The sequence below is a fragment of the Xenopus laevis genome, chromosome 9_10L (genome assembly GCF_017654675.1).
Source record: "Xenopus laevis strain J_2021 chromosome 9_10L, Xenopus_laevis_v10.1, whole genome shotgun sequence".
Classification (NCBI taxonomy): domain Eukaryota; kingdom Metazoa; phylum Chordata; class Amphibia; order Anura; family Pipidae; genus Xenopus; species Xenopus laevis.
Genome location: NC_054387.1, coordinates 106,501,737 through 106,645,915, shown reverse-complemented (window position 1 = coordinate 106,645,915; position 144,179 = coordinate 106,501,737). Strand labels below are relative to the sequence as shown.

The 144,179-nt window shown below is 40.3% G+C and overlaps 1 protein-coding gene across 3 annotated transcripts; it reads right to left on the bottom strand.

The window, feature by feature from the left end:
• Positions 1-67,383: 67,383 nt before the first annotated feature.
• On the bottom strand, positions 67,384-135,429 carry micall2.L (MICAL-like 2 L homeolog). Of its 3 annotated transcripts, XM_018234337.2 has the most exons (19): positions 135,383-135,429; positions 132,918-132,991; positions 112,642-112,788; positions 100,070-100,118; positions 95,792-95,933; positions 90,480-90,664; positions 89,329-89,450; positions 87,943-88,953; positions 85,312-85,550; positions 84,973-85,066; positions 81,791-81,975; positions 79,886-80,014; positions 75,533-75,582; positions 73,796-73,919; positions 73,015-73,105; positions 72,359-72,432; positions 70,924-71,038; positions 69,397-69,446; positions 67,431-68,213 (listed from the first exon to the last, which is right to left on the bottom strand). In XM_018234337.2, the coding sequence occupies exons 1-19, from the start codon at positions 135,404-135,406 to the stop codon at positions 68,113-68,115; spliced, it is 3,006 nt and encodes a 1,001-aa protein (XP_018089826.1). In that variant the 5' UTR covers positions 135,407-135,429; the 3' UTR covers positions 67,431-68,112.
• Positions 135,430-144,179: the final 8,750 nt, after the last annotated feature.

Here is a 144,179-nt window from a genome sequence, read left to right as displayed (position 1 = left end):
AATATATAAATTACAACTATCAACAATTTAGCGACTTACCCCTTTAGAGAACACATTGTATCTTTTTTAACCTTTTTTTATTTTTATTTGTTTAATATAGGCCTTCTCTAAAAATAAAATTAGCTTCTGTTTCTTTTTTAGAACCCAATTTTTTTTTAGTTTATTTTTGCCAATTTTTTTTCAACACATCAGTTTGTGATAGAAATTTAATTAGCCAGAGATATTGATTTGCTTTTCAGACTATGAAAAAAGGAAGAATCATTTGTAGAGTTGTTAATCTATCTCATCAGTTAAACCAGGTCATAAACATAATTTCCCAGTGGAGAAAGCAGAAGAAAGCCCATTTATTCACAGGCTGGTCCTTTCAGACTAGGAAGCTGGTGGGCGAGAGCCAGACATTACGAGATATTGAGACACAAAGACATGATAACAATGCTAGAGGAAGATAATGATAATATTATTACTACAATATTTACAAAGAGGACAGGGACCCATTGACCTAACTTTGTATGTTATTACTGTCAGCTGAATAGATTTTTTTTTAGCTGTGCCATAAATCTCATCTGTTTCCTCTGTTCCTTTCAGAATGTCCCCTTTGTCTGTCCCAGCTGCTTATTTGGTGAACACTGCCTCTGACAATGCTGTGCTTATTTAGTATGGGTGCTGTGCTGTTACATACATGGGTATTCTGCTTGTTATTATCATGTACTTATATAGCAGCAACATATTCTGCAGAGCTGTACAACAAAAGGCTTTAGATAACAAACACTGAAATTGCATATTAATATGAGCGCCTGCTGATTTTAGATTTTGACACAGGGGCCTTACATATTTCACTACTAGGGAGAACCAAAGGGGAAGAAAGTATTTCTGATTACTGCCATACCATCCAGTGGATAAGATTATTATGTTCTTGTGCTTACTATTTCACACATGTAATAAACATTTATAGGTTGTGCTTATTCTAAAGCCAGATATACAGATAGGTATACTAGCGCCACCACAGTAGGGTTGTGCAACTTTTTGCCACTGTCGTTGTGCAAATTGTGACATTTATTAAAGGTACTCGTGTCCACAGCTGCTCCATGACCTTCCACTTGTGTGGCTGCCTTAATAAAGTGAAATGTTCAGGGGCGCTCCACCAATGAGGCGATTTGAGAAACTCGCCTCAGGCGGCAGCGCCCCCCTGGTTACCAGGGGCGGCAAAAATGCCGCTCCTGGTAACTAAGAGCCGAATTTCCGAATTTTTCGGCTCTTGTAGTGCAGAAAGCGCAATTGCACTCTCTGCACTAGCCTCGTGCATCGCCCCGACCCCCTCCTGCGCAGAAAATGTGAGCGCAGTGAGGAGGGGTCGGGGCGGCAACCGAAGGCCGCCTCAGGCGGCATATAGGCGCGGATCGGCGCTGGAAATGTTTTGTTTTTATTCTACCTGAACTTACTGTCATGATATCACTCCACTTAGCACATGGATATGTGAATCTGGTAACCCTAAAATAAAGGGAGGCATTGACTTTTCACTGGGCCGCAAGAAAATCCTGCAGCAAAAGCAGGCCAGCCCTGTCTTTACCGCCAGCCATAGAGCAGGCCTGCATCTCCTGACATTTCATAACTTGCTTGTCTGAATGATGCATTATTAAGGGGATGGGCAGGAACCGAGAATGGGGATACCTACATGTCTGCCTCCTTCCGACTCTCATAAATATAGCACAGACTAACACAGTCAGCACTATCAGGGGCGTAACTATAGAGGAAGCAGACCCTGCGGCTGCAGGGGGGCCCAGGAGGTATAGGGGCCCCACGAGGCCCTAATTCATATACAATTTCAATAAATATTGGAGAAACAAGTCAACCTCTAAACATTTTGGGGGCCTGTAAAATAATTTGCTGTGGGGCCCAGTAATATCTAGTTACGCCACTGAGCGCTATAATCTAAAGCAGTGTTGCTCTCAGTGGCAGGTGCTTATTTCTGAATTCCAGAAGGCAAGTTTTAATTGCATAAAAAACAGGTGTACTGCCAAACAGAGGGGTGCGTTTACTAAACTGCGGTAAAAATATTCGCACAATAAATAGACAAAATTTTCACAAAATAAGTTATCGCCAGTTTACTAACCTGCGGTAAATATAAATTTCCGAATTTTCTTGCGCAAGAATAATTGTTCGCCAGTTATCGCATTCACTGAAGATAACGCTACGTACACATTAACGCCTGGTTTACTAAACAGCGAAATGTGCTAAAGACAAAATTAACGCCAAAATATTCGAAAAAATTAAACCTGCCACCTATGTAGTGGCGTAAAAGTATTATATTCGCCAGAAAATTCTCAAGGGGCAGGAAATATCCCATAATACTTTTTTTTCCCCATCATTCTTTGCTGACAGGAGAGAGATCTGTAGCTATTGCTGATAGGATGTTTTGGCTTCTGCTTCTATCTGTTGCAACAGTAGCAATTTCAGCTCAGAGTCGTATTATTGGCAGCGGCATCACAGTCCAAGGATTCGTCAGCGTCTACGCTTTTTTGGTTTCATTCTGATTGGCTACATTAAACTGTGCATTTCTATGAAGCAAAGAGATTGACTGGTATGATTTACTTGTTCATATGATTCTATTGTCAGAAGGGTTTATATGATGCAGACATGTTTGATTGGTGTCACTCTGGTAATGTTGTTGGATGGTATAATCATCAGTCAATAAAGTTTATAAGTTTTGAAGATGCATTTCTGGCCATAAATGTCACAGTAAAAATTGGCATAATAACCGGCATAAAACAAGACTATTTTATAGCATAAATATTGGCAAAAATGTAATTTGTAGCCAGAAAATTCGCAACTCGCTAAAATTACCGCGAACATAAGCTGGTTCGTTATTACCGCAAGTGATCGCAATGACTTCTGAGCGCATCGCTGTTTAGTAAACTTAGTCGCTGCGAATATTCTGGCGTAAAAATATTCTCAGCGATAACAGGCGGAAACTTAAAGTCAAATTTACCGCACTTTAGTTAACGGACCCCAGAGCCTCTTGTAGGCGGTGAGTTCACATAGGGGCTACCAAATAGCCAATCACAGCCCCTATTTGTCACTCCCAGTGGCTTCTTTCATGCTTGGGTTGCTCCCCAACTCTTTTTACATTTGAATGTGGCTCATGGGTATAAATGGTTGGGGACCCCCTGATCTAAAGGGTAGCCACATTCCTCTGTTCTCCAAAACAGCACAGAGACCCACAGCATTTATTCATAGGCTGTTTTTTTTGGCACTTGTTACACTGCATCAAATGGTTTTAATGACCCTATAGTACTGGAAATAAAGATCCATTGATCACCTTTGCGTTTCATTGTTGTTTTTACCAGAAAAATCAAAAAGTATAAGAAGTTAAGAAACATATACAAAACTGATGGCTACAGTAACTATTGTTACACTGACTGCATCTGGGAATGAATTCACACAGCACTGTGTTCCTCTCCATGCTACAATGACACCCGCGTTGCTTTGCTGCAGTTCAACGCTTTACAAAGACACATAACCAACCAACCAAATAAGTGCCAAGCTTTACAGAGCAGAACTAAATTCCCAGCCAAAGTCTCCTCTATGGAAATACATCCCACGATCACTTTCATTTATATACCCTACATTCTGGGCACAACAAACTCTTGTATGGGTCTGCACAGTTGAATGTGTTGCAGAACAAAGTGTGTTCCTACAATTGATGCCTATACCTCAAACTTCTAAGAAATAATGGCAATCAGAAAGCTTTAAAAGGTCCTACCTAATCCAATCACCAAGAGTTCTACCAACTTCATGAGCAGTGGCCCATCCATGGCTAAAACCAAAAAGATGTGTCTTCAAATGTTTGGGAAGAAATGTCATTCTATCCTGGGAAAGCCACTGGTATTTCCAGTCCTATTGTTCATATTTTACTGATCATATGTAGAACCATAAGGTGAAAACAAAGTTATATTCTGGGGATATATGAATGCAGTATCCTATTATACAGCAATTAACTTTTTTTTTGTATTATTATCAAGTAAACTTGCAGAATTCCTTCTATTGCCTGGAAGATCACCATGTTGTACCTGTGCCCTGTACATTATAAGCAGCCTATGTGCAATCCAGGTGAAGAAATCCCAACCATCCCCACCAGAGAAAGAGAAATCCACCCTACATCTAAAAAACAAAGGCTTGCTGAGTGTATGCATCTCTTGGCAAGTGCTTCTCATCTCCTTTCCTTTTTTTTTCTCCCCTTTTCATTTGTATTGCAATTAGTTAGACTGCTAATAAGCATAGGATATTTTTAGTTAACTGTAGTTCCAGTTAATTGATTCCAAAGTGAAACCTAGCAACTGAGTTAATTGATCCGCGTGTTACACAGTAACTGCAAGGTAACTCCCTTAGCAACTGTCATCCCAGGGACTCATAAAGGAATAATGATAAAAACAATGCGTGTACCGCTGACAGGATAAGCCCATAAAATGACTCCAGGGGCCTTCAAGGGTGGGTTGTGGTGAGGGGGAGAGGTAAGTGTAGCTTCTGTTCACCGACTTATTCAACAAAGGAAGGGATAAAAGGGGCGAATTGGGAGTGACCTCTCGGGAGAACTATTGCCAGTGTGGGGACACGGAACCATAAATGAGAGCGACGCATGATAAAGGAGGATGTAAGACAAGGAAAGAATGAAGACAATAAAAGTGTCAATATGACCCGGGTGAACAAAGTACTGTATGTTAAAATATAAATTACCCAATCTAAAGTGTGTCCCACGTCCTCTTAAAGCATAAATAAACACCCTGTTAAGGATTTGTCTTCCAATTATTTTCCCTTAAAGGGTCAATAAAGTCTTAGTACGTAGCATATTGTACAGAACATTCTCTCCCCGCAGGGGACATCTGCCACCCCCCATAGATTTTAACTCACTGGTTGTTTCCAGGCTGTGTTAGTACAAGGAATATGGCAGCTTCCACCAATGCATAAATATAAATATGCAGAAAAGTATGGAGCTTACAATCTAAAATCCCTGGCACATTATGGACCATTAACCTTCCTGTATGTTTTTGAAGTGTAGAAAGAAACTGTGGTACCCAGAGGAGAGCTATGCAAACACATGGAGAACATACAAGTTCTTTACCTAGGACCTCTGGACTGTAAAGGTGGCCATACACGGGCAGATTAAAGCTGGCAATATCAGTCCTTTAGACCAATTTGGCAGTTTATCTTTCGGCAGCTTATGGGGGCTTCTCAGTCAATATATGGCCACCATATCAATCGGGAAGGTTTAATTTTTCCGGCGATTGACCTGTCGGAGCCTATTGCTCATCGGTGTAATCCTAGGGCCGAACTTTTGGAATATAGCCCTGCGTTTGTGGGCATATTGGGGAAAGATCCACTCATTTGGCGCTGTCGCCAAACGAGCGGATCTTACAGTGAATGGCCAGCTTAAGGCAGCAGTGCTACCCATATACAGCACATATTGTACTTTGGTTGCTTTTGAAAGCTTCACTTTTCGGCATAGAAACATCATAATAAATAAATCAAGGCCAAAACAGTGTGGCATCATCTGTGTGGTAGGAAAACCATTTTAGGTGCCAACATGTGCTCCATCATATATCAATTATTTTAGCAGTTTCAGGGATGTTTTCTATGGAGGCCCATTTTGCAGATGTAACTGGTATGTCTTGCACATTTAACATGCTCAAAAACCTATGAATGGGATCAACAGAGAAGAAGAGGAGGAGGAGGAGAGGAGAACCTTGTGAATGATCTGTTCCACAATACATTTGTTAAACTTAAAACAATGACATGAGTTAACTAGTTCTTTTGAGTCTATTTACATACTGAGCCTGAGATTGAATGACTGTGTAATACACTTTCTCTCCTGGGAACAAATTTGCCAGCTTTGAATAGATTGTATTTCTGGTTCTTTTCTTTGGCACAAATATTGATTCTTCATAGGAAATAGCTGTTAGGGCGAATGTTTTTGTCAGGCGTGAATTTGCGGCGAATCTCCGTGATTTGCTGCTGGCGAATAAATACACGAAACTGCCATGAAAAAACAGCATCGTGAATTTTTCGCTGTTTCGCAAATTTTGCAGGAAATTCACGAATTAGTCAGCGAAGCTAAACGCCATAGATTCACCCATCACTAGTTTAATGTACTCAGCTACAATTTTATTGTCTTTATTACTATATATATATATATATATATATATATATATATATATATATATATATATATATATATATATATATATATATATATATATATATATATATATATATATATATATAGCCATCCTCTCCCGGTGGTGTTACTGAGATGGAGAACATCAAACAGTAGAGGAGAGACAGATCCAAATGAGCTACATAGGAAGTAGCTTCTTATATATGAAATAAATAGCTCGGACTATGTTATAGATTCGCTTTGGTTCATTAAAATAGGTCTGGTATTTTTGAAAGATGCAGTGTAATAGATTTACCATGTAAAGTCTGACATCTTATCTTTTTCCCAAAGGTGTTAATACTAGTAGTGCCCCCAGTTATAATTTGTGCCACCTTCAGAAAAAACAACTCATGTTTGAAACTGAATAATGCCTGAAATGAATATTGCACATAGATCCCTCATTACAATTCAGATGCTAATGGTGAGGTAATATGGTGTTAAAGGAACAGTTCAGTGTGACAAAACAAACTGGGTAAATAGATAGGCTGTGCAAAATAAAAAATACTTCAAATATAGCTGGTTAGCCAAAAATGTAATGTATAAAGGCTGGAGTGACTGGATGTGTAACATAATAGCCAGAACACTACTTCCTGCTTTTCAGATCTATAACTCTGAGTTAGTCAGCCACTTGAAGGGGGGCCACATGGGACATAACTGTTCAGTGAGTTTGTAATTGATCCTCAGCATTCAGCTCAGATTCAGAACCAACAGATATGACCCATGTGGCCCCCCCCTCAAGTCTCTGATTGGTTACTGCCTGGTAACCAGGGTAACCAGTCAGTGTAAACCAAGAGAGCTGCAAAGCAGGAAGTAGTGTTCTGGCTATTATGTGACACTCCAGCCTACAATACATTTTTGCTTAACTAACTATATTACAAAATTTTTTTTTTATTTTGCACAGCCTATCTATTTAGCCTGTTTTATTTTTGCACTGAACAATTCATTTAAAGATGAAAAAAATGTAGACCAGACATTGCCAAACTGTTGGGCTTTAAAGGGCATGTAAAGGCAAAAAAATAAAATCCCATTTTTACTTTCTTTAATGAAAAAGAATCCTATCTCCAATATTCTTTAATTTAAAAATGTGTACTGTTCTTATAAGAAACCTGACTGAATGCAGTGAAATTCTCCCTTTATTTACTGCTGTGGATAGGAATTGTCAGATGATCCCTAACTGCTGAGCAGGGAAACAATCATACTTATGAACAGCAGGGGGAGCCCCCACCTTACTTCCCAGCCATGCAGAACTCAAGCAGCTTTGTTTATGACGATCCCTAAGCAGCCCAGACCACACTGAGCATGTGCACAGTCTTAGTCTTGCAAAGATGTTTAACAAAGTTACAAGATGGTGACCCCCTGTAGCCAACTTTGAAAGCATAAATTATTTGTTTGATTAGGCTTGTGGTGCATGTTTATATTTAGTATACAAAATACAGCATTTCTAGCCTTATTTTTTTTTAGACTTTACATGCCCTTTAAGGCATTCAACCTGTAGGCTAGATAGAATGAGATTTAGCTTGACTTTACCGCACTATTATGGAAGGAACAGACTAACAGTTAAGGTGAGATCAGTTATAAACATATTTGTTATCCTAGATGTTTGTAGTAGCATGAACTGACATTAACATATCTGTAACCTTGGCATGGGGCCAAACAAATGACTTAAAAAAAAAATTTCCACATGCATGCTTTTTAGATAAAAAATATTGTTTTATTAAATCATTTTAAAATATCAACAACTCCCCACATGGAGCCTAAAGTGTTTCATGCTTACCTAGCTCTTAGTCATAGGCAATCTCTATGGCCAAGCAAATGTTTAATCACAAATAGATGCTTGTACCTAAAAAGTTCTCATTTCCCAACGGCGAGGCAAGCTGTAAAATGCCAAAATCTTTCATTTTGATTTTTTATTCTGTCCCAACATCAGCACCTCTGGCCAGAGGTCATTTGTCTCCAGAACAGGGAGAAGTAAAGTAAAGTATTGCCTGCGAATGGCAGCACTGTATTCATGAGGGGCTGTTGGGGCGGGAGACAAGTAGGCATCCGTCTGCCACCCCTACCCATTCCCTAACTCGCACAAACTAGAGAGCCATGGAGTACAAAGACGGGTCATGACTAGAGTTAGGCAGAAGAGGCCCATGCCTAGTATGCAACGGTAGGTAGACACTCTTCTGCTTGCTTTCCCCAAGGCTTGGCTGTTTTCTCAAAATCCAGCAAGCTAAATCTCCCATGCCGTGCTGTACTGCTTAGAGAGTCATGGGGGAGGGGAGTAAAGTGTAGGTGGAGACTGCTCGAGGCGGAGCCAAGGTTTTGCATGCCCAGTGGGAGGGTTACGGGGCTAGCATTGGGTGCCTTCATCAGTAGACCTGGTACTTCTACAAAGGAGCCATGTAGTTACCTTCTGCTTTCTACTTACTTTCGGTTATGCACCTCATGCCAGATTTGTAATCTGGGATACGGTGTAAAGCACAAGACTCAGGATTTAGTGCGGGTCTTAATGACTTACTAAACTTACTGTTCCTAGGAATCTGTGTACAGCACTACAGGCCCAAACAATACAGAGCATCTAGCAAGTCCTTAAGCAAGAGGTTTTACAATCACATTATTTGTACAAAGGCTGCATTGATTAAATGCCTCTAAAAGCGTTAATCTTTGTTTTCATATCCGAAAATAACACAGTGTTCAAGGCAGTGAAGGAAACATAATTAACAAATTTCTTATATTATTCAAAGCTTGAAGCATAGTTTTAATGTAATGTGCCTAAATTCAAATTCCCCTGCATTTATAATGCAAATAGGACTAATTATTAGGAGATAATGTAAAAGAAAAGCTTTGATAATTAATACTCTGGGATTCTAAAAATGATGAATAGGAGTTTGTTTTTTTTTAACAGTACCAAAGATAGGAATTGGCAAAAGTTCTTATACTGTGTTCTGTTTACTTTGATTTTGGCTTGGCTGGTTATGAACATAAGGGAGGATTGTGCCTGTATCAAAACTGGCATTCTGGCTACGTCAAACTAGTCAGCTGGCATTCGGCGGCACGAAACACGCCATTCCCTTGACGTACACATATAAGAAACCGGAATTTAGCATCATAAATAAACATTGATTAAGAGTTTCAATGAGAGCAACAACAAATCAACTGGACAGACCTAGAAGCTTGCATTTGTTTTGTAGGCTAAAATATCCCTCCCTAGTGTATTTATTATCATCATGGAGGTAAAAGTGTCAACGCGTTTCACACTTCTGCAGCGGTAGCAAATAATTGCAACAAATGAAGTCATACAATTAAACAGATGGACGGAAAAGGAAAAAATAAATATATACATACATCATTTCCAATATATTTTTGACAACACATTTAACACAATAGGGCTGATTTATTAAGGAGCACATCTCACATCTGTGCGCGTTTTTCGTTTTTTTTTTTTAAACTTTAACATTATATTTTCTAAAGGTTTCCAAATGAGGGGACTAAAACTTGATTACAGAAGCCAAATGAATATACGGGATCTCACATGCCATTACATGTAAGAGATGAGTTATCTGGAATTAGGTTATCCAGAAAGTTCCGAATTATGTAAAGGTTGTCTTTCATAGACTCGATTTTATCCAAATTATCTATTTAATCCTTAATGGAGGAAAGCATTTTCTAGTAGACTTATGGTATGAAGATACAAATTATGGAAAACCCCAGGACTGTATAACAGGTCCCATACCTGTATTACAGTGGGCATTTCCCCCTTATCTTCAAACCTTTACCAATAGAATGTTATGAGAGTGAGAGACAAGCATCTGGACAGGGGAGGAAAGGAGAAGAGATATGAATAGTGATGGGCGAATAAATTCACCTGTCACAAATTTGCGCCGAATTTCCACATTTTGCCGCCGGCGAATAAATTCTTAAATCTCCTGCGAAGATTCACCTGGGTCAAAAAAAATTTGGACGCACATCCGAAAAGTTGCTTGCGTCAGAATTGTTGTGCATCAACACTATCCGGACGGCCATTGACTTTTACGCCAGCGTCGAAATTGCCGCAAGCGACTTTTCAGACGCAATCAAAATAGATTTTTAGTGAATTTTTTGCCGTTTAACGAATTTCGCTGGAAATTAGCAAATTTTTCGCCAAAGCTAAATTGAAGAAATTCGCCTATCACTAGATATTAATTATTGGAAGCCATTAAATAGAAGCAAATAGAAAAATGAACATATTCATTGTCATCTCTTTCCACAAATAATTACTTCACTTCTTATTGACCTGGCCCTCAGACATCTGATATGACTAGGGATGCCATCTGACCATGGTTTTGACCCAGACAGTTTGCAGAAGGGCTGTCCTGGTCAAAACGGCTTTTTCCAAGACTGACGTGGGGATTGGCCAATCACAGATTGCCACATCATAGCTCTGCCCTATGACAGTACCGCTTCATCCTTGTGATGCCACTGCCCTACCCAGTGATGTCACCACCCACCCCTCTGCTAGCTCTCATAGCAACTTTGATCTTCATTTTTTATATCCATATGTTATTTTGTTTTTTTAAAGGGGTGGTTCGCCTTTAAGGTAACTTTTAATATGTTATAGAATGGCCAATTCTAAGCAAATTCTCAATTGGTTTTCATTATTTATTTTTTTATAGTTTTATAGTTATTTTCCTTTTGCTTCGGACTCTTTGCAGCTTTCAAATGGGCGTTGCTGACTCCCTTCTTTAAAGCCAATGCTCTGTGAGGTTACAAATGAATTGTTATTGTTACTTTTTATTACTGATCCTTCTATTCAGGTCCTCTCCTGTTCATATTCCAGTCTCTTATTTAAATCAATACATGGTTGCTAGGGTAGTTTGGACCCTAGTTGCCAGATTGCTTAAGATGCAAATTGAAGAGCTGCTGAATAAAAAGCTAAATAACAAAAGCCTTCAATAATAAAAAATGAAAACAAATTGCAAATTATCTGAGAATATCACTGGTAAAGTAAGATGGCGATAGAAATTCTAAGATGGAAAAGTGTAGACAAAGAAGGTAAAACATTTTTTTTAAAAAAACAATGAAAATGAACAGCAGCTGAAAATTGTCTTGGCATACCACTGTCTACATTATTAATATTATCCTTTATTTACATATTTCCAACAGGTTTTGCACATCATACAGTCGGTTTTAATATCCCCAGCATTGCATTTTCTTATTTGCTAAGAAGCCATTCGACACTCTTGAAACCTGTCTAATGTTTGTACAAGTCTAACCATTTTCAGGGAGATTATGCCACAACGTCACAATTTTTACTGTAAAAATCCCTTTTGCAAACCTAAAAATATTATAGTATTAGTATAGAGATTTGAGAATGTTTAACCTTTATAATATGTTGTAGGGTAAGAGTGAAAGATTTGTCGTAGCTCATTTTAAACCTTCTCCTTAAACTACTGGGTCACGTGCTTGGTTGTCGATGCAAAATCTACTCTGGCATTTCAAGAAAACTGGGGCCTGAATACCCCTAATTCTAATAATTTAACAGGGAAGGTGTCACAAGTAACCAGTATAAGTAACTCACCAAATTGAAACAGTGGCCCAGGTGCACCAGCCCAGGGAGCGGAAAACCGTCAAACATACAATGAGAAGAGGGCCACAAAAGTGGAGTAAAAAACAATTTGAGATTACATTAAAAAGTAACATCTCTAGTGGCCCTATGCATTTTCTTTGTGCTCTGTTGGCACTTAATCTTAGGCTATAGCCATAACTATATATCTTGATTAAAGGGCATGTAAAGGCAAAAAAAATAAAATCCCATTTTTACTTTCTTTAATGAAAAAGAAACCTATCTCCAATATACTTTAATTAAAAAAATTGTACTGATTTTATAAGAAATCCAATTGTATGCAGTGAAATTCTCCCTTCATTTACTGCTTTGGATAGGAATTGTCAGACGGTCCCTAACTGCTGAGCAGGGAAACAATCATACTTATGAACAGCAGGGGGAGCCCCCGCCTTACTTCCCAGCCATGCAGAACTCAAGCAGCTTTGTTTATGACGATCCCTAAGCAGCTCAGACCACACTGAGCATGTGCACAGTCTTAGTCTTGCAAAGATGTTTAACAAAGTTACAAGATGGTGACACTCTGTAGCCAACTTTGAAAGCATAAATTATTTGTTTGATTAGGCTTGTGGTGCAGTAAGTTCATGTTTATATTTAGTATACAAAATACAGCATTTCTAGCCTTATTCTATTTTAGACTTTTCATGCCCTTTAATTGCAAACAGAGCACAAAACGCATAGGGCCACTAGAGATGTTACTTTTTAATGTAATCTCAATACACACTGCACATTTGTTACCTCGTGGATTTCCTAGAGTGCCTGGAGGACCCCTTCTCATTGTATCTTTGCCTGAATACCCCCAGACACATAGTGCAGCTCTATAGCAGCTAACAGCCCCTCCACCCGATTTAGACCTGCAAGGTGGTCAGCATTATATACGATGGTCTAGTTTTGCAACCAAAAGCCCTTTAGCTACTGTATATGGAATGAGTATCTGTTCCTGAGAGATACAAATACACATACCCTCACCTCCCATTGCAGAAACCTTATATCACAACAAAGTATGTAGAAAAAAGTAGAAATGAATCTTACTGATAAAGTACACACAAATACCATTACCTTTTTTCTATAGACTTTTGCACGAAAATGGTTTAAAATGGATTATATCCATTCAACAGAAACGTATTCAGATGCTAGAATACAGACCCCATTGTTTAAAAAAAAAAAGCCCTTTTCCATGGAATAAGACTTGGATTCTCTTTGTATTTTACTTTCCAGTTGAGTGTTTCTTCTTAATAGCATTATCATGTAATTGTCTTTTAAGGTCCTTGCATAAAAAAATCAACACATTATTATTCTATATACAAAAGTTTATTAATCTCCTACTGCAGAGTGCTGATAGTGTGCCTTCTGCTTTTAATCCTAACATTCAGTGGATTCCTTTAATAAGCACACCTTGTATTACACTCATCTTTAACTTTTGGGTTGAACAGGACTCTTTGATCTGGCTGCTATTCAAATCGTGCAGTTGGCCTGAATGAATGTAACATTAAAAAGGTATGGCCCCTTGTATGGTAGCCAAGCAGGCCAATTGGTAAGACATATATGGGTATATGGTTTCCTTTAGGGACAATACCCCAGGGATTACCAAAGTTAACTCTACTCAGCCGAGTAATACAAGGCCATTCCGACATGGCACACCATCCAACTGTACCATTCCACAGCTGTGAACCTTGTCTCCTGATGATTGGGCATATAAATCTTATGGAATATCTTTAGCGCCCTTGTTAAAGACGACACTATTGAACAGTATGAATATATTGTATTCCTTAAATAGTTATTACAAGTAAAGGATTTGTTATCCAGAAAGGTCCAAATTACGGGAGGGTCATCGGCCATAGACTCCATTTTAATCAAATAATTAAAAAAAGTTAACATATTCCCTTTTTCTCTGTAATAAGAAAACAGTAGCTTGTACTTGCTTCCAACTAAGATATAATTCATCCTTACTGGAGACAACCCCAGCCTATTTGGTTTAATCAATGTTAAAATAATTTTTTAGTTGAATTAAGGTATGGAGAGTCAAATTATGGAAAGATCCCTTATCCGGAAAGCCTCTGGTCCCGAGCATTCTGAATAACACATTCTGGATAACCTGTACCAATATATAAATGTATTATTATATGTTATATCTATACTATCCTTTTTTATTTGATATTACTTATTGTCAATGGATCCACTAATGATACATTTATTTGCACCATCATTTCCCAGTCAGACTCACTATATATTTTAGAGACTCCCCCTGCCGGCCCACCTACAGTCCTGCACCAAGTCACACATCTGCAAAGCCAAAGGGCCATTAGCACACAGGCCGAATGGGAGACACTGTAAAAAAAATAAACAAAAGATTGCTGAATACAGAATTAGCACCTAAACTGGTGATATTTCCTTTATGGTTACTATGGTCATACTTTATTCTATGACAGGATTGAGGCAGGTTAGAAATGCAAATAAAATAAAATGTAAAAAAGTATTAACTGAGTTTACAGAGAATGAAACTATTAGCTGCCTTTCCCAGTGACTCTGCTGAGGGTATAAATACTTCAATATTATGCTGGTCTTTACAGAGTGGTTTGAGTTCAGCCGTGCCAGCAGTATGGCGGTGTACCATGCAATTAGGCGCCATGCACTTTCCATCAAGTGGCTGTTTGTATTTGCTGATAGATCATTAGAAATCACGTTGCTTTGCCTTTGTTTCCTCTCCTGGTTGTTTATCATTTAAGTGCATTCCAGATGGAAACGAGATCTTTCTCCTTCCTTAAAGGCAGTGCCACGAGAGCTGTGTGTGAATGCTACCCATTGACAGGTGTAGGGCAGAGTGGAGCATATGCCACTGAGCTTGGCAGGGCTTTCTGCAGAGGCAGCTTCTGTTAGAGTCTCCCAGGGTAATGCTCAACTGGGACCTGGCACTGCTCACAAACACCATCTGGCATTGGCAGGCCCAGCACCAGTCAAGCCATTATGTGAATGGGCAGACTCTCCTCTTTGCTCATTAGCTGTATGAAGCTCACAGAAGCACCCTTTACAATAAGATATGTTTCTAAAGAAGACCATCTTGTAATAGAATCTGCGTAGAAACGTACAGATAGAGGCAAAGATGGGCCTATGGACCATCTGCTCTGCTCATTCCCTAACTGTTCAACTGACAATATAAATAATGCTCAGGCTAGCCAAGTGCTTCTCCTACAGTATTAGCTCCTACCACTGCCTTTGCTAGTCCATACCAGGCTTCCATCACTCCTTCTCCCCATTCAATAACTAGAGTGCAATCCAATAGGCATAAAAATGCTGCACATAAACACCATACACTAGGATGAATGCAATCGTTAGACACATATCACCATGTTGTTTACACACAATGTAGCATTTTCCCCAGAATTCCAGAGTTTTTATGGCTGCATGAAAATCTGCATTGTTACATAATTTCTGGTGCGCAACATTAGGGTGTAATTCTTTAGGCACAAGCCTGTTGTCCATGTTGATGCAACATTCTGGGGGAAACCTCTCATTACCACCGCGTTCAGGATGGCAAGAGCTTCCAAACATGAGTCGGTGCACTTGCTCACTATTCATCAGAGGAGGGTGGTCCGTACTGATGTGCGGGTCAAGAAAAACCCAACTGTACCTGACCCTAACTGGCAAAACCTTAACCCACGCCCATACTAGCATCTTTCTACTTTGTATGCTACTTGTGCAAGTATCTCTGATTCCAAGAGAGGGAATCTTGGGGAGTGTACTTCCTCAGTCTGACCAAATCCAACCTGAACCCAAAATGGTCACCCAAATGTCAGCCAGAACCTGGTTCTATGAGAGGGAACCTTGTGGGGTGTACATACTCAGTCTCACTCAACCCAGACCCACCAGTGGAGTAACTACCAGGGGTGTAATTGCACATGGAGCCGCAATATAACAATATCACTGGCAGAGCTTAAGGGCATTTTACGTGTGTGCCTATGTGGCAGATGGGGGGCACAGGTCCAAAGGGAGCCCAGGTGACACTAGTCATGACACTGAGACCCCAAAATTCAATTTGAACCTGCCAGACCCATGGGTTTACAGTCAACCTGCACATCAATAATGGGCAGGTGCATTGGCACTTAGTGCAACTATACATGGACTGTACTAGAAAGGACATTTGTACTTGCCATGCATACAGGTTCATGTTCATGTTCATGTTCAGGTTGAACCTGTATGCATTTTTAAAGGGAACTTTTTATAAAGTGCTTATTCTTTTTTATTATGTATATTTTTTCATTTATTAGCATTCAAATTTTGTTTCTTTCAAGCATGCAACCAAAAATGTTATCTGGTTATAAGGCTGGCTAACTGTGGTAACCCAGAAACAGGATAAAATGTGAGACTTCATTTTTTAATGTTGTTTTTCTTAAAATGTTTGCCCAAAAGCGATGTACATACATATATATATATATATATATATATATATATATATATATATATATATATATATATATATATATATATATATATATATATATATATATATATATATATACACATTTGAGTTGATTATCTTACTAGTTCAGATAATACTGTACCGCTGACCCCTTCATATGGTGTCAGCTCCTGCATGCGCAAATTTATGAACTGTATATATTTTTTTAAGCATTTGTTGAAGACCTAGCCCCTGATTTTTCTTCATTCCTTGCCTATTTATTGGTGCAATGCAATGCTAATACCTATTTCAGGGAGTAAGCGGATGGAACCAATGATCATTCTACAATGATTAATAGGAAATGACAGACTCGACAGCGAGCTGCACTCAGCAGACTATGGAATAATAAGCACAAAGAAGCAGCTCACAGTCCTCTATGAGATAAAGGCAGGGCTATCAGTGGTATGTCTTTAGGATCACACAGGGATGACATGCCAAACAAGTACACATCTACTGAAAACAAAAATAGAACAAAGGCAGAAAGTGGAGCATGTGCCGTGCTGGGGAGTTTGAAGTCTCAGATTTGGAGGGGCGGATGTTGCCAATATACACAGAGGGGAGAGTAACTTTGTCATGATATTGATGTAGAAGTGGCGGGTAAATACCCATTAAATGAAATGTGATTATTCAGATTTGCGAGGCTTGCATTTTAGAATCCCTGTGGACCAATAAACAGAATTTTGGGGGTATGAGGTGATCTCAACCTGTGTGTGTGTCAATAAGATCATAGGGGGCAATTAATAATGCTCCAGATATTAGTGTAGGAGCTCTATGGGGTGCAACATCACACCCCTCTCTAGTGCTCATATACTGTATGTCTGGGGCATTTACTCCAAACATGTTTAGGCAGATATGAAGTACCCTTGTAGCTCTACCCAGGTTTTGTGGGCTCTGCCTGTCCTCAGCCTTCCTTACCCCCTTGAGAATACAGCACTGGACTGCCAGAAGGAAGCACCAACACATTCCAAGGAAAGAAGGAAACTTTTTGAAATAACCCCTCTTGTCTTTTCTAAAACTATCATGATGGTGATCAATATGAGGGCTTGTTTACATTGGGAGTGCAAGGTGCTAATACAGGTTAGAAGCACCGTTACCCTAATTGCCAAAGGCAGGGCAATGTGCAAAGTGCAATTTGGATACAAATTGCAATGTTTTTCCCGCACACTACAGCAGATTTTCACAGAATTCTAGTAACTGTGCATGTGAAAGCCCAAAACAAATGCCATTGAGTGTTTTTGTGAATCAGGTGCAGTTTATGGGTAACATTTTCAAAGTGAGGGGTTACGTCAAAAGCGACATTAGCGTGCAAATCAGTTGGGGCCCATTTCAGCATGGGTTAATGCTTCTGCTCAGACTGTATTCCATTGGTGATTGTACTTACCTGCACTCTGGACAGGGAGGCCTTGTGTCTGTTATACAACTGTGAATAAATAAGGTTACGTAATAAAAGACACCAGGGCTCATTTATCAACATTGGGCAATTTTGCACCTGGGCAGTAACCCAGAGCAACCAGTGATTGGCTTTTTTTCAGCCAGCTGCAGGTAGAACAATGAATACAACAATTGCTCATGGGCAAATTTGCCCAGTGTTAATAAATAACCCCCACTGTTTGCCCAGGTGCAGAAATCCTTGGTAACCAATCACCAGGAAGCATTCAGTGACCACCTGTTTAAAAGGAAGCATCTTATTGGATGCTATGGGTTACTGTACCTGGGCAAACATATGGCCTTGTATTACATCTGGAGAATAGTGTAGAACACATGCTCTGGGGCACAAGGGAACATTGTACTACAAGGGGCAATACAGGCATGCGATCTGGAAACCCATTATCCAGAAAGCTCCGAATTACAGGGAGGGTATCTTCCATAGGTTCCGTTTTATCCAAATCATTATTTTTAAAAACCATTTGCTTTTTCTTTGTAATAACAAAACAGTCCAAACTAACGTATAACCAGCAAAACCAGCCTATTGAGTTTATTGAATGTTCAGGCATTTCAATCTTCACCCATAAATGCATAATGACAGAAAATGTAATTCCCAGCTATTTTCAGTACACATTCATTGTTAATAGTTACTGGCATTTGCAGTTGGTACTGAAAACAGTATGTCTGGTCGTTTAGATTTTGTGCAGTCCTGGTTCAGACCCGGGAAACAATGTAGCTGATTAGCAGACCTCGAAGAGATCGGAAATTTGCTACATTGTTTTAAGCACCAAAACCAGAGACTTGAAAGCAATAAATAAATACAGTACTGCTTTTGACTGCAGTTATATTTACAAATAACTTTTACCCCATTGACACTGTGTAATTTCCCCAAATCTTTTTAATTTATAGATGAGAGGCTCAGGGATAAACTTTTTAACACAACTTTCAGCCAGTGAGTGACATAGCCCTTTATTGTGGCTTGACTCCAGCTCACATTAAGCCAATGTTTTGGGGACATAAGGGGGGACTAGGTAGAGATTCTTTGTATGGTTCCTGTAAGATGCTGTGATAATATCCAGTGTGAGGAGGTAAAGTTACTTTGAATCAATAGTCATTTGTGCACCTAACTACTGGTAAGGGATCCATTATCCAGAAACCCGTTATCCAGAGAGATCCAAATTAAGGAAAGACTGTCTCCCATAGCCTCCATTTTATCCAAATAATCCAAATTTAAAAAAAAAAGGAGTTCTTTTTTCTCTGTAATAATAAAACAGTAGCTTGTACTTGATCCAAACTAAGATATAATGAATCCTTATTGGAAGCAAAACCAGCCTATTGGGTTTATTTAGCATTTACATAATTTTCTAGTAGACTTGAGATATGAAGATCCAAATTACAGAAACATCCGTTATCCAGAAAACCCCAGGTCCAGAGGATTTTGGATAACAGGTCCCATACCTGTACTAGGGATGCACTGAATCCACTATTTTGGATTCGGCCGAACCCCCGAATCCTTTGCGAAAGATTCAGCCGAATACCAAACCAAATCCTAATTTACATATGCAAATTAAGGGTGGGATGGGGAAAAAAATTTTTACTCCCTTGTTTTGTCCCAAAAAGTCAGACGATTTCCCTTGTTTTGTCTCCAAAAAGTCAGATGATTTCGGATTCGGTTCGGCCGGGCAGAAGGATCCAGCCGAATCCGAATCCTGTTGAAAAAGGCCTAATCCTGGCCGAATCCCGAACCGAATCCTGGATTCGGCGCATCCCTAACCTGTACCCACACGATTGGGATAGTTGCCATACAGTATATTAGTGATGTGAAAAAGTTTTTGGGTGAAGGACCCCCTTTAATTACAGAATTCATGGGATCAGTTATCTGGAAACCCGTTATCCAGAAAGCTTTGCGTTACGGAACAGCTGTTTCCGATAAACTCCATTTTGTCCAAATTTCTAAAAATTATTTCCTTTTTCTCTGTAATAATAAAACAGTACCTTGTACTTGATCCCATATAAGATTTAATTAATCCTTATTAGATGCAAAACAATCCTATTGGGTTTATTTAATGTTAACAAGATTTCTTTAGTAGGTATGAATAGTGAATTTCTACAGTTTTGCTTCGCAGAAAAATTTGCGATTCAATTTTGATGCCAGCATCAAAGTCAATGGGCGTCCAAAATTTCTTGACTGCGTCAAATTTGCTAGCGAGTTTTGTTGCGGGAGTTTTGCGCAAATCGCTGGAATTCACTGCGAATTCCCACCAGGCAAATTTATTCTGTTATCTGTAAAAATCCAGGCCCCGAGCAGTAATAGGTCCCATACTTCAACTTAGTGCAAAAGGCACTACATTTAACTTGTGATATGTTATATATACATAAATATTTATATATATATATATATATATATATATATATATATATATATATATATATATATATATATATATATATATATATATAAATGATAGCTTGTTGCTATAGATGTGCAGGTAGATGCCCATTTTCTGTCCACATGGTGGTCTTTACATTGAATGCATACGTGGCAGAAGCAATTAATTAACAATTAAACTTTGAAGAATACTACAAGTAGAGCAGAGATCCTCTTCAATCTCTACTGAGCACACAAATGATCACATGTCGCCCCTCTTATGCTCTGGGCAGAATGGGTATGTGGTGGGCCTTTGTATGGTTTTCTTTAGAAAATGAGAGCAAACATCTAATTGGATGATATTAGTAACTACACCCCTAGTGCAATTAAACAGCTGTGTTCCTAAATCAGCCTCATGAATATTTGCGTCATTTTTAAAACTTTGCCTACCTTAGTAAATAAGGGTTTAGGTGAGAAATCAAATAGGAAACAACATTTGATGTTAAGACTGTGGCTTAAACATGAGTGCCTAGATGTTGCTGGACTACAGCTCCCATCATGCCCCAATATATAATAAAGGGATAAAGCATGCTAGGAACAGTTATCTAGCAACATCAGAGACTGATAAATATTAAAGCTGACATAAACCTTTAATAATAGCACTATCCAAATAATGATGGGTTGTTAGGGAAACCATATACCCTCTACCCTTTTAACCAATGGTGTTATTGTATAGTGTTCCTTTTAAAAGGATCTATCCCCGTGGATTTTTAACTACTGGCACTCCTGTGCAGGCCGCCCTTCCCAACCACATCAACCCAACAATCCAACAGTCTTTACCTTACCTGGTCTGCAAATAAAGTCCCATGGTGGGAGGCAGTTACCAAGCAGGAGCATTCATTGACTGGTGATTGTGGAGGAGGGCAGGTGGGTCTAAAGGCATTATGGGAGGGGTGTAGCAATCTTTTAAAGGAACACTGCACGATAAAACTTTATTCAAGTACACCGGGAACCAGTGAGAGCCCTGATTACCCTCCGTTAACACTTGACTCTTCTGGGTTTCATCAGATCCAAAAATATTTATTATTATTATTATTATTATTGCAGCAGGAGTCTGTTTGCATTAGAAATTTTAACTGAAAGGTTGAGATGGGACAGTCAGGTTGGCAAAACAGTCAGGTTTAGAAACTTCAATTAACAATTATGTACAAAAACAAATCTATCAGCAGAAAACAATCAGCATGACCTACATATAAGTAACTTTTAATGTACATTCACAATTTAAAAAGTCGTTTTTTAGTGTCAGTATCACTTTAAGACTGAGATGTCTGCAGGGTTAATGTGTGCAGAGCAGTTAGTTTTAGGGAAGGGTTACACCCCATTTACAAAGCCCATATAAAGTAGGACCTTTGTCACACTGGCATGTTGGTGGCAACACAGTCTAGAACAAGAGGTTTACAAGTGCATAATAGGGTATTTACACAAATCAAAATTAGCAGTTATTAAGGAACAAGGCGGCAGTTTCTTAATATTTGATGTTTATTTCTGCCCATATTGCCTCCTTCATCTCCAGATCGTGTTGTTCTGGCATATAAATTGATCAATCAAGCAAATGATTTGCTCCAACTGTTATTTATCTTTCATGACTGTTATGGGGGTTCCCTGGTTCCCCAAAGCAGGTGAAGGGGGTCACAGATTTCCCACTGGGCATTCACAACCTTCTGCAGCAATCTGCAATTTATTTGCTTTGATGTAGATTGGTTCTGAAAGCTCTGAATGCGCATAAGAAACAGGCTGTGCGGGAAGGGGCAAATGCCGCTAAGTACGGAGTGATAGGAAATATTCTTATATAAATATAAACAGGAGTGGATTTGGGAGCATTTTACATTTTTTTATTAGATTTTAGGAAAATCCACTCAGCCCTGTAAAATTGTGACATCCACAAGCGCCTGTGGGCCCTCTATATCTGTACCTCCTGCATCCCTCTTGCAGCTTCCCTTAATAATGCTAATGCCTCACAAGGGACTTTTATTGCTCCCTGGGAGAACTGCAATGCTCAAAACACTTTTCTCAGTTGGATGCTAAGACAAATATAGAGCTCAATGTTAGCCGGACTACAGCATATAGCATTCTTCAACCCTTAATATATTTTAAAGCATGCTGGGAGTATTAATTCAGCAACATTTGGGCTAAGCAACACTGTTATGGAAGTTTTATGCGACCTTTACAAAAGTATCATTCACCTTTAGATACAGCTTCCATCATTAATTATGTGGCCCTATGCTGATAAGTTAGCAAGGCCTTCAACACATGGAGCCCACTGGTCATCTGGCACCCCTTGAGCAAAGAACAAGTAGAATGGGCCCCAATGAAAAAACCCTGTAAAAACCCATGACCTGCCCAAAACAGACCCTGTGCTGCCTATAGCTGTGTTCCAATACCTTAGGGATTGTTCACCTTTAAATTTACTTTTAGTATGACGCAGAGAGTGATATTCTGAGACAATTTGCAATTGGTTTTAATTATTTGCGTTTTTTGAGATATTTTATTCTGCAGCTCTCCAGTTTGCGATTTCAGCAGTCTGGCTTTTAGGGTCCAAATTATCCTAGCAACCATGCACTAACTTGATTATGAGATAGGAATATGAATAGGAGAGGGCCTGAATAGAAAGATGAGTAATACAAAGTAGAAATAACAATAAATGTGTAACTTTACAGAGCTTTTGTTTTTTTAGATGGGGTCAGTGACCCCTATTCGAAAGCTGGAAAGGGTCAGAAGAAAATGGTAAATAATTCAAAAACTATAAAAAAGATGACAGGCCAGTTGAACGGGTGTATAACCCTAATTTGGTTACTGTCTCTTTAAATAGCAATTAACCCTTGGCAATCCAGGGCCCTGAGTCCCTTTTGCATATGAAATTACTGCACCTAGGGAACACTGAGGAGCACACCTCAGGGGATTTCCACTAGGAAAAATAAAACACACAGTTTGCAATAAAACAAATATAAGCTTTATTTAAAACTGTATTTAGTAACTGTAAATGCAAATCACACAATATAGCTTTTGGAAACTGTGTGGACTATCAACCCCTGGCACAGTCTCTTAATGCCACAGTCCCACACCAGGTGGATAAATGTAGAATAAATCCGGTCAGTTCAATGTCCCTTCTCCAAGAGCTCTTGTGTCCCCCCATGTAGCGCCACCTGCCCCAAGGTATCTTTCCCCTTTGAAAGTAGTAGCCGCTCCCACGTGGCAGGCACACAAGCAAGACTTGTCCTCACCCTGGGGAAACACAGTATCCACAGGCAGGAGATAAAAACTTGTCTGATCCCCTACAGTTGCTTAGAATTAGCCATTTTATAACATGCTAAAAGTTAACTCAAAATTGAACCACCCCCTTAAGACTTGCTCCAAGTTTGCATGTTTACCTCTGAATTTAAGGCTAAATAGGTTTTATCAAACCAGTTTATACATAATTGGCCACAGGATCTGTATGGCACCAAAGTGGTTAACAAAGGGTGCCTGTGATTGTGGGAAGGTACTGGGAGCAGAGGGTGGGGACTGACTATGTGGGGGTGAAGGATTGGCTATGGGCACTAAAGGAAGGCTGGTATAAAAAGGGAAGTCACTTCCTCTCCTCCTCTTTTGACATCATGGGCACCTGGAGTGCTGTGCAGGTTATTGCTAATTGCTATTTGAAATGTTTTTTTGTCATAGCTGCTGGCAAGTAATTGATTTTGGTGGTTGTCATTTGGATTGTTTTAATAGGGTCTCTCTTTACGTGCCCGCCATAGCTGTGGTGGCTGACATCTTGGGTATCTTATGTTTAAATAGCAAGGACAGGTTATCTGTTTTGACTTAACAGGGTCCAATAATGCTGTGGCCGACTTCCACCCATTAAAAGGGAAAAGTGAGTTTGGTGTTTATATTACAGTGACTACCTCCCCACATAACCCAGGCATTCTCCACCACATCCTCTCCCTAAACTTAACTACCCAATAAAATGCTTGACACTATCATGTTGGAATGATACTGACCACAGCTTTATTAAAGTTACAATACAAACCATCCATTTACTACCATATCAATCTCTGTTCAATACATTCAAATCTCATACACATTTTAAACAGCAACATTGAACATTGTAAAAGTATAACATTAATACCGAGCCTCTGTCAGTCTGCCCTTCCATAACTAGAAGCAATATCCTAGTCGTCAACCTCCTGGCTCAGAGGTTACTCCACCATTCCATAATTGTCATAGAGCCTCCAAATTACCTGGAGCCCATAATGCCTTACCAATTTTTACCTAACTCCAGCCAAACTGATGGTCACCCACCTTAGGGGTTAAATCATCTCATCAGGAATATGCCTCTCTTACCAGCACAAATTTCCCCCCGCAAATACCCTGCATAAAAAGAACCATTGCAATTTGCCTGACCTTCCCACTAACTAACTAAATAACTAGTTTACCCCTCCAATGTCACACGAGTAACCACTATGAAAATAAATAACTGAAACAACAAAGACCTCCCCAAAACTAGGCAGGGTGGGCGGGGAACCTTGCTTTCAGCTGTCTAACTGAAAATGGTGGCTGGTTACCTTTTAACCTAACACTTAACTTTAAACTAAAATGGCCACCTACTCCCTCCACCACTTAACTCCCCCCCCATTCACTTGAATCCACCTATGGGATCCCTGCATGGGATAAGCCTTGGTCACGCAGCCCCTCCCCCAAGCTTTGCTGCTATCCGTCGCCTTCCTGTCATGTGAATTTTGTCAGTGCAGTTATGGGACCTGTTATCCAGAATTCATGGGACCTGTTGTTTTCCGGATGACCAATCTTTCTGTAGCTTCATACCATAAGTCTGCTAGAAAATCATATAAACAATTAATAAACCCATTAGGCTGGTTTTCCTTCATTATATCTTAGTTGGAATCAAGTACAAGGAACTGTTTTATTATTACAAAGAAAATCTAAATCATTTTGAACAATTTGGAAAAACCGGAGTCTATGGGAGATGGCCTTTCTGTAATTCAGAGCTTTCTGATTAATGGGTTTCTGGATAACGGATCCCATATCTGTATGGCAGAAATATTTCTCAAACCCAAAAAATTTCTCCTGTGAATAAAAACAAGCCAAGAACAGGGTAACAATTTTAGACCCTAATTTTAGGACCTGTCACCCAGACAAAAATCTGTATAATAAAAGTCCTTTTCAAATGAAACATGAAATCCTGTTTCTATTTTTTTATTAAAGCATTCATAGCTGTTGCAACTCATTTAAAAAAGCTGTCAATCAAATATTGTCTGCCCCTCCTCTATGCCTTAGGCATAGAGGTGGAGCAGACAATTACTTTAACTTTCCATTCAGCACTTCCTAGATGTCACTGCTCTCCTCACATTCCCCTATTCTCTTAACCATTTAATTGTGTAGCCAGGGCATGGGAATGGACATTGGGTCCCCCATTCTGGTGCACAAAGATGATTCTGAGATGATGCAAGGCTTGTCTTAATAACAGTGTCCACAAAATGGCTCCTGCCTGCTTGCTACTGTTGCCTTGCACTGGTAAAACTGGTGTGTTTGCTTCAGAAACACTACTATAGTTTATATAAATGAGCTGCTGTGTTGCAATGGGGGCAGCCATTCAAAGGAGAAAAGGCTCAGGTTACACATCAGATAACAGATAAGCTCTGTAGAACATAATAGTGTTATCTGTTATCCACTATTTAACCTGTGTCATATGGCCTTTTTCAATTTCCTCCATTGCTATACAGCAGCTTGTTTATGTTAACTATAGTAGTGTTTCTGAACTAAGCACATCAGTTTTACCAGTGCAGGGCAACACTACATGATATTTTCATTACTTTAAACACTTTAATTTTTTGGTGTTACTGTTCCTTTAACACATTGGCTGCCATTGCATAAGCCACAAATGTGGTAAAAAAAAACAGGACAACTTGCACCCAAAATTGCACACTGCACTTGTCCTTGTAAATGAGCCCTTCAGGTTCTAGTTGATAACATACCTGCCAAGCACCTGAGCTATACTGTGGTCTTGCACCTTATATCAGTCGATATCTTAAAGAAAGAGTAACACCAAAAATGAGAATGTTTCAAAGAAAATGTGTGTGTTTGCTTGTGAAACACTACTACAGTTTATATAAATAAGCTGCTGTGTGCTAAATGGCACAGGTTTTATAGCATTTAAGCTTTGTAGAATACAATGGGTTTAGGCTGAAATCATACAGAGTGTTGGCTCCGCTCCCTACCACAGTTTTGTTGATCTTCACTGAAAAGTACAGCTTCCGCTTGTGTGCAGGCACGTGGAGTGGAGGCTAGTGATGGGCGAATTTATTCGCCAGGCGCAAATTCGCAGCGAATTTGCGCGATTCGCCGCCGGCGAATAAATTCGCGAAACGGCTGTGAATATTCGCTGGCAAAAATTGTTGCAATGGATGAAAAAAAACAAGCAAATAATATATCTCAAAATTGAAGCACAATGTAAAACAGCGAGCATTCTTATGGCAACCTCGGAGGGGTACCAACTGCCACAGGTAAATAGCCGCTCATTGAGTAAGCCGTTCAGTGGCATTACAGCAGTGAAAGTTTATAATTAGATACAGAGACGGATTACACTCCATCAGTGTCGCTGATCTGGTCCAGAAACTTGTCATGTAACCTTCCAATAAACACTGTTTGGTTCCAGTCCTCCCTGTAATCTCATTTCATTGGATTAGCGGCCGCTCCTGCAAAGCGCCTCTTCTGCCTGACCCCTGCGTTCTTTTTCCTGGGGCTGATATAAGTTACCAGTTAGTTTATGAGCTCGGATTTTTTTTTTCCTCCTCGTAAATCAGAGCCAGATTTCTCACACGCCATGTAAATAATTGAGAAGCAGAAGCGTTCATGGCCCGGCTCTGCGAAAGCCTAGACGCGGTGCCAGGAATCTTGGGAAAAAGGCCCGATAATATTGTACCCGTCCAAAGTAATTAAAGTGCATCATTACATATAAATTTGTAATTAAACACTTTAACGTAATCATTTTGCACAGCACGGCTCCTGATGAATTAATTAAAAGAACTCTAGAAATTAATGTTTGAGTTGTCGTTATTGTTGTGGCGGTTTAGCTGTCTGCCGGAATATTTTCTGCCGCGTGTTGCGAAGTAATTATATAATTACTGAGGAAGCAGAGGGTCCAGAATCCCAACAGAGGGAAAACTTGAAACAAATTGGAAATAACACACAGAACAAGACTGGCAGACCTACAACTGATGAGGAGAAAAGTGTTACTCTTTGTGCAGATCAGAGTGTGGACAGGTTCCAGAATGACAAGCCCCATATCAGATATGAGGGGGCTCCGAACCTCCCTGCTCTATATTGACTTATTCACCTGCAGCTGTTTTATTTTGAATTGTCTGCATAAACGTGTTTGTTATAGTGGACTGTTGTCACAAGATTGAATGTTACGGATGATTATTCTTAGCAATAAGGCATACCTGAAAGGGCTTTGGATGTTGGGGATGCTGGGAATTGAATCTTAAATGTCAAGGTCCCTGAACTGCAGGTGATTTTATTATTAAGAGTTCACAACAGTTAAAGGGCCACAAGTAGCATATCTGGTTAAAATATGACTTGTATATTACAACAGGCGGGCGGAAACACATTATCCAGAAAGCTCCGAATTACATCCCATAATAGACTCCATTTTAAGCAAATAATTCACTTGTACTTGATCCCGACTAAGATATAATTAATCCTTCTTGGAGGCAGAACAATACTTTTGGGTTTAATTCATGTGTTATTGATTTTTTTAGTAGATTTAAGGTACGAAGATCCAAATTACAGAAAGATCCCAAGGCTCTGAGTATTCTAGATAAAAAGGTCCCATACCTGTAAATGATTTGCTTTCATCAAATGCCGTACTCTCCTACATACAGGTAATTCCTGCAATTATGGCTAACAGCAATCACAACATTACACCAACCCTGCAACAATGTAACTCCCGTAGCATATACCGTATGCTCAGGGGCACCTCGGACTGTTTTGCCAACCAAGAACTGTATGAGAAATAAATATATATATATATATATATATATATATATATATTTGCTTGAAACTCTGTTTTGCTTTGGAAGAGCATTTTCCATGTTTCTTTGCCAACATTCACTCTTCAATAATATGATTGTGCTTTTCTTAAAGGGCCAGGAAAGTCTGTTTCTGATGGATGCCAATGTATTAGGCACCCCAGTAAGTCTAATCACTAACCTATTCACCAGGGGTGATTTACAGACAATCTGACTTTCCTTGTCATTTAAGGAGAGCAACAACTTTGACCGTATCTATGTATACAAAAGATCTCCATGATACAGAAACCATCATTCCCTTCATTTTCTCTGACTTTTACAGCAAAACCTATAAAGCTGAGATTAATGTGGTGTGAGAAACCTGACTTACATGGCAACATGCTGGTTAGAAGGACCATAAAGTCAACGTGGGCCCCTTAACAGGGCAGTATACCCACATGTTCAACAAGAATTCAATATAAGTTTGTGTTGAACATACTTTCTGCTTAGTTGTTTTAATCATGTAGAATAAATGGTTTGTGTTATTGCTTGAGCTAAACAGGGCAACCAGGGAAACTGAAGCTACTGCATTAGTGGCTCTTGAGAGGTAAATAATTTGATACTTATCTGAAAGCCGAAACAGTCACAACAAAGGCCAAATGGAGATGTTTATACAGAGCTCACTTAAAGGGCATGTTAAGTCTAAAATAGAATAAGGCTAGAAATGCTGTATTTTGTATACTAACCATAAACATGAACTTACTGTACCACAAGCCTAATCAAACAAATAATTTATGCTTTCAAAGTTGGCTACAGGGGGTCACCATCTTGTAACTTTGTTAAACATCTTTGCAAGACTAAGGGGCACATTTACTATGGGTTAATTAACCCTCGATATTCGACCATCGAAGCTAAATCCTTCGACTTCGAATATCAAAGTCGAAGGATTTACCGACGGAAAAATCGTTCGATAGAACGATTAAATCCTTTGGATCGAACAATTCGAAGGATTTTAATCCATCGATCTAGCGATTTTCCTTCGATCAGAAATTGCCTAGAAAGCCTATGGGGACCTTCCCCATAGGCTAATATTGGTGCTTGGTAGGTTTTAGGTGGTGAAGTAGGTGGTCGAAGTTTTTTTTAAAAAGACAGTACTTCAACTATCGAACGGTCGAATAGTTGTTCAATTCGAAGTCGAAGTCGTAGTCGTAGGTCGAAGTAGCCAATTCGATGGTCGAAGTAGCCAAAAAAATACTTCGAAATTCGAAGTATTTTTTATTCTAATCCTTCACTCGAGCTAAGTAAATGTGCCCCTAAGACTGTGCACATGCTCAGTGTGGTCTGGGCTGCTTAGGGATCATCATAAACAAAGCTGCTTGAGTTCTGCATGGCTGGGAAGTAAGGCGGGGGCTCCCCCTGCTGTTCATAAGTATGATTGTTTCCCTGCTCAGCAGTAAGGGACCATCTGACAATTCCTATCCACAGCAGTAAATGAAGGGAGAATTTCAGGTTTCTTATAAAAACGGTACACATTTTTAAATTAAAGAATATTGGAGATAAGTTGAAAGTAAAAATGGGATTTAATTTTTTTGCCTTTACATGCCCTTTAACTTAGATATGATTTAACAGCTCCGAATTATGGAAAGACCATTTCCCACACACTTTTTTTTCTAAATTATTCCATTTTTAAAAAACGATTTCCTTTTTCTTTGTAATGATAAAACAGTAGCTTGTACTTGATCCAAACTAAGATATAATTCATCCTTATTGGAGACAAAAACCAGCCTATTGGGTTTATTTCATGATTAAATTATTTTCTAGTAGATTTAATGTATGAACAAATTACGGAAAGATCCATTATCTGGAAAACCCCAGGTCCAAGCATTCCGGATAACGGATATTCTGGATACCTGTATAATAATATGCAATTTTTGTAATAGTAGTCTTGTGAATTGTAGAAAGTAGATCCAGTGTATGAACTCTTACAATTTCATATCTGTTATCAATGGATAGAGGCTTACTACACATATCTTATTGTAATAAGCATATATCTTCCAGTTTAAATCAGAACCAAGGGGCTACAGCAGCTCAAAAAGAAACATCTTGTGATGTCCTGTTGTCTTACTATTTTGAGATAATATGAGTTAAGGCATGCCCTAGCAGATCCGAGGTTGGAACGCTGCCATATTAATCAATCCACAGTCGGAATCCCCATCGCTAATATCACTTCTCACACTTGCTTAACTATTTTGACTGCCTACTTGCCAATCACTGAAATAGCCTTTTGCAAAGTCTAGAAAGGCTTTCAGTACAGATCCCCATGCTATATACTGACAAGCCCCTACCACAAGACAAACTAGGGGTATTTGGTGAGCTTGGTTCAAGCACAGGTTTGTGCACAATTGATAATCATTTCTCTACATATCAGATATACACTGTAGATAAAAGGACAGATCTCTATCGAGTGGATACGCATGATGGAAGCTTATATTCATTTACACTTGTCTTAAAGAACAGTGGGTAGGAGAGCAAAACAGCTTAGCTTATTAAAATGAGAATATTTGGTGGAGGAAGAGCCCTGAAAAGCGGTTTTTCATTTAGTCTTAGAATTATTGGTTAGGATGACATTTGTATGTTTAGACAATCTGTTGTTGGTCTTCTTTCTCCTGTTTAAATGTAACATTTATTTTGATTGCTGGGTTCAGCAGCAAGCCAATAGAATTGCCATTGTATTTTCTGCTCCTTTTTATTCTATTCAGAGCCTTTCCCATTCATCTTTTACTTTGTCATTTAAAGCAATGGCTGATTACTCGGGTCAGTTCAAAACAGTAGAGGCGCGGATGAAAGTGATCATTCAAAAACCAAATTGAAAAAAAGTTAAGAGCTAATGAAAATCATAAAATAGTTTTAAAAATTATAAAAAGTGGCCCAGACATGTATTTTCCTGTGTAATTGTTTACTCCACCAATCCTAGTTTTTTTAACTTAAAGGGGACATATACCGTCCATGGAAGTGTTATTCCACCGTGATAGCGTCAGACCACTCACATTTTTGAAGCATCAGTTCTTATGGCACTGCACAAAATGTTTTCCCAACTTGCCTGGGATTGTATTCTAGCCATTGTGTTCATGCCATTCTCATGGAACGCATTCAAGCTGAACATGATGAGAAGAAATATCATTCTAATTAATGTTTCAACATAAGTTTGTTAAAATGTGTCAGTGGCTTTGAAAATTATTTATAAAGCTAATTACAACTAAGAGAAGTATTTGTTTTCTCTTTTTTTGTGCCGCTGGTTCTGCATTTTCAAACAACGTAGCTCTCCACCACTCCAAATCAACCTAGAGTAGACCTAGAGTAGACTGATATGCTCAAACTGGCCCTTTTAGGCTAGTGCCTTGATCTTGGCCTGCTGAGAATCTTCACCTCTGCTGTGCTGTCCTGATCAATGTGCTGACACCTGGACACATTGCCTTTGTTTAGGTGCAGTCCTGTCCCTGTACTATGCTGTTCTGTCTTGCAGGAGTTGCATATTTTTGCACTTGCACTTTTTGTCTGTTGTCCGGTACAGCTATGTTGTGTGTAGCACCATGGTCCTAGAGGAACTTTGTTTCATTTCACTGTGTACTGTACATAACGTATAAGATTTTGCATTTAGCACTGATATCTGCCGCCTAAGAGCTTCCTGTGACATTAGCTCAGCACTTACAATAGTAACCTATGGGAAACTGCCCAATACTGCCCTATCTGGCAGTGACATCAATAGCATGACTGTCACTGCACAAATGTGGCAGATTTTTGGCCAAAAAATTCTCAAGTACTTATGAGGCAGCACTGGTGTCAGCAGAGAAAATGTGAAATATGACATTAGCCTAAAGATCATATAACAGTGACTGTCAGACCTCCATTCAGAAATATGGGAGAATATCTGCCTGTTACTGGTATGTGCTTCAGGCCCCTGGTCTCTAATAGAGTATTACAGGAAGTCCTGATGCATACACAGTAGTGTGTTGTGCTCTGTTGTTTCACATCTTAAAAAATCGTTCACCTTCCAAACACTTTTTTCAATTCTGTTGTTTTTAGATTGTTCCCCAGAAAAAATACTTTTTTCAATTACTTTCCATTATTTATTTTTTACTGTTTTTCCAAAATCTAAGTTTAAAGTCAAATGTCCCTGTCTCTAGTGCAGAGACGGAACTAGGTGGGGGTGGGCCCTGGTGAGGCCCTCACCCTCTTCCGTGCGGCGCTGCAGCCACTGCAGTGGGCGCGTGACTGCCGGGGGCCCTGCGGGGGTGCGGGCCCTGGCCCAATTGCACCCCCTGCTCCCCCGGTAGTTACGCCACTGCTGGTGTTTTAATCTGGCAGCTCAGTAATTCAGGTTCAGACTCTAAATTTTGCAACATTTAGTTGATACATTTCTCAGCAGCATCTCTGGATTATTAGCAACTATTGTATCAATTCTAACAGCTGCCTGTAATGAAACTCAGAGATTCTGCTCAGCAGGGACAAAGATAAGAAATGTATCAACTAAATGTATCAATTTAGAACAGTTTAGGGCTTTAGCACACAGGCAGATTCAGGGAGATCTAGTCGCCTGTTGACTATTCTCCTCTTCTTCGAGTCGACAATCTCCCCAAACTGCCTTTCCCCTGCCTTCCTTGCGATGCAACTTCGGGCGACTTTTTCATTTTAACTGGCGGACGGCAGGGGGAAGGCAGTTTGGGGATATTGTCGCCCCGAAGAAGAGGCAATTAGTCAACAGGAGACTAAATCTCCCCAAATCTGCCCGTGTGCTAAAGCCCTTACAGGGACAGCGACCCCCCGTCCCGGGCTGCTTCAGAAGGTGAAAAAAGACACCTAACACTTCAATATTAGAAAAATGGTCACACATAGAAAGTCATTGGAAAAAGTCATTATTTCTGGTGATCTATCTGAAAATAACTAGTTGTTTGAAGGTGAACCACCACTTAAGGCAACGGTGCCCCAAACATCATGTGTGATGAAAATCTGCCTATGCCTTTAACAAAAGTTGGGTTGAAGCACAGTTAATCTTAGAAGTGCTGTTTGCTACTAAATATTGCCTCTTCTATACAAAGGTGTGTCATTTACACATAACAGAAGTCAAAAACCCACTTGAATGTGTTGCCATCTAATGTGATGCTGTTTAAAAGCGCTTTCATACAATAATCACCTCTTATCTGTTAGCTCTATAGTGTGTATGTACAGGGTGCTAATGAAAGCATTTATGATAAGTCATCCGAACCATTTCCTAAATCAGGGGTTATGTTTAGAAAGAAATAGCAAGTCCTTAAAATTTAACAAATTAACCATTTTTATGAGGGGTTGTGGGCTGAAGTAAGCCAAAGCTCCATAGGAGTCTTATTATTCAGTAATGGGGATAAATAATAAACATCTGCTTCGACTAGATTCATAAACAGGATTTTCGGATTGAAAAATAGATAGATGATAGATAGACAGACAGACAGACAGATAGATAGGAGAGAGAGAGAGCAGAGAGTTAGATGATAGATAGATAGATAAAAGAGAGAGAGAGAGAGAGAGAGAGAGAAAGAGAGAGAGAGAGAGAGAGAGAGAGAGAGAAGAGATAAGAGAAAGAGAGAGAGAGAGAGAGAGAGAGAGATAAGAGAGAGAAGAGATAGATAAGAGAAAGAGAGAGAGAGAAAGAGGTAGGTAGATAGATAGATAGATAGATAGATAGATAGATAGATAGATAGATAGATAGATAGATAGATAGATAGATGATTATACATTGCATCAAGGAATGGAAGATGCAGGTTAATAAGGTGCAAATGAAAATCCTCCAAATGGAAATTGAGCAAAGGCAGTAAATTGTTGCCGTGTGTTGGGAACAAGGTGTGAGAAGTGTAGACGTCAGGTGTTTGATTAGCATTATAAGAAGTTGAATAGAACAGAGGTTGATTTAAATTTTATAATGGGTGTAAAGCCTAGGTTTAAATTTAGTTATTTTTGATAAATCAATTTCTGACATGAAATGTAATTTTATTACATTTTTTTGCATGGGCATTCACTTTTAGTAATTGTTGTCCATGGTCCAAGATGTTGCTGGGGTACAAAGGGACTGGTGCAGCTGTTATGGATATTTAGTCAGCTCTGATGCTGATCCTTCTGTACTCACCATTATTAATTGTAGTATGCAGCTATTTGTTTTCTTTCTCTGTACACAGCACATTGCAGTGGTTTATGCAGTCACTGTTTACTATTGATTATTGCTAAAGGTAACTACAGGTATGGGGTCTGTTCAGTGTCGGACTGGCCCGGCGGGAAACCGGGAAAAAACCCGGTGGGCCCCGACCCTCGTGGGCCCACGCCGGGCCAGAACCCTTTCCAATCGCGAAAAAAAAATTCTGGCGATGCGCAGCGCCGCCTGCGCATGCGCGCCAAACGGCGCTGTTGCGCATGCGCACCGAAACACGCTGTTGCACATGCGCGCCGAGCGCCGGTGTTGCTGGCCCGACACATTTTAGTAGGGGGCGGGGGGGCCGGAGGGGGGCCCCTGGACAGCAGTCCCGGTGGGCCCCCGGCCCCCCAGTCCGACCCTGGGTCTGTTATCTGGAAACCTGTTATCCAGGAAGCTCCGAATTATGGAAAGGCTGTCTCCCATAGACTGAATTTCATGCAAATAGTCCTCATTTTTTTAACTGATTTCCTTTTTCTCTGTAATAATAAAAACAGTCCCTTGTACTTGATCCAAATTAAGATATAATTAATTCTTATTGGAAGCAAAACCAGCCTATTTGGGTTTATATAATGTTTACATGATTTTCTAGTAGACTTAAGGTAGGAAGATCCAAATTACAGAAACATCCATTATCCAGAAAACCCCCAGTCCCAAACATTCTGGATAATAGGTCCCATACCTGTACTACTTGTTTGAGTTTTGCTAGAATCTTGTGCCTGTTATAGCCCCTGCTGTGCCCTATTTAGACCATTTTAATGGGGAGGGGGACGGGGCTCCTGGCATTTGTTGTGCATTCTGTTTTGGCTACATAATTATAGTTATTCCTCTCTGTGGTCTTCACCACCCCCTACTCCTTCTGTAAGGTGTCCCTTATTTTTCAAAGCTGGCAGTTACAACCCAAGTGAGTGCAGGAGCCCATTGATCAAGAAGCTAAAACTGGCTTTGTACCAGACCTTATAGATTCCATAGTCAAGCTTTTAGGATGGTAAACCATTGGGATACTGCATATGGAATTAAATCTAGGCAAAAGTGTTTTCTCATAGGATTTAATTTGGCCCAAGCAGTACACACCTTGTGAGTTGCTGAAACAGGATGCATGATACTGACTTTATTTATATTACAAATATATAAATGATTTAATGTGTGACAAATTAGCATATTAATCCTTGGCTTGTTGCATTAGCCAGTGGTTTTACTACTATTCCCTCTGTTGTCGAGTCAATCTCTAGCTTTTTTGGCAAATCTTTACTGTTGTCCAAAGTGCAAGTAGAATAAGAGACAAATGGTAGTAACATGAGAACAGTATACAAAAGTTATCAAGGATACACCATGCTTCAGCCAGGTCAACTTCCATCAGGATGGACAGTTTCCCTTTCTCCATCCTATATGTCATAAAGGTGTCTGTATTAACCCTTAGGGGCAGATTTTTCAAAGGTCAAGATGAATTTTTGAATTTCGAGCTATTATTGTGTACTTCGACTAGGGAATAGTCCAAATTCAATTTGAATTTGCAAAGAATTAAAAAATTTGAATATGGAAATGTACCATCTAAGACCTCGAAATGCTGTTTTAGCCTATGGGGGACCTCCTAGGAGTCATTTGCTGGATCAAAGTTTTTGTTTGGGAAAAACTTTGAATTGAATTCAATCAGATGCGCTATTCCTTTAATTCGAACGATTCTAATTCAGCTGAATATGTACCTATTCGATCGAAAACGGACCTATTCGCCCCCAAAAAAAACTTTGACTTCATTTCGGTTGAATTCGAATTTCAAAGTTTTTCGAAGATAAATCTGCCCGAAGGGGCAGATTTATCAAGGGTCGAAAAGTCAATCCGAATGTGAGATTTATCACACCTGACCATGGAAACAGTCCTAATTTGAATATTCAGTACCTAAAACCGGCCGAGTTCATGTAGAAGTCAATGGCAGATGTTCGTTTGGAGATTTGGAGATGTTAATAGTCTTCCTGACATTCAAGGTTATTTTTGGGAGAAAAATTTGTTTTGTACTAATCGGATACGATTCAAATTTTCGGGTGGGACCCATTCAATCAGATATCAGCCATTCAAATTTTTACTTAAATAACCGCACAGTCGAATTGTGAGTATATTGGAATTTTAAAAAACTCACATGAATTTGAAATTCGACCTTTGATAAATAGGCCTCCCCGAGCAGTGAAGGTTGTTAGGTCCAGTATTATGGCCACCTTAAAGCTTCCAAGACACTCAGATTACTGGGGAGGTGATGAACCCTAGGGAAAAAAAAAACCTACGTTTGATATCCTAATTATTCTATATAGTTTGCTATCTAAGGAGCCAATTTAGATCCTTTACACGATATGTAATGGTTAGGGTGTTTCTTACAGTGTATAAATAGATACAAAACTTAATCCAAATATCAGCCTTGAGGAGCACTTGAAAATCATGTAGTTATGGATCAATACAAAGATGTTTTCTATCACAGGGGAAATATATAGAGTAATAAGCCTATACAACCAAGGTTTTTTTTTAAGCATATTCAATGTTTACTCATCTACTGAGGAAAAAAAAAATATATATATATATCCAATCCCTAAGGAAGAACTAGTCCTTTATGGAGGCATTTAGTCCATGGACAACTGAGTGCGATGCTTTCAACTACTGAAGTGGAAACTATTATTGTGAGGACCAGTATACAAGCCTCCTCGCATCTCAGTTGCTTGATGATGATCTCTTGATCTAGCCATAGGGCTTAAAAGAAAATATACACAACACAGGCAGCATCAAGTCTTGGCCTACTTCACCCCAACCACACATCAAAACAGACCCTTCCTTTAATGGGTTGAAAAGGCTACAGCTAAATGTATTAACCATAAATAAGCATAACTTTACATTTAAAACATAGTAAGTATTAGAGTAAAATTTTCCAACTAGATCCCCACAATTAGCCACTGAAGGCTGTTCTTATGGAGATCATAACAAAATTCCTGAGTTTATCCCCCTTGGCTTACCCTCCCCTTTTAACAGCAGCCAATCTCTGTAACCCCAAGCCTCAGGCCTAGACAACTTCCATCATTGCTTTTAATCTTTCGTTCCATTACCTTATCTACACCACAAAGCTGCATCTAATAATTGACTTCTCTTCTTACCGACATTCCCCCCAATAATTGGTAGACGAGACCTCAAAGGCAAAATGGCTCCTAACTGTCTCTGCTCAGCCTACTTAACTTTATTGTCCTCTAGTCAACCCCATACAACCTATCCTTCTGGGCTCACTCCCTAGCCCTGCCATGGCCCCATAACTTCATTTCCTTGCAGTCCTTGGGATCCCCTCAAACCAAATTTTGCTGAGTGGACATCACAAACAATAGCTTGACTGCTGAAAATTGTGATGGACACCTTCAGGAGCATATAAAGGAGAATGAGAAGACCCCATTGTGCTAAATAATTACCTTGTCACTGTAGTGCAACTATTGGGGTTGCATGGAATGGGTTTTGAATGGATTTAAATATGTATATAGATATTCAGATATATATACCCAATTTACCCACATGCAACCTCGAGCTGCTTATTATACCTTATTTTAAGTCTGTCAATATTTATTGCCTAGTGCAATTGTTATTATCTTTTGCGATCATGTGTTTTGCAATGTTGGATTTATTCGTACAATGCTTAATGAGCGTGATACAGCCGTCACAATGTAACCGGTTTTCACCATCCACGAATAGCGGCTAACCTTATGAGTTTAGTCCAAGATATTAATTAAGATAAATCTACCTTAATTTTGAGATCCTGTTATCACGTAATTTATCAAAATTATGCTAATTATTTCTGCAGGGCAGCAAAATTATTACCTCTTCCGTGTACAATTTGTATTAATATTCATAATTTAATAATTCAGCATTCACGCCATCTGGTTTAGGGATCACCGTACCTTTCTGTTGCATTCTCCAAGCCAAAAAAAAAAACCCCATCCCTCTCTATTTCTGCTCAGATGAAGCCTCCCCCTTGTGACTTTAACTCAGAAATATGGTGTCAGCCTGATCCCAACTGCTCTGATTGAGTATTTATCTCCCTTCTCTATCTCTGTCACTGGTTCGGTGGCAAGCAAAGCATTTTCCATTTTCCACCAGAAACTCCATTCCAGAGCTCTGTCTGTCATATAGGCACAAGCGTACACACTCGCTGGCATTTCAGCCCGGCAGGTGAACACAGCTGAACTGACATTTTCCACACTCTGTGATTTTTACACTGTAATTTGACATAATTAATGCCTACATTACTGCTGATAATTTAGCTAGTTAATTAAACTCGGAGGAGATAATTAAGAAGAGGCTACTGCTTGGATTGCTAATTGTTTTTGTCATTATTTTAGAAGGCCGACAGCTGCTGGCTGAGTCATCCTGTTTTGTCAGGTGACAGGTCACATGACGGCGGTGTCTCAAAGCGTACGGCACTGTGCAAGTGGGCTTGGGTTTCCAATCCAAACAGTCTACCTGAGATGGGCTGGAATGAAGCCAAAGTAAATAGGTGCGGCTACATATAATTGGAGAAGTCATCCAGGACCCTTTTTTTTGATGTTTTGCACAGTGTTAAAGGAAAAAAAATCATTCTTTTGCTAATTGTAAACACTTGAGTCATCACCTTTAAATAGGTGAGCCACAACATTACCCAACCCCACCAGAAATAAACCTTCTGATGTGACATAAAAACTAGCGCCTTCCAAAAGAAAAGCTGTTGGTCTACAGAGAAAATATGGCACCTGTAACCCTGCAGAGCATTTTTTTGCCTTCCTGGAAAAAGTTGTTATATACAGCAAAATGTTAGTTTGATATCCTAATGCTGAAAGCTTTTTAGAATTTTAAATGAGAAGGAAAGGCTAAAATTAAGTAAGCTTTATCAGAAAGGTCTATATAAATACACCAGTAAACCCTCAAAGTTATGCTGCTTTGAGTCCTCTGTCAAAAGAAACACAGCATTTCTTTCCTTTTATTGTGTACACATGGGCTTCTGTATCAGACTTCCTGTTTTCAGCATAAACCTACAGGGCTTTGCTCCTCCCTCACTCCCCCCCTTTTCCCCTCATTCCTCTCATCCCTGCTGTAATCTGAGCCCAGAGCTATGAGGGAGAGATTAAGGCAGGAAGTGATGTTCCACCAAGCTAATATGGCAGCTGCTATCCTAAACAAACAGAGAGTGTTTCTAGAGCTGTTTACTCAGGTATGGTAAAGCTTTCTGCAGAATAAATATAGTGTTATAGCTTGCATTATTGTGGCTAATATATTGGCAATAAACTGCTTCAGTAGCTTTCCTTTAAGCCCTTAGCCCCATCCTTAAAGCTCATGTACAACAGCGTTTTATAAATCAGGCGTGCATGTCTAAGTTTATTTAGTTCCATACAATAAACAAGAGCCATGGATCTCCTGTAAATGTTATCCTTATAAATGGTGCATACTAGTGATGTCATCAGTAATAAACAGTGCTTAGTGATGTAAGTCGTGTCACATGTTAGCATGGAACTTGTGTATTATGAAACAAATGTAATGCTGCTGTAAAATACGTGGATATTAGAGGTTGGAGTCTTTTGATTTCTACTATCCTTATATGATACAGTAATCGGTACATTATTCCATATAAATATATATATATATATTTACTTTTTATCTGGCGTCCACCCTCAAACCGGTCTTACAGAGTCAAATTATGTATTTGATCAGAAGGACCTGCACTCCATATATACTTCTTAAATGAGAACTAAAGTATAATCACTGGAGTGTGCCAAAATATTAGGCACCCGTTAGTGGTTGTAATTGCTTACCTGACACCCCAGGATTCACAATAAGCACGATCATTAAAAAAATGGAAGGGGAACTGTGGATTTGGCACCTTATTTTGACAGAGGGAAACTCCAAAAACCCTTCTGAGTGCTGTCGTCATCTTAAGCAGTAGTTGGCGGACTTTTTCAGTTGATGCTCCCCTTGGAGGTCCAGTGTTTGGTTAGTTCTTAGCAAGAGAACGGTGTGTCAATCAGTGGAAAACATTGACCTAAAGTTCCTCTACCCAACCATGCCAAAGAGAAACCTTTAATATTTATTTTGTCCTTTTAATCGTTCTTCTTCATCTCACTCATTTAGATTTAAATTTAAATACCATGTAAAAGAAGTTAATTGCAAAAAAACACTTAAAAATTTAAACCAAAGACAAACTGCAAACTCGTTCAGATTGCTACTTTATTGCCAAGGTGAAGGACCACTTTAAGTGAATGTATCTTCTAGCTAAATACTCCCACGACTCTTTGGCCTATCCTCCTATTAGTCTAACAGACAGTGCAGGTCACTTTTCAGCACTACAATTAGCCTTCTTCCTTGAGTAAATCATTAGATGATTATATTGATTTCTACTTTAAAGCTACAAGCATCCAGGAATGTTAGAGGGAGAGAGGGTAAAAACCAACAGCATCTAATTTCTTAAACACAAATGTTCCCATTAAACGGTGATGTTTTTCACATCCTTATTGAATCAGCCTTTCAGTGAGGAAATGGAGACCGAATCCCAACAACAAAAAAAAGGTACATGCGACTACATCAAACCACTTCAGGCAACACGATAAATAATCAATCAATCCTTGCCAAATCCTTAAGTGCTTGATGTATCCTCCTGCAAATTGAATCATAGCAGCTACCAGGAAGTTCTCCCTGGTAAATAAATGAAGGGAGAAATGGCCCATATTGAAAAATAATGTTGTTACAGCAGCTGATTAAGTTCTACGCAAGCATATGAGAGCTAAACGAGAAGGTTTTAGCTTTTTAATTTAAGAAATGAGGAATATGATATAATTTCAATTTGTGGCAGAGATAAGATGTTCCTGATTTTGTGGATGCAATTGGATTAGATCCTAATGTACTTTATAAAGTGTCAGGCTCGCCGCAGATTAAGGTATATGTGTAATTTTCTTTATTAACAGTTTAATGGACTCGTGTTCGGTCTATCTGTCTTCATCAATGATTCTGGCCACCTGGGAGATTAAGTTAATGCAGCACCTGAAACTCTGACCTGATGGGAGAATGGAGGAGATTTATCAGCAGCAAATATCTGTATAAAGAACAAGATGTCTATGCTTATCCACTTTACATAGTGTATAAGAGCATATTTTTCAGATGTTTAACATCCATCTGAGATGTAGGTTTGAGTGCACCTAGTCACATGTGCCAATTCCATTCCATTAAGCCTCATTTTAACCGCAAGCATTCAGATTACTGTAGATTTCATTGCTTTCTTTAAGGCAACATGGCATTTTTTATGATCTTGATGGGCATTCAAAATATATTTTCACCAGCAGACCAACATATTATTTCCAAAATAAAGAGTATTAATATGAAGTTGGTTCAGTCTTTGCTGCTATAACAGCCTCTTCTCTTCTCTACTCTAGTCCTTCCACTAGATGTTGGAACATTACTGATGGGATTTCCGTCAATTCATGATGATCACGTCTGGCTCTCATCAATATTCTGATTTATCCCACAGATATTAAGTTGGATTGAGGATGGGAACTTTTAAATTAGAGTAGCTCTCTCCATATCTTTCTATTGTTGGATCACCAAATGCCCTATCACTTTGGGTTTGCCCATTTGTTATCATCTCCGGAGCTGAAACCTTTAACACTCAGCGTTCAAGTTGGGGCTCAGTTAACTCTAGTACAGGTATGGGATTTATTATCTGGAAACCAATTATCCAGAAAGCTTCTAATTACAGAAAGGCTGTCTCCCATAGACTGTATTTTATCCAAATAATCAAATTTTTAACCCTAATAAAACAGCACCTTGTACTTGAACCATACTAAGATATAATGAATGCTTATTGGAAGCAAAACCAGCCTATTGAGTTTATTTAATATTTACATGATTTTCTAGTAGACTTGAGGTATAAAGATCTAAATTACGGAAAGATCCATTATCCAAAAAAACCCAAGTCCAAGCATTCAGGATAACAGATCCTATAACTGTATGTAATATTCTTCCACTGCCATCACTGCAAACTAATTCTGCGAAGACCTCACTTTGCATTGCTGGGCAAGATCAGGGAAGGGCCTTCTCCAAATGATTGTCACAAAATAGGAATCACAAAATGCAATGAACATACCCTGTTTCACTAGTAATTTAGTATCTATGCAAGCTCTTGTATTCTAAAAAAACAGAGGGGGTTTGTTAAAATGTTATGATTATAAAATTGGTTCGCCCTCATACCACATCAAGGTAAACCCCAAATGGTGGTCCCTAACTATTTACCTCTGGTCTAACTGAGCTTGTTCCTCCCCCATGCCATTAGCATTTATAGGGGAAAGGTTGCCAAGACCAAAACATTGGTTTCACAGGCTTACTCCTTCCTCCCCCCCTTATGACTTTTAAAAAAGAGTGATTGCCCAAAAGTTTGGCCTTGCTTTTTACTCCTGAGCCCTTAAGGTTGCCATACACAAAGAGATCTGCTAGTTTGACGATGTTGGGTGGGCAAAATCGGACTGATCCGATCGTGGGAGATTGGATCATAATGCAAGGAGTACGGGTGGACCCCATCAATGAACAGATGCAGTCCACGATCCAAGGGGTTTTTTAGCCCTGCCCGATCAACATCTGCCCAAATTTCGGACAGATATCGATCGTTGGAGGGCCCCATACATGGGCTAATAAGCTGCTGACCCGGTCTGTCTGCAGCTTTTATCGGCCCCTGTATGGCCACCTTTATCACCTTTATATATCTATCACTTCAAAAGGCTCTTCATGTATTTCAAGTCACACTTTTTGGTAAAACACTGTTTGGCACCCTAGTTTCTCACTGCTACTGTATTAAATCACTTACTTTACTTTAAGCAGGCACAGAGTGACCATATTTTTGGCCAGATGTTCTATGCACTGTAAAAAGATCAGCAGGAACAGATTAGGCGTATCAGTGTAAATTGAGATGTGGTTCTGAGCAAGAAAGGACAGTGGTTTCCAAACGTTGAGGCTGGCTCACTTAGGGGGATTCAGAGCCTTGGCTAGGGAAGCCAGCCTTAAGGCCAGATTGGACATATTTGGGTAGATCTGAAGGTCTGAAGGTCTTCAGATATTCTTGGAACTATGGTTAAAAAGTTGTAAGATAGTTCCAAGAATATATAGGACATCAGTTAAGTGTTTACTCAAAATCTTGCTCTAATTGACCTTAAAGATGGAGGCCCCAGGTGTTAAGAAAATAGGCATTCTATCCAAGTATTTTCACATATTTTCATGCATGTATCTGTTGTTTTGCTGCATTGCCTAACTGTGACTACTTTCTACCTTAAATTAGCTTTAGGCACAAACAACTCACTGTACCCCTTGGCCTATGGCAACACATCTTTCCTTAGTTATGCCTGCCCCAAGGTGTGAACACTCCTACCTTCACTCCTTCCTTTGAACACTCCTATGTTCCTCCTACGTTCAGATGAAGAATGCCTGGGAACTATGAACTGGCACCTGCTACCTATGGAAACGCCAAAAGGGGGAGAATGAACCCGCAGTCACCATGACAAATCTAACATTTAATGAACTACAATATTTCCACATATGCCTTTAAAATACATTGAACAGTGAATTAAACTATCCCCTGAGAGTAATTAAAAATACATTCACTTTCTGTGAAGATAATAGCGGTTTGAGAGACGTGGGTACCAAGAATCCAAATGCTCTAGGAAGAATCAATTGAATGGACACAAGAATTTATTACCGTGTTCTAAGCATCTCAAAAGTAAAGCTTGATCCAGAAGAAACAATAATTGGTTGTTATTGCCTTTTGCAGACAGTTAGAAGCAACCTACTGATTGATTTTGAACGGAACTGAGGTGAAATGGAGCCCCCAGTGGAGGAGACTACTATGGTCACATCAGGGTACAGTTCTAATCAATAAATTGTTTCTGAAATGTGTTTTCTGGAGCAAAGATAGTTGATCCATAAGGTTGCAGTGTTTGTTGAGTTAACCAATTGACATTGTGAATTTGCAAAACAGATGGAACAATCTTTATTTTCCTTACATTTTGCTGAAATAATTACATTTTGAAGCACGTAAGGCAACAATCTGGACACAGGCCTTCCATGTTTCAGTCTTTCAGCCATCAAAATTCCATGAATGCCTAGGCTGATATTGATTGGATACACACATCTGACTGAGGGCAGTTGAACCCCACAATATCTGGACAGACTTTCCTAGTTGGCCCTCTAGTTAGTGGTGGGAGCCTGACTATGTTATGGAGATGTTGTTCTGCTATTTACAGGTCTCATGTTGTTTCTAAAGCAGGTAAATACACTGAGGTAAGGTGGAGATTTAAATATTCTGCTTATGTTAATACCCAGGGGTGTTGCCTATTAGAGTTCTACTATTTGTTGACAGCTGCTATGATATGTTCTGATAATGCTCATTAGTTTTGCCCAAGGGAAAAGTAATGGTGATAAAGCGGGCTCTGTAGACCTGAGACTCTTCAGTTGTTGCCTAATTACAAATCAACAGATGTTGCCCAACTGAGGATACTGGGAGTTGTAGTTTAGCAACAGCTGCGTTGTCTTTTTAGTGTGTAAAGCTGTCACAAACATGGGGCTGATTTAGTGGTAGGTGGTCACAGTTGGTCCCTTACCTGAGATTTTTCATGTGCCTGTTTGATTTTTCATTTGTGGGCAGCCTTGTTCAATTGCTTTTCATTATTTATTTTGTATATAACATTATTTATATTCTTCTTTTTCCTGCTCATCATTCTTTTGAGGCTTTTCCCTCGTCATTGCTTCCATTCTGATTTCCGAGCGGGCTGCCTGGTTGCTAGGACATTTTAACTCCAGCAACCACAGTGGATTTGGAATTCCAAGCCTGAGAATTGCAAAGCAAGATATGTAAACATTTTAAACAGCACAGAAAAACAAAAAATGAATACCGATTTTAAATTGTCGATTTTAAAGAGTCCAGATACCTACATCATATTAAAAGTTATTTTAAAGGATAAGTAAACATTTTAAATAATTCAATGATGAGAGTGCTATACTAAGAACTTTTTCCAATGTACATTTATTATTTATTTTTTTAATTCCAAGATATTAAAGGGCATGTAAAGGCAAAAAAATAAAATCCCATTTTTACTTTCTTTAATGAAAAATAAACTTATCTCCAATATACTTTAATTAAAAAATGTGTACTGTTTTTATAAGAAACCTGACTGTATGCAGTGAAATTCCCCCTTCATTTACTGCTGTGGATAGGAATTGTCAGATGGTCCCTAACTGCTGAGCAGGGAAATAATCATACTTATGAACAGCAGGGGGATCCCCCGCATTACTTCCCAGCCATGCAGAACTCAAGCAGCTTTGTTTATGACGATCCCTAAGCAGCCCAGACCACACTGAGCATGTGCACAGTCTTAGTCTTGCAAAGATGGTGACCCCCTGTAGCCAACTTTGAAATCATAAATCATTTGTTTGATTAGGCTTCTGGTGCAGTAAGTTCATGTTTATATTTAGTATACAAAATACAGCATTTCTAGTCTTATTCTATTTTAGACTTTACATGCCCTTTAAGGGATACATGTACTTTTAATATGAATTTTGTTATAGGAGCGCCACCTGCTGGTCATTTTCCCATCAGTCTGACCACCAAGTAGTCAAGTAAGTTGTCAGGAGAAAGAAAGCAGCTGCTCTGATGTTCTTCTGGTTAGGAAAATAATAAGATACCTTTCTCTTATCTTTCCTTGCCAGAAGAACATCAGTAAGAAAGTGAGTTTCCGGGAAAATGTACATAATTTATAAACTTTTAGGACCCAGATGGCCGAATATTCCTAAATCTGAACACAAGACCAGTTTTGTATGATTCAAGTCCCTGTACCAGTGCATCCCAAATTCTGTGTTCCCTATTGTGCAGAAGATGCACAATTTAATCAGCAGTCGACTAAACTAATTGTACAGTATGTTATGTGGGAGCAGATCAGAGTACTCGGTGGATACATAAATGATTTGCAAATAGTGCCCAAGTCAGAATTGAACCCAGGCAGCTGTACTAAGCACTGACTCCCCATGCCTCTCATATAGTGGATCCACTCAAGCTGTTCTTGTAGGATGTTCCAAGTGGTTCCCCCTGATGAAAGCTGCAGCCTTTTTATAAGCATTATCATTTCTACTGTACAGAGCCAGTAAACACCCAGGGGCCTATTTATCAAGCTGTGTAAAATATGCTTTACACCTGAAAAATCTGTGTAAAAAGTAGTGTAGAATAAATGGGGTACTTAGAAAGCTACTAATTTCTCTTAGGCCTGGTTTGTTGTCATCAATCACTGCAATCATCCATTAATGTACAAAGGTGTGGGTTTCTGTAATTTACGACAATATTTTATCGCACCTCAGACCTTGGGTAATCCATTAGGGTAGAACTACACGAGCGCTTTTGTAGGATGGCGTTGGATCTACAAAATGTATCCTACAAGTCGATGGTGACATGTGGGTTAAAATATAATGGGACTGATACAAAAATCATATGCGTAAACTACATGTAAAATTTTCCATCCGACACAACACGACTGTCGGATGTGAAAGCTGCATGCTGCGTCTTCATCCGACAAGATAAAAATGGATGGTGTTGGAAATATTTTTTTCCTCATTGAAATACATTGACTGTCGGATGTAAAGCATGATCTAAAGCAGGGGTCCCCAACCTTTTTTACTCGTGAGCCACATTTAAATGTAAAAAAGAGTTGGGGAGCACAAACATGAAAAATGTTCTTGGGGTGCCAAATAAGTGCTGTGATTGGCCATTTCTAGCCCCTATGTGGACTGGCAGCCTACAGGAGGCTCTGTTTGACAGTACATCTGGTTTTTATACAACTAAAACTTGTCTCCAAGCCTGGAATTCAAAACTAAGCAGCTCCTTTAAGGCCACTGGGAGCAACATCCCAGGGATTGGTGACAACATGTTGCATCGTATAATCAGATAAAATCTGACCCACAAAATCTGATCAAAATCTCTTGTGTAGTTCTACCTTAAGAGCGATATCGCGCTGAAACTAACCACAGACGTCATGTCGGATGCATCGAATCTAAGGTAAGTAATAGGAATGTCGGACGTTGTTGCAGCATGCATCCGACATGACATAACTGCATGTTGCGTCTTCATCCGACAGTCGTATCAGATGCACGCTGCAACTACGTCTGACATTCCTATTACTTACCTTAGATTCAGCGCATCCGACATGAAACCTGCGATTTGTCTCAGCACGTCGGATCAGACGTGAAGAGGCACATGCCTAAGGTGCAAAGGCAGAGGGGCGCCAGGCACGTACCTTTTAACTCCTTCCCTTAGTTCGGACCATTTTGTGCATAACCTGCGGCATCATTTCACTCGAGTGCGCGCGCTTTGGCACATGCGCACTCTCACTTCATCGTCTTTTTCAATGTCTCGGGCTTGAGTTATGGCGCTGCCTCGCCGCTCTTCTGCGCATGCGCACTCACGATTCCTCTTTCTGCACATGCGCGAGAGGGGCGACGTAGTTGGCTGGGTTGCCAAGGGTGCCCAGTCGACTTGGCCTGGGACTGCGTGGAATTCTTGAGAATGTAAAGTCTAAAATAGAATAAGGCTAAAAATGCTGTATTTTGTATACTAAATATAAACATGAACTTACTGCACCACAAGCCTAATCAAACAAATAATTTATGCTTTCAAAGTTGGCTACAGGGGGTCACCATCTTGTAACTTTGTTAAACATCTTTGCAAGACTAAGACTGCGCACATGCTCAGTGTGGTCTGGGCTGCTTAGGGATCGTCATAAACAAAGCTGCTTGAGTTCTGCATGGCTGGGAAGTAAGGCGGGGGCTCCCCCTGCTGTTCATAAGTATGATTGTTTCCCTGCTCAGCAGTTAGGGACCGTCTGACAATTCCTATCCACAGCAGTAAATGAAGGGAGAATTTCACTGCATACAGTCAGGTTTATTATAAAAACGGTACACATTTTTTAATTAAAGTATATTGGAGATAGGTTTCTTTTTCATTAAAGAAAAAAATGGGATTTTATTACAGGGTTTCCGGATAATAGATCTCATACCTGTTTATATTATCCATTACAAAGTACACCGTTCTTTCAGCTTTCAGCCCATAGACAAGGAGATGAATGGTAGTGTAGGAAAATGAATGCCAGTGTACAATACCAAAGTTGTTTGCATTTATTCTGCTCCCGTCCCGGGAATTATTTACAGCTGCAGGCTATATTAAACGATGTATGGCAAGTGTCCTCATTTACATGCTAATTCATTTATACCTTCTGGATTGATTCCTCCAAATCACTGTAACCCAATCCTTCCCACTTCCCACTACAAACCGTAAGGATCAGTACAAAGTAAACAGCAGTAAAATAAAAGGGGCTTTATATATGTATGTATAGTTATAACATATAAGCAGGTCATCTGAAAGGGGAACTCACCCCCCCCAACCATGTTTAACTTTTAGCTTTCCAACATCATCTCCCAACCATAGCTGTTCCCCCAACAAAGAACCAAAGCTCAGTGCTACCTACCTACTAACCTCAATGCCCTCTGTGTTCATATTGATTCCATAAATGCTCTATGGGGCAAGGTTTAATGGGGTGTATTTCATTTTAGTATGTTATAGAATGGCTAATTCTAGGCAGCTTTTCAATTGGTCTCCATTTTTCTCTTTTTTTATACTTTTTGAGAATTATTTGCCTTCTTCTTCTGAATATTTCCAGGTTTCAAATGGGGGTCACTGACCCCATCTAAAAAAACAAATGTTCTGTAAGGCTACAAATTTATTGTTATTGCTCATCTTTCTATTCCGGCCTTTCCTAATCATTTTACAGCACTAAATATTACAGTGGGAGCACTTACCGAACTGCAACCAGGCTTCAGTGTGCTAAACGTCAACCGCTATCCCACGCAGTAAATCCATGTCAAACATTGCACAACACTGCAGAAGCCAAAGTTTAAAGTTAAAAAGTTCACAATTTATTAAATATCCATTACAACACAGCAGCATGTCTCCCATAGGGGCTTAACGTGTTTCGTGGCTCCCTGCCACTTCATCAGAAGCCTTCATCATATTCCAGTCTTTATTCAAAGCAATGCATGTTACTAGGATAATTTGAACCCTAGCAACCAGATCGCTGAAATTGCAAACTGGAGAGGTGCTGAATAAAAAGCTAAATAACTCAAAAAACACTAATAATAATAAAACTATGAAAACCAATAGCAAATTGTCTCTGAATATTGATCTCTAGATCATACTAAAAGTTAATTTAAAGGTGAGCAACCCCTTTGATGCCTGCACCAAACCTTGAAGGTCAAGCGATTGGTTTTGTGGGGCTCTTACACACGGGCGGTTTTTCCTGTGCTTCCCTTTCTTTCGTTCAGCCGTAGGGGAGCGCAGGAGTAGAGACACTCAATTATTGTGAAGGGGGCTGTACTCACACAGATGCATGTATGCGCCAAACGCAGGTGAAATGCAACATGCTGCGCCCCAGCTGCGTTTGGCATGCGTCTGTGTGAGTACAGCCTCCGTCACAATAATTGAGTGCGTCTACTGCTGCGCTCCTCTGCAGCTGAACGGAAGAAACGCAACGCAGGGGAGCACAGGAAAAACCACCTGTGTGTAAGAGCTCTAACATAACCCCAAATTTCCCACTAGATGAGCTTTCAGGTGTCTAGGAAAGAAAATAGACATTTTCCCTCAATCTCGCCCTATCAGAGTTCCCTGCCACTGCGCCAAGCCCCCATCCCCACCAGGGGTGCCAGCCCCACAGTTTGGGAACCAAATGTCTTTGTATGTACAATGCCAACATATTTTAATTGTTTGAATTATTCCATGGCTCTCCTTGTTGACCTTTAATGTTCCTCTAATTTTATTTGCCTCTTCCACCTCCACTGCAAGACAAATCTATGACTCTAACCTGCCAGTAGTTAACTTCAAAAGCATGGCCTAAGGGGTTAACAAGCCTCTCGTAAGCCCTTTATTCCTTTCTCCACTCCAGCGAGATCCTGTATTACAAAGCATATAATAGCATTAGCTGTATCCCTTGACAAATCAAAACATCCCAAATAAATGTGAACAGTGCAGAGAAATGATAAGACGGGGAGGCGTGTGTGTGCGGGGGCCACGCATTTGACTAAAGCATGAAACAGAGCACAGTCGTCGGGCAGAGACATGCAGATGGGGCCTGGGCACTGGAGTGGAATAGAATCATCAAGTTGGAATACATCGGAGAAGTCACACTTTTTTTTTCCATAAGGAAATATGATTGTTGTAATGCATCAGTGCAGCAGTCTATCTGGTAACCCACAGGGCTGGAGTCATAGCCCCTAGTGACACAGACAAAGGAGGGTATAGTAGAGGCAGGGTGTGAAGGGTGGGGTTTCATTTAAGTTTAAGATATTTCATTTACATATGTGGCTGGGTCCCAAGGGCAGTGTCCTTATAGAGGTGGTTCACCTTTAAGTTCACTTTCAGTATGTTTCAGTTTGGCCAATTCTAAACTTTTCAATTGGGGGGGGTCATCATTTATTTTTTTATAGTTTTTGAATTGCCTTTTTCCTCTGACTCTTTCCAGCTTTTAAATAGGGGTCATCTCGTATTCAAATCAGTGCATTGTTGCTAGTGTAATTTGTACCCTAGCAACCAGAATGCTGAAACTGCACACCGGAGAGCTGCTGAACAAAACCCACAAATAATGAAAAATTAAAACGACTTGCAAATTGCCTCCGAATATCGCTCTCTACATAATATTAACAGTTAATTTAAAGGTGAACAACCCCTTTAATATATTGATAATGGGGACCTCTTGTCTAAGGGCTCTTACTGACGAGCGGTTGTAGCTGCGCTCCCCTGCGTTCCGTTTTTCTGCGTTCAGCCACAGGGAAGAGCAGGAATAGACGCATTACGTTTTTTCCAATGGGGCTGTACTCACACAGGCGTGTGTAGGCGCCGAACGCAGGTTGAGAAGCAACATGCTGCATTTTTCCTGCGTTCGTCGCCTACATGCGCCTGTGTGAGTACAGCCCCATTGGAAAAAAAGTAATGACTCTATTCCTGCGCTCCCCTGCGACTGAACGCAAAAAAACCGAATGCAGGGGAGCGCGTGTAGGCGCCGAACGCAGGAAAAATGCAGCATGTTGCGTCTGAACCTGCGTTCGGCGCCTACATGCGCCTGAGTGAGTACAGCCCCATTTCAAATAATGACTTGCGTCTATTCCTGCGCTCCCCTGCGGCTGAACGCCAAAAAACGGAACGCAGGGGAGCGCAGGTCGGAACGGCCGTGTGTAAGAGCCCTTAAGGTCGCCATTCACAATAAGATCCGCTTGTTTGGCGAGGTCGCTTAATGAGCAGATCTTTCCCAGATATACCCACTGAACCGAACATATATGGATTACACAGCCTGCACGAGTAAGTAGTAATTCATTTAGATGCATGCTGCAGACTGAACTGATTTATGTGCAGCCATGCATCATGCATCTAAATGAATTGCTAATTAATTAGCCATGCAGGCTGTGTATTCCATATGTGTTCCATGTTAAAAGAGGTGAGGTGGCAAACCTACCACCAACAGCAGGGTGATATTGGGTTAATCTGAATGCTCGTCCAGGGGCCAAAAGGTCGGATTACAATGAAGGAAATTGGGCGCTGACAGGTCATAGGACCGCATCAAATAGCCGATGAGGTCCTTGATCGCAAGAAAAATCAAACCTTCCCAGATATCGATCAGGGAAACAGTTGGAAGCCCCCATACACTGGCAGATAAGATTTAATCTGCCGGTGTATGGCCACCTTTAACCTCATTGTACCCCCAATTAATTGTTTAAAATTTAATGGTGAGCAAAACTTTCCCATTTTTTGACATATTTTGCACTCTGCCTGGTAGTAAATCAGACATACTATCAGCAGAAGGGCATAAAATGTCCAAAATCCAGCCCTTCCTATGTGCTGTATGGCCCACCCATCTGCCTTTGTGCTAATAGTCAGCCCAAGCCACGTGCATAATATCCCTGAATGCTGAGATTTGCATAAAGATGTTAACGAGAGATTAATTATTAATCTTCAAGGTGTTCCCTGTTCCTCAGAGTGCATTTTGATTTGCTGCTCTGTAAGATTTATGTCTCCGTAGCATTTACATCGCCTTCCCTATCTGCTCTATACAGGCGAAGCTGGAAATGGAATGTGAACATTGCGTTTTAAAAAAAAAAAAGAAAAGCAATCAGCCGGAATAATGAAGAACAAAGTAATATAAACTTCAGGTAAATAAAGCTCAAATCAGAGTATACATTTCACAAAAACAACGCTAATGGGGAAATGTTACCCCTAGAGGCTGGCAATCTCATCATAATATCTCCCAACATATCTCAGCCTGCAACCGTGCTGGAAAGTTTCATCATCCCTGTGTGTTACCCGGGCAGCTCTGTTGCCTCCGACGTACGGCAGTGCCCTTGGGACTGTGCCACGGAGACGGGCAAACCTTTTCATGAACTGGAAATTAATTGTGCCTCATTAGCAATCTATGATTCTGCGCTATGATACACCACATCATTTTTGTTCATTATTTTCTGCTTTTTTTTACCTGCAGCCAATTACACTAAACACTACTTTCAGTTTCTATCTATGCAAAGGGGTTGTTCACCTTTGAATGAAGGGGTTGTTAGGTTTTAGTATGATGTAGAGAGTGATATTCTAGTACAATTTGCAATTGCCATTGATTTTTTTATTAGTTGTGGTTTTTGAGTTATTTAGCTTTTTATTCAGTAAGGGCTCTTACTGACGAGCGGTTGAAGCTGCGCTCCCCTGCGTTCCGTTTTTCTGCGTTCAGCCACAGGGGAGCGCAGGAATAGACGCATTTAGCTTTTTTCAATGGGGCTGTACTCACACAGGCGCGTGTTGCATCTCTACCTGCGTTCAGCCCCATTGAAAAAAGCTAAATCAGTGTCGGAATGGGACACCAGGGGCCCACCCTAAAACCTCAGCCCAGGGGCCCACCAAAGAACCCTAGACCATGGGCCCACTCTCAGTACTATTATTATTCTTCTCCTCACTCGACCTGTATTCTCCTAGTCTCTATTCTTTACATACTGTAATCTATTATTCAATATATTTAACCTCTTTGTTCTCAAAGAAATAGGAAATAGCCATGAAATAGGCCAAATTCAGCTCAAGAGCCTCCTGACACCTGGGCCCACCGGGAGTTTTCCTGTTATCCCGGTGGGCCTGTCCGACACTGAGCTAAATGCGTCTATTCCTGCGCTCCCCTGCGGCTGAATGCAGAAAAACAGAACGCAGGGGAGCGCAGCTTCAACCGCTCGTCAGTAAGAGCCCTTACTCTTCAGTTTATTTCAGCAATCTGGTTGCTAGGTTCCAAATTACCATAGTAATTAGGGATGCACCAAAACCAGGATTCAGTTCGGGATTTGGCCAGGATTCTGCCTTTTTCAGCAAGATTCCGAATCCTAATTTGCATGTGCAAATTAGGATGGGGAGGGAAATTGCAGGACTTTTTGGAACAAAACAAGAAAGTAAAAAAATGTTTTCCACTTCCCACCTTTAATTTGCATATGCAGATTCGGTTCGGTATTCAGCCGAATCTTTTGCGAAGGATTCGGGGGTTCGGTCGAATCCAAAATAGTGGATTTGGCGCATCCCTAATAGTAATCATGCATTGATTTGAATAAGAGACTGGAATATGAATATGAGAGGTGTCATAAAAAGTAGCAATAACAATACATTTGTAGCCTTACAGAGCTTTTGTTTTTCAGATGGGGTCAGTGACCCCCATTTGAAAGCTGGAAAGATTCAGAAGAGGAAGGCAAATAATTCAAAAACTAAAAAAAAAAATGAAGGCCAATTGAAAGGTTGCTTAGAATTAGCCATTCTATAAAACACTGAAAGTCAACTTAAAGGCAAACCACCCTTTTAAAACAGCAATTGCCTGATTGTTATAATCTATTCCGTTCCACGAAGCTAACACAATTTCCCGCATGCATGTTTCTTTAAAGGAAATTCTGTTTAAAGGAAGAAGAGGAAATGTTGAAGGGAAATTTGTTGACATTGGCAATTTTATTCACTTAGGAAGTAAATGTAGGAGCACCAAGAATCACCCTGTGTGGCTTAATATAGAAGTAAGGAAGTTAATAGGAAAGAAGAGAAAGGCATTAAAAACTACAAATCTGTTAGGACAGAAGCTGCATTTAACAAATATAAACACTATAATAAATGTAAAACAAGGGGTTGGATGATGTTTAGCAAGTGAGGGAATACAGGGTTATGGGAGATAGCTCATAGTACAAGTTGATCCAGGGACTAGTCCCATTGCCATTTTGGAGTCAGGAAGGAATAGTTTCCCCCTCTGAGGCAAATTGGAAAGGCTTTAAATTGGATGTTTGGGCTTCACCTGGATCAACTGGCAGTTAGGCAGGTTATATAGAGACTTAAAAGGTTGAACTTGATGGGCGTGTGTCTTTTTTCAATATAAGGAGAACAAGGGTCACAATAAACTCACCCAGTACATGAGGAGGTCCAGGTGCATTACCCTAAACCTTCAGCTAAGGCAACAGATCCAGACCGTTGAGTAAATTGACAGGCACTCAATTGGAACGATCCATGGCACAGCCTTACGCATTTCGCATCAACACTGATACTTAATCGTAGGCACTATAAAGATTATGTTTGTCTTTTTTTCAACCTGACTTACTATGTTGCTACTATGTTACTCCCAGTGACGCACTGGCGCCTGCAAAAGCAAAATGGTTGTTTGCAAAGCACTAACAGTCAGTTATAGAATGGCAGACTTTGTGCATGTGCAGGACAACGTTAACCATCCAGCACAACTATTTCAGAGGGGCAATAACAGAAGCACTAGTAAAAATGCAGTTTCAATTACATTAATGGCATTTAAAATGTTGCATAAGTACATGGAGAGAAGTGTTTGTGCTCTAGCTGCATATTAGTAATTTATGTATCACAGATTATGCACCCCACCTTAAATGTATCAGGATATTTAAAGCTTTGGCTTTGATATGACTTTATAATTCCTTATTGCCTTTTAATATCCTTAAGAATTACAGTAGGGGGTTATATAACCTACAATTTGTGCACACACAATCACATTCACTGGCACTGGTTGTGTATGACTTGTGTGACTTATCTACTTTCTGCCTAATAGTTTCAGAGGTGGCCCAGAATCTTATCTCCACACTACGTACATTCCTATTTTAGGTCCTTTGAATTCTCTGCTGGGAGTCCATTCATTGAATTCACCTTCAATATGATACATATTCCATCTCCTTAAGGCTAGATATACTGAGATCATTTACTTATTCCATGTAAGTTTTACGATGTGTAGAAAGTGCCCGTTTAGAGGGTACCATTAAAAATCCATTTGAAGCCATTTAATTAAAAATCTTCCTCTATGCGTACACCGGAGAAAAACAAATTGTTGCATAAAAATAGCACATATTCTATAATCACGCTTCTCCAGCTCAGTTACTTAGTTACATATATATATATATATGAGTAATATAAAAATATATACTGATATACTCAGTATGTTGATATAGATATATATTGCTAATGTGAATACTGTTGTTTCATAATTCCTGGAATACATTCAAATATGATCATGTCTGCGCTGTAGGATTTATAAGTCCTCAAGGAGTGAATGAGTCACAAAAGTACAATTAATTATAAGAAACTGCTGGAGCATGTGACCCATGATTCCCATTGCCATACATTGCGATACCATCCAAGTGTAGGTTTCTGTGGGAGACTGCAATGGGGATTGTTCTGATTATTGACAGGAGAGAGAACTCTAACATTTTAAATTACTGTAGAGTTAGTGGTTCCAAAACTGTGGGACTGGACCACTGAGGGAACTTGCCAGACTGGTAGAACTTGGAGAACTGTAAAGGAAAGGAACCTTTGTGATTATAGTACGATGGACTAAAAGGAATCGAAGAGTCGAAAATCTTAAAAAGAGATGAAGCCCCTTCTCTATACAATACATCTCCTTCTTAAAGGAGAAAGAAAGGTCTTTTAACTTGGGGGTGCCAAAAGTTAGGCACCCCCAAGTGATCGCATGTACTTACCTGAAACCCCCGGACCATTGCTCCTATCGGCAGAAGACTGCACCGGCATGGGATTGTTTCACCGAGCACCATGGAGCTATCGTCTTCTGGCCTCTTCTTTTTTCTCGCGGTTGTGCATGTGCAGTAGCACGAAAGGCTGAATTTTAACGAAAAAGTCTGCTATTTTGTTCTACTGTGCATGCATCTGACCAGGGAAATTTGAAGATAGAAAAAGCAGAAATACAATCGATCCATGGTGCTCACCCGGCCCAGTGCATTTTTCTCCTATTAGGTGCACCGGCCTGGGTGTCGGATAAGTAAATGCGATGATTTTGGGGTGCCTAACTTTTGGCACCACCAAGTTAAAAGACCTTTCCTTTTCCTTTAAAGCAGAAGGTATTCAAATGCCTCATATATTAAGGACAAATAGATTCCCTACAGCCAGTGGCTCATGAACAACATGTTGTTTACCAACCCCTTGGCTGTTGCTCCCAGTGGCCTCAAAGCAGGTTTTTATTTTTGAATTTCTGGCTTAGAAACAAGTTTTGGTTGCATAAAAACTAGGTGTATGGCAAACAGAACCTCTTGTAGGCTGCCAGTCCACATAGGGGCTACTACATAGCTTGTGTTGCTCCCAACTCTTTTATATTTGAATGTTGCTCACAGGTAAAAAAAAAAAAAAAGAAGTTGGGGATCCCTGCCCTACATACATTAACCCAAACACTTAAAGGGGACCTAATCTTCACTAAAACTCTCCCTAAAAGCAACAGAATGCACCAGGGAAAACCATTCCAATGAGCACTAACCAACTGTCTGTGCAAATGTTGGCTTGCTGATATTTCATTGTAATCAAACCTTAGTAGGCAGCTACGTAGTTATATAAATTAGGAAAAGATCTCTGGGTGTAAACATAGCAGGCAGGAATCTCACTGTAGTATCTTCTTGCATTCATTAAGCTGCTGAGCCTGGAGAGTTAAGCTGGCCATATACGTAAATATCCAATCAGTTGGTGAGGTTGCCAAACGAGCAAATCTGTCCCCATCTTGCCTACATTGAGGTGGGCAATATTGGGCTGATGCAGTGGTTTGGCCCTAGGGCCAAACTATTGGATCACAGTGGCAGGGATACTGACCATCCAGCAAGAATTGCATCAACAAGCTGATATTGTCATCACCCCAACCTCATCTTGTGTCATCTAAATAAAGGTGGCCATACACGGGCTGATAAAAGCTGCCGACAGACCGAGTCGGCAGCTTATTGGCCGTGTATGGGGCCCCCCGATGGGCTTCCCCGATAGAGATCTGGCCGAAAGTCGGCGAGATCTCGATCGGATGGGACTAAAAATCCCGTCGGATTGCGGCCACATCTGTTGATGCAGTCCGACCGCCCGTTACAATTTGTTAGGATCCAATGATTGGGCCCTAGGGCCCACGATCGGATCAGCCCGATATTGCCCACCTCAAGGTGGGCATATTGGGGAGAGATCCGCTCGTTTGGCGACATCGACAAACGAGCGGATCTCTCTGTGTATTGCCACCTTAAGTCCAATTTTCAGCCAGATATTGGTCTGGTAGGCCCATTGTAGTGCCCCATACACGAGCAGATACGTTTCCCACTCCTACTGAAGGAGCCGAATTGGCAGCTAAAATCTGACCATGTATGGCCAACTTTAGGGCAAAGGCTATTAGCTTTAAGAATTGGGCCCTGATTGTAGCTTTTTATAACCCTTTATATGTGCAGTATGCTTGGAGTTCTATTCCAGTGACACTACTATAGGTAGTAAAGGTCTTGTTAAAAGTATAAGTTAGATTGCAAGCTTATAAGTCCACCAGCAACCTTATTACATATAATAATAAAAGTTACTGAGAGGCTGAGAACTCCCAAGCACCAGGTGTAACATACTTTTAGCCTGAGGCTGGATCATGATCATCAGATTTCTCTTTCCATTTGCTCTACAGTTCTATTATCAGTTACTTTTTAAAGGGGGTAGTTCACCACAAAATTAACTTTATTATGGTGAAGACATTGATATGACAGGACAATTTACATTGGGTCTTTATTTTTAATTTACATCATATTTAAAGTTTATTTAAAAATGAGCTTCCCCATTAAATGTGTTTATTATTGTCTTTGTTGCTGTCCAATGTTAGTTACGTTGTTTACTATTTACTGCCACTGTTTACTATTTACTGTCAGAAGCTATTTTGCCCATGACCTTCTCCCTGCTTTACTTGGAAGCTTTCTAGATCCAGCTCCTTCTTATTCCTGTTCTGCAGGTGCACTAGTCAAAATGTTCCATTATTTATATTATTCCTAAAGAATAATCTTATTATTATAAAGAATAATCATATTATCTCTCTATATATATTTTTTTCTTCGTTATTTCTTCTCTGTAGTAATAAAAAAAGTAGATTGTACTTGATGGTAACTAAACTGTATGAATCCATATTTGTGGCAAAAAAATCCTATTTCATATTTTTTCAATAGACTTAAGGTATGAAGATCCAAATTACAGAAAGATCCTTTATCCAGAAAAGATCCCAGGTCTTGAGCATTCCAAATAATAGATCCCATAGCTTTATGTCTCTTTATTACTCATTTCAAGTATGAGGCTTGGAGTTGTGCTTTATTTATAAAGAACATGAAATACATATTTAAGCGTATAAAGGATCTGAGATTCAATAGGAATTGAGCTAGAAATCTACATTGTATCACAAGATATTCCACAAGCTGTTGCCTCGTGTAAGTAAAAACACCTTTCATCATCCAGAATTACTCAGAGCCCATGGCACATTGCTTGAAGCGTGGCCCTTGTTTATTTTGCACCTTTAATGATCCTTCAGAAATTACCATTGGGAATGTAATTAAGGAACTTTTGAGTAGATGGCAGAGAGGAGGAGTCTGGGAAAGTCACCGAGCTGCAGTAATTGTTACTGACATTGTGTCTTCCCATCAGGCTGAAGAGCGTTAACACGTCTGACTTGCGCACGGCAATACTCAACTAGTATTAATGAGTCTTTGTTTAAGGGAAAATTAGACTGGCATTTGTAAGGAAATATACTTTACCTTTAAACACAGACTCGGCAAAGGGATGTTTGTGATTTTATAACTGTAGTCTTTTGTGTGTGTATATATATGTATGGGATTCATTCTCTGGAAACCCGTTTTCCAGAAAGCTCTAAAATACAAGAGGGCCATCTCCCTTAGACTCGATTATAGGCAAATAATGATTTCCTATTTCACTGTAATAATAAAACAGTACCTTGAACTGGATCCAAACCAAGATATCATTAACCCTTAATGGAGGCAAAACAATCCTATTGGGTTTATTTAATGCTCAAAAGACTTTTTAGTAGATTTAAGGTATGGAGATCCAAATTACAGAAAGATCCCTTATCTGGAAAAACCCCAAGTACCAGTATTCTGGATAACAGGCCCCATACCTGTATATAAAATACGTTATCTATGTGGATTTTTAGATAAAGTCCCTTTTCATGATATGATTCATGATTCCAACCATGGAGTAAATTCCAGGGAAGACCCATGATATTGTATCCAATTCAGAAAATATGGTTGGTGCCATATAGGGGCCATTAGTTACACTGACATACTACCATGGATTTTTCAGATAGGTTAAATCCAGACAATCTATGGGTTATTATTATTCATTCAAACAGGCAAGCACAATTATTATAAATGAGATTGAAAACTTCAGATCATTTTATCCCCCTTTTCATATAATGGAGAATGTACTGGTGGTTAATACAGAGCAGATATGCATTTATACGCTTGATATATTGTAACAAAAAGTTGACAGTCATTAGGGTTCATGAAAACCAACTGATGGTCCAAAATTTCTGGCAGCCATTCAGGGGTCCAAGGCGAGACTACTCAACCCAGATTGATCTCTCTCATTATAAATGCACCCCCCCCCCGCCAAAGAGCTGAACTGTGTCAGCAAAAATCAGAAAAATGTGGCCAAGTCAGCAAGGGGGTTGCACCTGTTTATCCCTCTACATTATGTGTAAGTCTTGAAGCCTATATTTATTACATATTGTTTATCATACTGTATGTCCTAGGGTCCTTGAGTTTATGATGCTTCAACTTGAAGCTTAATTCACTATATTTAAATCTTTTTTAAAATATTTTTAAGTACAGTTCTGGGATAACCCCTATATTACATATATTAAATTAGAAAGGCCAGTACAAAGGTAGCCTTAGACTTTGGTTTTGTAAATCCAGGCAGATACATGAGTTTCCCTGTCCTTCTGGTATTCAATCCATTTTGGCTGAACCTACTCTATAGTCCAGAGTGGTGCCCTTCGGGACATTGTGCAGCTTTACTGCAAGAAGCAATGAATGGGTAATACAGAGAGCAGCAAGTGTGCCTACCACTGGACATATGCGAAATAGATTGCCATAATAGAACAGGAAAAGTTCCTTCTCAAAGAATTAGTCAGGGATATGATCAACTTTGAGTAACATCGCTGAAGAGTTAGCCGTGTAGCCTTCTCCTACATGTAAGGTATCTTGAGAAGTAGTGATTGTCAAGCAGAGAACAAGGCCTTCTAGGTAGGGCGATAGCTCGTAGTCCAATAGATTATGAGGTTGATGTCTGGGGCAACACTTCCAAATCTTTGTTTGGAAATCCTAGATGAACTCTACTTTAAAAACATGCTTTTAGGTTCATTCAGGTTTCTGAAGGCATTGAAAAATTTACATGGCAGACTTTTGCAGATACCAATAATGCTGTGAGTCTTCACTTGAGTGTGGCCTGTAAACTGACTGATAAGCAGGTAAGCTCTTAGGTCGAAAACCCCTGGTCTAGAGGAATTTCAGCTCAGCTTTCCAGCCGTTGTCACCTAGGAATGTGATGCAAGAAGCACCTCTCAACCTTCATCTTTGTAAAGGAACCCATTCACAGCCTCCTCAAGGCTAAGAATTAGACGTCGCCACTAGTAAAATACCCTCATGCTATTTTTTATAAATATAAGTAAAGACATATACTATTTTTTACCATTCAAAGCAGTTTGCCAGAGTAATAAGGAACCTTATTCTCTAACACCATGTTAAGAACGACACACAAAAGAGAGGGTCCCTTAGATGTTTATAATGTAAAATGTGTAAAACAAGGAGCATCAGGAAATGGCGGTAAAATATCACTTTTAATAGTCCATTTAAAAACGTTCCAAAGTGTACCGTAGATGTTTAGCCTAACCCCATAATACACAGACTCAACATGGTGGAGTTAAAACAATTGGGTCTCCTATAGATGCTTCTTGTAGATACTGGGTCATTATGCCACATACTAGGCGCTGTAGCTCACGCATTTCGCACCCTTGACTCCGAGAATGACTCTGAAAATGACTTTGAAATGCATCAAACTCTTCCTTCTCTATTTCATGGTGAGTATACCACAATACAAACACTATACAGCTAAAAGTCTCCAGAAACACAAGTTTCCAAACTCACTATTGATCTTCTGACTTAATGGAAGCAAATACCACTATGAATGTTCCAACATCTTTTTGAAAGACTTCCCAGGAGAAGAGAAGCTTTTATTGCAATAAAGGTAGGAGCAACTTTATATTAATTGTCTTTGATTTGGAGATGAGATGGTTGGCAGGTGTACGGATACAGTATGGCTCAACTAATACACTTATGTATTGGAGACTGCTTGCAAAAAATGATTTCCGCAAATTAAAATGGAATATTAATGATAGACTCCATCTATTTTTGCTTTCACGGAGAATCTTTACTCCACGGCACCAGTTAACAGCTATCATTGCAAATGTTACACATCCCGCGCTGTTGTCATCACAACATGGCATTAAATAATATACACTGACAACAGCGCGGCGGAGCAACACCGTAACACGACCTACAACATTTGCATGGAAACTTTATGTCAACCGCGGAGAATTGTCTCTGGTTTGTGAAGCTGCTGGACAATGAAATCTGATTTATTTTCTGGGTTTAATTTCAAAATATAACTGATACAGAATGGTAAGAACAATTATGTGCCTATTTGAATACAGGTGCCAATGTTTTGGTTAATAATTACTTTAAAAGGTTTGAGCACCTTTAAATTAACTTTAAGTATGATGCAGAGGGTGATATTCTGAGACAATTTGCAATTGGTTTTCATTTTTTATTATTTGTGGTTTTTGAGTTATTTCGCTTTTTATTCAGATGCCCTCCAGTTTGCAATTTCTATAATCTGGTTGCTAGGGTACCATTGACCATAGCAATCATGCTGTCATTTGAGACAAGAGACTAGAATATGAATTGAAAAGGGCCTGAATAGAAAGATGAGTAATAAAAAGTAGCAATAACTATTAATTGTAGCCTTAAAGAGCATTTGTTTTTTTTTTAGATGGGGGTCAGTGACCCCCATTTGAAAGCTGGAAATGGAAGAAGGCAAATAATTCAAAAACTATTAAAAAATAAAAAATGAAGGACCGTTGAAAAGTTGCTTAGAATTAGTCTATAAGACATAAAAAGTTAACTTAAAGGTGAAGCACCCAGGTCAAGGTTAAGCAATTTTTAAGATCACATTTTAGGGCTCAAGAACCTTCATCATGTTATAACAGAAGCATCCCATTTATGAATGGGTCCATTTTATACTGTATTTTTTTGTCTGCTCTCTCTCTGCCAAAGTAATTGACTCATTATCTGACACTGACCCGTCGGATCTATGTGGCCGAGAGCAATTATTTTTTAGGAATTCAGTGTTTAAGGTGCGGAGCATCTTTCTGTTGCTTGGCGGAAATCCTGGGCTTTGCAGTAAGTGAGATTGCTGTGGGTATTATCATGTACAATATTGCCCTTTAATAGTACAGCTGGCCTTGTGTCTTATTGGTGTACCAAAGAGAGAGATTCCAATCCCATTGACCTGAGCGATCAGTGACCTCATCATATGTTCATCCTCTGTGAAATGGAAGTCTGCTGCTTGGGAAGTAGCTTTTATCCAGTGATTTAAAACTAACAACATCACATTGATACGGGCACTTAGAGCTGGGTTAGAAAAGCTGAGAATCAAATAGACTGAAAGCTGAACAGATCTATTACACCTGACTTTGTGCAGCGACTGCCAATGTGCCGGCTATTGCAGATGTGCCAGCTCTCCCCTGCTCTTCCCCATTCCGCCAGATTTATGCTCATAAATAATCTCATTTATTTCGCATGAATTTAAATCACATTTTGATATTAGAGATAACAATCGTTTTAGGGTTTCCAAACTAGTAGCTTCCTTGCTGTGGTTGAAATATAATCCCCACAATGGCTGTTTATGAAGGGGGTTTCTTGTACATACCTCCCAACTGTCCCAATGTTCGCAGGACAGCCCCAGATTGACAGCTCTATACCGCAGTCCTGGGTTCAGTCCCGGGTTCACCCCTACTAGGGGTAGGCAGAGTAGGCACATACCTAGGGTGCAAAGTTGGGGGGGTGCCAGGCACATAGCTTCTCTGTTGTCTACCCCCTAGTCCAGTCCCCGCTCTCCCCGACTGTTGCTGTTTTTGTTTTTTCAATTTATTGTGCTTTTGTATATGCACGTTCCATCTCGAGTGTGTGCACACAAGCATGCTCCGTTTCGCACTTGTTCGCATGAGCGCAAATCATAGGTTGCCTAGGACGCCTGGCAGGCCTGACCCGGCTCTGCCCGGGTTTGTTACTGAATTGTCCCGACTTTCTCTTTGATCTCCTGCACTGAACAGACAGATGCTTCTGAGGAAGTGGCGAGACGCCACGAAACGCGTCAAGCGTGGGGTATATGTCACTGCTATGATATATATGTTTTTAATTATATTCAATAAATGAAGATTTTATGAACTCAGCTGCCGAAATGCTCCGCAAGTTCAGTAATATGTGCGCTGAACAGACAGAAAAAGAGTCCTTTTCAATTTAATGTAAACAGCATATACCAAAGAGCTTACAGTCTACATGAGAATTCAGGCCCATTATTAGTATTGGGCTAATAATAACGTAAGCATTGATATTAATCCTGCTCAAGAAGTATAGGGTTACCTACCCAGTAAGGGAGTTTCATGTCCCACTTTGGGTTTTCTGGATATTTCTTAATACGAGTTTTTAATTTCACTGTTTCCCATACATGAACAGTAGAGGGCACCACAACCAATACATACTGTATGTTTCTGTTACTAACACCTGGCAAAATCCTGGATTAAACGTCTACTGCTGGGGCACGTAAGGCTTTTTCCCTCGCTACAAATCAATCATTTTCATTTCAAAAAGTTACCCTTTTTGATGGATATTATGCAGAGATATCAGTCTGCGCAATAAATCATAAAACGGCATGTATTATGGTAAAAAGATGCTTAAAAAAAAGAAAATGAACATAAAGTTTAATGCAAGAAAGATGGAAAAGTCAAGGTGAGAGGACAATATCCCTAATTTTTTTCTGGATTAAAGTTTTAAAACATCACTGGTTTTGCCTCTCAAAGACTGGGAACGTACTGTATTGCAGGGTATTAAACTGCCATCTTCTGGCTGAACACACAAATCACACGCAGCAACCGCTGCCCTTTATAGTTCATCTCTTTCAAGGATTATAATTTGCAAAAGCAAACAAAACTGTACATATGTAATTCAGGTTCACGTACTCACATGAAGGGATCTCCTTATTGCTGTATTATGAATTCGGCATTATTCATTTTGTAGAGACGAGGCTTTGTGCTTTAGAAAAACAGCACTTTGCCATCAAGATAAACTATGTGTTAAAGGAGAAGGAAAGGTTAAAACTAAGTAAGCCTTATCAGAAAGGTCCATCTAAATATACCAGTAAACCCCCAACGTAGTGCTGCTCTGAGTCCCCTGTCAAAAGAAACACAGCATTTCTTTCCTTCTATTGTGTACACATGGGCTTCTGTATCAGACTTCCTGCCTTCAGCTTAAACCTCATTGCCCTGGGCAAGAGCATGCTCAGTTTGCTCCTCTTCCACACCCCCCCCCTTCTCTGCTGTAATCTGAGCCCAGAGCAGGGAGAGACTCAGGCAGGAAGTGATGTCACACCACATTAATACTGCAGCTCCTATCCTAAACAAACAGAGAGTTTTTAGAGCTTTTTACTCAGGTATGGTAAAACATTCTACAGATTAAATATAGCATTCTAGCTTGCACTATTGCAGCTAATCTATTGGCAATAAAATGCCTCCGTAGCTTTCCTTCTCCTTTAACTGGGCTGCCGATTAGGTTACCCATCATTCCATTATCCATATGTGGCAGTACAGTTCCATATTGCATAGGTATACCAGATATCAGAACCCAATGTATGTATGATACTGCCAGTGCTACAGATGCTGCATTTCAAAATCTGGAACTGGGTTTAAATCAATGAGGTTATGTAATAAAAATGGATCCAGGTGCAGTATCCCATAGCCACCAACCAGCAGATACAATTACAGCAAACATTGTATTGGGGGCTACTGTACCTGGTCAAGAGATTTTGTATATACAGGGGCTAGTATACAAATTAAGGTACTCAATTTAAATATCCCATACTTTAAAGCATCCCTAAATCAGGACATATTACCCTCTCCCCAATCCACACACACATTGTTATCATTTACCCCTGTTTTGGGTCTGCACAGTTGGAAGGTGGGATATCTGTCTCTTAGCATTATAAGAGCAGAATCCTTAAAGAATATAGAAAAGTGGGTGTGGAGTGGATTTTATAATGCACCTTTTGATTGGTTGGGGCGCTATGGGATTCCATCATGCACCTTTTGATTGGTTGGTGTGCTATGGTATTACAATCATGCACCTTTTGATTGGTCGAGGCCCTATGGGATTCCATCATGCACCTTTTGATTGGTTGGCGCACTATGGAATTCCATCTTGCACCTTTTGATTAGTCTGTGCGCTATGGGATTCCATCATGCACCTTTTTATTGTTTGAGGGGCTATGGGATTCCAACATGCACCTTGTGAGTGGCAATTTCATGCACAATAAACTCCAGATAAGTCATGAAAAACAGGGACAGAACCAGTCCGGGCTGCATAGAGTGGGCCTAAAATGGTTCAGTATGTTAGCATTATAAAAGCAGAATCCTTTAAAGCATATAGAAATGTGTATGGAGTGGATTCCATCATGCACCTTTTGATTAGTCTGTGTGCTATGGGATTCCATCATGAATCTTTTGATTGGTTGCAGTGCTATGAGTTTCCATCATGCACCTTTTGATTGGTTGAGGTGCTATGGGATTCCATCATGAACCTTTTGATTGGTTGCAGTGCAATGAGTTTCCATCATGCACCTTTTGATTGGTTGAGGTGCTATAGGATTCCATCATGAACCTTTTGATTGGTTGGAGTGCTATGAGTTTCCATCATGCACCTTGTGAGTGACAAATTCATGCAAAACCAGCTGCAGATCAGTCATTAGAAATAGGGACAGAACCAGTCTAGGCTGCATAGAATGGACCTAAAATGGTTTATAGCTAAACTGTTTTAGGGTTACACTCACCATGACTACTATTTTAATGGTCGAGCTGGGAGTATTATGTGCAGGCCCCTTGGCTCTGAATTAGTAAACAGTCTGGGTTAGTATTACCATTTAGCATTACATTAAAAGCCTTTTGGGTGGTTAATATGCATTCCTTAGCACTGTATTAATGCTCAATCTGAGCACACAAGCAATGCATTCTATTACTGAGTATGTGAACAAAATCAATCCCAAAATGTCACAGACAATGCTCTACAAGCAACACATTGTCATCCTGACCCAGTCTTACAGCTTAATATGTATCCAGTCCGGCCACATGTGAATGATCAAACTGACCATTAGAGTCAATAACTGGGTATTTCAGCATCTGTTCTGCAAACATGGTCCCATATGCTCATCATACAGAGTCATTCTGTGTCTACACATTGCCGATGTTTGGATATGAGCCACTTTGGTTGAAAACATCACAGCGGCAGCTTGTAGGCCATATTTCTTACATACGCTACATATCTGACTCATGATACAGTTTCATGTTTATAAAGTAGACATTTAATGCAATGAATACCCCCAGCATTGTGATAATATGACAGCTTTATTAAAAGCAACTACCCAAAGTGAAAATACACTGGTAGCAGATAAAACGTGTCTTAATGCAATCAAACCTGATACTCACTGTGTGGGCTCCAGTATTAAGAACAAGGTGCTTTATATTGATTATAACAGCTTCCCTACATATACGCAGGCAATGTAATAAGCATGGATCAGAAACAATAAGTGGTGTCCCAGTATGGCTTTTCCTTGGAGTCTCTGTAACATGTTATGCTTAGCATATAATAGATCCTAGCTTATCCCATCTCCATAGACATTGAGCTTCAGAGTGATGATTTCTTATTGCAAATTTACTCCTGTAATGTTTGAATAGGTTTTAGTCTCTCTCCGAAGTGAGTGCAATTTTAAGCAGGATCTGAGCTGTAGGGAAAAATACTGCACTAGAAGTTATAAAGGCAACCTATATACAACTAGAACTCTGTACATATCCAACATGAGACGCCAAAGGTGGGCGACATCTTCCCTGAGGCTCCGAGGGTGTTGCCAGACACACAATCTCTTCCCCATAAGTCACTGTACAAGAGAGAATTTGGCATTTGGGGGTTTCTATTGCACAGAACTCATGGGAATTCCAGTAAAGAGTAGCGTGCCAGATCATATTTGCTGATTGTGTTTCATCACTCATCAGGCTAAAGGCTTCCGCATGTTATGTTTTACTTTTATCTTTTGGCTTAAAAAGGCCCGAAAAGCTAAACCTGGATCGTCTCTTGAGGTTTGGCTCTGGACTGGCCTCCTTTTGATGGTTCTCTAAAAACAGATAGAACAAAAAGCATTAAGTGCAAAGTATATAGTGTGTGTTTTAGATTATTCATCCCTTGTCAGCTAAATAATGTAGGGCTGCTGTGTTATATAATAACAACCAGTCAGATTTTTTTTTTCTGTTGTCTAACTGCACCTGACCAGTGAAATCCGAGTATTCACTGGTTGGTATAGGTTGCTAAACAAGGCCAAGACCCTTTAAAGGAATACTGTCATGGTAAAAGATGTTTTTTCAAAACGCATCAGTTAATAGTGCTGCTCCAGCAGATTTCTGCACTGAAATGCGTTTCTCAAAAGAGCAATCGTATTTTTTAATAATTTATTTTGAAATCCGACATGGGGCTAGACATATTGTCAGTTTCACAGCTGCCCCAAAGTCAGGTTGTGCTCTGATAAACTTCAGTCACTCTTTACTGCTCTACTGCAAGTTGGAGTGATATCGCCCACCTCCTCTTCCCCCCAGCACTCAATAATAAAAATCCATGTCCCACTGCGACCCCATTCAGTTACATTGAGTAGGGGAAACAATAGCCTGTCAGAAAGCAGTTCCATACTGCCTGAGATGGCTGCCTACACACCAATATTAAAAATACACTTGTTGGGTCAGAAATGAAATTGTATATCAGGTAGAGTGAATTATTTGAAGTGTAAACAATGTCATTTAGAAATAAAAACTACATCATAAACATCATGACAGAATCCCTACTTTTATATAGGTCCTAAGACACCACCATAAAGCCCTTCATGGGGCACACTGTACTGATATCTCACAAAACCATGGAAAAGGTTTGGAGAAAAGACAAACAGACATGGGCATAACTGTAGGGGTGGTTGCTGTGGAGCCCAGGAGTTACAGGGGATTCAGAGTGACTGATAAGCAATTTTAATATATATTCACGAGAAATGTCTTATTCCAATTTGCTGAGGGCCCAGTAACTTCTACATATGCCCCTGTACACAGAACCTACAATACAGAAGCTAACCCAATTTATAATCCATACACAGTTATTTATGTGGCTTTATGCAGGTAAATAAACAGCTCCAATTTTAGATTATATAGGATTTGCCACATTTCTGCATTGCCTGGTAACACAGCCCGGTGCATTGGTTTCACGAAAGAACAACACAGCTGACCTGAGAAAATAAGCTCCGCCCTCTACCTGTTTCTTACCTGAGTGCCTTTGGATCATGGCATTCATCATTTCATCCTCTTCCTTTTCTCTGTTGGGAAAAAGAGAAAGCATATATAAAAAAAAATTGTGCTTTACAGACAAAATACGCCATTTCTTTCTCAAAAGTGGTATTTTAATCAAAGTGCTTAAAGGAGTGGCTCAATTTAAGAAACATGATCCGCTGAAGAAAAATGAGGCATTTAGTCACATCTGACAAAATTCAGAGCAAAATCTTCCAAGGAAAAGGGTAGTATAAATTCGAAATAATCCCAATATATATCCATTGGATCACCTTGCATTAATATGGAATTAATAGAGCTCGGTGCATTATCAGATTCATACACCAGGAACTGTTGTCATGGCTTTAGGCTAAATAGAGCCAACAACCAAAATTTTAGCAGTAAAAGGTCACAGCAGCTTACTAAGGAACGGAGGAAAAAGCGCTTTAATTATAGGGCAATAAAGAATGTCACTTATAATTTATAAAGTCCTCTGCACAATATTTCTCCCCCTTTATTCATTAGAGCTCTAACAAGGGGTGCAAGGAAGCAACAATGGAGGAGAGGGGGAGCAAATATCTGGAGGAGTGGGGTTCCTTTAAAACTGTACCGCATAAAAGCAGGGAAACAAATGGTTGCTGTATGCAGGGGCTATGTAAACCTGTACTAACTGTATGAGAGGAAGGTGTCTATGTTGCCGTTAATACAGTGAAATACCGTGAGGGGAAATAAAAATAAAAATAAGCAAACACTCTAGGAGAACTGAGAAAATATCAGGAGTGCTGGCCTCTGCCACTGGGTCCCCTGGCGGGGAGCAGGTATGGGTGAGCTGGGCCCACTGGCTAGTGTCCAGCCCTGACCCTGGATAGAGCTTCCTATAAATAAACTCACAAGAGTCTCAGCGGATACATACAATTGACCCCACTGAAGAATTAAGTTATCAATTTGGAAGACTTGTCCATTAAAAGTCACAGTGAGGCTAAAGTCAAATGTGGGCTATTTTTAGGCCAGTGTATAAACACAGGCTGAGAAACAGCCAATTCACTCTTCTCTACCCCCTCTGGTGTCTGCACTAACAGGAACTGTGTCAGCCTTAGTCATAGGTGTCTCTGTTAACAGCATGTTCCATTCAGAATTTAAGGGAGTAACGGGGTTGAATGGAACATGCTGTTAACAGAGACACCTATGACTAAGTGCCGGAGGGTACGAAACGTGTAAGGTGGACCTTGTAGGGTCAGTATGTATCTAATTTTTTAATGTAATCTTGAATAAACATTTTGTTTTTATGGATGAAAAGCCTTGGGACATATATCTTTGGATATAACTTTTTGTATGTTGATTGCCTGGGAACTGGGGCAAGTCCCTCTGGTTTGACTGAAGAGATCAGGCGTGGATTCCCGACATAATATTGTTATTCAGCCTGTGTGCCAACACATGGAGCATATTTTGGTGCAAAAATGTATACTTGCACTTGTGTTTCTGAGCAAAATGCACACATGTTGGGCAGAGGACTGTGCCATCACTTACCGGATTCGGTCTTCATCCAAGCAATCTACAATTTCGCTCCTGTCATTGACAATTAACAGCAATTGATCCAGTAATTCCTTTTCTCTTTCGCTTTCTCCTGGGGTTTTTAGGTGATCTAAAACAGATTCATTAACAGTTAGATAAAACAGAATTTGCAGTACAAATGATATAGGCAGTATTTCTCTGTTCCTTCTCTGCAGAAGGATTGGGTCAGACATGGTCCAAATGCAGCAAAAGTTGTAAATATTCTAGTATTAGCCCTATTTAACATATTCAGTATATGGTGCATTCACAACTGGATACTTGGGTGGTGGTAGCGAAAGGCTCCGATTGTCTGTAGCTCAAAGATAAAGAGTATCTTCAGCCTTTGCAGCACCCCAGACTAGTATACAAGTACCCATGGGAAGGAGAATTGGTTGATTAAAGGAGAACTAAAGCATAACTAATAAAGTAGCTAGAAATGTTGTACATTATTTTTTGGGCTTCTGTACCAGCCCAAGGCACCAACAGCCATTTAGCAGTAAAGATCTGTGTCTCCAAAGATGCCCCAGTAGCTCCCCATCTTCTTTTCTGCTGATTCACTTTATCATTGCTGCTATTGACACGTGAAACTTTAAGCTGGCCAAAGACGCAAAGATCTTATCGTTCGAATCGAGGATTCGTACGATTTTCGAACCGTGTGTGGAGAGTCCCGACATTTTTCGTCCGGCGGAGATCGGTCGTTTGGTCGATCGGACAGGTTAGAAAATTTCTGTCGGCTGCCCATAATATCTCTGCGTGTATTGCCGATCGTACGATTTTCAGTGGGAGACTGTCACTAAATTTGGTTGGACATAGATATCGTACGATTGCTGTCAGGGGCAGAACATTGCTGATCTGTTCTTTAACTAATCTGACTGGTAAGACTTTGATCTGAATGGTTAGTGGCGGGTCGGGAGATGGGAAAGTCCGATCGTACGATGATTCGCCAGCTTTAGCCTGGTGCAATATGTTAAGTATATAAAATATGGCATTTGTAGTCATATTTCCTTTTAGGGTTTAGTTCTCCTTTAAAAATAGTGTTGTTACCCTAGGAACATTGCTTTTACAACATGCACTTATACGACAGAAAGTTTGCATCTATTTACTTAGGAGGAGGAGTTTGTATTCTAGCTATAACTTTCCCTTTTAACTGCCTAAAGATATAGGGTAGCCATTGCTTGATTGCGTCTCTGTTTCCAGGTAGTCACACTGTAACAGTAACCTGAATGGCAGGTTCTTTTTTTCTTCATCTGAGACATTCCCAACACTTGCTCTGGGCCCCAGGGCCTGCCTTCTCCTTCCTTAATTCTTGTTATCTCTGCACGTGCCTGGATCTTACTGATCGGCTGGCATGTTCCTCCCTGCCCTCCAGCAGATACGCAGACACTGCATTTGACAAGAAAACTGCACTCACCCGCTTTTTTCATTAGGTTCCGAAGTTCAGTTTCAATATTGGACTGTTTGTCCTCCAATGCTTGTTGCTTAGAACTGGAAACACCAAGACAAAGAATAAGGAGTTACAATTAAAGCGTCCAAACTTGAGATCAGCTACCTGATTCCAAATAGGTGTGTGTTTGCCTAACAGGGTCGGCGCTACTGAACTCCCGCACCCCATGCCGACTCACTATTTCCTCAGAAATGTAGTGAATGGAATTTGCAGCCCTGTGCGTGTAGTTACAGGCGTCTGCAAACCTTGCAGCTTGTGACCTTTCACTTTCATTCCAGTACGTCAGTAAAGCATTACAGTCATTTGTGATCATCTATGTATCATGTATTTTATTATGCAAATATTCCCTTATGTCTGATAGCTAGTAAAGTTGTCGCTCATTAACGCTAAGTAAAGATAATTTTGCATAAATATTTGGCCACCGGGGGGCACTATATCTTTAGGCATTAGAGGACACTTTTTTTCCCAGTTGCAAAAAGTACACGCTTAGTCCATTGACAGTACATAAAGGGTTAAACTGTTTTTCCCTCCCAACCAGATAAAGACACATCTATCATCTATTATTCTGTCCACATACAAAGCCTTCATGTCGGCCTGCCTATAAGCCACGGATCAAGACTCACATGTAGTTCAGTTCAGATTCTTGTCTCAGGAGGAGCTGCTTTTCATGGATAAGCTTGAACCAATCCACCATGAGTGTGTCCTCTGACTCGTCTACACAGAGCAAGAGAATTTCCAGAGTTAGTTTATATTTTATATCAATTCAAAACATACCTGGCAAAGGACGATGGGTTGTGGATCTCTGCCAAATCATGAGATTTCCCTGCTCCCCTGTTAAAAGGGTTATATGTTTACAGGGAGGTATGAGCTCTGTCCCTAAACTGCAGGCTTTGAGATAAGGGGCAGCTCATTATACAGAGGGCTTAACTGTGGACTGATACATTTTTTTTTAATAGCTTCACCTCTGCAAACGGTGTTTATCAATAATGATCAGCCTGTAGTTGTTCTGGCTGAACTACAAGTCCCAGCATTCAGCAACAGCAAATCACACTGGGCACAGATGTACCGACCATGGGTCTATCATTTGTGCTAAGTGCAGTTCCCAAGAAAACCCTCAGTTTCCCATCTGCTGTTTTAGGGATCAAAGGTTAGTTCTCACTAGGAAATAACAATAGTTTGGTATAATGAAGAAGTGCTGTTGATGCTGGGAGCTATTAGTCAGCAAGTGTATGTGTGTGTGTGGGGGGGGGGGAGACAGGATTTAAAGGAAACGGCAGCAAAAAGTCCAAAAGTCTGGGCACTGCACAGCTATTAATTTCTGCCCTTTTAAATGAGGGTTGCAATAATGACAAACGTCAGCACTAGGAGCGGCACAGAGGGGCAACAGCTTGTGTGCGGTCTCACCTCCATCACAGATGCGCAGCTGCTTCTCCATTTCCACTCCCTGCTGTTCCAAGGCATCCAGCTCCTGCTCTATAATCTGCAGCTGCCTCTGGATCTCCTCCTCTGGGATATATTCAGGTCGGGCCTGGAAAAAAAAGAAAACAGCCAAGTTGATTTGTTTGAATATAAGATTGTGTTTTACAGACTTTTGCAGTGGCCGTTCCCCCACGGCCATGTACACATGTTTCAACATGGTGTGGTTCACCTTTACATAAACTTTTAGTATGTAATAGAATGGCGAATTCTAAGCAACTTTTCCATTGGTCTTCATTATTTATTTTTTATAGTTTTATAATTATTTGCCTTTTTTTCTGACTCTTTCCAGCCTTCAAATGGGCGTCGCTGACCCCATCCAAAAAACCAAATGCTCTGTAAGGTTACACACTTATTATTACTGCTACCTTTTATTGCTCATCTTTCTAGTAAGGTCCTCTCCTATTCATATTCCAGTCTCTTATTCAAATCAATACATGGTTGCTAGCAGGCCCGGACTGGCAATCTGTGGGTTCTGGCAAATGCCAGAGGGGCTGCTATCAGGTGCCATAGAAGGTCACTATTTCATGGGCTGCTGGGACCTGTGCGGGCCTCTTTTTACTTGGAATGCCAGGGCCTATTTTGGCTCCCAGTCCGGACCTGGTTGCTAGGTTAATTTAGACCCTAGCTACCATATTGTTTATCATGAAAATTGAAGAGCTGCTGAATAAAAAGCTTTAATAACTTAAAAAACAAAAATAATAAAAATTGAAAACCAATTGCAAATTGTCTCAGAATACCACTCTCTACATCATACTATAAGTTAATTCAAAGGTGCACAACCCTTTAATAGTAGTTATAAAGCAAAACATTTGCAACTGTGTTCAGATAGACACATGCACTATTGATGGATGGCGGGTTTGGGCCGACCTTGCTCCCCCATTTGCGGGTCGAGGACAGGTCCGGGTTATGCCTGCTCCCCCCGCCCGTGACCTTACACTCCCAGCTTCCGACTTCTGGTTTTATAGACGCCCGATTGCTCGTCCCGCCCCTTTTGTGACATCATCGGAAGTCGGGCTCAGGCGGCCGTGGATTGAGGGACTTCAGGTCCGAACCGTACATAGAACCATAGTTGACAGAAGAAGGGCTTAGCGAACGGTTTATTGAATATTTGGTGATAAACGCGGAAATATAGGGCTGCCTTGTAATTAACAGATATGAGAATATGAATCACAGAAGTTTTCAAAGTATTATGGCAAAGAGAGTCTTGGGTGTGAGGGGCGTTAATTTCTAATCCATAGTTCTGAAGTCAGGCAAACAGCACAGAGAAAAGCAAAAAAGACAGGCACATTCTGCTTTTTTGTATTTTGGAAAGTTGATACATTCCCCTCTATCTATACATAGAAAGGGATTTATGGTTCAGTTTAATCAATGCAAATCAAAGGTAATAACCCACTGTCAATGCGGGGTTGTTAAAGCACACTAGAGGCAGTTTCTATGATGATCACAGGCTGATATAACACATGGAGATTGGTATCAACTATTTGTAGCAGAAGAGAAACAGGTGTCAGGATTTAGCGTGGGAGTTTGTCAGATCCCTTTGTCTTTGGGAAACAATGAAACACTTTTTTTTGGCTAGTATTGGCATTTAAACTTTTAAGGGGTCGCATTCCATTCGCAACAATAGCAACAATCAGCTCGGGCCCTGCACACTGACGTACTGACCTTGTTACGTGGAGCAGTGTTTTTATTGGTTTCATTCCCTCTGGGATGAGCTGTAGGGTAAAGTAAGGTGGAGATCAAGTTAATGCAATATAACAGCAACATCAGATTTCTGCCATGCTAACATTGGCTTCTGTAAATGATAATATTGCAGTTCATTTCTTTTCTTATAACAAAGTATATCCAGTGATATCATCTGCGAGTGACATTCTACTAGACATTCTAGTAGCTTTAATATATTGTAGAACTTCCTGTTCTTGGCAACTCTTTCACCCGTCTTCATTTTTACTAGATTTTAAATGATTAAACTATTATTCTGCATCTTTCCAGTTTTAAAATGGAGGCCACTGCCCTCTTTGAGGATACAATGTTTTGCTCCTTTTTATTACTTATCATTCTGTTGAAGCTCCTCTTCTATTCCACTCTCGTATTCAAACCACTGTCTGGTTGCTAGAGTTAACTGAACCCTAGTAACCAGATAGCTATTGAAATCCCAGACTGGAGAGCTGCTAAACAAAAAGCTAAATCATTTAGAATAACTCAGAATATCACTATCTATATGATACAGAAAGTTAATGTAAAGGTGAGCCCTTTAAATTTTATAAGGGTTGAAAATAAAAGTACATATAGGAATGGGACCTTTTATCCGAAAAGCTGTAAATTACGAAAGGCCATCACCCATAGACTCCATTTTATCAAAATAATTTTTAGAAATTATTTCATTTTTCTCTGTAATAATAAAACAGTACCTTGTACTTGATCCAAACTAAGATATAATTAATCCTTATTGGAAGCAAAACCAGCCTATTGGGTTTATTTAATGTTTACATGATTTTCTAATAGACTTAAGGTATGAAGATCCAAATTACGGAAAGATCCGTTATCCGGAAAACCCCAAGTCCCGAGCATTTTGGATAACAGGTCCCATACCTGTATTATTGTGTTCCAATAAATAAAAAAACAGCTACATAGGTAAGGTGTCCTGCTGGAGAAAACCACATTCCTGGACTGGTTTCCCTTAACCTTGGCAAGATGAAATGATTTGCTCTGTCTAACATCATGTTGTGGCATCTAATCATACCATGATATAGTACAGAAGATGACAAGACTAAAATGTAGCTTTATCAAAGGTTGAAAATCTAATGGCACACCTTTGGTCTAATGGAATTCTTTCTCTAAAGAAGCAAAAAGTTGGCTGGCCCTTCCAGACTAAAGGTGGCCATACAAGGGCCGATAAAAGCTGCCAACAGAGTCGGCATCTTATTGGCCCGTGTATGGGACCCCCCGACGGGCTTCCCCAATCAAGATCTGGCCGAAAGTCGTCCAGATCTCGATCGGATGGGACTAAAAATCCCGTCGGATCGCGGCCGCATCTGTTCGTTGATGTGGTCCCGCGATCCGACCGCCCGTAAAGCCACCGTTAGGATCCGATCATTGGGCCCTAGGGCCTACGATTGGATCAGCCCGATATCGCCCACCTCATTTGGGCATATCGGGGAGAGATCCACTCATTTGTAGACATCGCCAAACGAGTGGATCTCTCCGTGTATGGCCACCTTAAGTCAGCAACCTATTGGCCAGTCATTAAAATCATCAGTCATTGGCCAGTAATAGAATCCATAGACAGATATCTGGACTTAAATTGGGCAGATTTGAATATCCATCCGGACAAGGAATGCATCAATGTGTCGACTTGTCCGACTGGTCTGTGTAGGTCCCAGTTGATGATCCCATCCTTGCCCCTAATGCCAACAATCTGATTGGCCTAATTTGGCCAGCGTATGGGTGGTGAACTCAGTCCCAGATCTGGCTGTGTATGGCCACCTTTACTCAAGAATTCAAAATAGCTCTTGAGAATTCTTAATTTAACCTTAAAGGAGAAGGAAAGGCTTGGTGCACTTGGGGGTGCCAAATATTAGCCACCTTAGTTTCTTAACTATAGAGGAAGCAGACCTGTGGTCTTGGCCCCTCTGTTCTCTGGTCCCCCAGCAACAGCAGGATCTGCTTCCTCTATAGTTACACCAGGGGCTGAAGGGAAGGCAGGCCCATTGGAGGGCCCCATATACAAGCCAATAAGCTTCTGACTTCTGGGAAACAGAACATACCAACGTAGTCACCTAAACTCTGTTAATGAACCTTCCGCATATAGATGTGTTAATTCTGCAAATTAATTACTCTAGCTGTTTATTACTGCCTTCCCACAATCCCTTTAAATCAGAGAAATGGAATGGTGGCTTATTAATCATATAATCATTTTTCAGCCTGCTTCCAGATGATTGCTTTCCTCTGCGCAACAATCATGGCATATTAAGAACAGAGCGTAAATCATTATTTGCATCTATATTTAGCCTGAACTTGGAAACAAGGCAGAGATTTGCAGCGAATCTGTGAAAAGAGTTTCCAGTTGGCCGGCTCATGATTCAGAAGGGAGAGGCTGTTTGTGTTGATGCTGACGGTTGGAGGTGTTGTACAGCCCTTGACTTCAATCGCTCGCTGAGCATTAACACAACTAAACTTATTTATATACTGTATTATTCAGGCTAAACGGCTAACAGTATGGAGACACACAAACAAAACTATAATTATCATGGCCAGGAATGCCACGCATAAAAGGGATATGTTTAACAAAAGATAAAGCTTTTTTTTTTTTAAATTAGATTTATTTGCATATGGGGCAAGCTTTTAAGAGAAAATATTTAATTTAATGGGCACAATTGTAACTCCTAGAACCATACTTAACTCCCAAATTTGACGCTCTTGCTAGCTATGGGACCTATTATACAGAATGCTCAGGACCTGGGGTATTCCGGATAAGGCATCTTTCCATAATTTGGATTTTTATACCTTAAGTCTACTATAAAAGCATTTAAACATTAAATAAACAATAGGCTGGTTTTGCTTCCAATTATATCTTAGCTTGGATCAAGTACAAGGCACTGTTATAATTACAGAGAAAAAGGAAATAATCAAAAATTTGGCTTATTTGGATAAAATTAACTGGGAGATGGCCTTTCTGTAATTCTGAGCTTTATATATAATGGATTTCTGGATAACGGATCCCATACATTAATTATATCTTAGTTTGGATCAAGTACAAGGTACTGTTTTATTTTTACAGAGATAAAGGAAATCATTTTAAAAAATCTGGATTATTTGGATAAAATGGAGTCTATGGGAGACGGCCATTCCATAATTCGGAGCGGTAATACCGAGTGAGTTTCCAGATAATGGGTTCTATACCGCTATTAGCACCTAGGGTTGCACCTTGTCCTGTGAATGAGGGACAAGTTGATGCACTCTAAACAAGATAATACATAGGTCAATAAAAGCTGTTGATTTAGCCAGTCTGGGACCAAGTCAGCAGCTTAAAGGTCCATATATGGGGCTATTCTGACAGCTTGCCTGACCAATATCTGGTTGTAAATCAGGAATAAGAGGGTCTAACACCTGCCTTGATCAGGAATAATCACGGCTCCCTTTGTGCAGTGATCTCAGGCACAATCAATTTTGAATTTTAAAATGTGAAAAAATTGAAGGGCATCTAAGTGCACATCCAAGTCCCATCCACGCGCTGCCCCATAACTCACAGGGACGAGCTGCTCCCAAATATGCACAATTAACTCACCTGCATAGATTTTTGCACCTCCTATAGCCACAAACCGGCTCAATTACACTGGACCAAACTTGTGTACTGCTTTAGGGCTCTTACTCACGAGCGGTTGTAGCTGCGCTCCCCTGCGTTCAGTTTTTCTGCGTTCAGCCGCAGGGGAGCGCAGGAATAGACGCATTTCATTTTTACCAATGGGGCTGTACTCACACAGGCGCGTGTAGGCGTCGAACGCAGGTTGAGACGCAACATGCTGCATTTTTCCTGCGTTCGGCACCTACACGCGCCTGTGTGAGTACAGCCCCATTGTAAAAAATGTAATGCGTCTATTCCTGCGCTCCCCTGCGGCTGAACGCAGAAAAACTGAACGCAGGGGAGCGCAGCTACAACCGCTCGTGAGTAAGAGCCCTTAGAGAACAAATACTAGGAAACTAGGGTTTTGGCCTTTTCAGCAGGTTTTGGCCAAATCCTTCTGCCCGGCGAACCAAATCCTAATTTGCATATGCAAATTAGGGTCGGGGAGGGAAATCGTGTGACGACACAAAACAAGGAAGTAAAAAATGTTTTCCCCTTCCCACCCCTAATTTGCAAATGCAAAGTCGGTATTCAGCTGAATATTTCGTGAATGATTCCGGGGTTCGGCCGAATCCAAAATAGTGGATTCGGTGCATCTCTACTGGAAACCCCTGGATAGCTTATGGACTGTGCCTTCACATCATTAAAGCACTAAATCGTAATCATATCCTCACCGGCTGGTCGCTTGGTATCATCCTTAAGGGGCACGTCTTGCCACTTCTGCGTTGGTTTTGGCCAATCATTAATCAAATCCAAGTTGACAGGCAGAAGTTTTTTCTTTGGCGGTGTTGGTGAGGCAGATGCTGAAAAAGTCATAGAGAGGGTTTTTATTTGGATGGAAGTTAAATAAAGAGCGTGTTAGGCATGCATACACTCCCAATGCAGAAACCAGGCTATATAGTTAAGGGGACAAATCATTGTTGTGTAAAATAAACTCACATTCACAGAATACGATACATGAGAATTGAATAGACACTTGAAGGAAGCTAAATCCTTATTCTAAAAAAAAAATCGAGAGGCATGCAGATACTGGAGTGCTTTGAGAGAAATTATTTCTCTTCCCCTTTTTTCAAGTCAAGTCAACCAATAAATCTCTCAGCGCCTGCATATGATAAACATAACTGTATAAACAAGAGTGTGGGAAAGCATGCACCGACTTGAAAATGAAAGTGCTTTTTAATCAACTGAATATATAAATTATATACTGTAAAGCACATCGTCTCCCAGAAAAGACATTATAAATACAGTAAAATGTGCGCGATGTATGTAACATGAAGTGTCAGGGCGGGTTCAAGGGATTCTGGGACAGATCATGCATCTAAGTAGACACGACAGACACACGACATCTACAATAACGCCAAAGAAATGAAAACAACATGGGAGGCTCACCACAATCACCTGGGAGGTTGCTGCTATTTAGTCACTAATTTTTGTGAATATGAGGGTTTAAAAAGAGATAAAAATAAAACAGTCATCCCATAATTATAGAGAAAGGAACAGGCTGTTTATTTATATAAAACTCTATAATCCAAATGGTTTGTCTTTGATCACCATTTAAGGACTTCCTACAGTAATATAAAGGTAATCATGCACCCCCTATTGTACAATATAAAAATATTAGAGACACCAAGGAGTTCTGTTGCCATGAAAAAGCATAACACCGCAGGCCGAGTGCTTTTATACAGATCATGGAACTCCAAGATGACATTTATGGGCAGATTTCCCTCTAATGTAAGAGGATACTAAGGGGCAGATTCATCAAAATGTGAGTGAACAAATAAAAACTCACCCACGTTCTATTCCTTCCTATGGGGTTTTTAGAACTGTATTTGTCAAATGATGAGCTCACTCATTGATAAATACAATTGGGAAAATCCCATAGGAATGAATAGAACGTGGGTGAGTTTCTATTTAAGCTTGAAACTCACATTTTGATGAATCCGCCCCTTAGTATCCCCTTACATTAGAGGGAAATGAATTCATATAATACACAAGCTTCAAAGGATCAAGTGACTTAAGTGACATCACTAAGCCCCATTTATAAGTGATGACATCACTAAGCACTGTTCATATATATTTCACAGGATGTTTGTGGATCTTTTGTATTTGAAACTATAAATGATACACAATTATTAATATCTACAAGTTTAACACTGTATGTTAGCACCTTAGAAAATGTGTCAGGCATAGATACAGTGGAGATCATTTATAAACACTCGGCGAATTTGCAGCTGGACAGTATGTATGTATTACATATGTATGTATCAGATGTATTCTTTTGCTGTTCTACCTGCAGCTGGCTGAGAAAAGAAAACAAATCCCTTATTGGCTGCTATGGGTTACTGCCCAGTGTTCATAAATGAGTTCCTGTATATTTTTTGCATTTCCCATGCACCCAACCTCCATCCTTCATATAAAAAGAATAGACATGTTCAAAGTGCTCTGAAATGTAAAGCAAACTGAATACATATTGGTGGTTACCGCTTTGGTTTCTGTTACTTTAGACCTATTTTTAAAAAGGTTAGCAGGTTGCACCTAATAATAAATATACAGTTACTGAGCTTTGCAGATTGTATTACCTTTGTCTTCCTTGCTCTGTGCAGCTGATGGGGTGAGGGATTTAAATGGCTTGTTCTCTTTTCCAGGTAAAGTCGTATTGGCCTTCACCGAGTTAATTACAGTTGGTGTCTTCTGGGCAGAGGGTGTCGTTTTGGCTGCATTCTCTGCATCTTTGGGTAGAGGATAGACTTTGGGTTGCACCACACTGCAGAGGGAGAGAGAGAGAAACAGACTTCCATAAGAGAACTGACAAAAAAACAACATCTTATAATCAAGAGCACAGTTAATCTGTAAATGAAACCAATATGTACTCCAAACGTGTAATTATACCAATAATCCGGTAAGAAGAGATGGCTGGAGAAACAGCTAGATTCAACATTGCTCTGTTTTGTAATTCCTGACATCCCAGCACAAAAGCCTTACATGGTTTAAAATAGCTAAATTAATACTGGGCCAGACCTTCATGGCCCCCCTAGTCTCTGGTACTACAGAAACTAAAATCTATAAGCGCAACACGATGATGGATTATTTTAATATGTGGAAGCTTTTCTAATCGTAATTTATACTCCGCTTTGCCAGGCCACGGAGGTATCAAGCAAACCATTCTCATGTCCAGTTATTAAGACTCACCACTGAACCAATACTCTCACCAATGACACAGTGAGTAACTGATGTATAGTGTAAAGTTGCCCATACACTTATAGATTTGCCCATTTGGCGAGGTTGCCATAAGAACAGATTTGTAAACTTATGTATAAGTTCCATAATAACATATAACAAACCTCAAATTATGGAGCTACATTCATGGTATGTTCTAAGCCAATAAATGTTGAAATCAATATAGTCAGCATAGAGCTGTACAATTTTAGTATGTTAAAACTTCACACGGATGTATTTTTTATAAAAACATTAACCTTCCCATCTCCAATGTGGACCTTATTGCCATTGTAGATATATCTTAAATATTATACGTCTTGATTATCTATAACAAAAGCAAACCTGATGGTATTTAGATATAGCATGTAACGTCAAACTCATAATTAAGTCCCAAAGGTAAGAGTGTTTGTAAATGAAAAATCCAAAATACCAAAAAGACTCATGGGGTCACCTCCTAACTCATAACCTTACTCTTTCTTTTCCTTGGACTGAAATTTATACATAAAGCTGGCTGTAGACGCAAAGATCTATTGTACGAATCTCGTACAATTTTCGGACCGTGCGTGGAGTGTCCCAACATTTTTCGTGCCATGTCGATCGGACGTTCAGACGATCGGACAGGTTATAAAATTTCGGCTACCGATAATATCTCTGCATGTATTGCCCCAATATCAGTGGGAGACTGTCAACAGCTTTTGTCTTACATAACTTTCGTATGATTGCTGTCAGGGCCAGAACATCATCTGATCTGTTCTTTTACTACTTTATTTGATCTGAATTGTTAGCAGCAGGTCGGGAGTTGGCACCGAATGATCGTTCATCCAATATGAAAGTTAAATCTGCATGTCTATGCCCAGTTTAAGTCAGTATTGTCTATACAGGGTATAGGGAATAGTACCAGTACCCAGGAAAGGTGTGATCTAAACAGTATAAAGAGGTTGGGCCAACCTCATTGATTGGTTTTAAGTAGGAATGGGTGGGATCATTCTGGTTTTAAACTCTGTGATTAATGTGATGCGCACAACGGCACCTACCTACGGTGCGTAAAGTGGGTCATACCCAGTCAGTATGTACTATTTTTAATATGCTAATTTAATAAAATGTGGACTTTTTAATAATTATGAGTTCACGGCATATCTTTGAGAAATAGTTCTCAATAATGACCTGATCCAAAGTGGCAAGGTGAATGCACAAGGTATACGTAGCTATGCTGCAGGAAAGCTGCCCATCCCTCCAGATCTCAGCCCAGAAAAGCATATGGCAGCGAGTAGAACCTTCTGATTAGACAAATCTCTAGCATACTGAAGTACTACGTGTGCTTATGGCACTGCATAAAATTCACTGAGCTATATGCATGCTATCATTTTACTTATCATCTAACAACAATCAATGGGAGCATTAGAAATGAATATCTCAGCTTCCTGTCTGGAATTTAGGCCCTGTTAGTCAAAACAGACTATAGCTAATCCTCTGTGACAGGGGACAAGCTGCATCTTCACAGCCCCAGAATATTCACAGCTATTTAGCTGCCCGAGGGGATAAGGGGGGGGGGGTCAGAATTTCAACATCTCGGGACTTTCACAGGCATACTTTGTAAACACATCTGTCTTGACTCACAGTGAATTCCCTCAGTCTGTACTGGTAGGAACGGGTTAGTCTGGAGTTAATTACAGGCAAAAGCTCAAGGGCTGGAGATCCTTCCTAACATCTTCTGTGCTAGGATTGTGTTTCTCTCTTTATATATAAACCTTAATGTGTATAGGCAATATATATATCCATAAGGCTGGAGAGGTGCCATAAGTGAAATCAAGGCCAGAAACTGAGGATCTACAAGTTGGTCATCAATTTATCAGTACAGGTATGGGATCTGTTGTCCAGAATGCTCGGGACCTGAGATTTTCTGGATAAGGAGTCTTTCAGTAATTTGGCTCTTCATACACTTATGTTTTGCACTCAGGAACGGGGCCAGTTATCCAGAATGTTTGGGACCTGGGGTTTTCCAGATAACCGTAATTTGGCTGGAGAGGTGCCATAAGTGAAATCAGGGCCAGAAACTGAGGATCTACAAGTTGGTCATCAATTTATCAGTACAGGTATGGGATCTGTTGTCCAGAATGCTCGGGACCTGAGATTTTCTGGATAAGGAGTCTTTCAGTAATTTGGCTCTTCATACACTTATGTTTTGCACTCAGGAACGGGGTCAGTTATGCAGAATGTTTGGGACCTGGGTTTTTCCCAGATAACCCTAATTTGGATCTTCATACCTTAAGTCTACTAAAAAAAATCATTTACGTAAATATTAAATAGGACTGTTCTGCCTCCTATAAATATCTAAATTGGGATCAACTATAAGATATTGTTTTATTATAAAGAGAAAACGGAAATCATTTTTAAAAATGTGAATTAGTTTGATTGGAGTCTATGGGAGATAGCCTTCCCGTAATTTAGAGCTTTCTGGATAACAGGTTTGCAGGTGATGGATCCCATACCTGTACATTTAAGACTTTCAGTCAAACAATCATATGAAATCCTATTCCATACAAACCCTTGTGCCTGTGGAGTTTTGGTTATTGACTTCAGATTCTGCCTCCAGTTTTCAGGGGTTTCTTGTTTGGATACATTAGAGTTAGGAGTAGGCCCTGTAATGACATGTTAAGCACGTTAAGGAATAAAATAGTTCATTCCAAAGGGAAACTTAGTCCCAAATTTCATGAGCCCCAACATGAATCATGCACTACACAAAGCCATGTCAGATACAGTATACACTCCCTTTAAAGACTTTACTCGTTGCAAAGAAATGGCTGCAAATTGAGATTACCCAAAGTGCACCCCACTTCCTATCATCACATAGTAAAATAAAAAGAACTGCACAGAAAACACTTACCTTTAGAGGATATCTCATCAGCCTTCTGCCCAGAACCACTTTTGGAAAGGTTAGACTTTGTGGTACTGCTTGGGGTACCGATTCCCTTACTGGTGTATGTTGGGGTGCTAACAGGGGGCTCAGGATTTGAAACAGACTTTGGAGTTTCATTTTTAATCTTCCTTTCCTTAGGTACTGGTCTCACGGGTTCCACTTTGGTACTGGAGATCGAAGGTTCAGCCGTTTTCTCATCTAATACCCTAAAGAAAAGAACATAACTGAACAAAAACTAGGGCATAATTCATGCAAGTCCACTCATTTTTAGCACCGGTACATTACCCAGAAACCCGTTATCGTGAAAACGCAGAATGACCAAATAATTACAATTTTTAAAAATGATTTCCTTTTTCTCTGTAATAATAAAACAGTACCTTGCAGGCCCGGACTGGCAATCTGTGGGTTCTGGCAAATGCCAGAGGGGCTGCTATAAGGTGCCATAGAAAGTCAGTATTTAGTGGGCTGGTGGGGGCTGTTTGGGCTGATTGGGCCTCTGTGTACCTGAAATGCCAGGGCCTATTTTAATTCTCAGTCCGAACCTGGTACCTTGCACTTGATCCAAACAGATATAATTAATCCTGATTGGAAGCAAAACCAGCCTATTGGGTTTACTTAATGTTTCAATGTCACTTAAGATCAAAATTACTGAAAGATCCGTTAGTTATCTGAAAAAATCCAGGTTCTCAGCATTTTGGATAACAGGTCTCATACCTGTACTTAAAGGAGAATAAAAGGTGGAAGCATTTGGCAGGAGGGGTGCAACCAGCTGCAGTTCAGGAGGGATGGGGCATCTATTTTTTATTCTGCTGTAATCCCATACCTGTACTATAAACTGAAACTGGAATGGATTTATTTGAAAAGTTTGCCTATAACATTGACAGATATATGGTTGTGACTTTACCATACCTTGTTTTAAAAAACAGACACTAAAAAAAAATGCATAAAACCTGCCCCAAAACAGAACCACGGCGCACATTCCATCTATCCAGTTATAGAATAAATAGAATAAACTACTGGTACCTTGTCACTTTAACTGTACTTCTATGCATTTGATAGCTTCTGGAAGTGTAACAAGCATCCCTTCAGGCTAATCCAAACCTAACTGTAATAAACACGCAGGTCTGACAAAGAATAATCCCCCTACAAGTGGCCGCTGTTGGAATTATACAAGCCAAAAAAAGATATATTTACCAATCATCAACACTGGTTCTGATAACTGGGTAAATAAATCTTGGCTAGAAACATATGACACAAGATTGACACATTTATCCTGTGAGCAAGACTTAAACGCTACAATAATCGTCAAACATGTCTGGTACAGGTATGGGACCTGTTATCCAGAATGCTTGGGACCTGGGGTTTTCCCGACATGGGGGCAGATTTACTTGAGGGCCAAATTTGCCAGCGACCGATTCGCAGCAATCGATACACTACACCAGACGAAAATTGGCTCAGACAACGCTAATCCACTAAAATGCGGAGTTTCATTGTGGGCGACAAACAATGGCGATGTTTCATTATCGTTAATTCAGCAATGTGAGAAATTGAAAGCGAAGATGCGCTAACCCGGTTACCCAAAAAAAATTTTAAGGACTTTTGCAGGCTATCACTCTGATAAAAGGAAAAGACGCCAGCGTTTTTTGGACTTAGAAGCTTTTTCCACTAAAAAATATGATGCAAGTAACAGAGGATTGAAGAAGATCTATGTGCTCCAATGTACTCTGCCTGGTCTGAGCTGGTGAAGTCAAGTCTGGCAAAAGAGGTAACGTTCAGTAAAATCCGCATCTTAGTGAATTTGCGGAGTAACGTCCATTCGCTAGTGCGAATGACCTCTAGCGTCTATCTCTTTCGCTAGCGAAGTGATGCCTGTAGGTAAATTTCAGATGTCCCTGCTGACGGTAACGCTAGCGAATTGATGCTAGCGTTAGCCACTTCACCCTCGAGTAAATCTGCTCCGTGGAATTTGGATCACCATACGTTGAGCCTACTAAAAAATTATTTAAACATGACCATAACAATACCCACTGTTTAAGATACGTGCACATAACATAATTAGTTGAAAGCATATCCATGTGAATCCCAAGAAATTCGTGACCAGCGCTGTCTAGGACACAGTGATTAATAGGGTGCTTCACCTTTGAGTTAACGTTTAGTATGTTATAGAATGGCCATTTCAAAGTAACTTTTTAGTTATTTTGGTATAGATTTGAAATGATTTGCCTTCTTCTTTTGACTCTTTCCAGCTTTCACAAGAGGGTCACTGACCCCATCTAAAAAATAAATGATCTGTAAGGCTACACGTGTATCGTTATTGCTACATTGCTTTGTATGCACTTAGGTATATTTTTATTTATACAGCAATAGTGTACAGTAGTTTGGGTCTCATGGTTAGTTTGCAAAGGACTTTCATTATACAGCATTTTATGTCTGGGTAACAGTTGTGTTTAACTTTAATAATGTACAGTGCTGTAGGTATATCAGCTCTTTTCGCTTACAAATTTAATAGAACATACTGTGTGACAAAGGTTGCCTGATCTATACGATTTTATTCATACAAACATATTATTAAAAGACTGAAAGCACAACTGTACATACCTGTGAGGTCTGTATACTGGACTAGGATTCTCTGCTTCCCCAGAGGGTTTAGGAAACGTGGGTCCACCAAGGGTTTTTAAAAGGAAGTTCCGAGCTTTGTCCTTTCCAGTGCTTGATTCGGGAATACCAGGCGACAAGCTGGTAGCTGTAGACTTCCCTGGGCCATGAGAGATTTTAGGAGAAATTACATCACTTGAGGATATTTTATTTGCTGGCTCCACAACTGCGGGACTTGTCTGGAAAAACTTCTCTCGAGCAGTCTTGTTTTTTGCAGCAGACAATTCCCAAGGTTTTGGAGACGTTTCCTTGGGTTCATCCTTCGCTGAGGGGGTAGTCAGCCTTCCAGTAGGGGTGGAATTGATGGTAAAGCTGGGAGCTTTTATTTGCTGGCTGCTCGATAAAGCATCTTTTTTGGGCTCAGATTTTTCTTTATTGGTAAGTAAATCTGTTGATGGCTTTTTAGGCTGCTCGTTAGCAACACTCCGACTGGTGTTTGAATAGCTAGAGCCAAATTTGTTTTGTTGGTCAAAGCCCGTGGTAATGGAGGCACTGGAGTAGTCTTTTTTGCTGCTTACAAATCCCCCTGCTGTCCCGTTTGTCTGCTGCTGCAGCGCTGTGTTTGTGCTACTCGGACTATAAGTGGAGTTGAGAATATTGCGTGAAGGATTCTCTTCCTGAGCAGATGCACCTGTAGAATGCTGGAGTTTTTGGTTATTACTGACAAAGCCCATCGCGGTTCTGTTGGTTGGATCCTGCACTGTAGAGCCTGCTTCACTAAGACCAAACCTGTTGCCTGGAGTTTTGTTATTCTGATCGTGCACTGCAGACCTGGGGGTCGCCCAACTACTCTTGTTCTCATCCACGGTGGCACCACGAGGACCAGCTGGTATAATTGCTCGCGTCACTAGTGAGGTTGGTGCAGCAAGATGATGATTTGTGCATACAAAACTACCAGGTCCATCTCCAGCTTTATATTCCCCTGCTTGTAATGTGCGGCCACACTGCTTGCACCTGCAGAGGTAATAAAAGTAAAAAGATTAGAGCATCCAGTTGTCAGGATGTCTATATTCCAAAAAATTTTTCTTTTTCAACCAACCTAGTTGCTATGAAGGTTGACCACTGGCAGTTTAAGTGCCAAAATGGAGACATGCGTTAACTTAAATTGTAAATAATTCAAGACCAATAAATAGGATAATATAATATATTTCGATATAGCGCAGTATAATCAGTCTGCAGATCTTCCTGAATTTGTAGCTAAGAGTTTACGTCCAGAATTGCATTCTTCTCGGTTTCCTCAGTTCTGACAATTTAAAATGGAATGAATAGCAGTGAGCCTTCTGGGCCACAAACAGAATGTTCCCATCTGATGACTTCAAAAGCACTCACTTGAAGCAGTTTCTGTGGTAGAGCTTCCCGTCGGCCATGTGTCTCTGGACCAAGTGGACATGCTTCCCACAGATCATACAATTGCTGCTCACAGAACTGTTGCTGTCTATTTTCCGTATGCCCTGAAAGCAGAGTAAAATTAGGTAATTAAATACAGCTGTAAAAAAAATGGTGTATTTGTTCAGTGTCTCTAAAAGCAAAAATGCAATAAGAGCTACAAAGAGAGAGAAGTATTAAAGGGGTGTCTGCTCTGTTATTTTAATGGGCCGGTTCACCTTTAAAGGAGAAGAAAAGGCATCGTACACTTGGGGGTGCCAAATGTTAGGCCCCCCCAAGTGATTGTATTGACTTACCTGAAACCTCCAGGCTGGTGCTCCTATCAGCAGAAAACTGCCCAGGGGTTATACCAGTGACCCCACGTAGAGACTCACTTCCGTCTTTCTCCTTCTTCGCACGGCTGCGCATGTGCAGTAGAACGATAAGCCGAACTTTAACTAAAAAGTTGGCTATTTTGTTCAACTGCACATGGGTTTGCAGCAGGAAATTCGAAGACGGAAGTGGATCTATCCGTGGTGCTCACTGGTATAAGCCCGGGCCGGTGCAGTTTTCTGCTGATAGGAGCAACGGCCCGGGGTTTCAGGTAAATCAATACAATCACATGCGGATGCCTAACATTTGGCACCCCCAAGTTTACGGTGCCTTTTCTTCTCTTTAAAGTTAACTTTTAGTATGTTATAGAATGGCCAATTATAAACAACTTCCATTTTTTTTTAATTGGTCTTCATTTTTTTTCTTTTTTTGTAGTTTTTGCATTTCAAATGGGAGTCACATGGGGGCCACTGGCCCCATCTAAAAAACATTCTTTTCATACTGTTGGGTAACTATTATTACAGTCTTTTCATATGGTCGTGTGACTATTATTATAGTCTTTACATACTGTTGGGTGACTATCATTACAGTCTTTTCATACTGTCGGGTGACTATTATTACAGTCTTTTCATACTGTCAGGTCACTATCATTACAGTCTTTTCATACTGTTGGGTGACTATGATTACAAACATTTAATACATCTGTAATACTTTAATAATGTAAGACAACAGAGGTCAAATGATGGATAACAGGATAGCATAGTATATCAATTAATCCTTACAGCTCTCACTGGTGGGTTTTCTATCACAGTGTTTGACTTTGGCGTGAGTACATTGGTCCTTGGCGCTGGCTGAGGAAGTCTCGGTGTGGCCTGAGGTGTTGGCCGGACATCATTAGTAACCTTCTTCCCTGCTGGTTCTTCCACTGTATCCGGAGGAGGACGCTTCACAGCACCCAAGCCTCCAACTAGAATAACAAAATTGGAAGCCATTTTCAGTTACAAGCAAAATCCCCCAAAGTATCAGACCCCAGTCATTAGAATGATGCCAACTACATCTAGGTTCAGGTGCACTTGAATTCAGTAGGAAGAAAATAAGCTGAATAAGTGCCAAAACGTTAACAAAACTGTTGGCGACAAATATAGAGGAATAATTAGTAACGGTGGCTAGACATCACTAGTAGGAAGGGCCTTGACATGGCATGTGAGCTTATATATTTTGGCCAAAATCTGGTACTTACACCTCAATTTTGCAAGATGTATTTAAAGGGATAAGTTAAGGGATGAGCTAAGTGCTCAGGTGCTTGGAGATGTCAGCCAAGATGAGTAGTTCAGGGTTGGCTGATGATTTTTCAGTATGGTCCTTTGCAGGTCACTGATCAACTTTGGAGTTTGACCAAAGAAAAACTCATGGACCAATGAGCTTATATATAGGTCAGACATCTGGCTTTATACATACAAGCAAGTGTAAATACAACAAAGCAGAAACTGCCGAACTGGATAATTGTAGTTGCAATTCACATTTGCATCAGCCTCAGAATGCTTTCCCTTTTATATAAAAGCAGCCTGCAATTAGTCAGAGCTGCCATGATAATAGGGAATGACTGGATACTGCACTGTTTATGATTGTGCTGTTAACACTCCTTTCATTAAATAGCAACTAACTGCTATCATTGTGTACTATGAACTGTGCAGCCACGCTTTAGCTCACTTTCCACTTCTTTATGACCTGAGCTATAACTTGACTATTTATACTCTCCCTAATAAGTCACTCATTAAAGAATCTAAAGGCCAATTAAATTAATTTAGGGTTTTTCGTTTTGGCTTGAACAAGTTACAACCACCTCCGTCAAGGTATCCTGCCAAAATCCCAGCCAATGTAACAAGTAAATGTTTAAACAGGACTGACTTCCGAGAAAGAGCAACACACACCCTAATCCAAGCAGCATATTAAAGAACCCAAAACAAAGGGAATAAACCAAGAAACCTTGGGGGTTTCTAGAACAGCAGGTGTGGAAATTACTGGGGAATATCAAAGTCTCTTTAAGAGCCAAGGGTTGGGTTTTTGTGAAGCTTTCTTAGACTCTGGTCCCTACATTCACAACAGGGCAATGCACTTGGTGCGACTGTGTTGAGCCGGCCGCATCTGAAGTCGATTCAGCAAAATGAACAAAACTGAATGTGTGCTTTGCCACAAATCAGGTGCATCACACCAATGGGGTTATTTATTAAACTCTGAATGCAAAAAAACCCAAAAATTTGTATTTCTTTTAAGTATAAAATCCGAATTTTTAGTGGGGAAAAAAAAACAAAATTTTCAGTATTTATTATACCCCAAGGATGGAAAAAGTCTGAATCAGAAATCTCAGACCTGCTGAGATTGCATATAAATCAATGCGAGAAGTTCCAAAGATATCTTAATCTGAGCTGGGTTTTGTGCAATAATCCAAAGATTTCTTGGTTTTTGGACAAAAATCGGGTGGAAATTCGTAGGATTTAGTAGTTTTCAAAATTTTTCAGTTTTTTTCCCTACAAACTAATAAATAAGGTGAAAAAAACCTGTGCGGATTTGGTCAGAGTTTTTTTCAGAAAATATTGAGATAAATTCTGACTTTTATAAATGGGCCTCCGAATATTATCAAGGTTTGCCTGGGGTCATTTCCTGCATTCACTGGTTTCCTTTCCCGTGTTCAGCACGCGGATTATGTGTACGCCCTATTCTTTTAGCGCAACTGGCAATTAACGCAGGGTGCTAAGGGAATCCTAGAGTTCCCGCTGGCTTTTTGGCAGTACCTCCTGGGTTCCCCTGCATCAATAAGTGAAGCAGCGCTCAATTAGGAATGGAAAGCAGGAAGGACCAAGAGCTACTATACAGAAGATCGCTCCTTGACCCAAGTACTTTCATGAAATCGGTGGAACTCACTAATCACTGCCGAGAGAACTGCACTTTGCTCACTGCACTTACGGACATCAATGAGCCCAAGTAACTTCATGGGAAATGGCCTGCAAATAACACAAATTGTATGTCTGAATTCTGACTAATAAGGGAGAGCTGAACTTTAAATGCCATTGAATTACTATTTCTTCATTCCCCAGGCTTGAGAACTTGCCAGTTTTTTCTGCCCTGCAGGCTGTTCTGGTGCAGCCCATTGTTTCACACTGAGCTAAACATACACAATGGAGAAATACCTTCCCCTGACCAGGACTTAGATAATACTGCCCAAACAGATGTATCTCTGTATTGACTTGTTTTGATGACTAAAGGATGACTAAAATCCTTTACCTTAAGGATATAAAGTGCAAAAAAAGGACCTAATCATTTGCTTAGGTTGCGTGCATTTTTTGGGGTGGCCATATATACTCAGACTTACAGCTCTCACACTGTAAACGCCATTAGATTTGCATTTGCAAGTCTGAATAATCTCTTTTCTGCAAAAGATTTTTTGGCCTCCTTCTCTAACCACTAAAGGAACAAGAGGGCAAACTGAGAGGTTGCTTGTCAGCAGAGGTCACATTCTTCTATGCTCTGTGGTTTCAGAGAAAGCTTTTACCCCCCAGTCTAATGACTGCAATTGAAAGCATCGGGAACAAGGCTCCATGGAGGATTCTTTTTGATGCACTTGCAGCTGAGAGGGGTTTCCCACAGAGGAGGAGGGAAAAGTCCAGTCAGCTTCAATAGCAAAGCCAGGAGAATATATGACATGCACATGGAGATTCTCAGAAATCAAGGGAGCAACTAATTCTAGCAGTGGGTTTTTATTTGGATGAAATAGGACAACCGGTGTAAAATCTTGTAAATTTACAGCATCATGAAATGGCTAGAGATGCTGGAAATGCTAAAAGTCTGGTGAGCGCATTGACATATCGTTCAGGGACATAGTGAAACTAAACAGTTAAAATCTTTACCCCCCACCCCTGGAATTTGCTTATAGCACCCATAGGCTGAGATTTCTATACTCATAGATGGAGCACAAAGAGTTAGGTGTCTCCCTATATGCTGCATTAAAGAACACAACAACTGGGACAAGCAGGACATTGGTGGTACTAGCTTGTTGTCATTTAGGATATTGGGGGGTGAAGGTGTGAGGGGCCCTGTATAGGTATGGGACCTATTATCCAGAATGCTTGGGATCTAGGGATTTCTGGATAAGGGATATTTCTGTAATTTGGATATTCATACCTTAAGTCTACTAGAAAATCATGTAAACATTAAATAAACCCAATAGGCTGGTTCTGCTTCCAATAAGGATTAATTATATCTTATTTGGGATCAAGTACAAGGTACTGTTTTATTATTACAGAGGAAAAGGAAATAATTTTGAAAATTCTGGATTATTTGGATAAAATGGAGTCTATTAGAGAAGGCCTTACGTAATTCGGAGCTTTCTGGATAACGGTTTCCTGATAATGGATCCCATACCTGTACTTGGCTGTACTCACTGCTTATGGCAGGCATTACAGGAGAATAAAATACTTCCATCCCTCCTGAACTGCATCAGTTCGCCCCCACCAGCCAAAAACTTCCCCCTTTTATTCTCCTTTTAGTACAAGGCTTCCTGTTCTCCACTCCTTGCAATGGATTTTTAATCTGAATCTAAAAATAGAGAGCAGATTCATTTGCAAGGGTTAGGCTTAAGTGCTGTGTGGGGCTCTACGGTTATTATTGCCCTTACCCTAAACTTGAGCCTAACCCTACAGCCCATGGTCAACATTTTAACATGAATATGGCTTGTGCTGAACCTTATTAAAACAATAGCAATCTGAATAATGAATTGGTTTTGAGAAAGGGAAAGGGTTTGTTCACACAGAGGGCTTATCAGTGGGCTGGTAAATTGCTCATAAGAACAGGACGCACAATGTGCCTGTTTAGTGCAACAAAAAAAAGATTAAAAAGATATTTGTTGAACAAAAACAGACATAAAGTATGTTTAGTACAAGCCATATTTAACCAAAACCATTTTTTTTAAAAAAAGTTGGAATATTGCCTCTTTAAAGGGGTAGTTCCCCTTCCAACACTTTTTTCAGTTCATTTGGTTTCAGACAGTTCATCAGAAATAAAGAATTTTTCCAGTTACTTTCTATTTTCAATGCGTGACTGTTTTTCTAATATTGAAGTGTAAAGTGTTATTTTTAACCTTCTAAAGCAGCTCTGGGAGGGGGTCACCGACTCTGTAAACTGTTATAAATTGATACATACAATATCGCCAAGTTGAAGGTGGCCATATTAAGAAAGATCTACCACTTGGCAACCATGCCAAAAGAGTGGATCTGCAGGTGTATGGCCAGCCTATAATAAGCTCTGAAAAACATCAAATAATATATCTCCATATGAACACAAGAATAACCGTCAATTACCAAGAGGGATGCAGTTGCTAGACGGGTTAAAACTCCCTATGAGTAACAGTGTTTGGGATGTTATGACTATGCTGTAATAACCGTTTTACCTTCTAAATGCAGACCTTTATTGCTATACACAGACCCCTGTATGCTTCTAAGTCACAAACAAAATCCTCAGCTCGCTGTCAAGTATAATTCCCAGGGCCATGAGCCAACACAGCTGTGAGCTGCGGCTCATGTGAACTTGAGGGCGAGGAGTTTGGCATTATCAAGCAAGGCTCTAGGATCAGCAAAGTGATCAAGGTAATGATAAGAAACAGAACAGTGCAATTAAAACTGGTTCCTAATGCCAGCTGAAGAGGCCAAAGAATTTTCTTATTAATCCCATGGTGCAGAAATACTCATTTACGTTGGGAGCCAGCACACGGCAGAATCGGGGAGATTTAGTCGCCTGGATTTAGAACTGCCTTCTGGAGAGAACGCCAGCGCCAATGCACTTGCGGCGCTTCGATATCCGAAGTCGCCGGAAGTTGCCTCAAGAGGAAACTTCGGAAATCAAAGCTCCTCGAGTGCATAGACGCATGTGTTTTTTAGTTTAGCAGGCGGCAGGCAGGGGGAAGGCAGTTCGGATAGATTGTTGCCCCGAAGAATAGGCGATTAGTCGCCAGGCGACTAAATCTCCCCGAATCTGCCCGTGTGCTTGAATCCTAGTAAGCAGGTAGCAGAAACACAGTGGAACATATGATGAATAAACTCACTAGGAGAGCGTCCGTGAAAGTAATTGTAGTACTGAGACACATAAGTAAGCATGCTGAGCCTGTCAGGGACCCGGAGTTTCACCATATCTTCAGCATCCAGCAAGGCTGGAATTCCCAGCTTCTCCTCAGCGACGCAGAAAGCCTGCAGCAAGAACGAAAGTCAAAAATGTCAAGAGTTGTTGCTTCCTCAATAGCCTGGCTTGGAACACAAGATACATCTGTAATACAAACACTAAGGAGTAACCTATCAAAAGGGAGCTTTGCTACAGATATGTATTCTGCCCATTTCCCCCCATCGACCTCAAAGAGATTGGATTTCTCTCCATAGGGCAGGGTTATTTTACCTGAGGCGTTCTGGAGTAAAGTTGTTAGAATTTGCCTCCCCAGCCTCAAGCTCAGGCTCAGGTTTGATCTGAATGTTGCTGAGCTGGGCATTATACCACAAGATGTGACATATTGGCAATTTAATAGTTCTATTTCATTAGTGAGATCCATGGAACTGTTCTGACGCTGGCTGTACAGCATGGAGTACAAGGGAAAAGGGCACCCTAAGAGTAAGTACCAATTTGGCACGAAATGCATTAGGCTACACATGTTCTAATAAACATTTTTTAAATTTTACAACTGCCTTTGCTACTGTATTTACAATTAGTGGGGGTTTTTTTCACTTTTTTTAGTTTTCCATCTTTTGGCAACCTTTGGACTGGGGTTCTTTGTGAAACATTTTTGTAAACTTTATACAATATATAATATATATTACTCCTTTGGAGCAGATATGCATGCCATTTTTGGTTATTTAAAAGGGCACCCTGTGTTCATAGTGGATGAGGGTCTAAAATGTATGTTCTATAATGCTCTATAAATAAGAACTACGGCTGGGGTCACATATGAGAATAAAGGAGAGCAGCAGACAACGAAAATGGTCCCTACTATGATGTTACTGCTGTTAAATGGCAGTTCAGGGCTGCACAGCCAAATGGTTGTGATGCTTTTACCGGAGTTCCTACAACCGCCCTTCTGACTTTCACACGGCAGTTAAAAGGTGGTTCACCTTCACGGTAACTTTTAGTATGTTATAGAATGAAATTAAACAAAAAAAACCTTTGGAGCAGGCACTCAATGAAGGCAATCTTCCACCAGGCAGATAAATTAAAAGTGAAAAGTTTATTGTGTCCACAGACTTACACGTTTCGTGATAAACACTTAATCATAGGCTTCCCTATGTTTTAGAATGACCAATTCTAAGCCACTTTTCAGTTAAGGTGGCCATACACGGAGAGATCCGCTCGTCATCGCCAAACGAGCGGATCTCTCTCCGATATGCCCACCTTGAGGTGGGCAATATCGGGCTGATCCGATCGTGGGCCCTGGATCGCGGGACCGCATCAACGAACAGATGCGGCCGCGATCCGACGGGATTTTTAGTCCCATCCGATCGAGATCTGGCCGACTTTCGTCCAGATCTCGATCGGGGAAGCCCGGGCGGTCTGTCAGCAGCTTTTATCGACCCGTGTATGGCTACCTTTAGTCTTCACTATTTATTTTGTATCGTTTTTGAATGCTTAACCTTCTTCTTCTGACTCTTTCCAGTTTTCAAATGGGGGTCACTGACCCCATCTAAACAACACATGCTCTGTAAGGCTACAAATGTATTGTTACTGCTACTTTGTATTAACTCATCTTTCTATTCAGACCCTCTCCTATTCATATTCCAGTCTGCTATTCAAATCAATGCATGGTTGCTAGGGACATTAGCAACCAGATTGCTGCAATTGCAAAGTGGAGAGCTGCAGAATAAAAAGCTAAAAAAATTCAAAAACCACAAATAATAAAAATGAAAACCAATTGCAAATTGTCACTCTCCACATCATACTAAAAGTTAATTGAAAGGTGAACTACCATAGTAGCCAAAATAAAAGCTGTTTTATCCAGTTATAATTAGCACCTACTAATCATCCGTAAGCCCTAACACACCTTATACAGTGGTTTGATCATTTCCCTGATACAAAATTACTTTCCTCCTAATACCAAGAACACGAGAATTAAAACTGGAGAAGTAAAATAACCAGTTTCTAGCTCATAATCGTATTGCATTGGTTAAAATATGACTCAACATCTGCGCACACATAAGAACATTTTAGATATCCATTAGCCCTATACCAAGAAACAGAACGGCAAGACATTTTTTTTTATTAATCTAAGAAGGTTCTTCCCACTATAGGCCTCAAATATAAGCAGATCAGCTAGCAATGGGTTTTACTATACCTAGGTTTCCATGAGTAAGGAAACTTCCCACCTAAAATAAAAATGATATCATGTACAGGTATGGTATTCATTATCCAGAAACCTGCTATCCAGAAAGCCCAGAATTACAGAAAGGCCATGTCCCATAGACTCAATTTTATCCAAATAATTTTTTCTCTGTAATAATAAAACAGTACTTTGTACTTGACCCCAACTAAGATATAATTAATCCTTATTGGAAGCAAAACCAACTTATTGGGTTTATTTAATGTTTACATGATTTTCTAGTAGACTTAAGGTATGGAGATCCAAATTACGGAAAGATCCCTTATCTGGAAAACCCCAGGTCCTGAGCATTCTGGATAACAGGTTCCATACCTGTATCTATGCTTCCGTAGCTGGAAACTGCACTGTATATTTAAGGACCTCCTTTTTTAGGCCGTGTTTACAGAAGTGGCTGCATAACTAGGCAGTTGCAAGGAAAACTTGCAAACTACATTCATTGATTTGTTTGCATAGTATTCCTAATCTATTTTAAGCAGAGGTTTGAAAAGGGGCTGTGTTTTATTGGTGTACCATTTATTGCAAAATGTTCCAGAAATACTGCCAACTTGGAGGCGATCTCTCTCATTCTATTTAAAGAACTAATGACCTGTTTTTATATACATTTAACTATACCATTAACTTTGCCCACATTTGTGTTAAAGGAGAACTAAACCCTAAAAATGAATATGGCCATATCTTATATACTGAACTTATTGCACCAGCCTAAAGTTTCAGCTTGTCAATAGCAGCAATGATCCAGGACTTCAAACTTGTCACAGGGGGTCACCATCTTGGAAAGTGTCTGCGACACTCACATGCTCAGTGGGCTCTGAGCAGCTGTTGAGAAGCTAAGCTTAGGGGTCAAGCAGAAAATGAGGGTTTGTATATCATATAAGCTGATGCTACAAGGCTGATTATTAAATTCTGATGCTAATTGCACTGGTTTCTGTGCTGCCATGTAGTAATTATGTGAATTAATTACTAATCCGCCTTATATTGTGACATTTATATTCTATGTGTACTGTATATTGTGAGTGGGTCCCTAAGCTCAGTAAGTGACAGCAGCACAGAGTATGTGCAATGAATCAGCAGAAAAGAAGATGAGGAGCTACTTGGGCATCTTTGGAGACACAGATCTTTAAGGCTAAATGGCTGTGGTTGCCTTGGGCTGGTACAGAAGCTCAAAACATAATGTACAACATTTCTGCCTCACTTCTTTAGTTAGGCTTTAGTTCTCCTTTAAGGCTGTATGGAGAATGGTTCCCAATATAAAATGGCAAAGAATGCACTTGCTGGAAATTTATTTTTATCTGTCTGGATCCTTTTTCAACATATATATGAAGGGCACCCACAGGAAAGGGCTGGCAGTTGGGCCTAGCTTGGGGACTGCACCTAAGTATGTCCTCTTGTGAAAACAAGGTATATAGTTAGAATATTGTTTATTATATAGTTATAGTTCTGCAGAATATCTGGGCCATTTACCATGCAGGTTTTATGCAGAGGGCATGTCAAGGATACTTATATAATGCTACATGTATGGGTCCTGTTATCCAGAATGCTTGAGACCTGGGGTTTCCAGAGCATCATACCTTAAGTCTACTAGAAAATCATGTAAACATTAAATAAACCCAATAGGCTCGTTTTGCATTCAATAAGGGTTAATTATATCTTAGTTTGGATCAAGTAAAAGCTACTGTTTTATTATTACAGAGAAAAAGGAAAAACTATTTTTAAAAGAAAATTGGATTATTTGGATAAAATGAAGTCTATGGAAGATGGCCTTTCTATAATTTGGAGCTTTCTGGATAATGGGTTTCCGGATAATGGGTTTCCGGATAATGGATCCCATACCTATAATATATTTAAGGATGCTGCAGTCATGGATGTAGCCATAGAAATACAACCCTATTATAAACGGAAGGAGTGGTATAATTATGTATAGGCTGTGAGTTGCGTTTCAACCCATTTGCAGAAGATCATCACACTTACCAAGTGGTTATTCTCATATACATTCTCCTTGCTGAGTGAATCAAAGTTTCTGAAAAATAGCAATATTAAACAACATTAGTTTCAGGCCACAGAAAGAAAATAGCAGACTCTAAGGGGGTGGGGGATTCACAAAAATGTTGGTATGTACACAATTCTTAAAGTATAGGTGTAAAGTGTGTAAAAATGTCCTAAGCACAACAAATTCACACAAATTCACAGTATCTAGTAGAATTATTTAAGTCAAAGGCAACTGGACATTTAGAGGTTTTTTTTTCTTGAAAACGTTTCATCCGAGTGGCTGAACTGAAAAAGCCAATCGGATGAGTGGTGAAACATTTTCAAGGAAAAAAAAACTCTAAGGGGGTTATTTATCAAAGTCGAATTTAGAGTTTTAATACATCCAATGAACTCAACGGTTTCTTATTTAAGAAAAAATACGAATGGAAAAAAACTTGCTTCTGAGGGTTAACAACCTGAAAACTAAAATTAATCGAGTTTTCGCCCAAAACCCTCTGAAAAAAAGGTGAAGGCTATTCTGATCTTCAGATGGTTCAAGGGACCTCTGCCATTGACTCCTACATGATCTCGACAGGTTTTAGTTGGCATATTTTCGGGTATAATAAATCTTGAAAAATTCAAGTTTTTTTTTTTTAACCAGAAAGATTGATTTTTGACCAAAAAAATAACCTCGAAAGCACAACTCAATCCTTAATAAATCTGCCCCTAAATGTCCAGTTGCATTTGACTTTATTCTACTAGATACTGTTTATATCATGACCTGGATAAATGAGAATCAACATAGACAAGATATCTTATTGTTGGATTTGCCACCAAAGTTTCGTATACATGGTACATAATGGTCGTAATTACACTATGCGAATGTCGCTTGTGCCATTTTTGCGAAAATCACTGACATTTTTTACATTTGTGAATTCCCCCCTTTGTGTTTGCTCTTTAAATGGGTTATTCAACTTTTATTTTGTTGTAGAGATTGACATTCTGAAAGAATTTGCAGCTGGTTTGCAATTTAGGCCTTCTGGTTGCTAAAGTTCAAATTAACCTAGCAACTGATTTGAGCAAGAGACTGGAATCTGAATAGGAGGAGAAAGATGAGCCGTTAAAAGCAGTAATAACAGTGAATCTGTAGCCTTAAAGGGATACTGTAATGGGAAAAATAAGTTTTTCCAAAATGAATCAGTTAATAGTGCCCCAAGTCATTCATTTCCAAAATGAATCAGTTAATAGTGCCCCAAGTCACATGACTTGGGGCAGCTGGGAAATTGACAATATGTCTAGCCCCATGTCAGATTTCAAAACTGAATGAATCAGTTAATAGTGCCCCAAGTCATTCATTTCCAAAATGAATCAGTTAATAGTGCCCCAAGTCACATGACTTGGGGCAGCTGGGAAATTGACAATATGTCTAGCCCCATGTCAGATTTCAAAACTGAATATAAAAAAATCTGTTTGATCTTTTGAGAAATGGATTTCAGTGCAGAATTCTGCTGGAGCAGCACTATTAACTGATTCATTTTGAAAAAAATGTTTTTTCCCCATCACAGTATCCCTTTAAAGAGCATTTGTCTTTTTATATGGGGTCAGTGACAGTAATGTAAAAGCTGGCAAGAGTAAGAAGAAGAAGGCAAATAATTCAAAACTATAAAAAGAGAAAAAATGAAGGCCAATTGAAAAGCTTCTTAGACTTAGCCATTCTATAACATACTAAAACTGAACGGAAAGGTGAACCACTCCTCTAACGTGAAATCCAGTTTATGACTTAGTCATTTTAAAATTGTTTGCCTGTACAATTAACGAAATACATTGTATATCATATGAATGCATTATACACATATATAATCATGTAGAGTGCTGCTGTAGGGAGGGTGGGATGACAGTCATATCCTGTGTTTCATTGACTTTGCTTGATTCCCATCTATTCAGATGTTTCCTGCCAGACAGTCGACTACCCCACTGTCACAATGCTGGAGGGACAACAGGCTGTGTGATGTATAAGCCAAACTGATAAGGATCGTGATATTAATGAGACAGGACAGGCGAACAATATCCAAATGGACAATGCCTTACTATCTGTCAGCAAGCAGCACATTGCACTGGTGCCAAATACTAATTTCTACTGCTCCCTTAAATAGGCTGCTCTGCTTCTGATTATTTGGTACTGACTACACTACACAATGCACTTGAAGTCCAGGTCATGAACATACACATGTAGGGGCTGATTCATCAAGCTAGAAAAATCATTACGGTGTGGAGACCAATAACCGTGAAAACGGTAGCAAAATTGTTTATCAAAATTATAAAAAGATATTTATTAGGACATGTTAAGCCTAACGCGTTTCATGCCAATGGGCACTTACTCATACGCACGAAACGGTTAGGCTTAACATGTCCTAAAAAATAATAATTGTTATTAATACTTTTGCTACTATTTTCACTGTTATTGGTCTCCATACCATAATGATTTTTCTAACTTACAACCAGTAAGTCACTAGCTCATGTAGTGAGACCATATGCTACTTTTTCCAAGACCTTTTGAACTTTAATTTAATTAATTGTAGGAACAGAACTTTACACCATTCACACTCATTGGCTGATTCATCAAGTTCGAAGAAAGAACAGGACTGTCCATCACTAAAACGGATCCACAGGACCAGAAAAGGATTAAGTTAAAAAATATATCTTTATTTTATACAGTTAAAAATGTATTCTTGCATCTCCATCCACCCTTTGCGTTTCGTGGAGATGCAAATATACATTTTTAACTTTATAAAATAAAGATATATTTTATGGATCCGTTTGAGTGCCGGACAGTCCTGTACTTTTTTCGAATTTTCTGGCATGCCGCTCCCTAAATCTGGGGGTATGGGGCTGATGCACCGGACAACATCGACTGCTCAGTGAGATATTTACAGTATATTCTGGGGCACCTTGTCTCTTAAACCATTGTGATTCATCAAGTGCCTATAAACACAAGCATGGGATCCATTATCCGGAAACAAATAGAAAAAACTACCCAGGAAAGGAAAAAAGGCAAGAAACATTCCAACATTTCATACTAGAAACTCCCCACTAGATTGGCCAAATTATTACAGGTATGGGATCAGTTATCCGGAACCCCGTTTCCCAAATTTCGGCGAGGCCGTCTCCCAAAGACTCCCTTTTATGCAAATAATTCACATTTTTTTTTAAAATGATTTCCTTTATCTTTGTAATAATAAAATAATAAAAAGTACCTTGTACTTGATCACAACAGGGATATAATTAATCCTTATTGGAGGCAAAACAATCCTATTTGGTTTAATTAATGTTTCAATTATTTTTAGCAGACTTAAGGCATAGAGATCTAATAGACCCTTATCCAGTAAACCCAAGGTCCCGAGCATTTTGGGTAACAGGTCCCATACCAGTATATGTTTTATATTGATTTTTCTTTCCACTGGGGTAATGGAAAACATTTTGAAACACATATTAAGAACATATGACAAAAGTGTATCTCAACAGATTAAATGGAAAATAATGTATGAAAAATACTAATGTGGTCATTCATCTACAGCCAACATTTTCCACTCTCGTTTGACATGGCAAATGCAAAATGAGGAAAGTCCTGCCCCGGTCAGCTGAAGCTAGGACAAGCTATGCTGAGGTATGGGGAATTTAACACATTAGTGCACACATTACAATGGGCTCTTTGATCCCTGTACAAACAGAAGTCATGGATGTCAAAGTGCCTCCTGCTGTCGTGAACCACAACAGTTTGGTGAGTCGGACAGATCTGCCATTGGAGAATGTCATTAGCCCAACTGGATCTACTATGACTCATCTACTATTTAGTACTCACAGACGGGAGCATTTCCTGAAAAGCTGCAATTTGAAGGATCCCCAGGGTGCAATGGTAGAAAATTCAAATAATAGAGCAACTTGTATTGGTTTCCCTTTAGGTAACACATTGTTAGATCTCTAAAGTACTGCTCAAATCCCTCTTCTCTTTAAACAGACATTAGCAAACAGTGTTCCTTTTCAAAAGTATTTGCATTTATACCGCATGTGGATAGTAGGTAGCTTTATACAAACTTTGTTCAAGTCCTTTGTGTTCCATAAACAAACACATAATCCAGCACCCACCTGTGCACGCAAGCTTTTTGAATATATGCATGGCCTACAAAAAATTAAATATAAATATGGCAATAATATGCCAAAGGCTGACCATAGGCTGATAGCACAAGGGTACATGGTACATTTTCTCCAGGGCGGTCAACAAAATATCAAAAGATACATTTATGCAGACGTCATTGTAACACTCCGACACCAAAACATTGCAATCGTGTAACCATAGTAGAAGGCAGTTTTCTATTTTCCTGCGAAGCAGTGCAGTAGGCAAATATCCACAACTGAAAGGCACTGTACAAAGTCTTTATCGACCAATAGCTGGAAATACAGGCCAAAGACGACTACAATATCTTAAGCTCCCATTGGATATTATGGGATGTCCTGTTTCCCAGTTGATAAAGGGGGTGGGATCATCTTGTGCTATGCTCTGGGTGCTCCCCCTAAGAGGCTGGTGTGAATGCTGAGGGCTCAGAGGCAGAAGTATGCCTCATTTTCTGGATTGAGTAGAGGTACCAGGACCCCAAGAACAAGGATGATTATTGATAGTCAGGCTCTGTCATAGTACACTCCAGGGGCAACATCAGTAAGCAAGGGAAAATCAGTTCCCCAACATAAGAAAATAATAGGGTTACAGACCCCAAGGAAATACTTGCCTAGTGCAAGGATCAGAGGGACCCAAGGTACCCGCCATCACCTGAATGGCATTCAATATTAGAACCCTCTGCATCTGTGAGTAAAGGACCCCATACACAAGCAGATACAAGCTGCTGACAGATTAAGTTGGCAGTTTATTGCCCAGTATACGGGGCCCTCCAATGGGCTTCCCCAAGGGATATCTTGCCAAAAGCCGGACAAATGTTGATCGGGCGTGGTTTAAAATCGAGTTGGATTGAGGACCGTGGTTTGTTCATGCGGCTCTCGATCCGACCGCCAGCATGCTCACCGTTGTTATCCGATTGTTGGGCCCCGTCGCCTACGATCAGATCAGCCAGAGTCGGGAGAGATACACTCGTTTGGCGAGGTCACCAAATGAGCGGATCTCTACATGTATGGCCACTTTAAGAGTCTACCCTTTAATGTGTTCTACCTCATTTGAGCTTTTTTGGAGTGAGTATATTACTACTGCATTGTTGTCAATTCTGCTACTGATATATTACACAATCCGCTGCATATAAACTTCAAAGAACACTAGAAAATTGATAAATTTACTTGCATTTTACAATTTCAACATTTCGCCTGTGCATTGGTGTGAGCCCTTAGAAATATTACCCCTTTTCTGTATGCAACCCCGTTAGAGAAAGGTGGGCATTACAAAATAAGGAAAAAGAAATACTACAGAACATTTATTTCCTGTTTATTCTGACGTGAAGATTTATTGGTCTCTTTGCTGGGGCAAAGCAACCCGAGTTTAAATTTTGTCCGTTCCCTTTTATTTTTAGGCTCATCATTGCCACATCACTCCTGGAAGCCGCAAACAGCCGGCACATCTCAAGCCAACATCCACAGAGCCATTTCAGTTGGAGTGCGGCACACAAGCGAGCAGAGGGCCCGACCAGTCACTTGGATGGAACGCAAGCCAGTCTAACAACCACCATGCCAAAGACTTTTTTGTTCAGCATATGTGGATAATCATCTTCAGAGATCCAGTAAATTATATCACATGGGATAAATCTGGCATCCCCCAGGGCACAAAAATGTGCTACATTTTTGCTAATACTGGAGGAATAAGGCAGTTATGACTAGTGAGATCTCCTGGGCTGTCTTATACACATTCAAGAGATGTTATTCAACATCAAAAGAGGTTATTCAAAAGCTTAAAAAATTGGACCGTCTCCCGTAAAAATGATTTCCTTTTTCTCTGTAATAATAAAACAGTACCTTGTACTTGATCACAACTAAGATATAATTAATCCTTATTGGGGGCAAAACAATTCTACTGAGTTTAATTCATGTGTAAATTATTTTTGTATAGGCATGAAGATCTAGATTACGGAAATACGCCTTATCCAGAAAACCCCAGGACCTGAGCATTCTAGATCCCAGGTCCCATACCTGTAGTTAACTTCCACAGAATGGGAAACACATCAAGAACCAGTCCAGTGCCTGGAATGAAAAGCACGAGTGCTGGTTCTTTTAGGGATTTCCAGTTTAAGACAATAGGGTAGTAAAAGTGCTTTTCAGCCACTTTAGAGCTTCCCTTCCCACTTAAGATTTATTTTTCTAGAACAATTAGCAACAAGAAAAAGCAGGGTAACATTGTCAATAACTATTGAGAACAATGAAAATTGCCATGAGTATGGCACACTGAGGAAACAAGATAATGATCACCCACTATTGGAATTAACTGCCAATTGCACATGGGTTCTCTGCCGCTTTTCCATAGAAAAGTCACAAACCAGAAAGTGACATTAAGAGTAAAAAGGGCCAATAGAAGTGTTCATGAATAAGGAGGAGGATAGCTTGAAGTCATCTACCACTAACATTGAAGCTTGGGTCATATCCCAAGTGGAAACTCTTTATGACATTTGGCAAGTCACTATATCTCATGATTATGAGTACATAGTTTACTCATGTTTGTTTTTCTGTTTTGGCAGTCTGTGACTGCAATCACACAAGTATACAGATGGTTGGCTAAATCAGTCAGAGTTGGCTAACTGCATGACCTGGTCTCATCTGTGGCCAGCTTAGGGAAGAGAAACAAACAAGACCAAGACACAAAGGGAATTCTAGGACACCATCAAAACCGATATGGCCCTTTGGGGTCCCATACATGCCAGGAGCAAGTGTGCTTACAATTTCTACCCCATAATGGTTCTTCTTGCCACAGTTTTAATGTCCCTGCCTTCAAAAATACAATTGTGCTAAGCATTTTTTATCAGAGTGCACAAACAAATCACTGTGCATGCGATGATTATTGAAAGAGAAGTTAGCAGACCAAAATTTATATTTAAGTCTTGATTACTGTAAAATTGTATACAGATGATGTATTTCTTGTTTAAACTTTGGAGCTAGGGTTCTGGCCAAATCAGAAAATTATGAATTGAAGCCAGCTAAATATGGGCCAGTATTGGGTAAGGACTCTTCTATCTGTGTACGGAGCTTACTGGCTCGATTCTGGGGCCCAAATGACCCCTCTGACCAATATCTACCCCTATGGGATATTATTTAGGAAAGCAGGAAAAATCTTGTTGTGCAGGATCACATAGCTATGGATCCCCCATTTCATTCAAATGTTGATCAGTCTAATCTTCCCTTGGCAGTATTACCAAATGAGTGGAGCAGCTCATACAGTATAAGGATATCTTTACTATATGTAGCTGGTTTAAACCACAGTTAGCCTAGGCTTTAAAACAATGGCAAACAAGGACAATTATAAATTGCATGCAAAGCATATGGACTCAGACTCAAACTCAGAATCACATATAAAAAAAAACAAAAAAAAAACAGTATTTTCAGGACCCAGGAATTAAATCTGAAAAATCTGTACTTTAACCACTAAAGCCCAAATGAGTCACTGAATGCAGAATTACTGCCACTTTGCAGCTGAGAATGTCTCATAATCTGACTGCTTTATCTAGCAGAACATACACAGCTTTATCATTTCTACGTCAGTCTGGAACTCTAGCAGATTTTACTTTGATACAGAAACACAGGAAAAAATACTAAGTGGGAGGAAAGAGCTGAGCGACTTCTAGGTCTTGCCGTCCAAAATAGAACCCATTAAGGGGACTTCATCCGACTTCCTGCAGCGTCCTTTGTCCGATCCCTTCTAGCAAGGCACCAACACAAAAGCACTGACTTACAGGAGAATTAGACCGACAAAGGACTGCACTAAATTAAACAATAAACAGGCATACACGATTACAGTTCTCCATAAATGAGTTCCTTTAGTTCAGCTGGTGCCCATACTGTATCCAGAGTGCCATTGCTAAATGACCAGTATCCACTTACAAGCAAAAGCCCCAGTTTCTGTGGCAGCACAAGCATATATATATATATATATATATATATAGATATATAAGATGTTTATTGTGTGGTCGTCAAATGGGTCTTTCTTCATCCAAGCTGACCAACCCAAGTTTCTTCATTGACAAAATAAGTCAATGGGAGAGGTACAGTGACTAATTTGAAGATGTTACTAAAAAAACAAATATCTAAAACTTAAACTAATATTACCGTCCCGTAAACTCGAATTGTATCTCCGAAAAAAACCTCAAATGTCAGGAACACTAAGGGGGTTATTTACTAAGCTCTGAATATCCATAATTCCCCGAAAATTAAAAAATTTGTGATTTTCTGTGCTATAATAGGCTTTTAAAAAAATCAAAAAATTTTCGGAATTTATTCAACCCCCAAGGCTAAAAAGCATAAAAAGCATGGCATAAAAGTTGCATAAACGTCAATGGGAACAGTCCCACTGATTTTTGCTTGTGTCGGGGGTTTCGGGCAATTTCACAATGTTTTTGGAACTTTTGGGTGAAAACTCCGAAAAATTCTGAGTTTTCGGGGAAAATTCACGAAAAGATAGCGATAATCTACGCTTTTCCCGCAAAGGTAATTTTTGGGAAAATGTAATAATAAATAAGCGGTACAAACCCGTGCGGGGTAGATCGGAGTTTGTAGCAGCCGATATTGAGATGAATTCGGACTTTGATAAATAACCCCCCTAATGTTAGGACATTCCAGTTTTTTTTTGGAGATTCAATTCGAGTTGGTAATATTAGTTTGAGTTTTAGATATTTGTTTTTTTTTTTTTTTATTAAATAACCCCCCCCAATCGAGTATATTCAAATTTATTAGAGTTAAAAAAAAATCGAAATTCGGCTTTTGATAAATGTGCCTCTTACAGTGGTTGTTCAGCTTCCAAACACTTTTTTCAATTCAGTTGTTTTTAGATTGTTCCCCAGAAATAAAGACTTTTTCCAATTACCGTACTTTTCATTATTTATTTTTTACTGTTTTTCCAAAAAGTTTAAAGTTGAATGTCCCTGTCTCTGGTGTTTCAGTCTGGCAGCTCAGTAATTCAGGTGCAGACTCTGAACTGTTACAATTTTACATTTAGTTGATACATTTCACAGCAGCATCTCTGGAGTATTAGTAACTATTGTTTCAGTTCTAACAGCTGACTTTAATGAAACCCTGCTCAGCAGGGACAAAGATAAGAAATGGATCAACTAAATGTATCAATTTAGAACAGTTTACAGGGTCGGCGACCCCCCCTCCCAGAGTTGCTTCAGAAGGTGAAAAAAGACACTTGACACTTCAGTATTAGAACGGTCACATATAGACTATAGAAAGTCATTGGGAAAAGTCATTATTTCTGGTGATCTATCTGACAACAAATAGTTGTTTGAAGGTGAATCATCCCTTTAATATATGATACTATTCATATTTGTCAAAGAAACGATACACATATCCAGAGAAAAGATCCGCACTCACTGGATTTATGAAGTCCAGGAAACACAAATATATATATTGTACACTTGTGCAGACCCGGGTTGTTAATCAGATCTATCAGGTCAGAGCAATTACTTCTCTGAATAGAACACCTACTAAACAAACAGCTCAGTTTTCTTTGTTTCACTGCCTACACATATTTTATCCAGGTAAAGCTGGCCACAGACGCAAAGATCCGATCGTAGGAATCAACGTACGATTGGACTTCCGCATCTCCTGACCCGCCACTAACCATTCCGATCAAATAAAGTACAAAAGAACAGATCAGCTGATGTTCTGCCCATGACAGCAATCGTACGTTTATGTCCGACCAAAGCTGGTGACAGTCTCCCTCTAAAAATCGTACCATCGGCAATATATGCAGAGATATTATCGGCAGCCGACAGAAATCTTTTAACCTGTCCGATCGACCAAACGACCAATCTCCACCGGACGAAAAATGTCGGGACTCTCCACACACGGTCTGAAAATCGTACGAATCCTCGATTCGTATGATCAGATCTTTGCGTCTATGGCCAGCTTAACTCTGATACAGAGAGCCAGTGCTAAGAACACAGCTAGACTGTCTTCTCTGGGATGTGGGAGAGTTTAAACTTTCTACCCTTATCTGCTTAAATAGGTGACCTTTAAAATGTAAGCTCTTGTGAGCAGGTCCATACAATCCTCCCTCATACTGCAGCTGTTCTTTGTTAATTTTGTATAACCCCTGGCATAATAATGTTTTATGTGCTTTCTATGGATGATTATTGCTCGAACATGTGTTTGTTTGACTAGCCAGTGCACCCACGTATAGTTTCAGCTTTAATCTCAGGAGGGATATCAAAATACAAGTGTCTTGTCTTAACTTTGTTCACAAAACTTTTGACTCAAGCTTCTGTATTGGGTTCTTTCATGTACACACCCCTAATGATCTGCCGCCCACCACCATAAGTGCATAACCCTGTAACAAACCCAGGCTTCCGACACTGTATGTCCATAGCAGTTACTAAACTCAGTTCTGTAATCCATAGACAACTTAATTTTGTGAAGCCCAATTGACCGAGGAAAATTGGGATCTATAGGATCTGCCTTTCACTTACAATGAGAAGAGGAAGCTTCAATACTCTCTGCCTCAAAGCTTCTTATTTAGTGCATAGTCTGTATGTATAGATGAGTATAATCAGCATTAAAAAGTATTTTTGAATTTGTTTAAAGAAACAAGAATGTTGCCTTTAAACCTACAATGATTGTTCTATTGCTGCCAGAAGGATCTGCAAAGCACTGGATGTTCATCCCAGCATTTTACCAGTTTTTATTTAAGCCTCAGGTGGAGAATGTTGGCTGTGTGACAGAGCCGGCTGTCCAACTCTGAATCAGGGCGGCCACTCATTCCAGCAACTCAATGCCAGTCTGTTTTCTCTCTGGACACGGCACAGGGAACTTGTGTACTTGGTAGCAAGGGTAGGGAAAAAAAAAAAAAAAAAAAAGACTCCCTGTGCCAAAAAATGCTGCATTCATTCACCAATTATTAGAGCTTGTTAGCACTCTCAATCATTTGTTAAATGCAGTTATTTGTGCACAGAATGTTTTTGTTTAAAAAAACAATACAAAAAAAAATATAATACATTTTCAGTCTTTCTTCAAGGCCATAATAATGTTTGTTTAAAAGGCAATGGCACAAGGGTCAATATCAAGCTATTTGTTGCCCGGGCAATTAGTACCTCTGTGGGAAGGGAAGAAAATGCTCATAGTTGCCACCCATTCAAGTGTAGGGCACCTCCATGGGTGCATTTGCTTGTCAGCCATTCTTGTTCAACAATTAAACCAGTTGGCATTTTCTGAGTAACAATCAGCAAGCAATCAAGTGCACTCACCATTGCATACAACTGTCTTTCAAGACAAAAGGAGTGAGTGGGAAGGATTTAAATCATTTTGTTCCCTGCCCACAGACCTAAAAATTGCCCGGGGACAAAATTGTTGTTTGCAATTGCCCATAAAATCAGGTGACATTAGATGAGCCAAGAAGGCTCAAAAATGTGCAGTTGCTTGGATACAGTTCCATTGGTATCAGTGTGAACTTAAGATATAACGTACAGAAAGTAACATGTGCCATAACCCTAAGATTACTTTGGCTGGTAAGAAGAGGCAGAAAAGCATATAGGTGCTACAAAACATCGTACTATAGCCAGGTAAAAACAATGGCTGTTGGAATCACTGTTACATACATAAGAGTAGAGCACAAGCATACTAGGGGTCATTTACTTACCCTGGGATTCAAGTGCAGGAGCGCTAAGGGGCACAAGGTTGCTAGCTTATGCAGCGCCAGATCAAAAATCAGTGCATAGGGCAGCGTCATCAAACTTAAAGGAGAAGGAATACTATTTTAGACTTGGGGTGCCAAAAGCTAGGCACCCCAAGTGATTACTTTTACTTACCTGACACTCCGGGCCGGTGCTCCTATCAGCAGAAAAACGCACCAGCCCGGGGTTATTCCAGCAAGCACCGTAGAGCGATCCTCTTCTTCGGGTCTTCTCGTGGCTGTGCATGCGCAGTAGAGTGAAAAGCCGAACTTTAACGAAAAAGCCAGCTATTTCACTCTACTTCGCATGGTAAATTTGAAAACTGAAGATGCAGGAAGAGGATTGTTCCGTGGTGCTTGCTAGGAGAACCCCGGGCCAGTGCGGTTTTCTCCTGATAGGAGCACCAGCTTGGAGTGTCAGGTAAGTAAATACAATTACTTGGGGGCGCCTAACTTTTGGCACCCTCATGTGTAAAATGGTATGCCTACATGCTATCCTGCCTGCCCCTCTTAGATTCACAAGGCCTCTAAGACCTCTGTGCTCCTTTTCGGAGACTTAGGGCCTTCCTTCACATGCCCCACACAGTATGCAAAGTGTAAGGAAAGGACCAATTGTGGCCTTTTTCGCACTTTGGGTTTAAATACAATGAAGTGATTAAACAACAAGTAACATGCAGACAAAGCAAAACCAGAGAGAATGAGGGTTCCTTACATGAGATCTGGGCGGTGCTTATGTAATATGGCACAAAATGCTAATCCATCGCGGAATGAGGTGGTCATATTAGTGATGCTGACGTCGCGATATCCATCACACTGCTGCTTACACCACTGCTGGAGAGCTTTAATGGCCGCCATCCTGCTGAGAGGAAAGAAACAAAGAGCCAATTTACATGAATGTTTTTAAGGCTGCTGTAACTGCTGAAGCTAAAAACTTGATCACAATAAAAATTTGGGCGGTTGGCTATTTGATTTTTTTTTTCTCTTGGAAATTCTAATGGGTGGAGACAGCATGGAACGGAATGTTGGGGTTCAAGAAAATTACCACAAACCTTCAAATATCATTTTTTTTTTAATCTAACGCCACCAAGTTTAATCCATTTGAAGACGGTAATACACTTGGGGGTGCAAATATTTTAAGCACCCCCTTGTGTATTAAATTGCTGCTTTCCCTCAACCAGTGCTCACGGGATCTTCCCGACCTATCTTTCCTATATTTCCCAAGGCTCCTTTGCTGCTTCTTCAGACTTGGGAGCCTTGGGAAATACAGGAAGGATAGGTTTCAGAAAAAAAATAGGGATGCACCGAATCCACTATTTTGGATTCGGCTGAACCCCTGAATCCTTCACGAAAGATTCGGCCGAATAGCAAACCGAATCCGAATGCTAATTTGCATATGCAAATTAGGAGTGGGAAGGGGGAAACATTTTTTACTTCCTTGTTTTGTGACAAAAAGTAATGTGATTTCCCTCCCTGCCCCTAATTTGCATATGCAAATTAGGATTCAGATTCGAGTACAGCCGGCAGAAGGATTCGGCCGAATCCAAATCCTGCTGCAAAAGGCTGAATCCCAAACTGAATCCTGGATTCGGTGCATCCCTAGAAAAAAATAATCTAAATTTCTTATTATTATCATCCAATATAATTACTTTAATCTCAAAAGCTCATTCCTTTATACACACCCGACCACGACGGTCACCACAATAACAAAAAAAACAAACCACTTCCTCAAGCCAGTACTCATGTGGCTTTGATGGTTCACAAATGGGATTTTAACACTGTTCCACCAATGGCAAAATGAATGCCATGAAACATAATACTATGAGTTAATGGCATTTGCAAAGCAGCCTGACACCAAACTTCTGGCAGAAAGACAAATAAAACAGCTAGGGCTATAATCACTTTTACACTGCACCTGCTTTCTGGATTAAGACTGTACCAGGAAATGTAATGAAATCCATGGAAATGCTGAATACTGATAGGAGAATGTACTGAGCAAATGATACTCGATGAGTTCTAAGAGGTCTGCCTGATGATTTTCCTATCCCATATCTCTTCAGGGGCAGGCCCTGTGCCACATCACTAAAGACAGAATGAGGATGATCTGATAATTAGCCGAATTATATTGACATTTACCTATCACACAAAGGGTCCGGGCACACGGACAGATTCGGGGAGATTAGTCGCCAAGCACAAATCTCCTCTTCTTTGCGGCGACTAATCTCCCCGATCTGCCTTCCGCCGGCTAAAATGTACATCGCCTGGGGACAGGTAAACGGATCGATTTGTTTTCCGAAGTCGCCCATAATTGCCTCACGAGGAAACTTCGGGCGACTTCGGAAAATGAATCGCTCCATGTGTCTGCCCCCAGGCGATTTACATTTTACCCGGCAGAAGGAAGATCAGGGAGATAAATCGCTGTGAAGAAGAGGAGATTTGTTGCTGGTCGACTAATCTCTCCGAATCTGCCGTGTGGCCAGACCCTAAATGGGTCGTTTTTGACCCATTCATTTATAATTCATCACAGCAGTCTGGAAGGATGCTATAGCAATTAGCAGAACTATACGGTAGTGCAATGAGCATGTCAATGTGCACAAATTTTGCTCCCATTTTAGCATAACTGCACTTGCATCTGCAATGTTGGATTGGGCCAGCGAGATACTGGGAAAAAAACCTGGTGGGCCCCAGCCTTCATGGGCCCCGCAAGCCAGGCCCACTCCCCTTCCCGACCCCAATCATGACGTGAAGTTGAGGAGGATGGCAAACAGTATAGATGGGGGGGTGGAGGGCAAACGCCAGGAGGAGGGCCCCAATCCGACACTGTGCAGCTGCATTCAGAACAGAGGCTTTGCATGAATACAACCTAGGTTGTATTAATGTTTAAAGGGGTTGTCCCCTGTTAAATTAACTTTTAGTATGAATTTGAGTATGAGTATTCTGATATTCTGAGACAATTTGCAATTGGTTTTCATTTTTTATTATCTATGGTTTTTTTAGTTAATTAGCTTTTTATTCAGCAGCTCTCCAGTTTCTAATTTCAGCAATCTGATTGCTAGGGTCCAAATTATCCTAGCAACCATGAACTGATTTGAATAAGAGCCTGGAATATGAATAGGAGAGGCCTGAATAGAAAGATGAGTAATAAAAAGTAGCAATAAGAATAACTCTGTAGTCTTACAAAGCATTTGTTTTTAGATAGGGTCAGTGACCCCCATTTGAAAGCTGGAATGAGTCAGAAGACAAATAATTAAAAAACTATAAAAAAATAAATAAATAAAATAATGTAAGCCAATTGAAAAGCTGGTTAGCATATTAAAAGTTAAGTTAAAGGTGAACCACCCCTTTCAAGGAGAAGGAAAGTCGTCTTGCACTTGGGGGTGCCAAATGTTAGGCACCCCCAAAATGATTGTATTGACTTACCTGAAACCCCGGGCAGTGTTATCCAGAATGCTCGGGAACTCGGGTATTCTGAATAAGGGAACTTTCCAGAATTTGGATCTCAACATCTTAATCATGTAAACATTAAATAAACCCAATACGCTGGTTTTGCCTCCAATAAGGATTCATCTTAGTTGGCATGAAGTACAAGCTACTGTTTTATTACTAGAGTTATTTTTTAAAATTTTGAATTACATTCAGAGTTTACTGGATAATGGGTTTCCGCATAAGGGATCCCATACCTGTATATCAATAATGTCCGTGCTTTATATATGTGCATATAAAATGTATAGCTATCCAGGCACCAAATAACCTGTTATAGCTGTAGCTGCAAGTACGTGACATCTCTATCTACACACCGACATTGCTTTTACTTTCTCTTTGCAAAATTACCATTTCACTCCCTATGTCAGGCCTGCTTTACTGTAAGTCAGGGACATACCAACCAGGGCAGTGTCATTTAATGGCAACAGCTGAAAATCCCACAAAGGTGCCATTCCATGGAATGGTAAAGATAGGTCCATTCTCAGGGTCGCCATTGCTCAAGGCCTATTCCATTTATTTATTACAAGTATGGGATCCATTATCTGGAAACCCATTATCCAGAAAGCTCTGAATTACGACAAGGCCATCTCCCGTAGACTGCATTTTCTCCAAATAATCCACATTTCTAAAATTGATTTCCCTTTTCTCTTCATATTAATAATAATAAAACAGTACCTTGTACTTGATCCCAACTAAGATATAATTAATCCTTATTGGAAGCGAAACCAGACTATTGGGTTTAATTAATGTTTACATGATTTTCTAGTAGACTTAAGGTATGAAGATCCAAATTACAGAAAGATCCCTTATCTGGAAAACCCCAGGTCCCGAGTATTCGGGATAACAGGTTCCATACATGTAATACATTCTGATGCAAAACAAGAATAGTTTAACTCTGCAATATTCCGCTTTCCCAAGTGTCATGTACTGGAGTACGGAGGCCTTTAGGGTAGGGACACACTGGGCGATTTGGAGAGTTTTAGTGGCCTGGCGACTAATCGCCGCGACTTTTCTCCCCGAATGCCTCCCCTCGCTCTGCGCCTGGCTAAAATGAAAAATCGCCTGCGCTAATCACACGCGGCGATTCGTTTTCCGAAGTCGCCCGAAGTTTCCTCGTGAGGCAACTTCGGGCGATTTCGGAAAACGAATCGCCGCGTGTGATTAGCGCAGGCGATTTTTCATTTTAGCCAGGCGCAGAGCGAGGGGAGGCATTCGGGGAGAAAAGTCGCGGCGATTAGTCGCCAGGCGACTAAAACTCCCCAAATCGCCCAGTGTGTCCCTACCCTTATAGATGTTGTATAACTATAACTCTTGACAGACAGAAGCTCAGATCAGTGTATGGATTAAAGGATACCAGTTAAAAAAAAAAACATCTTCTTTTACAGCTGTCAATATGCCATCTTGTGTAAAGTACAATGGTAATTGGCATAGGTTTTTTTTTGAGAAAGAGTGTGACTCTGTGATGTCACACTGGGGAATGTATTTCCTGCTGGGGGGGGGGAAGGCTTTTCATTTACACCTGGAGGAATTTTAAAGGAAATGTGATGCCCCGGGAACATTCGGTTAGTGTATTCACCGCACACATCTACTGTGCAGTTCAGCTAGTACATTAGACCTACACCAATTGATTCCAGATTACAATGTAGTTGGAGGTCGCTGACCCCAACAGCCAAGAAATAATTGCTCTTTGAGATGCCAGTTAATGTTACTTGTCTCACTAATCAGGCCCTCTCTCCCATTTATCCCCAAAGCTCTCATTCAAGCCACTTTTTGGTTGCTAAGGTAAATAGCACCCTGGCAACCGGACATCTGCTGACATTGCAACTGGAGAGCAGCTGAAACATAAGCTAAATAATTCACTTGGAGTAAATTTAAAGTGAAAGTGAAGCCACTGAAAGGGATGGGCAGGTTTATCGGTGTAACTGGCCAGCAGGACACACAGAACTACAAGTACAGGGATCATAGAAAAGAGTGACAGTCAGACGTGTCCAATCCTCATGCTTCAAGGAACGTCTGAACAGTAAACTCTCAGTGTGCTGAAAGGACTGCTGGGAATTGTAGTTCAGTAACCCTAGAGTACAGTAGGCAAATATATTCCATGGTGAGTTACATTACCTGCTCGCTGATTCTCACAACTACCAAACAGGCAGTATTTCTCCCCCAAAAAACTCTCTATATGAAGTTCTTCATCTGTCCCGAGTCCCGCAGTGTTACGGTTCCGTTCCCCCGGCAGCCGGAGCGATAAGCAGCTTCCTTACGCGACTACTAAACACTGACTGAGCTACTATTCCAGCAACTAGGGGCGGAGGGACGGGCGGGGAATGGGCGTGGTTTCAGTTGCTTCGGGTATAGAAGTGTGGGCGTGGATTAGATCAGGGGGCGGAGATCTCTGGTAAGTGTCATTCTGCGAGACGGGATGGGGGCGTGGGCGAGGAACAAAAATGAGTTATTATAAATTAGAAGTCTCCAAAAGTTCACATAACCAACTAATCCATGAAAAAATTTATATATATATATATATATATATATATATATATATATATATATATATATATATATATATATATATATATATATATATATATATATATGCACTTATGGGCAGGGGCACACAAAACTATTGGGAGAGATTAGTAGCCCAGCGACAGGGCAACTAATCTCCCGGAACTGCCTCCCCGCCGGCTAGAATCGCCGGCTGGGTTGGAACACGGAGTACTTCGTTTTCCAAAGTCGGCCGACATTTCCTAGTGAGGCAACTTCGGGCAACTTTGGAAAACGAAGTGAAAACGAAGGAGGCAGTTCGGGGAGATTAGTCTCCTCGAAGAAGAGAAGATTTCTGAATCTGAGCGTGTCTCTGCACTGAGGCGACTTCAGGCGACTTCGGAAACTGAAGCGCATCGATTGCCATCCCGCCGGTGCTTTACATTCTAGCCGGCTGGAGGCAGTTTAGGGAGATTAGTCGCCCCCGAACAAGAGGAGATTTGTCCTTGGGCAACTAATCCCACCGAATCTGAGCGTGTGTTGCCTGAGACAAGTTCAGACAAGTTCGGAAAAATGAAGCGCATTGATCGCCATCCCGCCTGCGATTTACATTCTAGCCGGCAGGAAGCAGTTTGGGGAGATTAGTCGCCCCCTTTGTCGCTGGGCAACTAATCTCCCTGAATCTGAGCATGTGTGTCTATGCCCTGAGGAAACTTCAGGCTACTTCGGAAAAACGAATTGCATCGATCGACATCCCGCTGGCATTTACATTCTAGCCGGCAGGAGGCAGTTCGGGTATATTAGTCGCCCCGAAAAAGAGGAGATTTGTCGATGGGTGACCGACTAATCTCCCTGATTCTGAGCGTGCGTCTCTGCACTGAGGCAACTTCAGACGACTTCGGAAGCGCATCAATTCCCATCCTGCCAGCGATTTACATTCTTGCCGACAGGAGGCAGTTCGGGGAGATTAGTCGCCCCCGAACAAGAGGAGATTTGTCGCTGGGCAACTAATCTCCCCGAATCTGATCATGTGTCTCTGCCCTGAGACAACTTCAGGCGACTTCGGAAAAACTAAGCGAAGCGATCGACATCCCGCCGGAATTTACATTCTAGCCGGCAGGAGGCAGTTCGGGGATATTAGTCTCCCATGAAAAAGAGGATATTTGTCGATGAGTGACCGACTAATCTCCCCGAATCTGAGCGTGCGTCTCTGCACTGAGGCAACTTCAGGCAATTTCAGAAAACGAAGCGAATCTATTCCCATCCTGCCAGCGATTTACATTCTTGCCGACAGGAGGCAGTTCGGGGAGATTAGTCGCCCCCAAACAAGAGGAGATTTGTCGCTGAGCAACTAATCTCCCCGAATCTGAGCGTGTATCTCTGCCCTGAGGCAACTTCAGACGACTTCAGAAAAACTAATCACATCGATCGACATCCCGCCGGCATTTACATTCTAGCCAGCAGGAGACAGTTTGGGGATATTAATCGCCCCGAAAAAAAAAAATTGTCGTTGGACAACTAATCCCCCCCCCTAATCTGAGCGTGTGTTGCCTGAGGCAACTTCAGACGACTTCAGAAAAACGAAGCGCATCGATCGACATCCCGCTGGCATTTACATTCTAGCCAGCAGGAGGCACTTTGGGGATATTAGTCGCCCCGAAAAAGAGATTTGTCGCTGGGCGACCGACTAATCACCCCGAATCTGAGCGTGTGTCTCTGCACTGAGGCAACTTCAGGCGACTTCTGAAAACGAAGCGCATCAATTCCCATCCTGCCAGCGATTTACATTCTAGCCGGCAGGAGGCAGTTCTGGGTGATTAGTCGCCCTGAAAAAGAGGAGATTTGTCTCTGGGCGATTTATAATCTCCCCGAATCTGAGCGTGTGTCTCTGCCCTTAGGCAACTTCGGGCAACTTTGGAAAACAAAGCGCTCCGAGTCCCATCCCGCCGGCAGTGAGGCAGTTAGGGGAGATTAGTCGCCCCGAAGAAGAGGCAATTTGTCTCTGGGCGACTAATCTCCCCCAATAGCTTTGTGTGCCCCTGCCCTTAGGGGTGGTGAGTTGTTGCTTATACAGAAAAACTATGCTTGGGGCATCTCCAGCTTGTTGTGACGCCCCCATTAATTCATCCTACATTCTACAACATGTCCCCAAGCTCAGGACAGGGAGCGATGTCCTCAATGCTCCCCATAAAACCCACTTACTGGGGCAGAGCACAGTTACACCCGGACCCCTGACACTCAGAGGAGCCCCCACATATAAAGGCTGGAGTAGTCGGCTATATGGTGTTTACTTACACACAAGAGCAGAGATACCATACCTGGCGCAACAGTTGTTATTAAACAACACCTACATACAGCCCTTGATCTGACTGAAAATCACACCGACCCATTGGATATCTGGTTGATTTTCAGATAGATTTTGGTCAGGGTGGGCCCAATGGCTTCCAACATGGTCCAGAAGGACTGAGTCAGCAGCTTTTATCAGCCAATGAATGGCTCATTTTATGATGAGGTAAGTAAGATGCTGGACAACTGGCTACAGGATCGGGTACAGAGGGTGGTTGTTAATGGGACATTCTCTACTTGGAGTAAGGTTCTTAGTGGGGTCCCCCAGGGCTCAGTATTGTGCCCACTTTTATTTATCTTGTTCATTAATGACATAGGGGAGGGTGTTGTAAGTAATGTATCAGTGTTTGCAGATGACACAAAACTATCCAGCCCAATTAATTCCATCCAGGATGTGGCATCCTTGCAACACGATCTTGACAAACTGGCAATCTGGGCAGCAAATGAGATTCAATGTTGATAAATGTAAAGTCATGCACCTGGGATGTAAAATATCCACTTATACCCTTAATGGGACTGCACTAGGCAAATCCATTTTGGAAAAGGACCTTGGAGTCCTTGTAGATGATAAACTTGGCTGTAGCAAGCAATGCCAGTCAGCAGCATCAAGGGCAAATAAGGTCTTGAGCTGTATTAAAAGGGGCATAGAGTCACTGGAGGAGGGGGTCATTCTTCTACTGTATAGAGCACTGGTAAGGCCCCATTTAAAATATGGCGTACAGTTTTGGTCTCCATCACTCAAACAGGACATTATTGAATTAGAGAGGGTACAGAGAAGGGCAACTAAGCTGGTAAAAGGAAAATCTTAGCTATGAGGAAAGACTGGCCAAATTGGGGATGTTCACGCTGGAGAAGAGGCGCTTAAGGGGGATATGATAACTATGTATAAATATATAAGGGGATCATATAATAATCTCTCTAATGCTTTATTTACCAGTAGGTCTTTCCAGCTGACATGAGGTCACCCATTCCGATTAGAAGAAAAGAGGTTCCGCCTAAATATTCGGAAGGGTTTTTTTTACAGTGAGAGCTGTGAAGATGTGGAATTCTCTCCCTGAATCAGTTGTACAGGCTGATACATTAGATAGCTTTAAGAAGGGGTTTTATGGCTTTTTAGCAAGTGAGGGAATACAGGGTTATGGATAGCTCATAGTACAAGTTGATCCAGGGACTAGTCCGATTGCCATTTTGGAGTCAGGAAGAATTTTTTCCACCTTCTTAGGCAAATTGGAGAGGCTTCAGATGGGGTTTTGGCTTCCACTGGATCAATTAGCAGTTAGTCATGATAAAAAAAGTTAAAAGTTTGAACTTGATGGACGTGTGTCTTTTTTCAACCTAACTTACTATGTAACAATGTATTTCCAAACAACTGACAGCTAAAGGCTACCTACTGGTTCTAATGGATGACTAGACCAGTAGCAAACCGACTATTCTATTACTTTAGCCCCAGAGCTTCTTGCAGGGTTTATTACATGATACTGTTCGTCTCATGGCACATTAGCCAGTCCCAGGCAGGACAGTGATAACTATCCTACACTCCCTCCCTATACATATTGTAAACATTGGTATTACTATACATTAAAATCAGTCACAGCCACCCCTCCAAATGTCCGCATTAAAGTGTTCCTTATTAGTGAGTGCCAGTGGAAAAAGAAACTGCACTTCTTTTAGAGATCTTTAAAAATGCACATAATAAAAACCTATTAAGGAAAAGCACCTATATTATATTCCAGTCTTCTAACGATCAGAAATGAGTACGGGTGAGTTTTCCCCCTGGGCTAGAATGCATTAAAGGTAATTGTTTTACTATTGCAACATATAATAATTTGCCTTGAAAGGAGAAAAGACATTTCCTCATAGCACTGCATTGCCATTGTGATGGATGAGAATTAGTTTAAAAGGGGGTTTCCCATGGTTCAAAGAAAATGTTCATAATAAGGATTATGTCCTCGAAAGGTGAATGGAGATTAGTCGCCCAGAGACAAACCTCCTTTTCTTCAGGGCGACTAATCTCCCCGAACTGCCTCCCGCCGGCTAGTATGTAAATCTCCAGCAGGATGGCAATTGGTTTTCCAAAGTTGCCTGAAGTTTCCTCGGAAAACAAAGCACTCAGAGTTCCATCCCACTGGCTATTTAAATTCTAGCTGGCGGGAGGCCGCTCGGGGAGATTAGTCGACACCGAAGAAGAGGCGATTTATAGCTGGGCGACTAAATCTCCCCAAATCTTCACTTGTGCCCTTACACTAGGATTGCACAGATGCCAACTCCATGGAACCTTCATAGCATGATTAGATTTGCCATTTGTTTTACTATTCTTTATCATAGGGTGTTATACAGACTGATCAACAGGTCTGGATTGGGGTTCAGTATGGGCCCTGGTATTTCAAGTACACAGTGGCCCAAACAGCCCCCCACCGGCACGTTAAATAGTGAGTGTCTATGGCATCTTACAGCAGTCCCTTAGATTGCCAGTCTGAGCCTGCAGGTCTTATTTATATTTTATGAAATCTTGTTGAATTTCAGCTGAATTTGGCAGTGCTGTAACTATGGTCTGCAAGTAGGGTTGCCACCTTTTATAAAAAAAATTTACCGGCTGCTGGGGGGCGGGGCCTCCAAAGGGGTGGGCGTGATGTCACAAGGGGCGGGGCCACGCGACGGAGACCCGCGGACGCTAGAAGAGGCAAAGAAAAAGGTAAGTTGCAGGGGATTGGGGGCAGGCCGAGGGCTCCTTTTGATCGTATTACAAATTTACCGGCAGCTACATTGCCGGTAAATTTGTAATACCGGCCCTGGCCTTGGCAGGTATTTTACCGGCTAGGCCGGTAAAATACCGGCCGGGTGGCAACCCTATCTGCAATACATGTTTTTTTTAGGACCTCATTCCCTAGACATTGAAGAGGCTGGATTTCAGGAAATGTTTTAAGACCTTAAAGGGGTTGTTCATCTTTAACATTTAGGGGCAGATTTATCAAGGGTCGAATTTCGAGTTAATAGGAGTTATTTAATACTCTCATAAACTCCCATGAACTCGAAATTCAACCAATCTAAATTAATTTTTTAAAAAAAAAAAATCACATTTTTAGAATTCAGGTGAATAGGATTGACCCGAAAATTCGAATCAAATTCGATTTGAGTTTTTTCATTGCAAAAAACTCGAATGCCAGGAAGGCTGCAAACAACTCCAAATTGATCCCAGGATGTCTGGCATAAGTTAAAACAGCAATTCGGCAGGTTTAAGGTGGGTAATAGTCGAATTCACGTTCTTAACGGAAAACTATACCCTCCAAACAATGTAGGTCTCTATAAAAAGATATGGTATAAAACAGCTCATATGTAAAACCCTGCTTCATGTAAATAAACCATTTTCTGTTGCTTAAGTGTTCATTTTGCGGGTATAGTTTTCCTTTAAAGGCCAGTGTATGATAAATTTCAAAAATCAAATCTGAATTATTTTAAAAATCTAATTTTAACAATGCCCTAGTCGAATTTGACAGTTTTGGCCATAAAAAAACTCGAAAATTCGAATTCGAAAAAATTTGAAATTTGTATTTTTATTTCGACCCTTGATAAATGTGCACATTAGTATGATGTAGAGAGTGATATTCTAAGACAATTTGCAATTGGTTTTCGTTTTTTATTTTTGCAGGTTTTTCAATTATTTCGCTTTTTATTCAGCAGCTTTTCAGTTTTCAATTTAAGCAATCCGTATGCTAGGGTCCAAATTAACCTAGCAACCATGCATTGATTTGAAAAAGAGACTGGAATATGAATAGAAAAAGAATAAAAAGAAAGATGAGTAATAAAAAGTAGCAATAAAAATACATATGTAGCCTTATAGATGATTTGTTTTTTAGATGGGGTCAGTGACCACCCCCAATTTAAAGCTGGAAAGAGTCAGAAAAAGAAGTCTAAGAATTGGCCATTCTGTAAGATACTAAAAGTTAACTTAAAGGGATCCTGTTATCAGAAAACATGTTTTTTTCAAAACGCATCAGTTAAAGTGGACCTGTCACCCAGACACAAAAATCTGTATAATAAAAGTCCTTTTCAAATTAAACATGAAATCCAATTTCTATTTTTTATTAAAGCATTTATAGCTGTTGTAAGCTCATTTAAACATCTCAGCTGTCAATCAAATATTGTTTGCCCCTCCTCTATGCCATGGGCATAGAGGCGGGGCAGACAATTACTTTCGCTTTCCATTTAGTACTTCCTACATGTCACTGCTCTCCACACATTCCACACATTTAATTATGTAACCAGTGCATGGGAATGGACACCGGGTCCCCCATTCTGGTGCACAAACAAGATTCTGAGATGATGCAAGACTTGCCTTAATAACAGTGTGCACAAAATGGCGCCTGCCTGCTTGCTATCATTTTGAATTCCCAGACTGAAGGAAACAAGATTCAAATAATTTATATAGTGTAATTAAAGTTCATTTTGCTTGACTAATGTGATAAAATAGGATTTTGAATAATTTTTTTGGGTGACGGGTCCCCTTTAATAGTGCTACTCCAGCAGAATTCTGCACTGAAATCCATTTCTCAAAAGAGCAAACAGATTTTTTTATATTCAATTTTGAAATCTGACATGGGGCTAGAAATTTTGTCAATTTCCCAGCTGCCCCTGGTCATGTGACTTGTGCCTGCACTTTAGGAGAGAAATGCTTTCTGGCAGGCTGCTGTTTTTCCTTCTCAATGTAACTGAATGTGTGTCTCAGTGAGACATGGGTTTTTACTTTTGAGTGTTGTTCTTAGATCTACCAGGCAGTTGTTATCTTGTTAGGGAGCTGCTATCTGGTTACCTTCCCATTGTTCTTTTGTTTGGCTGCTGGTGGGGGAAAGGGAGGGGGGTGATATGACTCCAACTTGCAGTACAGCAGTAAAGAGTGATTGAAGTTTATCAGAGCACAAGTCACATGACTTGGGGCAGCTGGGAAATTGACAATATGTCTAGCCCCATGTCAGATTTCAAAATTGAATATAAAAAAATCTGTTTGCTCTTTTGAGACATGGATTTCAGTGCAGAATTTTGCTGGAGCAGCACTATTAACTGATGTGTTTTGAAAAAAATGTTTTTTTCCCATGACAGTATCCCTTTAAAGGTGAACCACTCTTTTAAAGGACCATTATACCTTTAGCATTATGATTCATAGAGAAAATGTTTTCTGTGCAAACTAGAACAAACAAGAATGCTTGTTATGGACATGTTCCAAAATGCAAGTTGCTAGTTGCTCAGAAGAATTAGGTGCAAGGCCCAGCACAGTTTATTACCCTGTACAGCTGCACCAAAGAGGCAGGCTAAGCTTTTCATGTTGCACCAACTGAATGGTACATACACATGCTGGGTCGGACTGGGCCAGCGGGACACCGGGATAAAGCCTGGCCCAGACCCACTCCCCTGATCTGCCAGCCCTCCAAAGAAAACAATGATGTGCAAAACGGCACACTAAAGCATTCGCGCATGTCCGGTGGGCCCCCAATGCTCCAGTCCAACATTGTAACATGTAGGTTGTGTGTAATGACAGATGGATATTATGCCTGTTTCTGTGCGTTCTAAAGATGGTTGAAGGGCAGCAGATCACTTTTGCACTGGTATTTCATGCTCTACACATAGTGCCAGTTTAGTAAATGAGCCCTATATTACGGGGCTTATTGATGAAGGATCGAGTTGTGTTTTCCACAAAAATTCGAGTTTTCGAATTAATTTTTTTGGTTAAAAATCACATTTTCAGGTTAAAATTTTTTTTTTTTTTTTAAAAAAACGAAAATATTTGGAGACATATTACAGGTATACCCCTACCCTGGAATTAGCTCGAATTGGAAAATACGAAATCTAAAACCTGTTGAGGTCATGGCAGATGGTTCCTTTAACATTTGAAGATATTTACTGCCTTCATTATGTTCTAGTTTTTTCAGAGGGTTTTGCCCGAAAACTCTATCAATTAGAGCGATTCGAGTTTTTTCCCCGCTGAAAACTCGATTAATTTTCGTAGTTAACCCCAAACTCGCTGATTCAAGTTTTTTCTCAAATTATAAACCATTCATGTTTTGAATTCATTCGAGGTATAAAAAAACTTTATCAAAATTCGACCTTTGATAAATAACCCCCTAAATATTACGTTTAAAATGGGCAAACAAAGTGCAGGGCAGAATGCATAATGCAAAAAAAAACACTTGCACCCTGGCATGAACTTTTCCAAAATGGAGTGCAGAGACCTTTATGTGCCTCAGGAATACGATGCTGCCTTCATTTGTAAATTGTAAAGGGAGTAAAAAATCCTGCCAAAAATAGTTATTGTTTGCAAACTACTTTCCTAAGGACTTTTGATTTAATTCATTTTAGCTTTTTTTATTAAAGGCGCAGTCAGGACCGCCATCAGAAATCGCAGGGCCCCATACGCCAAAATTTCCTGGGCCCTTTGGGCTGCACCCACCACAAGCCCCACCTACAGGTCCGCCCTCCCCGCCCCACAGGTCCACCCCCACCACACAGTAAAAAAACAAAAAAAATATTGGTGGCTAGGGTTCCCACATGTTAATAAAAAGTAAAAAGATATTGGTGGTCAGGGCCCCCCATAAAAAAACATTTGTGGCCAGGGCCCCCCCATTAAAAATATTGGTGGCTAGGACCCCACATGAGAAAAAAAAAATTGGTGGCCAGGGCCCCCCCCCACACTATGAGAAAATTGGTGGCCAGGGCCCCTTAAACATCCATGCCTTCCCGAAGTCCCCACAACTCTCCCCCTGTCCCCCCTGATGGCTTCCCTGGGTGCGGTTCACTTTTAAGATTTAGTATGCTGTATAATGTCCTATTCCTTTCAACTTAGCAGTTGTTATCCATTATTTATTCTTTATTATTTGTCACTTTTCAACTTTCAAATGAGGGCCAGTGAGTCCAGCAGGCAAAAAACTAAAATTGTATTGTTATTTTTACTTTCATACTTATTTTCATATTTAGTCCCCCTCCAATACTTATTCCAATTTCTTCTTCAGACCACTGTCTGGTTGCTATGGAAGCAAAGACCCTAGCAACTATGTACCAGCTAAAATACCAAACTGAAGAGCTGCTGAACAAAAAAGCAAAATAACAGAAAGACCATAAAAGATTAAAAACAATGTCAAACTATATCTATAGTAATACGTCAGATCAACTGGACTTGCTGTATTTTTTCTTTCGAGTCATAAGCGAAGGGCAAATAAATTCAGCAGAGGCAAATTTGCAGCGAATTTCCACATTTCAAAAAATTTCGGGCCGCGTGTCGGAAAAGTTCCTCGCGTCAGAACCATGTGCGTCAACACTGTTCGGATGGCCATTGACTTTAACGCTGGGGTCAAAATTGATCGATCGCCAATTTTTTGCCGTTTTACAAATTTCGCACATTTTCGGGGGAAACGGGATAAATTTGCCCATCATTACTAGTCATCCGGCTGGCTTTCTATTAATCCCAGTCTGCACCGATATTTTTTCGGACTTGTTATATATAAATATAATGCATAATAAAAAGTGTGCTGCCTTTGTTACAGTACCTTCTATAACAAACAGACTCTGAATCACTTTAGCCCCTTTCCTTGTTCTCTTCTTCTAGAATGTTGATGGAGTTTGGCCAGCAATGCTGGGGGTGGTCAGATCTAAATGATGTTAACTGGAGAAGTTTAGGGTTCTGGTTACTGACCTGCAATTACAAGTCCAATGGGAACTTCTTTATAACACTCTGCAAGGCCCTTTATACCTCCCATTGAGAGTTCTGGTATGCACAGATTCCTTCTGGTGTATCCAATGAGGGGAGCCCCTTGTGGTAGTCATTATTCTAACCTAAATCATTCTATAAGCCTCTGGAAAGGCTCCTGACATACTGTACAGAGCACAGTTCTGTAATTAAAATATATCTTTCCCAGTTGTTTGCATTTTAAATAATTCACAGACGGACATGTCAGAGATCAGTGTAGGAACGCTTGATGTAGGAGCTGCCACATGTAGACAACTTTTACTTTTTTCAACATTAAAGGTGCAACTTTTAGTATGATGTAGACAATGATATTTTAACAGGTCTGTTAAGATTCTCATTCATCTAGGTCATGGTATATGTATAGTAATAACTTAAATCAACTGGACTTGCTGTATTTTTTCTCTTAAAGAAGTTTGCTAGCCCTGCACCACTTTCTGTATTTTTCCTCTTGGTGCAGGGCTTCACCCAGTCATGTGATCTTGGGGGTGTGCACCTAACTCCCGAAGCGGCGAAAAGACCCGAAGTCACGAAAACAGCCGAGATTGAAGTCCTGAAGCGTGAAAAGACCCGAAGTCACGAAAACAGCCGAGATTGAAGTCCTGAAGCTGCGAAAAGAACCAAAGTCATGAAAGGAGGCGAAGTTGAAGTCCTGAAGCCACGAGTTCAATTCTACTGAACACCAATGTGTTGTTTTTTTTTTTAATCCCCTGGCCAACAATGTATTATTTTAATATTCTATAGGCCACTGCCACCAATGTTTTTTTTTTTTAAAAAAATTTGGGGCCCCAATTATTTTTTTTAATTTGTAAGGGGGGCTCTGCCACCAATGTTTTTTTAAAAAATATTTTTTGGGGCCCCATTTTTTTTAACTTGTAAGGGGGGCCCTGGCGCCAATGTTTTTTTAAAAAATATTTTTTGGGCCCCAATTTTTTTTAACTTTTAAGGTAGGCCCTGGCACCAATGTTTTTTTTTTTTAACTTATAAGGGAGCCCTGACCATTAATAGCTTTTTATAACTTGTGTATGGGGGGTTACTTTTTTAGCACTGATGTCTGTGTGGTCCGGGGCCCTGTGATTTCTATGGCGGCCCTGATGTTGAGTGTCATACATTTTACTTATTTAAGCAATGTCTTTCTTAACCTGAACAGGGTCTTGACAAAGGTCTTAGGCAAAGACCGAAACGTTGACCAGTTCTTTTAATGTAATTAATAAAGTATTTATTTTGAACTTTTCTATTAATCCCAGTGTGCACCAACTATTTAATGGAAGTTTGCCTTCATTTGAGTGCCTCCTCCATAGTAAAGCTTTAGGCCAAAGAAAAACAATCAGACAGAGTTGGTGGACAGTCACATGCATTATATAACTAACAGGAATGTGGGAGGGCAAGTAGATCTGGAAATCATCTGAAGAACATGATTACTTTGGCAAAAAATGAGGTATAGAATGGAAAACGAAGTCTGCCGTGATTGTTGAAATATCCCGATAGAAAGTGGCCTTCTAAAGTGTTAATGGCTGGAGACTCATCATGGTGGAGTCATCATGGGGGCACAAAATTAGTTGAGGAAAGAAGTGACCTTGGACTCAGATGACCAGCAAAATCTTAAACAGCACAATCCATACTGAGTTCTTTAGAGTACTGCAGGTAGGAATAGGTCAGCCATTTGTATACCAGTGACTCAAGATATTTAGATGCAATAGTGGTAATGTAATAATGGGTGATAATTAGGCTTCTTACTTTTAAACAACAGCTTATTGACTTCTATTTCTCTTTCAGGGTAAATAGTTTGCCCATGTCTAGTCGCCCATAACAACCTATAAGGAGGTAGCATTTCCTGGTCAGCTGTTTGAAAACAAACATTTGATTGGTTGCTATGGGTTAGTAGACATGGGCAAACTTAGCAACTTGTGTTACATTCCAGTGAAAGAGAGTCCAGGAGCTGTCTGAAAGTCTCACAGTAAGTGTGGTGGCAGATGAGGCTATTGGGGGAGATTAGTCGCCCAGCGACAAATCGCCTCTTCTTCAGGTGACTAATCTCCCCTAAATGCCTTCCTGCCGGCTAGAATGTAAATCTGTCATATAGCACTCGGAAGGCAACTCGTGAGGCAACTTCAGGTGACTTCGGAAAACTAAGTGTTCTGAGTACCATCCCGCCGGCGATTTACATTCTAGCCAGCAGGAAGGCATTTAGGGGAGATTAGTCGCCTGAAGAAGAGGAGATTTGTCTCTGAGCGACTAATCTCCCCCAGTAGCCTCGTCTGCCACTACCCTAAAGAGAGACTTGGTTGTTGGTAAACCAAGTGGAATTAATGCAAAATGAACTGTAAACCAATACAGAACAACCATGTAGACAGGTTGTGAGTTGAGTGGAAAGTTTTTCAGGCTCTTTAGAAAAGATCTAAAGCAGTGATCCCCAACCAGTGGCTCACGAGCATATGTTGCTCACCAACCACCTGGATGTTGCTCCCAGTGGCCTCAAAGCAGAAATTCCTGCTTTGGAAAACCAGGCGTACTGCAAAAAAGCATCCTGTAGACTGTACAGGAGACTGTACAGTACATATGGGGACTACAAAATGGGCAATCGCAGCACTGATTTTGCACAACCCAGGAACATTTGTCAAATTTGCATTGCTCCACAACTCTTTTTACATCTGAATGTTGCTCATGGGTAAAAAAAAAATTGGGGACCTTCAGTGTAAATGAACTTGCACTTAAAATGGTTGGAGATATACAACACAATTATCTGGGTCGAAATGGAATCTTGTGCGAAATGGTGCAGTAGCTGCCCCTTAACAACTGGAAATGCATAGTACAAATCTGATAGCCTGCTCCTAACCTTTTAGGGTCTGGCCGCACGGGCAGATTCGAGGAGATTAGTCGCCCAGGTGACAAATCTCCTCTTCTTCGCTGTGACTAATCTCCCCAATCTGCCTTCCCCTGCCTTCTGCCGGCTAAAATGAAAATCGCCTGGGGCCAGGTACACAATCGATTCGTATCCCGAAGTCGCCCATAATTGCCTCACGAGGAAACTTCGGGCGACTTCGGAAAACTAAGCGCTCCTAGGGCCTGCCCTGGCCTGGCGACTAATCTCCCCGAACCTGCCCTTGTGGCCAGACCCTTAGGGTCAGGGAGATTCGGGGAGAATTTGTCGCTTGGCGACTAATCGCCTCGTCTTCTGAGCGACAATCTCCCCGAACAGCAGCATTTCTGGAGTATTAGCAACTATTGTATCAAATCTAACAGCTGCCTTTAATGAAACCCAGAGATTCTCTACTCAGCAGGGACAAAGATAAGAAATGTATCAACTAAATGTATCAATTTAGAACAGTTTACAGGGTTGGCGACCTCCCCTCTCCCAGAGCTGCTTTAGAAGTTAAAAAATGACACTTTACACTTCAATATTAGAAAAAGGGTCAGAAATAGAAAATAGAAAGTAATCGGAAAAAGTCTTTATTTCTGGTGAACTATCTGAAACCAACTGAACAAGTGTTGGAAGGTGAACCACCCCTTAAAGTGGACTCTATGGGGCAAACTTTTTTTGGGGTACCGTTTTTTCCAGACATTTCATATGCAACATTCATTTTATAGTGGGCTCGTGTGTAGGGCATTATATTAACTCTTATGCTTTTATTAAGGTTCCATGGACCTGTGTAATATAAACCGGTAACTTAAACCATTTACGCAACATTTATAATAAAGACGTCCATACAACTTTCTCGCCCTATGCAAATTGACCTAAGCACAAGATCACTGGCGAAGTTTTGCTAGGCACAAATGAATATTAGCACATCTTTGCTATGATATGCTCGCACAGACAAAGTACCGCTCGTGAAAAGTCGCCAACGTTCGACGCCCAGGGCAAAACTTTGCATTTTAGTGAATTAGCGTATTCCAAGCGTATTTGCACCAGGCGAAGTGGTGCAATGGGTGCGAAGCTGATGCAGGCAAAAATTCGCCCGTCAGCAGATCTGCCCCTATGGGAGATGGCCTTCCTGTAATTCAGAGCTTTCTGGCTATCAGGTTTCCAGATATAAGATCCCATAGCTGTACAATAATACATGTGCAGAAACCGGTTTAGGAGTGATCTCTAGTTTTGTTGAGTGTTGGAGTGTTGCAGAGGCGCATTTTCTGGTGTATGCCCTATTGTAATGAAAACAGGGCAGGAATGTGTTGATGTAACATATGGGAGATAAGCTTATGAGGCTGAGAATTCGGGACTTTCCTGTGTATGTAAATATTACATATTGATTAAAGGTTTATTAAGAGTTGCAGGATTAGTAATTATTATTGCTGAGTTATTAATGATAGGAGGTGGAGAAAAATGTCAACAATAATCAACTCTGACTATGTATGACTGTAACACTTAATGGAATGGGAACTGGGTAACTCATGCTGCAGACTATTGAGCACTAGAAATATTGTATATTATATAATATTATATATTATATTTTTGAGCACGGGTGTAACATAGAGAGAGCAGAACGAGTGTAGGTAGCTGCTGTGCCCCTGAGTTCAGAAGGACTAACTAAAGCCTGGACAAATGTGCCATTCCAATGAGTAGGACTGTCTGGAATGAAGAGCAACCTTGTTACTTAGTCCTAATGTGCTAATCTTCCTTGACCAGGTCCCAGGAGGATTGAATTACAATGTGTTGTGTAGGGTGCCGAGAATGTTGTGGATCTTAATTCCTTTGAGTTATACCTCTGTATATGAGATACTTCTTTTTATCTGCTTGTGGTTTGTCATCATTGCCTTTTAGCACAGCTCTAGGGAAAATGTTGCTACTAAATAAATAAACATAATAATGTGTTCATGAAAATGAAGCCATTTAATTGGACTTTTATATTGTTTCATTGCTGCATAATCATATACTCTCTCCCCTTTAAGCAACTATAAGAAAGAGGGTACATGAGTCTTCCTCTAAATTAAGCCTGATGTTTGCCATTGCTCACCTTTTTTTTTGATTGGCTTCACCCCCATTGACAGCAGACCATATGGGATACTGGGCAATAGCCCTGATGCCTTCCTGTAATTAAAGAGGTTTTGTAAATTTATAAGGTTATAAGGGAAGACTGTTAGATGAACAAACTGTATCATGCAAGTTGTTGTGAAGGTTGAACTGGACAACACAAAGGAAAACATGACCCAGCAAGCAGCATAGGAAAAACTTGTCACACGTCTCCTGCGTGGCTGAAACTGCAAGCTTAGTCAGTTATATCATGAGAGTAGCTGAGAAAACAAAACAAAAGGGAATGACTAACTATTCAACTAGTATTTCCATTAGACAAGTGAAAAAAGAAAGTAAAAGTGAATAGGCAAGACAATAAAGTGCCTCCCATTGGGAGTTGCACAGGTTTCAGGCGATGCAATGCAGTCTCTAGATTAATACATTGTTTTGAGGTGCAATATGCATATGAAAAATAGATCATGCACAGCTTTTCTGATATTTTTACACATTACTTACTATATGTTCTATACTTTACAAAATGGTATTGTGTCTAGCAGTTTGTTCCGGGCATTGGGGTTTTGGTGTCTGGTTGTGGGGAGCAAAGGGGGATTGGATATGGCTGTTGGTTGAAGAGAAAGGGGATTGGTTCTGGAGGGTAGTTGCATAAGCATAATTCTTTAAGGGGAAATTTATAGAGTGTATCCTGCTGACTGTGCATTAACAACCAGTTCTCTAATTTGTTTAACCCAAACAATGCAGAGTGTACTGAATGTACTATTTTGCAATGCAAAATCAGATTTCCCACAAAGGGAAAAAATTAAATGTTAACTTCTTTGCTTTAAAGATATACTATAATCCTTGGGAATCTGCTCTAGTTCCAGGTGAGAACACGCCAATGAACCCATATTGCCCTCTCATGCTGAGTTGTTATGACTGTCTGAGCTGAAGAACACAAAGGAATATGTGACACAACAGACAGCTCAGCAGAGAACATGGCAGAGAATTAATTCAATGAGGGTTGGAATTTCCCTAAAGTTATGAATAAGGCATATATTTTCTATGTAAACGAAGGATCATAATAATTAATAGTTACATTTGTCCTGTTCTTCAAGTTTTGCTTTTTTCAGGCAACCTATTTTTTTAATGCAGCCTCAGAATTCTGTTTATTAGCAGTGCCATTAGAATGCAGCGAGTCTGCAGCACACATTTATGGTCCAATTGTGAAGTCCCGTTCTGTGGCAGTTCCCTTTGGCATGCAGAAACATTGGGTTGTCAATCAACTTTTTTTTTTTTTTGGCAATCAATGCAATCAATGAAGTATGGGATCACCAAATGCTTAGTAGAAGGCCTATACACCAACTCACTAACATTTTGTGGCTGTATGCTATGGATGACCTAACAGACAAACAGATACAAATTTGTGACTGTATGGATGGCCTAAAATTTACGATAAGTGACCAGCATGAATGTATAATTTCCAGTTTACACTCCTTATTCCTTGGAGATCACTTGATATTTAAAAAAAGGTCTATAATGGACTCTGAGTCTTAGACACTCCTTGCTTTCCTAGGGAAGGGGCTTAATATCCAACCTAGAATCAGAGGATTGGTCTATGAAGTGTAGCCTCTGGCTGATGGGCACAACAATAAGGGAAGAGGACTATGCATCTAGCAGTCTATTCTGACCGATAAACATCTTTCAAATATGGTTGTAAAACAGCTTTGGTGGAACATCTGTTTAAAGATTTGGGCCATAATAGATTTTGCTCTGGGGCCCAGTTATTTCATGTCCAGTTGAGGAAAGCTTTGGTAAGAATGACCTTTGTGGTAACTTATATTTTTTGTTCCCTAACACTTTTGTCCCTTGTGACAACCAAGTTTATCTACGAACATCACATAATCCCCTGCTGGTGGGATTAACTGTCTCCTTTATGCTCCAGTTCTGTTGGGTAAAGACTCTCCATGGGGCCCTTTCAGTCAGGACCTGACTGGGAATCTAAATAGGCCCATTTCAAGTACGCAGAGGCCTAAACAGCCCACCTCTAGCCCAATAAATAGTCACTGTCTACGGCATCTTACAGGAACCCCTCTGGCATCTGCCAGAACCCACAAATTGCCAGTCCGGACCTGCCTTATATTTAGGACCTTGTTGTGATTGCAGCCCCTACCTCTGTCCACCTGGGATATAGAGTACAAAAATCTAGGGGGGGCGGTGGAAGCACTCTTAAGGCCAATTTAAATATAATGGAAGTGCCACTTACAATGCACTTCCCTGGGCCCCTGTCTCATAAGTAATTCAATATAAATGCAAATGCATATGTTTACAAAACAGGGGTTTTTAGTTACAAAGTTATGATCATAAAGTTGAAAAGCCACCATACCACGTCAAGGTAAACCCCATATAGCGGTCCCTAACTTACTTAACTCAGGTCACAATATAAAAAGATACTTCTCTGCATAATAGCATTACCTGTACACAATGTGTGTTGTGCATTGGTTTCAATCTGAAAGCTAAATCCTCCCCCGCCAGCAAGGGCTTTTAAGAGAAAGAGATTGCTTAAACCAACGCCCATATTTAAAAGCATAGGACCACCATTAGTATAAAGGGGTGGGTATGGGGTGCTATTAAAAAACCACACTGAGCTGAGCCACAGCTTCAGGCGAACATACAAAAATCTAGGGGGGGAGGTGGAAGCACTCTTAAGGCCAATTTAAATATAATGGAAGTGCCACTTACAATGCACTTCCCTGGGCCCCTGTCTCATAAATTGGTTTAAGCAATCTCTCTCTCTTAAAAGCCCTTGCTGGCCGGGGAGGATTTAGCTTTCAGATTGAAACCAATGCACAGCACACATTGTGTTCAGGTAATGCTATTATGCAGAGAAGTATCTTTTTATATTGAGCTGTATTAAAAGTGGCATAGGTGGAGGTGGTATCAACTGTGAAATTAAAAGGTCCTCAATGTCACTTTCCTGCACTGTTTACATTGAAACAGTAAACACAATACATGTGCATACCTCCCAAACCAATGGTTCCATTATTTGATGGAAAGTGCTAGATCTTGGACCAGAAAAGAGACAGGGCTTCGTGGGAAAGTGGGCAAACTTTGGGGACATTGGGGGCGTTTCTGGCAGTAACTGGATCTGATCAAGTCAGAAAGGGGGCATGACCTAATTTGTCCTTTAATTGATTCAAATGTTGGGAGGCATGTATGCCCATCATTATTTTTATTATTATTGTTATATTTTTAAGACTTGCCTAGGGCAGCACCAGACCTACATGCACTGCTGGATTCAGCCAGGATTTACATCAGGATTTGGGCAAATGTAAGAGCTTGGCCAAACTAATTCCAAATCCTTAAAAACATGTGACATTTCAGAACACAAACAAGGAAGTGGTTGTTTTTTCCGTGCACTGCTTGAGCAGTTTTTTTTAACTCTTCCTTAGGGTTATAATTTGATTCTGTATCTGGCTGCATCCTTCTTGAAAGAGTCGGGGGAAATCCCAAAATAGTGGCTACATTGCATCCCTATTTGAAAGTGTATACTGCTGCTGACAACTTTAATGGCAACGTAATGAGGCTCACCACTCAGTATAGAGGCTTATTCTGCTTAAAAGGCATTGCCCCTAGGGTTGGACTGGGCCAGCGGGACACCAGGAAAAAACTGGCATTATGGACCCTGTTGACCCAGACCCACACCCAGCCAAAAATGCTGTGTGCACCTCGTGCGCCCCCCTTACATCTCTTATCCCCATAGCTGCTTAATGAAGTTTTAGGGACAGTGAAAGAGCCTGACCGAAATGCATTGCTGCAAACTTCTTCATATATCAGATTTCCCACAAGGCACTGCTTTTATGGTCATAACTGCCACATGCAATATGCCCAATAAAAATCACAGGTGCCTTCACATTGGATTTACAGCGCCTGAAAGCAAACAATATGTAATACGTGCTCTAAAATTGTATGGTCGAGGCTACTTGTTTAATTATTACTCGATTACTTGATTAATTATTATTATTTCACTTTCACAATGTATAAGGGGTTGTTCACCTTTAACTTTTAGTATGATGTAGTGATATTCTGAGATATATGTTCCTACCGCACACTCGCCTTTCCTCTCACTGCGTTGGTGGTGCTGGTTTCTCCGTTGACCCCGGCCAGGTCCCTTAGCAACAGCAAACAAGAAACGGATCCGCACACACGCTATGATCAGCAGTTGGGGGAACACCCCTCTTTATTATATCACCTCGATATAATAATTGATATTCTGAGACAATTTGCTGTTGGTTTTCATTTTTTATTATTTGTGTTTCTTTTTAGTTATTTAGCTTTTAATTCAGCAGCTCTCCAGTTTGCAATTCCAGCAATCTGGTTGCTAGGGTCCAAATTACCCCAGCAACCATGCATTGATTTGAATAAGAGGCTGAAATAGGAATAGGAGAGGGTCTGAATAGAAAGATGAATAATAAAAAGTAGCAATAACATTAACAATAAATGTGTAGTCTTACGGAGCATTCGTTTCTTGGATGGGGTTAGTGACCCCCATTTGAAAGAGTCAGAAAAAAGGCAAATTATTCAGAAATTATCAAAAAGAAAAAATAAAGGCCAACTGAAAAGCTGCTTAGAATTAGCCATTCTATAGCATAGTAAAAGTTAACTTGAAGGTGAACCACCCTTTTAGTATGATTTGCCCCCCAATATTACTGATTAATATCACTTCAGCTTATGTAACTGTAAAGTCAATTTAGCAGACATGATTGAAGTTCAAGTTTTGTACTGGTTTAGAATCTATGGGAGATAACCTTCTCATAATTCAGAGCTTTCTGGATGATGGGATTCCCGATAGCAGATCCCATACCTGAATTTGTGAACCCTTCTCATAAATAGGATTTATTTTCCCTTTTCTTGTAACACTGAACACCTAGTACAGTATTTCTACCCCTTGCAATATATAAAAGATTGCTTTTTAAAAACACTGATATACTGTAATACACATTTCTTTGTACAGTGACCACAGACTGAACTCTGAAACAGGTGTCAAAGTCTGAACCAAGCAGAGTATTAGATATTATATCTCTTCCACATTGACAGGCTGTCCCAGGCTGCAAACAGCTGAGATGTGTATCCTGGGAACTATAGTTACAGTAATAAACATATCCCATGGTGAAGCCAAGAAACAGCAAAAGTACCTTCCTCTCCTTTGCTGAAAAGCTTGTGTTTTTTTCCAGCAGAGTGCCATAAATTGTGGGCTTTTCTGGTCTGGACTTATATTATTGGCAAACAGCGTAATAGCAAATAGAACATGCATAGTAAAAAAAAAAACATGTGGCACCAATAAATTATGGTTCCCCTGTCCTGTATAATTTGGCTTTTAACTTTTGAATTGTACCATTTCTAATTATGTTATGGCCTACAAGCGGTCTGTAGCTCTGCCTGTTTCCAAGCTAATGACCCATTCCAGTAAAATACATGGGACCGATTATGCAGAAACTGGGGTTTTCTGTATAAAGGATCTTTCCATGATTCTTCATACCTTAAGTCTACTAAAAAATCATTTAAACATCAAAGGAGACATTTTGTGTAAAAAATAAGAATGTACCAGTGCTTTATACTCATTTAGATATAGAAGAATTGTGCTTAAAAAGTAGTGTTTCAGGCTGATTTACTGAATATTTCTGCAAAAACCCTAATAATCCCTCCCTTCTCTTCCACTTCCTGCTCCCTGAATTCCCAGGCTGTGCAGGGGAGCCAGCGGCTCTCAGCTCACTGCACTGTAGGACAGGAACCAATCAGCAGCTAGCAGGACCTGATAGGGAACTGAATCCTGTCTGTAGGGCTGTGATTGGCTGTCCCCCTCCTACTGTGCTTCTGGCAGGCACACAGACAGGGACTAGAGAAAATCTATAGGGAGCTCCAATAAAAGGGAAAATTTTTAAAGATAGTATTAATTTTTAGCACCATGTAAAAGCAACACCATATATTACTTAAAATTGCCCACACAATGAGGGCTTTTTCATTTATCCTATATGTGTCCTTTAAATAAACCCAATAGGCTGGTTTTGCCACCAATAAGTGTATCTTAGTTTGAATCAAGTACAAGCTACTGTTTTATTATTACAGAGAAAAAGAAAATAATTTTAAAAATGTGAAAACAGTGACCTTCATTGCCAAAGAATAATGACTATCTTCTCAAAGCTCGCCACGTGCAGTAGCCATTGTTTCAATTCAAATCAGCCAGACTGCAAAAAAATTAAGGTAATTCAGAGACTTCTATGAAATAAATGGATGTACCAAGTGCACACTGAACAATGTGGTTTTACAGAAGAGACATACATTAAATTGAACACACATATAAAGGAGGGCCCTGACGTGCCCTTCCCAATGCAATAAGTAATTTTTACAACTTTGTGTATAATTTGCAGCCAGTTGCACATAGATTGATACACACCACTGAACTGCACACACACACTAGCATGCTCAGCTTTCTAGGAATAGAGTTACAGTGAGGTATCATGTATATGAGGCATGCGCCGGCAGAGGAAGGAGGATCAGGTTCCCCAGAGTGTGGGCTACAACAGGCACGGTTGACAATGTCCTGTCCCGCAGTGGCACAATGCATTGTGACTGACAAACAAAAGGACATAAGCACAATATTAGGAAATTATATTATGTGACTACAGTTAGTAAAGAAAGAACAGGCTGGCACACGTAGCGAATTGAACCGGGGTCCTAGCCCTGGTGTGTTTATTGCGTCACACACTGTTGGGAGTGCCGTCTCCCTTAGGCGTTGTGCACCAGCGGTAATAGTAGAAGGGCCTGAGTGTGCACGTGATCTCTCTACACTACTACAGTTAGTAAAGCAGCAGTTACATAAAAAATGAAGTCCCGGGGCCATTTATAGATACAGAAACAACTTTCCTGGCCAGATTTGTCCAGCTCACCAAAGCTAATCTCTTCCCTTTCCCTGGTCTTTTCAAACTGTCCAAGCCAGTTTTTCTTGCCTCTGTCAGTCGGCAGTTGCAGTTCACCAAATTCTGGGGTAGGGGGAGTTAATTTAACCCGTGATGTTCCATTGCAATACTGCCTGAATGACCCCCTCTGCACATTGGCACAGACATATTCTGTTATCCAGAAACCCATTATACAGAAAGCTCTGAACACAGTACCTTGTACTTGATCCCAAGGTATAATTAATCTTTATTGGAAGCAAAACAAGCCTATTGGTTTTTTTTTTTAATGTTTATATGATTTTCTAGTAGACTTAGGGTATGAACATCTGAAAAATATCTGGAAAACCCCAGGTCCCAAGCATTCTGGATAACAGGTCCCATACATGTACCGGTATTAGACTTTGAATACATACTGTAGCTCCCAGTGGGCCTCTGTTTAGACTGAACTCTATGTTGGGGGTGGATTCCCATAGTGTAAGTTGACTTTTTTATGCATCTGTATCCTCAGTCCTCAGTAGCTGGGATACTCCCAGGACATAAACAATTAATTCTGAATTATTTTACTGTACATCCCCTTAAAAACCCTTCCAAACCAGCACTCCTCCCCTTGCCTCCTCCCCCAGCCTGTCCCTCTTTTCTCCTCCACTGTTAGCCCCCTCGTTTGTTCTTACCTGGGGGCTGGGGAGTGAGAGACTAGGCTACACCTGGGGGGAATAGGGGCCCCAGCCTAACCCCATGTCAGCCCTAAACGGGCTTCATTCCTCCAAAGCACAAATCTTTTTGTTAGTCTTTTATTTTCAAATTCTCAGGTACCCAGCACAACAATATGACACACAAAATGGCACCATCATACATTCTCCCTAAAATGGATGGGCTTACTTAAAAGGAGTGGAGTTTTATAAGATCTGGGCAAGTTTGAGCTGAACTGGATATGCTCGGCATTGACTGGGCCTGATTTTTCAGTCTGGAATGTTGGGAGGGATACTAATAGCATGTTGGTGTGATAAGATTGATGTCCTTTTGGAGAGAATTTACCAATGAGAATGCCCCTTACCAGGACTGGGACTGCTGCTTTCTTAAATACAGAGATTATTTTGGCTACATTATGTCACACTCTAATCAAACATGAGTAAGTGTATCATGCAGTCATTTTTTTTACATTTTTATCTGCCCCACTAGACGCACCTCAGACAGCCTGTTTTTTTGCCTACCCCTTTCCATCTTCCCTAGTTCCAGTCCTGCTAGAAAAACTGTTTAATATCTCCAACTAGACTTGCCACCTGTTTTAAGCTGGACAGCACAGGTTTTCAAGGGACTGTCTGGTTCAAATCCTCCTGTCCAATTTTTAGGGTTGAAAAACCTGGACAAAATTGCATCTAATTGAGCATGACATCACAACCCTGCTGACAATGTCACTACCCGGCTGTAGCAGAGTGAGGTGCAACAAGCTGACCAGCTGGGTCTGATTAGCTACAGGCAATAACCAGTAGCCCTTAAAACCCAGGCTGGTCAGTCTCTCTGACTACAGAAAGATCTTGACACACAGTCACCCATGTGGAGGTCTGTAATTATACTACCTTTAAGTTGTTGTTAAACTCATATTGCTGCTGAAACATTTTTGTTGTTAAAAATATTTTTATTACCTGTTTGCTACCGGCTGAAATAAAAGGTTCCATTTGTGGAACCTGTCATCCCTGTCCTAAACTTTGACGGCCTGACACCTGATTTCAGATGTGCACCCCAAATGTCATTGGCCCAGCCCCTGACATCATCTCCCCATCCCCTAGCTTTTGCTACCAGAAAAGGTGGCAAACCCTACTTCCCACTCCAAATGAAGGAACAGAGAACATGGAGCTAGATTTATACAGATGGCTAAGGAAAGCTGGGGATATGTTTTTTGAGCAATATTTCTTTAATGACACAACCCTGATATTTGTAGAATGCAGCTCCCAGCATGATTTAAAGGAGAAGGAAAGCTACGGAGGCATTTTGCCAATAGATTAGCTGCAATAGTGCAAGCTAGAATGCTATAATTATTTTGTAGAATGTTTTACCATACCTGAGTAAAAAGCTCTAGAAGCTCACTGCTTGTTTTGGATAGCAGCTGCAGTATTAGCTTGGTGTGATAAGGCTTATTTAGTTTTAACCTTTATTTCTCCTTTAATTCTAAAGGCCCCCATACACAGGCAGATATAAGCTGCAGACAGACTATGTCGGCATCTTATTGGGCAGTGTATGGGTCCCTCTGACAGGCCTCCCCGATCGATACCTCGCTGAATGTTGGCCACTGGCCAGATGTCGATAGGAGGGGTTTGAAAATCCCATCGGACTAACCTATTTGAGTAGAGGATGCCCAGATAGGTTTGGAAATATCTGGGGTCCCTGGATAGACAAATGTGATACAGCATATGTACAGGACAATATTTAGTGTACTACAAGCTATATATATAACAAGACTGTGGTATGCATCCCTCGGCCTTCCCCCCCCTCTCTATTCTACCCCTTCCCTGTTAACCCCTCTCAAATTAAAAGGTTAAAAAAAACGCGTATTGATGACTTAGGTCGACAATTCACATGAGATAATTACGTATGGATATGACAGACCACTATATATTTGAACTGTTTTGGAACACCCAGTAGATTTAGAAGAGAGAGGCATCTCACACTGGCAAATCCAGGAATAGACGGGAGAGAATCAGTATTGTAGCATATCTTTCTTTCGTGTCACTGGAAGTCCTTCATAATCCTTCATAATAGTGAGCCTGTATTTTTGGCTGAATGGAAGAAACTGTGTCATTCATTTCCAAGCACACGATATCCGCCAGTGGGGAAAATCTGCCCTGCAGAGCCACCTCGCAAAGTCTACTTACAGGGAGTCATTGTTATAATGTGCTCCGTTAACAAAGTAGATTTCCCCCCAATTAATCTTTCCACTATCACACCAATGAAAAAGCCTGCCATTTATTTCACGTAGCCCCTAGCAATATCCGGTTTAAAGAGCACGTAGATCCAAAAACATCAAACTTTGACTAGGGAAAGTTCAGTATACGTCTATTAAAAAATGTTTTTCGTAAATGAGATGGCTATCAAAGGCAGTATCTGTCTGTCCCTTTCTATTCTCTGCCCTGGGACTTCTGACTTTTGAAACAATGTAGTAATAGCCTTAGTCTTACATTGTATTTCACAGGTCTTCTGCTACATTGTTTCAAATGTCAGAACTCCTAGGGCAGAGAATAGAAAGGGAATTACATTTAAAGGAAAGGTCTTAATGATTATTACTTCTATCTCAAGACTTATATAAGCATAACAGCCTTACACAAACTCTGCAGCTTTATGTTATCTGCAGACACAGCAGTGAACTCCTCTTGCCTCTGTGAAATCCTGACTTGGATTATAACAAGCTAAATCTACCTGTGAGTGCAAATCCATGCATACCTCCCAACTGTCCCACTTTTGACGGCTCAACCCACAGTCCCTCGTTTGTACTGGAAAGTCCAGATTTTCTCTGCACTGAACAGCCAGAAAAAGAAACAATGTTTCTAGCTTAATTGGCTTTTGGCAGAGAGCCCAGAACAGCCAGAGCAGCAGATAAGATACTTTTGTAACAATTTCAAGATAAGCAAATAAGTAATTGTAACAATATAAGATAACAGGTCCCTTGGGAGAAGTTAGACACACAGCTTAAGGGTTTGGCCACACGGGCAGATTCGTGGGAGATTAGTCGCCAGGCGACAAATCTCCTCTTCTTCGCAGCGACTAATCTCCCCAATCTGCCTCCCCCTGCCTTCCGCCGGCTAAAATGTAAATCGCCTGGGGGCAGGCACACGGAACAGTTTGTTTGCCTTCTTCTGGCTCTTTCCAGCTTTCAAATGGGGGTCACTGTCCCCATCTCAAAAAACAAATGCTCTGTAAGGCTACAAATGAATTGTTATTGTTTATTACTCATCGTTCTATCCAAGCCCTCTCCTGTTTATATTCCAGTCTCTTATATAAATCAGTGCTGGCTACTAGGATAGTTTGGACCCTAGCAACCACATTGCTGAAACTGCAAACTGGAGAGCTGCTGAATAAAAAAAGCTAATAAACCGCAAAACCACAAATAATAAAAAATTAAAACCAGTTGCAAATTGTCTCTCTACATCATACTAAGGGGCAAATTCACTAACTGGCGAAAATTCGCCAGCGCTGGCTTTGTGCACATCGCAACACTTCGCCAGGCGTAAATTCACCTGGACAACGCTAATTCACGAAGATCCAAAGTTGCGCACAGGGTACCGTACACTGGCGAAATTACGTTCAACAGTTCGAAGTTACGC

Coding starts and splice junctions, on each gene's coding strand:
- micall2.L (XM_018234337.2), bottom strand. CDS start 135,406: ATGCACAACACACATTGTGTACAG. Junction 100,119..112,641: donor AAGCACCGCCCAGATCTCAT/GTAAGGAACCCT, acceptor GCTATTTTTCAG/AAACTTTGATTCACTCAGCA. Junction 68,214..69,396: donor CATGATCCAAAGGCACTCAG/GTAAGAAACAGG, acceptor ATCTGTTTTTAG/AGAACCATCAAAAGGAGGCC.